The following is a 138,177-nucleotide window of genomic DNA, read 5'->3' on the forward strand; positions in this document are numbered from 1 at the left end:
CAAGTAGCTAGTAATCCTTTAATCATGTCTAATTTTCATTGCTGGAAGCAGGGTTGTCCTTGCATACTACAAACTACTGCAGAACTACACACAATCCATAGGCAGAAGGGGAAATTTTCACTTAGCTCTTCTAGTACTTTACACCTTTGAGTATTTTAGAAGACATCTGAAGAGTACCAGTGTTTTTTTTAATATAAAACCATACAACTGCTGCACACAAAGATGTTTAGAATACCTGTCTAGGAATAATGTATTGAATTAATTTTTTAACTAACCCTATACAAATTAGACCAGTAGGAATACATTAAAAAAACTAGCCAAACCAGAACTGTGCTCTAAGGAAAATTAAAGAAATCAAGTACACAAGGTCAGTGTAAACATGTTTTTTAATATCACTGAAGATAAATTTAGAAATCCAAGTCTCAGGTGGGTTTCAAATAAATAAACATTTTGAGTAAGTGTTTACATATAAAGGGAGCTCTCAAAGCAGCAGTGCACAGTTTATAATTCCTCCCTGCTAACACACCTCCAACAAGAGAATGTACAGTAGGTAGTGCACACTGGAAAAAACAATCACAACATAGAGCACACTCGCCATCTTCGATGAAACCACTGAATATGATGTTGAAAAAAGGGGAGAGTAAATGAAGATATGCACTGCCCTTTAAAGCATCACTATTTTCCAATAGCCTTTTTTACCAGCATAATACAGATAAGAAGCTTGGGAATACCAGTCATCTTTCTGCTTCTAAAATCCATTCTCAGCTCAAAGATTACCACAGCAGTGCTCTCGTACAGAAAATGTATTTCTCAAACCAACATTGCAGCGTAACATATCATCCCCATCCCAATCGGTCTCTATTGAGGGACAGCTACTTTAATTTTTAAATTCCTCTCCAATAACTGCATAAGTAATCCAGAAAGCTTATAGACAGGTAAGAGTAGTTGTTTCTTGTAGATCTTGGCCCAGTGTACTGAAAAGAACCAAGACAGGATAGACCTCAAGAAACTGTATGGTTACCCAGCAAAATATCTGGTGTTCCACATCACTTAAATAAAACCTTCCGAATGTAAAAATTCTTCAAAGTGGAGATTTGCCTTTCTTAAATCACTCCAATTATTCTCCTGTAAAAATATGTCCAATGCGAAGCTTCAAATGAAAACAAGAAGATTTAACAACCCAGAAAGACCAACAAGAAAAAAGATCATTTCTAAATATGCCAGAAATATACTTGCAAAAGAGTTGCTGTAAATTGTTTTCTTATTTAAGTTACTGTTTCATCAAAATATTTTCTCTCTGAAGATACAGGTAGGATAGTCTTCCACTATTTGTACTTCAGTTCAACATGCAATTGATCTGTGATAAGCACTGCAGAACTCACCATAGAAGCACATAACCTACTAGCATAAATTCCTCAACAGTTAACCTGCTTCATTACTCTTCCTTTTTCCTTCTCCATTTCTAATATACCTGAAAAAAGTTCTGCCTCTCTCTGCTATGAGACAATAAAAAAAAACTTACTACATAATACTGCTGTGTACCTACTGAATAAATATTACAGAGTTAAAGGATTGTTTCAATTGCTAGCTTGGCTTTGGCAAAACACAAATTGGGATAGCATACACTGTATACTTTACACATTTGAGTAGGGGATGCTGCAACATTTAACAGATAAAAAGAAAATAAATCTTAGATTTCTAGAACTGTCAGTACACAGGATTCCCAAGTTGTTCTGGACACAGGAGCAGGGTAATCAGTTTTCAAGGAAAGCCACATAGTCAGTCAATCTGGCCAACTGCTGCTCATTTGGAATTGGTGGAACTGGAGCAGGTTCTACAAAGACAGAACAAATTACCGTTAATGAAACTGGGAAAGCAAATCCATCCACAATACCATCCATCACAAGAGTAAGGAAAAAAATTAAACGCAGACTGTTAAACAGCCTTATGGTGGTATATCTTGACTGTATCCCCTACACATGCAGCTTTAGCTGACATTACTTTTCTGTTATCCGCAACATTAAGTAGGCCAAGAGTTACTAACAGTAAAGATAACTGCAACACGTTCCAGTTGCCAACAGTCTCCAATTTTTTATTTTATTTTATTTTTTTTGCATATGCTGGAATCTGAATTATGAAGACTGACAGTACTTGCACTTAAAGCTCCTGGAGCTCTGTAGTTGCTCATTTCCTTACTAGCTGCCATACTGAAGATACCAAATCTATCGCATTATCTAACAAAACACAGTACCACATGAGATGCAGGAGAATACAGTGCACATACGGAGCTAACCCGACACTACAGTTTAACAGTAGGCTGGAAGTGCCTAAAGAAAAGCTAGGAATTAAAAATCAGAAGTTAAAAGTAGCAGGAAAATTTGCATTTACTCTCCCTGAAGAGTCAACTATATCCTGAATGCTGGTCTATTAAAGTAGTCATACTGCTTAGAGCTGCAAGTATGTGACAGAGGAGGCTGACAATCAAAATAATGTTTTCAAAAAGCAAGACCCCAGCTCTTGAAAGTGGCTTGGAATCAAACCTGTAAATATAAGACACTTTTGGCAACTGTGTTAGACACAGCAAGTCAGTAATTCAGATCTGCTGTCACTATCTCAAGATCAGAGACAACACTGTTTTGAGAATCAACATGAAGTAACGTGTTACACCTCAATCTACAGTTGAGCTCTGAGGAAAATCAGAAGATTTCTTGCTTCTACGGGGAAGACTTCACAAGTCGCACATGACACAAAAGCAACAAAACCTACACAGAGTTGCTTTGAGAAGAAACTGCCTGTAAGTCAGAAGTTTTCACCAAAATCCTTTGTTTTACAGGGGCTGCCCAACCCTGCTTTGGAATCTGCTCCCTGCTTCAGCTATGGAAGTGAGAATCTTAGACACTCCTTAAAATGTGAAGGTAAGAGAAGACAGAAGGAGAAACATGTTTACATAGCACTTGATTGGGGTTTGGCTTTTTTTTTTTTGAGGGGCAAATGATGACATTCACCTGTCCAGGATCCAATTCTTATTTTGTGGCACTGGTAAAATTGTGTTTATATTAATCACCTAAGTTTTAAAAACATGCAAGTAGATTATATATAAACAAGAAGTACCTGATGAATTAATAAATCTGTTAAAGGAAGCTTCCAGCACACCTGAAGAAAAACACAGTAGGTATTAGCCCACTGGGCCAATTTTAAACAGTTCTATACATCAAGCCCAAACTAGATTAAAAGGTAATAAAAATTAAGCCTGTTCATTTACCTTGTTTTTCTTCATAGCTAAAAAGCAGAATATCCAAGGCTTAGCCAGCTAGACACACAGCTTCAAAATAGATCACAACCTCCTGCCTCTTTCTTTTGCCTCTAACATAGTTCTTGTACTTGCTTTTGGAAAAGAACCGCATGTAACTAACTCTTAGTATTTTGCACTGCATATTTTGCAACCAGTTCATGAAAAAACTGATCACATGCAAAAGCGCAGGACTCTGGTTATGTGCCTTGCAGGACAAATTTCAACACCTTGCCTGCCATTTGTTTATTATAGTTCTGGGCTCTGAACACCTAAAAATTCTGCCCATACAAACAATATATTTTTGTTAGCCTAATAGATGTTGCCCTTTTAGATATGCTATGGTTTGGCTCCTTCCAGAGCTGCACCGTGAAGTTTAAGAGCAGTAATGTCATCTCTGCCTTTGTAGCTTAACATCTATTTTTGCCTCAGTCAGCCATGGGTACTGCTCTAGCAAAAAACCACCATTTTTGCAGGCTGAGCTTTACAGGAACAAATATTCTGTTAACATTGTGACAGTGGAGAAAAGAATCCACAGAATAAGTTTTAAAAAGCAAACAAAATTATACCAACAATTTGAGCTCTTGAGAACACAAAGATCTGCTACATCCCTGTCCAAAGAAGTTCTACTCTTGAAAAAAAATCTCTGGTGCAAAATGGTATATTTTTACTCATCTTTATTAGATTAAGATGTCATTTGAGGTCATCCAACTTATGTTGCACTGAGTCAGAGCCAGAAGGAAGAGGAGCAGGAGAAATCACAGCATATCCTGCCTGCTTTTGTTTAACAAAGTCAATTTGAGGATATAGTTTAATCCAAATTGCTTATAACCCCAAATCAAACCCACTACTTTGTACTTCCTACATTTTATAAACATCGCAGGTTTTACAGCAGCTTAAGCCCTCATAAAAATACCTAAAATAATATTGTGCAAAATTCTAATTAAAAGCTAACACTTAATTACAAGAAAATGCTAAACTCTAATGAAATAATAGCTCCACCTACCTGGCTTTTTAGGCATTACCATACGAGTAGAAAAGTCTGCTTGCCAGCCCTGTTCTAATACACCTGAAAAGGCATTTTTACATTTGTAAGAACAAATATTTTACATAATTGCTAAAAATGCAAAGTAAAGATGCACATTAAGACCAGTAAAAAAACATCTTATTACACTGCCTATATATCAAAACTCTAAGACATTTTTTGTAAGCATACAGACATTTAGTTCAACAAATAAACTCATGAAAGTAAAGACAGCACACAAAACTTCAATCTTCCACCATTGCTAATTGCTTTTACACTTCCACATATAGAAGGAGAGAATAACCAATAGTAACTAGTGGCAAATAATAAAATCAAACACTTATCCAGAACCATAACATTTATCTCTACTCACTGACCCACCACTTCTCTTTATAACATTTTCAGAATTGCATACATGTTTCTGTTGACCATCACTTACAGCTCTCCGATCTTAATCATCTGTAGAAAAACCACCCAATGAATAAATGCAAAGTACCTTTCACAGCTTCTTCTACAGGAAGCCCAACAAAGGCTGCAAAATCATCTGCAACTATTGAGGTATATGCCTGAGAAACCAATCCAAAGGCTCGTCTCCTAGTCGCATCTAAGAAGAGATAAAAACACTGTAAGCAGACAGTAGACTAATACTGATAACTAGGAAATCTGAGAACATTTTTCCAATTCTAACACATTTGGAAAACCACCACTGCACTTAAAGCTTGCACTTCAGAAGTTTCACCTCCCTTCCCACAATTCACTGAAGTGCCACAGTCAACAGCTTGCTCTATGCCAGGAGAAAACCCCTCAGAGACCACATTTTACTTCCAAATGCAGTTTCCAGCACCTTGGGTACTACTACCAGTCTGTAAACCAACTTAGGAAACTGCTCTCAATGGTATTCTCCATTTGCGAGCAGCTAGTGTGTCAAATAGTTCCAAATCAGAAAAAAAAAATCATGAAAAATGCAAGTAGTTAAACTATTTGTGTCCTTTTTTAACCACATCTGCTTTGATACCAAGGCATCTGCAAATCAGTTGTTTCTAAAGCTACACACACAGAATCTGTCATTGCAAAATACTTCAGAAGGTCTTTTAGCAGTCTGTAGTGCCCTCTAGTAGTAAAACTTTGCATGTTACTGTTGAGCAGTCTAGAACTAAAACATTTGTTTAAAGCCACATTTAAAAGAGAAACCTTTTCATAAGTGTCACAACATTCTGAAGTGCCAAGCCAAATTCCCTATGTTACTGATTAAAAGTCTTGATAAAACTAGATAATGGTATATTTTGCTATTAGAGAAAAAAAACACATGGTGTATAAAATTCCAATATGAAAGATCATACAATCCTAATTAATAAAAACACTTCCATTTGTTTGTACAAGTTTTTTTTAAACAAGCTTTTTATCTACCCTTGATACCTAAAATCCTTTAAGTAAAACCTACAAAAATTTGGCAACAATCTTCCTGACCACTTCTGATTTTTCATAACTTGTCATTTCTCTACTTGTCTATTTGTTTTTTTGAGCACACAGAAATAACTTAAAGCAACATATAATGCCATGCTAGCTACAGGAGCTCAGTTTGTACCTCTAAGAGCTTCCATGATTGGCTGAATAGTCTCAGACCACTGATGTGCACTGATTGTTGTGTAGATTCCTGGAAAGTCTCTCTGCCAGATTCTTTGTCCTACTGACCAAACCGCACCAAGTTCAGCATTTGCCTGGTGTGACCAAAAAAAAAAGCAAATCAAAACACATTTAATGCACAATGGTGTATTCTCCACAGTGACCATTCTGTATAAATCCACTTCCACTCCCTTTTCCCTTCACAGGAGTATATCACAATACCCATAATGAACATTAACGCTGCTGCAAACTCCCTGATCCATCCTTTGCCAAAACTTCATCACCCACATAAGCACAGTCTGCGCACATGTCAGTTATACCAACCCAGGCAGACGCACCAGCTAGAACAACCCTGGAGGACAGTCTGCATGCAAGCTACTGCCTAGAGTTGCAAATGGGCAGGCACAGCTTATTTTCTGCTTAGAGAGATGTTTGCCTCTTCAGTAGAGGCTTTATAAAGTTCAGAGGCTGTTGCTTGTACAGCAAAAGCAATTTTCAAGTTGAAAGTCTTACAATCTTGACAATAAGTCACACTTAATATGGTGCCATGCTCACTACAACTGCTTTCCCACTATTGGTTTCAGGGGCTACTTGTACCATGTTACACATGATCATTTGGTCAACTGGGCTCCAGAACAGCCCGTCAGAACAGGAACCAAATACCAAACTGGGTAAAACAGTAATACTTTCAATTGTAAGGAGAACTGATTTGTTTCTGAAGTTTAGACTCATTATTACTTGACTCAATTAGCAGAAAACTTATCAACGCATACACACAAGAAAATAATGATTGAGGTGTAACCTTCCCAACATAATTCACGCAATGAGTTTCCCACACCTGGAATGCTTCACATGAAATGGAAGTTACACAAAAAACACTTCATTATTCACAGAATATTGCTGTGCCACAAACACAGCAGGTTTCACAGAAAGGCCGAGTAAAATTTGGTTCAGATGACTATTGACTACACTGACTAACTTTTTTCTTGAAAGAGAAAATAATTTCAGAACAATCTGATAGGTCCCATCTTGACCATGAGGTTTCTTAGTACAAGACTACAGAACACTTGTTTCCTTGTAGAATGTATGATTTCAAACTGAAAACATAATGACAGTAAAATCTGGATGCATTTCTGGTATTACATTTACCTAAAACCTCAAAATGCATTTTTGATCCAAACACAGTGCAAACCAAAAACTGCCTACAGAAAATTAGCCAGTTTGAAGATGTGTCTTATCTGAAATCACTTCTCATTGCACAAAGTATTCTGCACCCTCATGTGGAACACACACCCATCCCAGAGTCAGATCCATTCCTTTCCTCCAGCTTACTACCCTTTATCATGAGGCCTTTGACTAAAAAGTCTACTGATTTCCTGAATTCTATGGCACCAGATTATTAGGGAAAGAAGAGGTAACAGATGAGCAGTGAGGAGATGTTGAAGAGCAACATGCCTCCTGCTGGGCAAGTGGTTCACAGCACAGAACAGAGCCCAAGGATACCTGCCAAGCAGAATCCTTGAGGGAGTAAAAGTCATTATTTCCAAGCTTATATAAAACTGTTTTAGTATCCAATGACATTTTACAACCTACTTACAGATTTGATAGCAGAAGGGATCCTTTTCCAAAGATATCTTGCATTATTCCTAAAAAAAGATAAGTTAAAAATATTTCTCAGTACTAAAATGTTTGCTACAGGGAGACACCAAAAAGTTTGTTTAGATGCTATAATTAACCATTTCAGTGCTTCAAAATATCCCTTCTATGTCTACTGAAGCAGAAAAACAAAGTTACCCTCAAGCAGACAACATGACTGCCATAATACAAACTGCCTCATTTAACACAGTTTAGAAAAGGTTTTTCGCTTCTCTACCCTAGGTAGCATTTCACAGAAGTTAGTTTTGTAGTTTTATTTTTAGAATAGCTGCATCTTTGATGAACACAAATAGTAACATTTAATCATGTCAGAAGTTACTTAGACCAGTGGTCTCCAAACATTTATCATGCATTTCTAGCAGAAAAACATTTTTGAGCATGTGCCCCCAGTATTTGTACATGTATTTACAACTTATAAACCTGTACTACTGTACTAATATATTATGTACATTATAAAGCACAGAAATATAGAAGTTAAAAATTATTAAATAAACACAATTTAAAGGTATTTCTATATTACTTATTAATAGTACAAAAGTACTTATATACCCACAATACACTTTACATACTAAGGATTTAGACTGTTTTGTGCATGCTTTCCCCAACCCAGCTTTGCCACATATTTTCTGGAGATTTGGACATATTGAAATATTAAGTCATTAAACTTTAGAGCACAGAAGTCTTAAAACTGAAATAGTTACAAATATTCTCTGAAATATTTAAAATGCAAAATAGAGAAAAAAGACACTCTGCTTTTCATTAAGTACAACTGTCAAACTTCAAATTAATTTGAACCAAGATTATCTGCATTAAACCCAATACTCAGTATCAGCATTCAAGGAACTTATCCTGAAAGAATATACACCAACAACACAAGAAAACACTCAAATCTTCAAATCCCCACACAAATGCTTACTTTGGTTTGATAATCAAACATGGCAGTGCCAATTATTCAGCCTGAATAACTGATCAACATTTCTGAATAAAACCCTAAACACAGTGAATCAAGTTCACATGGAGACACAGTAATAATCCACCAGACCAAATTCAAAGGATTACAGCTTCATGCAGATTTAGCTCATTCAGGCCAACAGTATCACTCATTCTTAACATGAACAGTTAAGAATTATCCTGCTGTGATTTACACACAAGAAACTGCAAGCAATCTTACTCAAAACAAACGCAGCCTTGAAAAATCAGAACACTGAAGTATTCAACACTTTCCAAAGGAGACAATTCCACCATTTAAGGATTTTTCTTCCTAGAGCCAACCTGTTTTCCTACATTTCAAAAGGGCTGGCAAGAGCAAACAAAGGAGAGTAATTTTTCTGAGAGAGCAAGGGGTGATCATGTAGTCCAATCCCCCTGTTGGAGCAGGAACACTTAGATGAGGCTACACAGGAATGTGTCCAGGCAGGTTTTGAATGTCTCCAGAGCAGGAGACTCCACAACCCCCCTGGGCAGCCTGTTCCAGTGTCTGTTACCCTCACTGAGAAGAAGTTTCTTCTCAAAATTAAGTGGAACCTCTTGCGCTTCAGTTTGAACCCATTAGCCCTTGTCCTACCCTTCCAATCCCTAACATTCTGTGATTCTGTGAAAGAGACTTAATTCAGTGGGGCTTTCTGTTTGTTTGGGTTTTTGTTGGAGTTTTTGTTTAGTTGGTTTTGTTATTGTTTTTAAAAAACATAGCACTGCCTACATGCATTTTGTTAGTCACACAATCAATTACCAATATTCTGGCAACTACAGCTCCAGCTAATAGTGACAAATTCAGTATCTGAAATTAAAGATTAATACAAACCACTCACATGTCATTATGCAACAGGTATAAAGCTAGAAGTTGGCCATAAACAAGGGGGGTTGCAATTCCTCCAGGGGCCTAAAAAATAAGTACAAAAATATGATTACATTTTTTAAGAGCAGGATAACTTACAAAATCCACCAGGTAGCCAAGTTTAATGAAATCTAAACATTCCAGGACAGCTGATGTTTTTCACACCACATAATACACCTGGACAAACTGTCAGAATTGCAGTGTTATAGTAATACAGTTGTATCTCATGATAAAAAGTTAACTTGCACATGCCAGTTTTACTTAGAAAACTTTGTTTTGCTGCATTAATAAAGTAAGGTGACATTTTTCATTACTCTAATGTTCCAGCTTATGCTCACAAAAGTGGTAACCATTTTGCTTTACAATTCCACACAAACAACTGTTTTTAGGCACTCACAATTTCACCTACCTTGAGCTGAATTATCAGTTCAATTCAGGGCACCCCACCAGAGCAAAATTTCTTTACTCACTTGTACTACCTTTTTGAAAAATCCACTTAACACATTTCAGCAGGCCTCATAAATCATACAAGTAGAAAGGAAGAAAAAAAGAATTATGATAAAGTTATAAAATTTTGAAAGTCTATCATCATTTAAAAGCTGAAAAGATTTCCAATAAGGTTTTAGAATTTTATCAGAGGGTAGTGCAGCAAGCACTCACAGGAAGCCAATTACACAGCTCTTTGATTTAATTATCTATGTGATTTATAGGCTCATCTAAGCCAAAAGCAAGTGATTAGCTGTAGCACTGAGCAGATATCACCATCCCCAGCTACTCTTATACTGTCTCCAGGGCTCATCACCCACCTACATACACAACTGTTTCCACAACTGTTCCTTGGATCAAGCCTATTAAAACAAAGCCAGGTCAACTAATATCTCCTGTTTAAACCATGTAAGTTCACCTTTGGTGTTTCTCTGTACTAAATAAAAGAAAAATCATTAGTTTATCTGACAGAAGACAAATGGAACAGAAGAGAAAGCTAATTAGTACCAAAACAACTAGATTTACAATCCACAGTCTTACTGAAGGAAGCTCTGTGGCTGCATCTAGCCTGCAAAAAAAAATAGCCCTCATATCAGCTCATGATCTGAAACACGAGGGCTGTCAGCAGATAGTAGTGTGCCCACAAGAATCTTGATGTGGATGTAGATGCACAGCAAATAATATACAGCAAATAACATACCAGCTTTCTCAAAGCATTTGGGAATGGTTTACCAGAGGTGCATTTGTTGCCATTAACCCTGGGAGACTCTGCTGACAGACAGAGCAGAAACCTTGAGCAGAGCGCAGTGTGAGTTCAGCAGCTTTACAACAACCCACAGGGGCCACACACTCTGCAGCAGGGAAGTGAGGAGGATACGTTAAACTTCCTGAGATGGCCAGAGAAGCAAAGCCCAAAGCCTGACAAGCTCCAACCCCACCACTGTGCGCTAATATATACCTTAGTGTGCTCCTTCAAGCCTGTGCTACTCTAAAGGATGGGAAAACATCTTCAAAGCAAGTACTAAACTGCTCCCAGCAGGAAAGGCAAGACACACTCAACACATGGTCCAAGGGTGCTCTTCTGCTCCTCTGTGCTCACACGCCCATCACTTGATGCAGCTGGTAACTCATATTTCAGCACAGCAACTTCCTTCCAGCTCCATCACCCTCTTCTACAGAACACAGGGCACAGCAAGAAGCAGCAGCACCATGCTGGGGACATGAGAGACACCTGGGCTCAGCGCAGAAACATCAGCTGAAGCTTGATGATATACACCCATAAATAGAGACCCCCTACTTAATTACATTTTCCACTGAACAGCTGTGTCCTTTGTCAAAGTTCTGCTGTGGCAAGTGATCACATATTGGATCAACTTTCTCCCTTCAATTGCTAAGGCAGCAAGAACTACAAATCAGAATCACTAAAAGAGTGCATGAAAGAGGAAAATTCAAAATTTTCACTTATTTCAAATGGCTACAGTGGGATGCACGAACATCACATTTAGAAAAACACTGAAAACTCTGTGCAAGACAAAAGAGGTTCCATAGATACCATCCAGAAAGAGTTTTCAGCATCAACATGGTGCCACTTAGATTTACCACAGGCTGTCACCACTAACAGCACAACAGCTGGACTCGAAAACTCACCAAGCAATAAAATTTAGAACAGCACAGAGGAATCTTCCAGCATGAGCTCCCATAACCAGTGCACCACTGATCTAAAAGCTATTCCCCAAGCCTGGTTCAGTGCTCCACTCTCCTCATCAATATCTTCTTTTTCTCAACCACATGAAACACATGGAAACATACAAACTCTTCCCTTGCACACACACACAACCTCCCCACTGAAAAGACCCTTATAACTACACTAAAATGCACTCACTTGTCTGCAGCTTGCAAGGTTCTGAATGTGCTGGTTTGACTGAAAATGGGTTAATTTTCTGTATGCAGTTAGAAACCTTTCTTTTCCGTAGCTAGCAGGCTCATTATTTGGACTTTGAGAACAAGAGATAACACAGACCTAATGTTTTTAATTGCTCTGGTCTGAGAGCCAAGGACATTCTGAGCACTCTGCCCACAAATGCGAGGCATCGAAGAAGCAGGGCACAAATGGGGCAGAGCTTGACTGACATCAAGCCTGATCAATGAGAGTATTCCATCCCATTAGCATCATGCTTCAGATATAAGAGTGGGGCCTTCTGGTCTGCTCTTCTGCTTTTTGTTGCTATCAAGCTGAAGAAGTCTGGTTGGGACATTTAGCTCAGCCTTTTGCCATCCTGCAGAGGCCTTTGGGCTTTTCTACCCTTTTCCTCTCCTTTTCTCTGTCTGGGATTGCTTTTTAGAACCAGGTGTGGCTTGCTGGGCCTGGCTGCTCAGTTGTGGACAGAGCTCGAGAAGAATTGCCAAGGAACACCTTTTATTTCTATTATATATATACACATTTACTAGTAGTGTATTAGTATTGTGTTATTTTATTAAATTGTGTTTATCTCAATCCAAGTTTCTCCCTTGATTCTTTCCCCTGTTGGGGGGTGGGGGAGGCTGTGAGTGAACGGCTGTCGTGGTTGTATCCCCAGGTCGGGTTAAACAACAACACTGACATGATTTTTTGTCGCGATTTTGTACAACGGGCAAGTTTAAGCACTGAGCCCTAACCAACCTCACAAACACGCACAGGCAGAGCCGTCAATAACCTTCCGTGCAGGACCAGGTTAGACTCCGAAACCAGAACTTTCAGGCAACAGTCTCTGACCCACCCGCCGCGGCTGGAGACGCCCGTACTGAACCCACGGGCGCTGCGAGCGGCCCCGGCCCCGCCGCAACACGCGAGGGCCCCCGCCACCCCCGGGCCCGTCCCCGCCGCACCTCGAGCTCCTGGGTCTCGCACTGCTCCAGAAGCTTCCTGAAGCTGAAGGAGTTCTCTGCCATCACCGCCACCGGCATCTTCACCTCCGCCCGCCTGAACCGCCTCCCCAAAGGAGGCGGCCGCGCCTTAACGTCACTTCCGTCCCGGGCAGTGCGCACTTCCACCCATGGCCTAAGGTAAGCAGGCCGCTCTAGCCGCACCTTTATGCTGTGGAGGACTGCGGGGGCGTAGTCAATGCCGGGGGCGTGGCCAAGGGGCCCGTGGGCGGGGTTCTGGCCAGCACGTGTGTGAGACCCAAGGTTGCTTAAGGGACAGCTACATTATGCGTCTTTTCCCCCATTATTTCTGTGTGTTTGTGTGTAACAAACAGATTTATGTTTAGTTATTTATTTGTATACATCGCATACTGTTTGATGGGTAAGATATACACCCTACGGCCTTTATTATGCATTGCATACACAATATAATATAGCACACATCATGTGTAAATACATTACGTAAAGTAGCACATGTGCCAGAATAGCGCATAATATGTTAAAAATGGCACATAACAGCAAATACGCTATTTTATAGGCAGGACCACCCCTTCACTGCAGCCTTTTGCGGCTCCAGTTCCAGAACTGGGACCCCCTTAGTCCTGCCTGCCTTTCCCGAGAATCAGGCTCAGGGGACCAATTTATGACTTCATATTTTTTTTTTTTTTTAATTATTATTTATCCCTGAAGGATGGACTTTGAACATGTTTGCAGCACGGAGCACAGCACTGGTCAGAGGCACACTTGTGCATGAATCAGTGGAAAATGGCAGAATTGGCACCAGATCTTTGCAATTATTTGGGCTACAGCTGGAAACTCTTATTTTTTAGAGTAATATTAACCCCGGTGCCTTGTTTTCTGCAAACCCTTGCTTTCCAATAGAACAAATTTGCTTTCCCCCATCATCTATAGCTGCATTTCCCTTCAATGAAGTGCTTCCTGCCACCTTCCACCCCCAGCGCCACCCCGAACGCCATCCCCAAACCCTTTATTCTTCATATTCAGCCAGCGACTCTTCCAGCCTTTTACAGGAGAGTTTCCCCAAGCCGTGCTCAAAAGCTGCACCACCTTGATGCAAAACTAGGGTGACCCGTGCAAGCCCGATGCAGCAGCGGCTGGGCTGTCCAGTAGCGCTGCCCACGCTTTCATGTTGAAAAAAGGAAAGAATAGGGATGCTCAGCCCCTTTGTCTGGGAGTCTCCACGCTCTGGGACAAGTCTCAGCTAAGGAAAAATAAAAATAACATGTGTCTAGGCTCGCTTTGGGATTTTCCCAGAGGAGAGCATCCTGGCGCAGGGCTCCAGGCGATGGCACTGCTGCTCCAGGCTTGGGCTCTGCTTTTCCCAACAACTGTCCCCGCGTCCTGCTCCCGTCCCCTCCAGCCACATCCATCCCACTGGCTTTTTGTTGCCCCAGCTCTGTGCCAACATCACTTTGACACTCGAGCATCTGAGAGGAGCATCATTCTCACCTTTTGCTCCCACTCCCAATTATCTCATACTTTTCGGGAGGCGGGGAGGGGATCAAAGCGGGGGGCAGCTTATGATGCTGCCAGTGGGAGACCTTCCCTTAGCATCGGCAGGCTCAGAGCATCCTTCCTGGCCCTCAGCTGGATGTCACCATGGAGAACATCGTCTTGGGAAGGCTTCGTCTTGTGGTGGGACGTTACGATGTCGCAATCCTCCATCCCGACACGATCCTCCTTCCTGTCGCTGGTGGGAAGGCAGGAGCTGGTCCACGGCACTGCTGGCCATACTGGGCTTGGGTTGGGCAGAACCGCAGCCTCCGGGCGTGCTCCTTCTCCCTGCGGGGCAAATATCCCATTTTGGGGAAAACAAAAAACAAAACAAAACAAAACAAGTAAAAATGGAGCATATGAGAGGTTTCCGCGAGAGGGCACCAGCTGCAAAAGAAACTACCTAAAAGGTCCAAGGAAACTGGAGCAAGGGCTGTGGCTGCTGCCAAACATCCCACTTTCCATTTTGAGGCAGTCAGGTGGGTTTTTTTGTTTGTTTGTTTGTTTGTTTGTTTCAGGATTTCATCAAGCTTTTGGGGACTACAGAGGAAGTGTTGCTTTCCAGTTTGGTTAGCTGAGCCTCCCAGAGCCACCAAAACCTCTCCGCAAGCAATGCCAGAAAAACTGTTTCCTCTCTTCTTTTTTTTTTTTCTTTCTTCTTCTCTCTCCCCCTCTTCACTCACATTTCTTTAACACCATGGGGACATCTCCATGCAAGTCCCAGGGTGCTCTGTTCACTGTGCTCCGTGCAAGCTCCAGCTCGATCAGCACGATGTACTAAGCCAAGCCACACACTTCAGCCACCAAGAGGGATGCATTTCCCCATGAGGCCACCTACCAAGCCAAAAAATCCCATTACTGATGAAAACTTGCTCTGTGACACCAACTTCAGTGCCCCGCAGTGGCTTATCATGGTGTTTAATCTCCTCCATGTGCATGAACTGCAAACTCTGTGATTGTGAGAGCTGGGGATGCTGCCAGAGCAGCTCCTTGGGGTCTTCAGGCTCCTTCCTTGCCTCACAAGCAAAGAGAAACCCAGCAACATGGCTGAGCAGTCAACCCTTTGAGCAAGAGGCCCCAATGGCCTCTCTGGCCTTCCTGTCTTGGGCTAGAGCAATTTCCACACCATCGCCAATGCAGTTTCACTCAGCCCTGAGGCAGAGGCTGGTGGCAAAGGGCTTTAAGAGGTGTCTCAGCGGTGGGCCAGGAGATGCTGTCTGCCCGGAGATGTCCAGAGACCAATATTTGCTTCAGAAGGGGCTGGGACTGGTTAATAGGGGAGCATGGCAGGTTGGGCTCAGTATTAAGAGCTAAATTCATTAAGAAAATTAGAATGTGGAGGTTTGTGTTCTGGTCGCAGGCCAAGAAGACCAAGTGTATTTTAATTCAGCACGAATATTTAATTTACAACAAAACCAGCACTTTGCAAACAAGGAAACTCCTTTGGGCAAACTGCAGCTGCTTGCTCCCACAGAGAACGGTCTCCATCCCATCCCATCCCATCCCATCCCATCCCATCCCACCCCATCCCATCCCACAAATAGATCTCCCTTTGCATGGATTTGCAACACCCAGAGCACAGCAGGCATCAGGACCAGGGCGCATACATAAAAACACCACCCCAGCATCCCAACACCGTTGCATCACTCCTTTCTGAGTAATTTTCCTGCAGATAAGAGCAAGCAGAAATCACCAAGCCACATGGCTCAGGCTGGTGTCCCCTGGCCCTGCCAGGACCATTTTTATCCTGTGGAGAACAGCTTCTGCTAAAGTGAAATGTTTCTACGAAAAATGATAAATTCAGCCCAAACCTGCCCTTTTGCATGCGCCTGCTGCATCCTCCCTCTTTCTTTTTCCCCTTTTCCAAAGCTGTTTAAGGCTATGATAACATTTTCAGGGAGGAGATATGCTGGAATATGCTGGAAGGGAATATGCTTTGGGTGTTTGTGGGTTTTTTTTGCACCTTTTAGGCTTTTCAGGTCACCAAAATAAAATAAAACTGATCTGGTGTATTTCCAGGATTAGTGTAAATCCGTGACGTTTGAATGCTGCTCCTGGAGTTGTCCACTCTATGGTGGTATCATCCAGCACCTCTGGATAGTGACCAAAACTGGCCAAGCCAACATCCTAGGAAATCATGGGGTCATTTATTTTATTCAGGAACTTCCCTTCACTTTAGGCATCAAAAGAAGAGCCCAGACTCAGAAAACAGCTGAGCACACTGGAAAATCTGTCCCGCTGGCAAAGCAAACCATGTTAAATTAATGGAAAAACTTGACTAGAAAGGATCCTGATTTTCCTTTGGCCCGTGGGTTGAAAAGCACTTTAAGACACGGCCGACAGCTGTTGCAGAAGTGTAAAGTAAATTTAATATGATTTTTGTTCAGCTCCTGGTGAATGGCATGAAAATCTCAGCAACTTATTTCTGCTTTGTATGAACTGTAATGTGGTGATGGAAACAGATTCCGGTCCTGCCATCCTGGACAGTCCCAATGAGCCATCAGCTGTTTTCAAAGTAATACCAAAGCATTTCCAAGAAAGATTAGCAGAAGTAGCATGGCAGGGCTTTATTTTCCCAGTTATTTCCATGTGCTGCCTGTGATCTGGGGGTATCCTCTGGAAAGATGATTACAAGAGGTTTCCCTTTCTCGTTTGCTTCAAAAGCTTTGCAGGGGAACAAAATAATCATGATGGGGAAAATAAGATGAAATGCAGTGATATGGAACAATAGGAAAGTTAATTTAATGAGAAAGTTAAAGAAAATGGTGATAAAGGGTCAAGCTGAACCTCTCCACGCCCTTCCCGATCCCCTCAGTCCCCTGATTTATATTAGCTCTGCCTGATCTGACCAAAGGCTGTATCTAAATACATTGTTTCCTTCCATTACATCAAAGCTGGTTTTACACCAGCCATCAAAGGGGGCAAACGCCTTGTTTTTAGGAGCTGCGCCCAGCAGAAAGGAAGCGGTGAGCAGTGGATGGGAAATTATAATTTCTTTTTCCCAAACAATTTTTTTATTGTTTCGTTTTGATAGGGGTGTTGGTTTCAACTCCAATAAACAAGAAGCTCCCTGGGGGGTTACTTTTTTCTTTTTGCTTCCCTCCTCCCTTTTTTATCAACTCCAACATGAAGTCTTGGTGACATGAGTGCTTACTACATCATAGTAGTATAATTAAAATAAAATCCCTATATTGGGGAGGCTGGGGAGATGGGAGGATGCGTAATGCCTGGTTTGGTGTGATGTGCTGAGGGTTGTCCACCCAGCTGTCCATGCCTACCAGGGTGTGTGTCCTTCTGCTGCTGCTCTGGGGCAAATCTCCCCCCTGGAGCTGAAATTTGGGAGTCGGCTGAACTCCTTTCTGCCCACCCTGACCATCTCCATCCACCTCCTCGTGTTTTCCCCAGGAATAAGCAAGAGTGATAGCTTCTACCAGCAGCTCTGGAGGCAGAGATTGCAGTTTCTTAACCTGCCAAGGGGAAAGGAGACCCTGTGTGTATTTAACCTAAACTTTGTTTTTATGACTTTCTAGGCATGTCTGTGCATTTTCCTGTTTTCGCTTTGTTCTACAGGATCCTCAGCCAAGTTTCTGTCCCCTCCCTGGCTCCTGGGCCAGCAGTTTTTGTTCTCCACATATTTTAATCCTCTGTGGTGAAGACCTTTGATACCTTTGAGCAACGTAACAGCTCTTCTCCTTGCTGCACCTCCCACTATGCTGCTCCCTCACTTTGAAATCCCTGATATTCTCCAAATTCAGAGGGATGAAGGGGAAGATTCGCTGTCCAGTGTAAGTCGTTTGTAGGGATTAACCATCCAGTATGGAACATTTGAGGGGATGGAGTGGGAGGATCTCAGGTCAAACAAGGGGTGTTTGAGGTATGGAGTGGAGGGTGCCGGGTCTAATATGAGGCATTTGGGTGATGGAGCAGGGGGGTCCCTGGTCCAACACAGAGGTTTTTGGGGATATGAATTGGGAGGGCTCACTGATGCAGTAGGGAGCATTTGGTGGATGGAGAAAGGTTCCCATGGTCTAGCTACGGCATTTGAGTGACAGAGCATCCCTGTGCAGAAGCCCCTACCCAGGCTGCAGCCTCTTTCCCCTCCACACCCTTATCAGCAGGATGGGATGCATGATGCACACCTCTGCCCCAAGCTGCCCCATGGCATTGGCCACCTGTGAGGTGGGATGAGCCTCCAGTGCCAGGGAGGGAGATGCTCCTGCAGAAGCCTCCCTGCCCGGCGCAGCATCCCCCATCTTAACAGGAGCATGATGCATTGCCGAGTGTCCCAGAGCATGCTTTTAAATCTGTTAATCTTCTGTAATTGCACGCGTGTTAGAAAACACCTGTTCCCCCAGCAAAGCCACCGGAGTACCGGGTGAGTGTTTGGGTGAGTGTAATAAAAGATGCAATTAGAAAGGCGGGCTTTGATCTGCAGGAGGTAAGGAGTTCAGGCAGCTGTGCCGAAATCTCTCCCGCAGTCACTCTTCTACTTCGGTAACATCCTAACAAAGATGATGTTGTGTCCGTGACGCCTCGTTACGGCCCTTCTTCTCAGTCTGTGGCCACCTGTCCTTCCCCGCCACCAAAGTGCACTGCCTTTGGGCTCCCTTCCCCATCAATGTGAGTGGAGGGGCACGAATCAGATTTCACGGCCCTGACGCTTGCTGAGAGCTGCCGGGCTTTGCTCTCGATTACTCAAAGTCTGTGCTGCAATGGGCTCTTTGTTCCTACAGCCCTGCCTGCCAACAGCTGGCTTCTCCATCCAGCTGTGCCTCCCATGTGAGGATGCAGGCGAGGGAGCGGGAAGGCAGCTGGGATGTGGGTTGCTGTGCGCATCCCTGCCTGCCTGGGGACCCTGAGGGAGGGACATGTTCCATTCTGCGTGGGGAGAAGAGCCCCTGGTCCAATCCATCTGCCTCCTGTGCAAGGACACTGTCAGATAAGGAGCCGGCCCAGAAGAAATAAAGGATTAAAGGTTCTTCTGATGAGGTGCTTTTGTGAGACTGGAAGAGGAAATGTGTTGCTTGTTTGCTGTTTGATTTTCAAGGATCAGCTCAAATCTGCTGAGCAGGATCAAAAAAACCACAAAATGGTACCAGGACTGCCAGGGGCCATAGAAATCATAGAACCATAGAATTGGTTTGGTTGGAAAAGACCTTCAAGATCACCAAGTCCAACCATTAACCTAGTATTGCCAAGTCCTAAGAACAGACATGGGTATCTCTGGGTGTGGAAGAAGCAAGAGTGTGATGCAATGCCGACACCTTGCTGCACCCAGCACTTTGCTGTCCATGTTCAATGTTATCTTTTCCTTCTAAGCCTTTCCAAGGCTCTACAGTTATAACGCAGCCCCCTGGGCCCTCAGCCCCCCGCAAACACCCCAGGCTGTTATCACAGGGTCCTGATGCAGACCCTGCCTTGCAGCTGGGCCACCATGGGGACCATGCATCATGCCAAAGACTTCTTACTCCCCTACTAACTACACCATCTCTGCATCCAAGGATGCACTGTCCTCCGCTGCAAGCAGTTGCTCTATCAAAGCCTGTGGCGAGAAAGCAGAGCAGAAATTAAAGTTATATTTAGCATGCTTAGCAGCAGAGTTGGGGCACCAGTGGCCCAATTTCTGTTCTGCAAGCTGAGAGCTGGAGCAGGATGCAAGATTTGATTTTTCATCCCAAGAGACCTTGTCTGTTTTTACATCAGCATTGGTAAAGCAGAATTTAGCTTTGGGGGAAGGTTGGGCCTTCCTTTGGTAACTTTCACCCTGATCCAACCACTTTGGTGGCTGTTATATTCCCCAAGGAAGCAGGGGACGGCAGCCCAAAGCCAAGCCCAGGTCACCAGGCTGTCTTTAGGGCAGAAGACGACATACTTGTCTCTCCCCATGCCTGTCCTGGAAAGCCTGAGCATTCATCTCTGCATCAGCAATACACCTGGGTCTGTCAAGCTTCGAATAACCAAAGTTCTAAAAATTGCATCTCTCCGGAAAGTCCCGCCTTGGCAGGAGCACAAAAACCAACCTTGCAGGTCCTTTCTATCCCTAATTTTCACGAGTCTTTATCAGCAAGGCAGCGAGGGGATGTATTTCTTAAAACAAGGACGGGGAAAAAAAATACAACCCTTCTGGTGTTTTGCCACTTATTTCCCATAAACACTGGAATAAGGCAGGTCTGAAAAGGAGGAGAGATGGATATAAAACAAGAGGGGAAGAAAAAAACTTGGAAAAGAAACCAAACATGCCACTCCCCAGGCTTTCGGTCTGAGCCCCTGCAATGGGGAGGTGACTTCCTAGCACTGAGTGGCTCCCCGCACCAGGAGGAGAGGATGGTCCTTGAAGTTGCTTCAGGCAGCATTTCCCAGATAAAAAACCAAAACCCAACAGAAAAGGAATCCAAGAAAGAAAGACAAAAACACCTTCCACTCATGGGAAAAAAAAAAACATGCTTCTTACCATGATCCAATATGATTTTCACTGGGCACCTGGTGCAGAAGAAGGATGGGATCTCCTCCCCATGTGTCCCAGCCATCTGCCCTTATGCAGCGTTATGCTCCTTAACAGCTGCAGGACGAAAACAAAAGTTTTTCATTAGAGAAGTTGGGGATTTATAAAAAACTTCATACACTTTTTATAAATATTTTGTATCTTGAGGAGGGCAAACATGCTCCAGGAGAGGTTTTGTTTAGCTGAAATCTTCCATTAACCACAGGGGATCTTTGCCTGTAACAAGGGATACAGGTGTGAGCTGAAAATCTCCCCAAACCAGCCCACTCTTCAGGGTCATGTTTTGTGTGCTGAGCTGGGAATTCTCCCTTGCTGTCTGCAATATCCTGGGCAAGTGCAAATCTCCCCCTTGAAGCTGAAAAGGCTGTGGACATACATTTACCTGTGACATAATCAGGTTTTATCCTTTATTAATTTCTCCTAGAAAGGACAGGCCCGTCAGTTGGTCCTGGGCGAGATCATGTTTTTGTGTAAAACGTTGTTTTCTCAGGAAAGAAAAGATGAAGGAGAGCAAAAGGAAAAGGTGCAGATGTAGAGATCACGAGCTGGGCAGACCCTGCACCAGAGGATGTGCGCCAGGACCAAAGCCACCTTGGCAGGGCTGGAGATGCTGCTCTACAAGTCACTGCTGAGGCTGCAGGAGCATCCCTTGATGTGGGAGCATCGTTGACGCTGATGATGTGGAACCATCCCTCCACTTCCTCTTGATGTTTTCTCAGGATCTTAGGCTTTTTCAGGAAAACAAGTCACCTGAGGAGCATAAAACCTAAGGTGTGAAGACGAGGTTGAGCTAGAATAAGTACAATTTACACATGGACTAAGCACAGTCAGATGCATCTACGGACTAAGCATCATTAGATGTGGATGAGGTGCAAAGGGATTAAAAAGGAGGTTAAATATAGGTCTTTAAGGGTGAGTTTCCCATCACTAGACAGATGTGAGCCCGCTAGTGCTGCAGTACACCCCACAGGAGCCATTTGCAGAGAGTTGGCAAGGGGGACAGTGAGTGGCAGGCGGTGTAATCCCCCTTGTTAATCTGCCTCCAAGTTGGAAAGGATAGGCTCAACAGCCAGCTGGAAAAAAATCCCCAGAGCGTTGAGTAAAGGCTCACCAGGCAATGAGCATCACTTGTACACATCGTCTGCACTGACACAGCCTGGTCCGGGTGCACATCACTGCCTCAAGGCAAAATAGGCTGCTGCTATCACCACCCTTTGAAAGAGGGGAAACTGAGGCACAACCACTGGCTCAGCTTGGTCTGAAGTTGGGACTTTGCTTTTCTTATTAATTTCCTAATCGTCTTGATAGGAGGACAAGTGTACAGGATTTTGTGAATACTGACCCCAGTGCTTCCTCTCTGCTTCTTGCTGGAAACAGCTCCTTTTACATCAGTAATGCAACAGCAGTGCAGGAAGACAGGCCATCAGATTTGAAAGGGATATAATAATCAATGAAGGAAAGTCAACTATTTAAAAGAGTGAAGCACTATCAGTCAGCATTGAAACAATTTTCTAAAAAACTGACACATACACATTCTATAAATGAGGAACTGGAAGAGTTTATGACAATAACAGCATCAAGAATGTAATTGTTTGATTGATTTTCCCTCAAATGGTTTCCAGACGAACGGCTAGAGCAGAAGACCAGTAAACAAGATCCCTAAATTTGGTTTTCATTTCTACCTCTGGACTGGCACATAACACTGCACAAGCCCTGCAGAAAGGCACAGCCTTCAGAAAAACTCAATGCAAAAGTCCACCTGCCCTTGGAAAAAACAGTTAATGCCATCCCAGCCTCTGCTTTGTACAGGAGATGTCTCCCAGTTGTCATCAGGGACATCTGAGAAATGAAACTTCTCCTTTTCCTGCCAAACTTTGCAAGCAGAATTACCTTTCAATGGAAGCATTTCTGATGAGGGTTTAGTTTTGTTGTGGGTTGTTAGTTTTTTCTTTTTGTTTTCTTGCATCTAAGAGCTCCCAGAGAACAACGCCAGTGGAAAAATAGCCACTCAAAATGAAACAGAAAGTTGTTCTGCTGCCCCTCCTTTGTATAAGCTTAGCAAATTATTGCTAAATCTTCATGTCCCCAGGTTCTATGAATGTCACTACTGCTGGACAAGGCTTTCCCTTCGTTAGTCTGTGTATTGCAACTCTGACGTGGTTTAGCCTAGCAATGTCATACCCATCATGCCTTAATTCCCATCTGACAAAGCCTGTTTGGAGATGGCAATAAAGCCACCAGCTCTATGGATGTGAGTGCTCCCCCAACAGGGATTGCTTTTTGCACCTCCGGTCCCGCTCTCCTCCCTCTTCACACCCTTCCCTTCACAGTTACTGGCACTTAAATGCACTGAACAGGGAATTTCTTCATCAAAATGTGTCCAAAACTAAGCTGATACTGCCCTATGAGCACATCCACTCTTTCCAGAGAGCTGGAAGGACCAGTCCCACCATCACTTAGGATGGGACCCTCTGGGAGCTCTCCTCAGGGGCAATATTTTGGGGTGCACCCAGCATCTCCATGTTTCACTTAACTATTTAATTTAAGCTGTGGAGCTATTTATTTTGTAAGAGCACTGTGCTTTTATTAGCCATTTATTTACAGTACATGGCATTCCCCACGTGCATGACCTGCTGGTGAGTGGAGAAGGCAGCTATTTATTTTGGAGCCTTGTCCAACTTACACAAACCACAGAGCAGGGACCTATAAAAAGGCAGGTGAGGGAGCAGAGCCAGCCCATGGGCTCTGACAACATGGCCATTATAAGGTCCTACAAATCCCTCCCCCACGAACATGCGCACCAGATGGCCCAGATAGATGTGGTCTGGGAGCAAATCTGATTTAGGTGGGTCTTTTTTTAAATGTATATCCCACAGGGGCGTACTGAGCCAGTGACCCCACATCACCAGTCCCTATTGCATCCCTTCCCACAGGGTGTGCAAAGCTGGGGGAGAAGAGATGCAGGTAAACCTCATTGATGGCCATCCCTCAGGAGGGATCTGGCTGTAGGGACATGGAAAGCACTGGCTTAGGGATGGAAAAGAAGGGTTGATCCCATGTTCAGGTTTGTTTGGCACTGTGGGATGTTGTGCCTCAGTTTCCCCCCCCTGCAATGTCAGATGGTCCCACTTTGCACAGAGCCCTGCAAACAAAAAGAAACGATGCACTCACCAAATGCTCAGCAGCATCATGAGCTCCAGCAGAAACTTGCTGCTGTTTCATCCCACTCTTAAATACTCATCATTTTGCTTTATGAGGACAAAACTAAGATTTAGGAATGGTTTTACAGTATTAATTTCCCTCTGTGGCACCCCAAAGTGCTCTTAGGGAACCCTGAAACACCGAACATCTGGCCACAGTAACAAATAATAAGAAACAACAGTACATTCACTGTTTAGCAGCCTTTTATAATCCATCCAATGATTTTTAAATAAACTGGATGAAAAATAATGGAAATTTCAGGCTCTGTAACCCATTATTCCTGTGTGCCAAGCCCAATGCCACTAAGTGCAACAAGGACCCTGCAGTTAATGAAATTCCTGCCTGAACAAACTTTTATCATGCTGTTTAGTAAAATGATTTGTGCATCATAAAAGCAACATCACTCAAGCTGTTAAAACGTCTTCTGTGGAAAGTAAGGCAAAGGAGCAGGAGGAATATATTTGTTAATTTACATATAACCAGTAATATATATTTAAAATACATATTATTAGGTTACTGGAGGATGTTGAGTTAAAAGCACAAGGGTGAATTGATCAACTGCTGTGCCAGCAAATGAAGTCTCCCATTTGAATGAGAGCCTGAACAATTTTAATACAAAATATTGATCCATCACCCCATCATGCCTGGAAAGGCTTTGTTTCCAGATCAGTTTTCTGTTTAAAAATGTTTCCTTGACAGTCAAGTGAGTAAATAACCAAATCACTTCTAATCCCCCAAAGGAGCATTTTGTTTTAAGAATGTATTTTAGATGTCATCTTCCTTCCCGTTCCCAGAATTCCTAATAATCTTCCCATTATGACCAAAGATCTGTCTTGCACGAGAGGAGCCTTGCAGAGAAACAAAACTTCCAGCCAACCCTAATTAAGTTCTGCTTTGTCCTGATGAAGCACATTTCTAGAGATGGATTTTCAAAGCCCTTGTATCTGCTCCAACTTCCCTCCAAGTGGAAGAGAGATTGAGCCGGCAAGCGCTGATCCCTTTTGGAAACCTCACAGGTGATATATAGTGATTATTGACCTCCTGTTCTGCTCTTTTGCAGGGGACATATGGGACTGATGTATCCTTTTTCTGCTGGAGTTGGAAGATCTGAAAGTGTTAATTTTAATATCTGTTCGTTCCACATCCCCTCCCTCCCTTAAAGTTTTTTAAAGAATTTAGGTGGAATGTATTTTCAAGGTCACTTATGCACAGTGCCTGTGAGTAATCTACCCTGTCTGGATGGAAAACTTTGGGTACCATTCGTCATTTTCTCCTCTTCTTCTAATTATAGAGCTGATTATAGAAGTGCATCCAGAGTCACGGGCTCCCTTGAAGTCCACAAGGTTGTGCCATGTTACACCTATAGAGGAGACAAGGGAGATGATACAACCCCAACATGTTTCCAGAAGGACTCGTTGATATGAGAAGCCTTCTCCTGCAGGGAAAGGGCATGACAACATCCAGCATCCCTTGGCTTTAAGCATGTGCCTAACCACTAACAAAGTGCAGGGGATTTAGACTCGTGCCCATGTGCTTTTTGAACACAGTTGCACCTGTGCAAGCCTGGATCCAGGCTCAGAAGAGATGCAAAGGCACTTGCTGCATGGGTAAGATCAAGGTAAAGATGTTCAGGAGCCTGGAGAGGGTGTGAGAAACAGCCATCTCCCTGACATGGCTTGCATCAGGGTGCTGGCAAGCTTGAGGGCACCTGGGATAGATGATGGGAGGGTATTTTGTGTGAGATGGTGTAAAGAGATGTCTAGATTTCAGGTTGGGATAGAGACCCCCACCTCTCAGCAAACACTCCCCAAACCTGGCTGTTGCCTGTGCCTCTCCATTCCCTGTGAAACTGCAGCATTTCTTGGGAAGAAAACCATTTCCCCTGGAGAAGGCTGGTCTGCTGTTGAGCAAGAGGCATGGGAAGTATTTTGGTCTAAGGGAGGTTTCCTGGAAAAAGTAGTATTTTCTGTTCCACTGACATAAACATGGAGGGGGCTTGCTGCATTTTTTTCCCCCAATTAACATAATTGGAGTTGTCACTCCTAATCCCATGCCTTGGAAGATATCAGTGCTGTGCATTCCTGGACCCAGCTCCATCCCACCTACAGGTTATTCAGGTCTCTGAGTGTTCCAGTAATGCCCTGTTACCCTTCTCATCTGTCCTACAGCTCGGAATATATGAGCTGTGGAATACAGGCAGATGGAAAAACACCAGCAGGAGGGTGGTCAGTTGATGTCTTTAACACCTGTGGAGGCCTCAGCTTGGAAGACGGGTGGAGGGATGAACACTTTGTGCTGTCCCCGGGCAGAGGCGAGGATAGAGTGTGCCTGAGATCACAACATGGCCATCTCCATGGGCGTCTCTCCAACACGTCGTAACTTTTGCCACAGGCTTAACGTACCGGCATGTCCTTTTAGTCTTCACCGTCATCTCTGAAATTACCTGAGGCTGATATCAAGCAGCCCTCTTTAGAGAATACTCTTAAAATTCCAAGGAAGTTCTCCCAGATCACGGGCAATCATAACTTCCCAGATGACATCTGTTGAAAATAAAAATAAAAATAAAAAAATAAAGAAAGAAAAGCAACAGGCTGGGCACATGCCACCTCCAGCAACTCTGGAGCAGACTGCTCTCACGGGTAGTGGCAATCACATGAAACATCTGCAGCCCAGGGGCTGTTCTGATGGGACCGGTGACAGCCCCAACACAAAGCAGAGGGGCAGTTCACCCAGCCTGTGTTCACCACACACTGAAACCTCTTGTTCAAACAAGCCCTCCAAGATGTTTGCTTTTGCAGCAGTGCCTCGGGTGGCTCCCCTGTGGGGGTGGTACAATTGCCTGTTCTTCCAGATTTGCCAGCAATGGTTTAAGTCCTTCTGGGCTCAGCCTCAGATGATTGCTGGGTTGCATTAGAGTTAGCCCGAGCCTGAGGCTCAGATAGAAATCCCCAGGAGGGAAGGCAAGAAGATGGGTATGTGTTTACATATCAACAAAAAAGCATTGTTGATGCTGCCTCTCCACATTGCTGTGAGCCCCAGTCCGCTCCCGACTGTATAAGGCCCAAAACATTGCAGGAATGCCTTGGCTTGCCAGCAAGATGTTCTGGACCTGATGTCAGCTCTGCTTTGCTGCCGGGTCTCCAGTGTAAAGGCAGAGCATGGCCAGGGGGAGCTGAGCTCACTTGCATCCCATCAAGTGGAGGCAGGGCGTCCAAGTGAAGGAAATAATTGTCTTGTTTTCCAGCTCTGCGGGTGAGGGGACTGCGTGCAAAGGACCGTAAAAGCTGACACCAATGCTTCTGAGCAGCTGCTCCCAGGAAAGCTGCCAAGAGCTCGGCTGAAGAAAATGCGTGTTTCACCTAAGTTTGAGAAAACAAGGGATTTAGACTCCATGTTCAATAGGAGTGAGGATCCCTCACCTCACACCAAAATCCAGCACTTTCTTCTTGGGGAAGATAGAGAAAATGCAGTCCTGTGTTGAGTCCTTAACAGGGCTGACACACAGGTCCTTTTGGGGATGGATGGATGGAGGATGGATGGACCCTAATCACCTGCTGTGCAGCCTCCTGCAAGCCTTGGCTCTCCATGCAAATGTGGGCACTTCTGGGTGTACCCACATATCGCTCAGGTCCCATTGAGGAGTGTCCTTTGAGATGCAACGTCCTGGACATCCCCTCTTTGCACTGGGAAGCAGTTCTGCTGCCCCAAGGCCTGTCCTGCTGGTTACTGGTGCCAAGAGACAACATCTCTCCTCTAGCTTCTTGGTACTATCTGAGTTCACCTTAAACACTGACCACACATAGGTACAACACCTCAGAAAGCAGATGGCTGAGAACAAAACTGGAATACAGTTGCAAAAAACCCTCCACAACCATATACAAAAAAAACCATAAAACAAGCCCAAACAAGAATAAATCACCCACCACATCAGTGTATACCCAAAACCTTTCTCCATTCCTAGCTGCCTCCTAAGGTTTCTCTGAGTCTTGTCTCCCTGTTCCAAACTGCTGCATACCTGAACCGACCCCATCCCTGGATTTCTGTTCCCTGATTCTCCTCAGCACTTATTGAACACAGATAAAGCCTGGAGCCCAGTCCTGCCATTTCCCTGGCCTGTGCCTGTTCTGAAAAGGCAAAAGGAGCCCCTTTTTGTGTGCCCAGCTCTCTCCGACTATGCAGAGCTGACATTCAGGCTCAGTCATCAGACACACTGCAGTGAAGAAGCTGACTCTGTAGAACTTTGCAAGCCATTATCTCACAAGGGGGTTGTTTTGCCCTGTTCTTTTTTTAAAAACAGAGAGCACACGTGGCATTTAATGAAACAGATGGCTGGCTTGGTGCTCGGACCACTCTGTCCCTGCACGTGGGCTTGCAGTGGTGTTGGAGGTTCATGACCTCACAGATGGTCTGGGTAAACACGGTCCAGGGAAGCAGGAGGGATGAAGGGATGGATGGATGGATGGATAGGGGAAATGATCCAGGTCCTCCCTGCCTTGTACATGGTGTCCAAGCATTTGATATTCCATGAATTTGGGGGGAAAAAAGGGCTTCATGTCTCAAGGACTTATAAGTGAAGCAACCAGCCACCATGCTGCAGCTTTATATTACGTGAAGGCAAGAGTTCCAGCTGGGATGTTTCACACTTGCACTGAGAGTCATCAGTGTCCAAACATTAGAAGAGTTTCCAGAAAGGGCAGAGGAGGAGGTAAATGTACTTAAGGTGATCCTGGAGAGCATCAGGTACACAAATGGGGACCTCCTCTGGGTTTCTCCTCCATTCTCCCTTTGCTGTTGAGCTTCTTCTCCCATAGCAAGTATGTCTGACAGCAGCCAGGCAAAGATCCATCCTCAGGCCAGGTGTCCGGGGCTTCCCAGCCTGACCCTCAGCTGTGCTGAGCAGCTCTCTGTGCTGGCTCCAGAGCAGGTGTGCTGAGACAAAACCACTGACCCTCTGCTCTCCCACAGTCCCCAAGGCAGGATCCAGTGTTTCCTGAACAGCATGTTCCCTGCGTCAGGGTCATCCCTGGCTTGTCCCAACGTGGCCCAGATTCACAAGGCAGGTCCGGAGAGGGGCCAGCATGCGAAGCGGCTGTGCAGGCTTGTTTCCAGATCGGTGCAGCTGGGGAATGTTTGTTTTTCTAAGCTGCTACTGTCCCAAGGTTATTAAAGGCACACTTGGTGCATTAGCCCCTATTTAAGCCATGCTGGTGAAACACAAGATGGGCCAAGAACCATGGCAAAGCCGGGAAGAAATACCTTTTCTTTTTTTTTTTTTTTTTTTTTTTTTTGCTAAGAAAGCCTTGGAAAGATGCGCTGCCCCATTGCTCCAAGGCTGATCCATCTTAGACCCATCACTCATGTTCTTGCCACTGGCACCAATTCCAGTACCCTGAGCAGCCACTTGCAGGGGCTTGGCCCCATGTCCCTGGAAATAAACAGCCCCACAAGTGCCATGCTGGGAAATTCATGGAAGCAGCCTCCCCTACATGGGATTCTAGCCCCTGGCACCAACGTGCACTGGCCTGCAGATTAAAATCATGCATTGGACTTTAATTAATGTAACTTGATCCCAGCAGGCTCCAGCACATGGGGAAACTGAATCCCCTCCCTTCCTGCAGAGTGATTTACACCATCCAGCCTGGGAAACCCCTTTACTGGTTGCTGCATCCCTGGGGCTTGTAGTGGATTCCAGGGTTGGCTGAGACCTTGCAGAGGCATTGCACTTGTGGCATTGGCACAGAGATGCATTCATTTGCTTGGGGCTTCCTTATCCGCCACCAGCAGCAGGAAGCTCCCAGTGCCGGGGCCACCCTGGTGCACCCTGGTCTTGTGGTTGCTGTCACAAGCCTCCTAGGTAATTTTTTCTGTGCTTTTAATGTCTGTGTTAGGACATGCTGGAGTGGCTTACCCTTAGCCCAAACTTTTGCAAAATCTACCTTTTTGAACCACAATTTTATAGTGGCTCGTACTTATAAACCCTGCGCATATGGCTGATGCCACCTTCATCCAGAGGAACCTCTGGTTCTCTCCTCAAATATGCTTGTACAAACCCTCGTCTACCTTATTAACTATGAAAAAGATTAATAACAAAGAGCAGATATCATCCCAACAGGCCAGCCAGATGCCTTCTCTGACAACCCCTGTATTATTTGTGTTTCAATCAGTCTATTTACCAAATCAAACATCTCCAACAGCCTGCCCCAGGGTAACACCAGAAGTGAGTACAACCCCTTATCTCCATGTAGCACATGCTTTTAATCCTTCATTCTTGAGCACCTTCAAGTGCATGTGTTCTCCTGCTCTCCACAGTCCTGCAGCTTTTGCATGAATATTAGCTATGGGCTGTACAAAGCGCATCCACCACAGCTCAGATTCAGAAGCAAAGAACCACACAAGGTCAGACACTGCAGGAGCAGATCTTCAGATGATGGACACCTTTGAACCCAGATGGCAATGTAAGCAGACAAGCAGATAGATGACAATACTTACAAAGCCACAAGCTTTGGAGAGGAAGAAAATGAATGCTGAGTGACATACTACATCTTAGGCTGCCCATATCATGCAAGGAGCACAAATCCCACTGCAAAAAAAAAAAGCAGCTGTAGCCATGCGACAGCAGCTATTCACCCTCATTTCAAAGAGGAAGCCTCAGAAAAGCCCCTCAGGTAAATACATCCACTGCTAGAAATGGATAGTTGGATACGTGTAAATACATGCCAGGATTAAAGGCAAGTGTCTCTGTCTATATATAATAGTTTAATAAATCACTTTGTTTTCTTGTTCTTGCTGCCCTCTCTGTGTTTGATTCATTGCCTTGTTTTCCTCTCACTTTCTGCCTGCACTGGGGATCCAGAGCTGCCTTTACCAACAGAACTATTTTGAAGCTTTTTCTTCAGAAAGAATTTAGAAATGCTAAGTATTTTACCATTGCTGTTTCAGTACATAATATTCCCTTTCTGACTACATTCCTTAAAAAAAGAAAAAAAAAGTAAAAAATCAAGCATTGCGAGTGGGTGGGAGACAGCATCTGTCCCCAGCCTTCGATCTGGCTGTGGCAGCTGGTATAACATCCCAGTCCCATCCTCACTGTGGGGAAAAAGGGGCTGCAGGAGCTGGCAGGGACCCAGCTCCAAATATAACTTTGGAAACTACCTAGAAACTCCTGTAAACGAAATTTAGGGAAGAAAGCTGCCTCTGAGTCAGTCCTGGCAAAGAGGAATCTATCTCCAAATGGGGCTTCTCCCCCCGTGTTTTCCTTCTGGCATCAGTCTAATATGACAGCAATTAAAAGCCCTGAAAAATGGATGGAAACAATTTGGAAGAGGTCTCTATTAGATTTGCTCTCATTAGCACTGCAGGCTATTTTTTCAGCTGCTAATTGACAGCTGCCTTCCATATGCAGTGTCAAAAAAACAAAAGCCCCGAGGCATTATACCAGGGTAATTTTAACTGGGGCTGTCTCATCAGCCATGGGAATGAGCACAAGAAGGGAAACAGCCACATGAGCCCACTGTGGCCACGCTGATGCCTAGCACACCCAATTTCAGGGATGCTGCAGCCTGGCAAAGCAATGAGATGGGGTGTGCATGGGGACTCAGGACATGCCAGGTCATCCCACCACTTGCGGGACCATGCTTGGGGGCACCGTGTGTGTTCACGGCAAAGAGGGGATGCCCACAGCACCCAGAGGATTTTGGAGCCTGAATATTCAACAGCTGCCATGAAAGCACCAAGCATGGCTCCAGGGATTTGCCTGGCTGCCCTCGGGCTGTCAGGTCAAGTTTTACCATGGTGGCAAGGACCATGACCACATTCTAGATTTGCCCTACCTTGTGAAAGCCATGTAAGACCTCCAAAGCCAAAGGTTTCCACCTACAAAGTGGACCCAGGATCAATTGCTGCATCCAGGCAAGTCCTTTGAGCTCCTTTGACCTTACAGTGGTGGTGCTCTGCCTGTCCCCACTGCCCCGTGGCCCTGACACCTTCCCCAATTCTGCAGCAAGGGCACAGCACTTGGCCAAAAGAGTGCCCACCCAGCAGCACAGTACGGTAAGGCAGATAGCATCTCTGAAGCAGAACCAGCTTTCTTTTGTCACCTGGAAAAAGCAATGAAACTCTTGTGCTGAAAGTCAACAGAGTCAAAACCATAATTTTATTAAGAGGGCGGTGGAAGGAAGCCCATGTTACTAAGCACTGCCACCATTTCTCAGCGAGATGAAGAAAGAGAGAAAAAGGATTAGCCCTTTCTGGCATGACTTTGCTGGCTGTTGTGCTCTCTGTGGGTGTTGTGGATGCTCTTTCCCATTCCAAGAAAAACATGGAGCTACACTGAATGCAGCCAAGAGATGCATTGCCTTAAGTTTTTGTGAGGGATGCTTACTTTGCACTGTAAATCCACATAGAGGGATTAGCCAGCAGAGCTGGACCTGAAAGGGAGATGGAGGCATCTGGATGGATGTCCAGACTCTGGGATGCCACACAGTGAGCAAGTGGGCAGTCACCAGAGACATTTGCTCAGTGGATTTACACAGCAACAGACTTGGATGCGACTGGAAAGCCAGAAAATGGAAAAATGACTGTATGCCAATGTGGGCATTTCACTTACTTGTTGTTTAAACCAATCATTCATGAACTGTTCGTTTTACTCTAACAGCATCTCCCTGGCACTCAACCCAGACTTAATGCTTACCAAGAGCACTGATTGCAAAAGATTTTTACTGAAAGGGCTGACAATGTTCCCAAATTTCAGCATGGGAGCCCACACCGAGTGTCTCTTAGACACAAAAAGCTACTGGGCAGCTGAACTTAGATCTTCTTCCTTGGGGCAAAGGTATTGGACATGCCCCACAAGGATGTCCCTGCATTTGGCTGACATTCCACGACCTGGAAACTTTGCTTTGGTTTTTCTTCTAGCTGAACTGCAAAGGTCAACAGTGGTAGGAACAGGGAGGGAAAAGCCACCAGTTTGGGACAGTGATAATCCAGCCCAGCTCTGGTGATGCCCTAGGAGATATGTCAGGTCAGTCTACCTGTTCTTTGGAAAGAAATGAGACTGGTACGGGAAACGCATGCTGAAATACTCCAGCTCAGTGTTAAACAGCTGCTGTCAACTGTGCCTTTGATCTTCGGAAAATTACAGGTCTGATCACAGCCGCTGACTCCGTTAAGCAAACCCCAGCATTACCACATGTCTCTCATTTCCCCTTTGAGCTTTCTAGGTCACCCCCAAAAAGGGAGGGCTCTGTCCTCGAGCTACGGAGTGACCCCCAGGTGTCCGAGCTGTGGCACCATCACTTGTCGTGTTCCTCTCCAGACAAGAGATGACTAAAGACAGATGAAAACCTGGAGGAGCAGAGGAACATGGACAGTGAGATGAAGACCACCATGCACCTCAGTCAGGGGTGCCAAACTCATTTTCACCGGGGGTGACATCAGTCTTGCAGTTGCCTTCAAAGGGCCGAGTGTAATTTTAGGACTGTATAAATGTAGGAGTAGTCACATGAGTTGGACACCCCTGACCTAAGTCAATGCTCCATCCCCAGGCAATGCATCCTGGAAAAATTCCCTCCTGGATAAGTAATGTTTTCAGATGCTAGTAGAAGATCTTTTTTTTCCACCAGAAACTACAGCACCACCATAGAAAATCAGGTCACTCAGCACTTGAGCATCTACAAACAGGCTTTTTTCATCCACTTGGAGTGATGCAAGTTAGTTTTCAGGCTCTGAGCACTCACTTTTGGCCCATCAGCACCAATAACCACAACCTTTGCTGGTGGGTGGGAAGAGCCCATCAGCCCGGTGCATGGGGCTGGCTGTGATTTACGGACAGCCCAATGAGTGCAGATCTCACATTACTTCAAGTAGGAATATTTTTTACTGTTGTTCCACACTGTAAATTTGTCTTCACGTGACATAATTAACAGCATCGCCTCATGCAGGCAAGGTGATTTACAGGCATGGAAATAGCTGCAGTAAGGTCATCGCTGGGGAATTCAAGGAGAGGCGGTGCAGGGGCAGACGAGCAGCCTGAACCGCATGGGTGGGTGAGTGTCCACATGCTGCCCCACGCTGTGCCCAAACAGCCACGATTTAGGTCCATGTACCACAGCACATCAAGAAGAGGGCTCATAAGACCTGGATACAGCCTGTGCCACCTCAACATATTATTTTATGGTAGTTACTAGATGAAGAGACCATTGTATTAAAGAAATCATTCCTTGGGCGTAAGGGAGCAATGAAGGTTTTCCCCAAACCGAGGTCAGGGATTTATCTGGAACATAAATAACCACCATGTCTGTCGAGGGCTCTGTTTCTATTAAAGAGAAATATGTAAGAGATCAAATTCTGCAGCTAACTTAGCTAATAGTTGGCTGCATCGCTGACATCTCTACATAGACTCACCCCTAAATAACTGAGTTTCAGAGCTGCCTGGGAGTTCTCCTCTGAAATAGCTCTTTGGGACACGCAAATGTAATTTCTGAAAACCTTTAATTTTCTGCAGGAAACCATTTTGGAGAATCCATTTTCTCTTGGGAGCAAACAACAAAAAAACCCACATGCCAAGCAATATTTCATTTCAATTCAGTTTTCCTGGGCTGAAAGCCCTGCAGCTTGTGAAGTTGAACTGAGATGCTAAGTTTCATCCATTCAGCATTAACCAGAATTGGCAAAAATTTTGCTGTGGTGCAATTACTGAACTGTTATTTGGGTTAGCTTCATTTTCCATGATAATTTGTGTAGTTCTGTTTACTTGGGGTCCTTGTGACTTAGGACAGACATAGTATATCCCAGGAATCTGATGTATAGGGGATATTTAGCAAGGTTTGCAAGTCCTTCACTGCTGCAGCCTGGGGATACAAAGGAGCCCATTAAACTTGAGCCTCCCAATTTCCTAATTGCTAAATGATACAGAATGTCAAGATGTGATGCAAAAAGCCAGACACTATGGGAGTGCTGGGATAGAGACTGTTTTATTATGTTTAAACAGACCCACAGTCTTGAGAAAACTATCTAAATCAGCTGATAGCAACACTATAGGAATCACACACTGGTCCAACAGGGCCACAGCCTGCCAAGTAGGAAATTACTGTTATTTAAAAATGAGTAACAAGAAGAGGAGCCATAAGACACTATTTCAAACACAAGTAGCCTCATTCAATGTACACAGAGTGGATGGGATGTCATCTCTGTGTACTTGTCTCTATGGATTAGCTAAATATTTTTATAGATCACAGAACTGATCTAGGACGTGAGTTCTTGGTCCTCTGGATGTACTGCTGTAACTTCCCACACGGCACTTCCACTCTGGTATACAAATACCTATTTTCATGCAGATGATCTCAGTTTGGTGGAGTTTAAAATAAAACTCTATTCCTACCCTGGAATGAGCATTCCCCTGTGGGACTCTATTTATATGATTGGCCTGGATTAGCTACCATCATAACAAAGAGGTGTCTACTTTTGGTGAGGAAAATACGTTACACTGATTTGTAGCCCAGGGAGCACGCTTAGGTGCCCGGAACCAATATAAGGTAACATGCCTACTCTAATTGCCACTTGTCTCCCTATCACCCTCTGTGAAACCAAGCTCAAGTCAGAATATAACCCATCAGTCACTCATGTTTAACTCTCTAAAACACAGAAAAAGTGCTGTCCCTTCTAGTTAATATCCCTAATGCAACAGACAGAAATCCTTCACACCCTCTGGAAATGACTGCTCCATTAACAGCATTTGCTCAGAGAGCAGTTTGCATTAAGAGCAGGTTTTTCCATTCATGGCAAAGGAAACCTCACTAACTCCTAGCCCACCGCACAGGCTGCCTGCTCCATACTAACAAGCATTATGCACTCTATATATTAAATAACCACCAGCCACTCCCAGGAGTCCCATCACCCTAAGCATGTATTGTAAAGTCCTCAAAAGCTCTGTCAGTGGAAAAATAACCTCATCTGGGCAAGCCCCAGCTCAGGGCTGTCTAGTATTTTTTGGTAAAGCAAGTGGGAGAAAATCCAGTAGAAAATTAGTGCTTCAAGCTCACTCTACCTACCTAGTTGCATCTGTCTGTCCATCCATCGTTGCTTGTTGGCTCCTGCAAGCAGCCAGCCTGCCTGCCCAGCCAGGCTTTCATGGGCAGCTGCAGCTGCCAGATCAGCTCTGCCCAGCCCTGCCTTCATGCAGAGCACCTGGGTGAGGTGCTGCCACCTCTCCCCTTGCTGCTGCGATGGGGTTTGCTGGGTCAGACACCTAAGAGCCCTGCTCATGCTGGGGTTTCTACAGGACAGCTATCACCAGTCTCCCAGGGGCTTGCTTGGCAGTTTTGTGCTCAAGCATACTCACAATTGTCTTTTTGGTGCTTTTTAACACTGCATTCTGCTTCAGAAAGCAAAGTCCTTTCATGGCCACCAAGAAGCCAGTCAGCTGGAGAGATGAAGCATGTTCATGGAGTCCCATCATGCTCAGAAGCCATGGTCACACCAGCGTTGCTGACCCACTGGATTTGTTGCATCTACTGTCATTGTGAAATGCACACACTGGAATAATTATATATCTTCCTTTAATAAATAACAATCGAACAGCCATGAGGCTGTCCTAGTGCTCTGAAAAGCCAGACTTCCCCTTCGGCTCTCTATCCAGCTTCCACCTTTTCCCTCAACACCTGTCCTCCCCTACAGCTCTCTTGACTCATGGTCTTTGCATTGGCCAGTTCTGCAGAGAGGCTGTGAGTCGGCACCACCCCTGTGTTAGGTTAGTGTGATCAAACATGCAGCCACAACAGGCTTTGATCGTTAACAGGTTGATCCTATTTTGCTGCTCTTTCCAACACTGCACACCCCAAGCAGCTGCTCAAAAGGCAAAACCAGAAATCCCCAAGTCATCTCCTTCCCATCTTCCCTACGAGTCAAGTAGCGCTCACCACCACGTTGCAGACTTGCATCTTCCAACAGCTGGCAGAGAAAAATCAGACCTGAATCTTCTGATAGTGACGGATCAGAAAGGGCTTTGGGCTCTCTGTTCCTCAAGCATTATAATGATTTCTTCATCATCCCTCTGAGACTTTGCTGGCTGGGTCTGCAAAGGCTAATCCACCAGACTTCTCAGGCAGGGGGTTTTGAAAGAATCACTTTGTTGGGCTTTTTGTAATTCCCAAACCATGAAGTTTTGCAGGACATGCCATGGCAATTGCAACAACACATGAAAACTGGGTGTAGCCTGAAGATTTTACTAGCACTCCCTTGGCACAGCTAGCAAGAGTCAGTGCTGCCAGCCTGTGAGTCTTGTAGCCGTGGCTCATATTTTTGTAGAAACCATCTATTGTCCAATCACTTTGGTTGCATGGTTACCTCTCCTTGTAGAGATTTCTTCTCCAACCAGGGAAATGTGGGGGAGAAGAACTGGAAGGTAAACCTCACTTCCCTGCATTTTCAAACTTCCTTACAGAAACAGCAGGATGTCCCAAGACAGACATTTCTGACCAGGAAAGTGAGGGTTTCCCGTGGAAATTTCCATGAGAAAATCCCCAGTTTTCTGCTAAATGTTAATAGCAAGTTGTGTAAGAGGATGATGCATTTTCTCTGCTTCAAGTAGGTCAATGGGCAGCGGAAGAAGGAATGGGCTCTGGCCGTGACTCTGCTGCTGGGTGACCTTGGAGAACTGGCTACCACGCTGCGTTCCCATCTGTGAGATGGGGATAAGACAGTGTCATACAATAGCTCGTCAGGTTATTAATAGAGGCCTCTGGCTGGGATTTTGAGACAGCCCAAGGGGTTGAGAAGCCCATTTATTCTTTACACTTCAAAGCAGGCAAGTGACTCAGATTTCCTTGACACTTTTGAGCATCAAAGTTAGGAAAAGGCACTCTCAAAAGTATTTGTCTTGTGGGAAGCAAGCATACGAATACGTGACTCTTTTTTCCAAATACAAATGAGAGCAAATTACAAAAGAAGCTGAAATGTTTGGCTTGGTTTGACTTTTACACTAAAAAATGTCGGATAGAAATCTAAGCATCAACTGCTCTGCATATTATAGCCCTGATAGAAAAACAGCCAATGCAGTGGTCAAAATTAAATGTTTTGACTCAACGGGATGGAAACATTTCCATAATGTCCTGTTGAAACTGCAGGTGAAATTGATACATTCTCTCAAAACGTTTGGATTTCATTAGATTGCTATTTTTAGGTCAGATCCAATAGTAGTTGCAGTGTGGGTTTGGTTTAAAAATCTAATAGATATAAGAGTTTCTCCAGCATTGCTATGAATTACTTCCTAGGTCGACTGGCAAAACCCTGGTTAGAAAGTGGGTGATGAAGATGCCATGGGAAGGTTGTGGCAAGATCTTGTGTGGGATCAGGACCGGAGCAGAGCTGGAGCCTGGAACAGGGACCAGGGCAAAACCACCAGAGAACACTTCATGCTGGGGCTGTCGTGTGGGATGAGACACTCCAAGGCAGATTTATAATTGTGCATTTCTAATTCAGGTCAGCTAAAATCCAGAGGACCTGAGGGCATGTAACTTGCAGTAGCAAAGTGATGTGAAAAGGGAAATTGCAGTTTGGGAGAGCAGATGAAAGCAAAGCAAAAGGAATGTCAACATTTCTTGATGTTTTATCCATAGCCTGAGAATATTTGATCCCATGAAGGAGCAAGGGAATGGGCTGTATAATCTTCTTTTCCCACTCTGTTTTTAATGGCAAAAGGGATACATCTTGTTTCCATTCTGTTTTATTTTTAAAAAAATCTCATATGGTTCTACAACTTCATTAAAAAGACATTTGGAAACAAACAAATGAAAGAATCAACCAAAATCTTTGTGAGCTGATTTTACATTTTTCTCCTGGAAAGTTTTCATTTTGACAAAGGATAGCTTACCACAGGGGTGAAAAAAAAATCATTCCCTTGGAAAGCATTCAACCACTTCTTGCTTTCCTCGGCTGTGTGTTTACTGCAATCCCAGGCACAGCAGCAGCACAGCGTGGAGATGCCAGGATTACACCTCCAAGCCACTGCTGCGTTGACCCCTTATCTCACCCGTAGACCCTCGTCTCTGCTGCCCAAGCTGTGAAGATAGTCTGTAGCCCAGGCTGGGTGCAATAACACTTCACCTACCTTGTCATGCGTGTGTTCAGCAGATGTGCTGCTGCTTCCTAATCGAAACCCCACGACTAAGTGGAATTCAAGGTAAACATTTCCCCCCAGCCAGAACGGGCAGCCGTGATAATTGGTTCTCGCATGAGATCATTTTTCTTCTGCAGGCCATTGGGCTGATGTACTGGAAACCCTAAAAAAAAGACGAAAGAGAGGAGACCAGGAACTCTATTTGCTAGCGTCAGAGAAGCCAAACTGGGATGGATTACTTTCTCTTGGATGCAATATAATTAAAAGGAATTTGTGAAAGAGAGACACACGGGGAAATTCCTAACAACATAAAAGGGAGGAAGGGATGGCTCATAAAAGAGTGATTCCCTCTGTTTTTTTTGGCAGCCCAGCCAAACTCCCTAAACGCAAGGTTGTAAAAGGACTCCACGCTGAGCAGAAGACAATAACAGGCAGGTGTTATGGAAAATGACCCTTCCCTGAGCAAACAGATTTGATATTCCTGCCATTGCACTGCATCCTTCATCTGTTTCTTAAATCTGTTTTCAATGAGCAGATGCAGCCTTCACCTCAGGTCCAGCAAACGCTGCACTCAGCTGTTTTTGCAGCACAGCTTGTGTCTCATCACCTGCACCACACCACCAGGCACCACACCATAGACTTCTACCCACCACGACTTGGCCAAGGTGCCCATCACCTGGGACATCCATCCAGCAGCCCATGCTCCTTGCATTAGAAGCTTTGCCTCTGAGTCTGCACCAAAATCAGTAACTTATATCCCCAAAAATAGATGGGTTGAGAATGAATTCCCCAACTCGCATAAACACCTCAAAGTATACAAGGATTTCTATTGTTATATCCAATAGGGGCAGTATGAGCACAAAACAACCAGAAAAATATTTTCCTGCCCCATGTCAATGTAAGATGACTTTAAAAATGCTGGGTGTTCTCTTACAAGGAAGCAGCTGACCTTGGGTAGAGGCTGGTTTTGAACATGCAAAACATGAAACTAGACTTAGGCTTAATCTGACTAAACTCAAATTTTGAGTTGCCCGATATTGCCCTCTTCAATCTAGTATCACTATGAAACATAATTCAGTCTCAGAGAAAAAGCAAGGCAGAGGGGGACATCCTGGTCTTGCAGAGCTATGCAAAACTCAATTATACTCAGTCCTAGTAGTGAATGGAAACCTTCATAATCTAATTTAGCTTTTTCTTATTACCAAGTTTCCCTGTTTTTAAAATATAAATACCAAACATGTAACAGCAATTGGAATCCAGAAAAAGGAAGACCAGCCAAAATTAGCAATTTTGGCTTGGATTCATGCTGCTGCTCTTTTTTCCAACACTTTCTCCTGAAAACCACAAATTAGCACGACACAACTGGAACACACGCTCCTCAGACGGGATCCCCATGGCAGTGATGTTCGTGCAGCCTGGGGGATGAGCTTCGCAGCAGAAGCTGGAGCGGAACAGCCCAGCATGCTGACTCCAAGTGTCTCCAGTCCCAGAAATGGGGGAGATTTGCTTCCCAATCTTCCCCTCCCTTGTGCTGGCTCTGCCCAAGCCAATAAACTAAACCAGAGGGATGGAGAAATCTTCCCTCCTTCTTTGCTTGGTCCGACACTATTTTTTGTTCCATCACAGCATAGACAAGAAAAAATAAAATCAATATTTTTGTTATTTTTATTGCATCTGAGGAATTTTAAAATATCTTCAGGCCATGCCTTTAAGGTGTTCTTGTCTGCCACTGAGCTCCTGGGAAAGGAGGACAAAACCTTTGGATTAAATGGGAAGACCTTAGTTGGAGGCACAGGCACAGCTATTTAAAATGGGGGTTGTGTGACATACAGGTGGAATTTGCCTGGAAAAAAAATGAGGTTTAATGGAAAAAAAAAAAAAGTGTGGTGGGGGAAAGGGCTTGAATAAGCCCTGCATTGCTCTAGGACTGGGTTTCTCAGAAGCATCCAGGACTGGCCTAAGCCTGCTGCAATCAGTGACAGCCCAGCTATCAGCCTCACTGGGCACAGAGTCAAGCCAAGGCTGAACACTTCTCATTTTTCTGGGTTGGGTTTCCATCCACTTCCTACTCAGCCCCGGCTGCTTATTGTTTTCCTGCAGTCCACACAAGTTTTCTCATTCATGTGCAATATCCCTCTTTCTACTGCGGAAATAATAATCATAATTAAAAAACAAAACATGAACAACAACAATGAAAAAACAACTGCTGAACCCAACAGCAAAGCACTTCTTGGAGGAATCTGCTGATCTTCTGAAATGAAAACATTCCCGCAAGGTAGGATGATGAACCTTTGACAGAACCAGGCAGGTTTCTGCCCAAATGGCCTGGTGACACCTGCCCAGCAGCCAAGAAGGGGAAATGCCATCTCCCCTCATGGTGACCTCACATGTCATGAACCCTGCATCTCCCCATCCAAGCAGATCTGGGGACTGTACCAGATCTCGGCACTGCAAAGCAATTTAAACTTTTAACTACTGCACTTCAAAGGTTGGTTCTGGTTTGGGTTCAGCTGCAAACTTGGTTGTTTCGCTGTGGTTGTATTGGAGTTCAGTTTCCCTTTATGGGGGAAAAAAACCCCGTGGTTCTGTCTGCATTTGCTTTGACTCATTGCATCAATTTTAGTTTCTGTGTGGCAGGAAATAATGGCAAAGCAGAGCTGAACACAAGACACTTGGGCATTCCCCACCACAACTGCACCACACTCATAACCTCTCCTGCCCAAGGTGCTTTTTCAGGAAACAGCCCTAATCCTGCCTGTGCTTATTTGACACAGAAGCTTAGATCACACTAAAGTCAGATTTAAGCATGTGCTTAAGTGTGCTCAAGTTAAAACAACAACAAAATAAGATACTGTGCAAGGACTAACGCACTCCAGGTCCTGTCAGTTGTGGGAGTTTATGCGCTGACGAAGGTTAAATAGATGGAAAATAAATCATCAGGCTATTGAATCTAGAACAAAACAATGAAAGTACCTAAAAATCAGAGCAAGGAAGAATTTGGATGGAAACAGCAATGTTAATTGCAGTCAGCTTGGCTAAAGTACCTAGAAGCAAAGTTTTTTTGTTTTTCATTATAAAAAGCGACAAGTGTTCTGAATTGCTTTTACCTGAAATGAGTAAGAATCATGCACAGGTTTTAAGCAATGAGATGGTTTCACTATGAATAATCTGAAAAAAAAAAAAAAAACACACAGAAAATATTGTTTAAATAAACTAAAAGGCTACAGAGAACCTTCAGACAAAGTTGAAATGAATCTGTCAGAAATGTTCTCTTTGGCTCCAAGAACTCACAGAAATGAGGAAATTTGGGGTTTGGAACAAAAGTTGAATTATTAGCCCAAGGTAAGTGGTTAATGAGTGCTAAATATACATGTCGGTGAAAGATATACAAACTGAAAGTGGCACTTCTCAGAGATTATGTAGGGCAGGAAAAGTTGTAAATGAAATCTATTAAGCTGCCCTTTGGGATAGATTAGCGACACAAAATCCAGCAAACTGGGGTTGTGGTTCCAACACTTTTCCTATCCCTGCACCCACAGCCATCACACGAGCCCTGCCCTACACCCACCCAGGGCTGAGACCACTTCTGAGGGCTTCTCTGCTCCCCTTCTGTATTTTAAGAAGTGCGAGGGATGGGTTGGAAACACACACCGTCCTCCAGTCCAATATTCCAGCTGCTGCAACGCCAGCTCCTTTGAACTGTGATTTATTTGCGGAGAAGGATAGGAGACCCCTCAGCCACAGTGTTTAAACCAGAGCTGCCAACCAGCCTTTCGTTTCGGCTCACTCTGCCCATTAGACTAAACAGGTTAGGGCTCGGCTGAAAGACATTGCCCACGCCAGGTGATTTATCATCATCTGTGGAGCCCAGGGAGTCCAGGTCCCCCCCGGCACAACCACAGCTCCCAGCTGAAGCCATGTGCGGGGTAAGGGGTAGAAGGACCTCAGGCGTTGTTTATTTTGGATGTCATGCAATAGTAATAAATAAGGCCAAGAAGCAGCACGTGTTAGCACTGAGTCAGCTTTGGACGCCAGCGAAACAGATGATCTCAGAGCTGGAGGGGACCTCATGGGGGTGGCTCTGCTGGTTTCTCCAGGGCAGGACATCACAGTAGCCTCCCAGGACCCTGCCCATCAAAACTGTGGCCACAACTCCCAGGGACATCAAACCCATAGTCACAAGAGCCTCACAGCTAATGAGATCAAACACGGGTTGGATTTGGGGACACTGATTTCTGCCTGTTGCTGTCTTACGTCTTTTCTGCACTAGATTTTCAATGTTGTCTGAAGGATATGGCAAAAATAGCTTTACCTGCTAACTAGATAGGATGTTCTCACTGTTGAGAGAAGGGCTTTTCAGCCTTTCAGCCCCTGTGACGTTCAGTTTGAGGATGAGAGGCCATTTGTACTACCAACCTCTTTGAAACAGAAAGGGAAAAACAACATTTACAGGCAGAAAATTATGATTGGAATTTTTCCAGCAGCAATCATTTTAATGGGAAGTGCCTGACTACTTCCATTTCAGGCTCACGACAAAACAGGGTATCTCAAATTACCTGAGATTTTAAGATGATCAGAGCCAGCAAAGTGCAGATTATTAACTGTAGTAAGGAAGCCGGGAAACAGATCTGCTCCAAAGGGGGTTTTCCAGATCAGTTTTGAAACTGATTTTTGAGGTCCTTCAAAACTGGTGCAAGCTTTCAAATAAAATAATCAAAAATAATTACCCCAAAACAGAATATTTTCAAATAAAAAACTGATATCACACCATCAAATGAGAGGGGCTAGGAGAGGGCTCCATCAAGCATCACTTGCCTGCCTGCACAAGTACGCAGCATGTCGAGCTTTACCATCCCATCAGGAAAACATTATCTTGTGGAAGGTAAAGTCTCCAAAGAAATGCTTCCTTCCCAAAGCACAAAGCTGTCACTCCTGGGAAATGGTACAGAAAAATCTCCCCTGTGCATTGGAGGTTCAGGAAAAAGAAGCAGCAAGCAGGGATACTTTACTGCCCAGACTGGGAGAGACCTTTGGCCCTAAAAGCCACAGCTTCAGTAATGGATAGGAGCAAGGAGTCAAAGCACAGCAATTTTACTTGCTCCTTCTGTATTTTAAGGGTAGATACCTCTGTGAGCAGCCTAAGGTGGTTTATTTTATTTTTCTTTGTATCTTTTTTTTTTTTTTCCCCGAAAGATGTAAGGGCAGAGTAGTATTACTCACCCTAGGTAACTTAACACAGAAGGGACACACTGGAAAGAGAACAGCACATCTGGTTGTGGTGGGAGAACTGCAAAACACTCACCCCTATATCCTGGCCACCTTTGCTGCACAGGAAACCTCCCTCTCTTTTTCAGAAAAACCCCTATTTACAAACCTGGTGTGGGATGTCACACATAATTTATTATGTTTACATGAAGGAAGGGGAGCTGAAAGGGACCTGCCAGCACATTGTCATTGCACTGGGTATTGACCCCTCACCACCTATGTGACATGTCATCTTGCCCATGACCACAGGGCTGGGATACCCCAGGTTGTGCATCTTCTGCACATCGTGCATGGGGCAGAGCTGGGGACACACAGAGCCTGGGCAGTGACAGGTGATTCCGCAGCAGTGATGGGGACCCTGGCAGCATTGCCCTCCTACAGCATGGTTCAACATCACACAGTGCCAGGTATGGGGTAAGAAATATGATCAAAACCCACCTCAGGCTCCCTCCATGCACTCTCTTTTTTTCTATATTAGATAGGATTCTGACGTTATTGTAGTTTTCCTACTAAAGCATGACTCTTTAGTGATGAAACCAGATGTGGTTAGAGTTTAAAAACATGAGCTAAGAGCCTGAACTTTTAATTTATGGAAGGGGTTTAACCAATTAAATTGGTTAAATCTGTATTTTCCTGCTCTGCCCTCCAGGCTGAGGACCCCCAGTGTCAGGCTCTGCATAAACCACAGCTGAGCAGCTGTAAACTCTTCAGAGCTGGGGAGGGGGGCAGGCAGCCATCCTAATAGTGAAGGGAAATGTTATCCTGGTTTGGAGCTTCGGGGATTAGCAGCTAGGTAGGATTCAAGAGGAGCTATGGTGCACAAGTAGCTACTTGCCTCTCCTGTAAGCACCTGGGGTGTGTGTGGTCCCACGTCCTCCCAAGGGGATAATGCCAGAGTGCCTTTCATAGGCTGCAGGGTAGGCAGACAGGTAATTCAGGTAACACACAGGGCCATTGATATTATACAGGGCTATGGAGACTACAAGTTCTCGAATAGTGTGTCTGAAGCTGGCTGCTGAGAAATAACATCCCTGAATGCTTTCCTCCTCTTCCCCAGAGCTTAAGCATTTTAGGGACTGCACTGCTCATCCTGTCTTATGCCGGCTAGCAGATGGAACAAGAGTTTGCATCACGTACATCACAGGCTTTTAGGTCACTAAAGCAGGTGTTCCTCATGTTAGCTGAATTAAAGCATCACAGCTGTGCTGCTGTCACTTTGCCATGTTGAATAAGGCTCAAGGTCTGCAAAGATGCCTGGGCTGCAATGCCAATCTGAGCCCAGCTCTCCTGAGGTCCACTGTGGTTGTTCTATGTCCCTCTGCACCCTGCCATCCAGCCTGGGAAACCAATCCTCAGAGCAGCCCTTTGGTCACCAGCACCTCCAACCAGATTTCTCACATCTCACTCAGCCTTGTCACACCCAGTGTTGGGTCCTCTCCTCAGAAGCACTTACCCAAACATGCACCCAGCCTAAATGTCCACCAAAGGACATTTTGTCATCAGCTATGAACACCTCAGTGCCAAACCATTGTTGGTAACCATACTTGGAGCCTCTCCTTGCCTTGCAGATGATGTGGCTGCAGCAAGCAGAGCAAGGCATGTGTGGGAACTGGCAGGGGCAAGGGAAGAAAGCATACAGACCTTTCATCTTCAGAGAGACTGAATTTCCTTAACTTGTCCCATGAGCCGTTTTGGTGGAGACTGCCATCACAAACAATGTGCTCTGTTTTCCTGACTAGGGTCCAAGTCAGAGTTGAAACCCCCTTTGTTAGCAGGCTGGGTTTTCTCCTCCTGTTTTCAGGAAATAAAAAAGAAAAGTAGCCCAAGGGCACACTGTGACAAACTGAGTCTCTTCCATCTCTCTTCCAAATCCTCCAGAGATATTATTTCACCCTCATCATGATATAGAAATAATATTTATCTCAGCTGCAGCCAATATACAGCATCCATAATGCGGTGTGTGTGCACGTGACACATCTGGATGCTTGGGATGATGGAGGTGAGTTCAATCACAGCCCTGTAACATGAGTCTAGCAGGAACTGCTGGCCATCACCCAAGGTAAATGGCCAGGACCATCCATACATGGAGCGAAGGTGGTGGTCAGCTGCTCATCTAACTATGCTCATGCCACACTTGCCAAAGCAAACGGGCTGCTTTGATCCTGACTGAGATTCCCAGCACAACCCCCTTCCTGAAAGACACAGTGAATCTTGAATTATTCCAAAACACAAAGTCCATGAGATGGGAAAGCCCCAAGAAAACATGCTTCATGCTGAACATTGGACAGTTGTAGCCTGGTTTGTACCCCCTCCTTCCTGAAGATATTCATATTTTCTGTAGCAGATTTGAAAACAACAAAATCCTTGAGATGAGAAATGCTGCACAGCTTTGCAAACCTGTTCGGTTTTGTATTTCTTTTTCCAGGAAATAAGAGGTACTCATTGGGTTGGGGGAAGAAATTACATATCGTAGGCTATCAATGCTAGTCAATACTGTTCTCATCAGAAAGTTTTCTACTGGGAAATGATGTTCTGTGGAGCTACCTTGCTTTTTGAGAGCATTGTGTCAGTACAGCTTGATTTTATCAGAGTTTACAGGCTTGATTTTATCTGAGTATTTTGGCTTTTTCATGTAAGTTTTGCATAAGCTTGGATAATTCAAATTAACATTAAAAATGTAATTCAGACAACTTTTATCAGTGAATTATTTTTTCCTCATTGAAAATAAATCACTGTGTGCAAATCTGATAGTCCATTTTGACAAAGAAGTGAAACATTTCTCCCTTCAAATTCCTTTTCAGATTATGAAAATTTTCATAGAAGATAACATCTGCTTCCCACATGTATCTGATTTTTACCGTGGCGAAGCCTTCAATATGGTGTCTTTTCACATCACACAAGATTAATTCAAAGTGGCTTGGATGGGAATGGTCCTTGAAGGCTAAGAACTAGGTGGGAGAAAAAGCAAAAAAGGCAACCAATAGAGTATACTGTTGGCAGAGGTGGTGGATTCCACTGGGAGGTCAGTGTTAGGTCTGATTTTTTTTTTTTACATCTTTATTAATGATATGAAAATGCAACACAATATGCCAGTAAAACAAGGAAAACAGAGGGGAAAATAAAAAGTTAGTGAAGCCAATAGCAAAAAAAATAGTGTTGCCATGAGTTTACTAGTTAGACAACACCTGAAATAGCATGGTCTTTTCTGGGCACCCAACACTATAATTTGGAGAGAGTTCATACAAGAGCAACAGACATGGAGGAGATGTGGGTGTTGAATTTGGCTCAAGGAAAGGCTGGACAGAGTAACAGGCTATGAGTGCTTTAAGAAAATAAACACTCAGGGAGAAATCCTGACCTTGTTGAAGCTGATGTCAAGACTTTAATTGACTTCAGCTGAGCCAGGATTTCACACCAAGGAGGAAGAGGAATTATTCAGTGGTGGAGAAGGCAACATGCAGGAACCATGGGATGAAGAGAGGAGGCAAAATGCAAGTTCAGTATCAAGGGAAGACAAGGCAAGAGATTTCAGTTTGGTTTAAAGGCAGCAAAATCCAGAGTGCCAGCTAACCGATGCAGAAAGAGCTAACTGCAGTTTTATAACCCCCTAATTAAAACAAGGTTAAATAAAACTAGTGTTACGTATTCAGCTCTGATGAGAGAGGAAAATTTGATGCTACCAAAAGTGATGCTACACCCCCTGCAGCCAAACTCCCAACTGCAGCAAGAGACAGCATCTCCCCAGTTCAAACGCAGATGGTTTTATATGGGAAATGTAAATAAGACATTACCATCTGGTTAATAAAACACACATCTACGCTACATTTGACTACATGTCCCCAGATGTGAACATTTAAAAATAAATATGCAATGTATTTTTTTAAGGTTTTCATCCAGAATGCCCACTGAGGAAGAAGAATTCCCATTGACATCAAAAGTGTCAAACAGAACCATAAAAATGTCCTATAAATTATGAATTTATATTAAATCTCACTGCTATCTGTGCAGAAACATAACCAGGCTTTACTTCCAGAATGCATAGCACACTGCTCAAGATCTGAAGAAACCTAGAGACTATTGGAGAAGCTGGCTTCCGAAATGTGTAGCATATGTAAAAAATAAGGCATAAGTCAAACTATTTTCAGAAAATTGTAACTTTGCTGGAAAAATATGATTTGGAGATGAAATGTATTCATGCATTTGAGTTGAAATTGTCAGTCAGTTGCGTGTTATAAAGGGAAACACATTCTTGGGGAACTGGAAACACTGATGGTTATATTTTCAAAAGTTTTTTATTCTCAAAATGACATACTATTAAAGGAAAACTCAAAAGGTTTACTCCAGGTTGCACAGAAAGTTTTGAGTAACTTACTTAAATGAAAGGTTTTTGTTTTTCTCATTTTCTTGCAAAGAAACCAAGGAATTTCCAGTTTGGCTTGGCCACCTACTCAGGTAGTCCACTACATCCATCTCTACAGTGAATGATAACTCCAGCTCTGCCAACATCTCCTACAGTTCTCCCCACTACTCCTGATTAACATTGGAATAAATGAACAAGATGAACAATAGGAAACCATTTAGATGAAGGAAAATGGGCATCACCCAACATCTTCTCAAGTCAGAGGAGAGTCAAAATGATTGCAGGGGATTAGACTAAGTTGGAGGCAACCAAACAGAAATGAGAAAAAACAGCCCTGGACACCCACTCCTACCACACCAGCAAACTAGCTGTTGGAGTCTGCTGCCAATTTTTATCTTTACAAAGGGGCTGATTTAGCAGGAGGACTGCCAGAACGCAAAAGAAGGTAAGATAGCATCGCTCTAAGTCTCCGTGTGCATGCAAAGAGGAAACACACTTCAGCAACAATATTAAGAACCTGCCAATTTCACATGAGCTAAACAACTTGTGTTTCCCTCTGGTATGTGTGCTCTGGAAGTAGCTTTAGCACTACATATATCAGCATTGCCTGTTATAAAACTCTTCCCATCCTCCTTAAGGTCTGTATTGTATGACTGAGTTTTTATTGTCTTTCCAACCACCGTGAGTGGCAAAGCTGTAGAATAACAGCTTGTCTTCTCTGTGTGTCTCAGGGACCTTCACTGAAAATGAAGCAACAATAATTTGGCTGTCCGGGTGAAGAAATCAAAAGGAAGATAAGAGGTTACTTTTGAGGATGGTACAGGAGGTTTCTAGCAAGGTGTGATTCAAATCCAGACCTTCTGATTCACCAACAAGGCCGCCACGATCTTTTTATCTTCTTGGAGATGTAAGCTTTATTACTGTGACACTATGTTACCACGACAGGACAAAAATCAGATGCTACTGAAGACTCTAGCAGAAAGACATAAGTAATCAATGCTGCCTATTTATCATATTTGTAAAAATATCCTCCAGTGTTATTTCCTTTTTATACACACAATTTTAAAGCTCAAAATAGCAAACTGAAATCATTCTACTGCTTTTAGATATAAGCCCTCATGTCTACAAGAGGAACTAGTGAGGACCTCAGGCCTAATGGTCAAGAGTTGGTCAAAGGTTGGACCTGGTGGCTCCAAGCAAACCTTGGAGAGCTCCCAAGAAATCATGGCACTCCAGTGCTTGTGCTGGTGGTTTAGTTCTCTCTTTTCAACAAAAATCTCCATTTAGACACCAGAACTTCAAATGGAGACCTCTAAATAATCCAACAATACCATCCTCTCAGCTGAGTGCACAGTTTGTTGAGAACAGTGGGAAAGAATCCAACAATACAACCGTTGCCTGGAAGCATGGGTAGCGTCCAGCAGAAGTCCATCAAACGTCAGGACCTGCATTTCTGGCTGGACCTCAATAACCACTGCAATGTCACCAGCTCTCCTTGGACCAGGTGAAACACTACTGATGGCTTGCTGCTTTTGATTACTCAGGATATTTAAAGATAACTCATGATGCAAAAAAAAACCCCAAACCTTACTCTTGCTTTGCTGCTAAAGTGGATAAAAACATTTTTCAAGACCAAACTGCTCTTTGAGTCATTCTACATTTACAGAAAGTTTTTATCTTTTGCTTTAATTTTTACAGTTGTTATCCTTTTTTAAAAAAGGAAGTTGAAAATGTTTACTGACACGAACCATACTTGCTTTGTGCCTTTTCAAGTACCAGAAATGTTCCATTGCAGGCACTCTTTGAAATGTTTTCCTTTTTCCTGCACACTCTTGAAGGTTATGTCAAGTTTCCTCATTAAAAGTAAGAGGTGATTTCTTATCAGCTGCCTGGCGTGGTGCAATGTTTGCATTACATAGCAAGATGGATATTACATTTATTTAAGTGCTCAAAACTGAGAGTGGATAGGAAGACTGGGGCCAAGGGACTGGCATTATCGTGGGGTCGTCTTCCTGCCTTAGTCCCAGCCAAGGACAAGCTTCTCTAGTCTTCCCCAAAATAAAAACTATTTTTTAGTAATTCAGTCACACAAGAACCATGGCTAGACTGAGTAACCGTTTAGGGTACCCATTTACTTTCCTGAGCAACACAAAGAAATCAGCCATTCTAATGAGGGGAATTTCATCCATCTCTCTCTAACAGTTCCCAAGCTCATTTTCCTTTTCACTCCCATGTGTCTCCCCAGAACATTTCAGCACCCAGTGTCCCTTTTTCTCCCCAAAGCCAGGTCACTTGAGACGGAGGAGCCTGGCTGGGTGTACTGCCAGTGGACAAGTTTGGCCTTCTCAGGAGATGCTCTCCCTCACCAAGCACCACCAGGACCACAGATCTTCACAGTCCTCCACAAGCTCATTCTCTAGATCTGTTTTTTGGAGGGAGATGGTGAGGGAGGAGGTGACCTGAACTGTTTTCTGATTCCTTCCCCTTCTTCCAGCAAATGAACCCCAGACTACATATGGCAGGGTATGAGCAGAAAGTCCTTGTGAAGCAACTCAGACAATGCTGGAGCACATATGGAAAGAAAGCCTGGAGCTGTGTGCAGAAGAGGCATGGAAAATGTAAGTGAAAAGAGCAAAACAGGGAGGGGAAGAGGAAGGAGCCCTCCCATCTTGACTGTTGAAGCTCTGTGTGTTGGCAAAGACTACAGACACCTGTGCCCAGAGAGAGAGGACATGGACAACCACCTCCAGCTGTGGAGGGGAGGAAGGGTTCAAGGAGCATTTCTGCTCTTTTAGTCCCATGGCCAGTCACAGCACACCTGCTCCCCTGGTGTGCTCATGGGGGGGTGATGACAGTTTTCAGTGGTACCAGCTGGGTTTTAAATAGCCTCTCGTGGGGCTGCGAGTCAAGACTATGGGGCCTTCTGCTAAATTTATGGGACTAACATCTCAGGTGTAGACAAGCTGGAGCGGAAACAGTGAATCTGAAAAAACAATTAGGAGGGGAAATGGGCTGCTCTTTCCTTAATTAGGGGGAGCATGAGGACAGTTAGCTCCCCTCTCCCATGAAGGCGATGGTTACTAACACACATGCTTGCCAGCTCCTCTCTGGGGCTGATGTGCACGGAAAAGAGGGAGTTTTGCTGCATTTTGAAGTTGTCCCAGCACACCGAGCTGTACTTAAAGGTCCATGCTGGGAAGCACTGGTGGGTTAAGTGGGTCAGGGCAAGTAGGCCACCAGCTGACCAGAGCACGTTGGACTGAGCTGGGGATGGCTGGTTACTCAGGTGCCCACCACCACCCAGCATCAGGCAAGCATGGTGGTGCAATGGCAAAAGCTATAGTTGATAGAGACAATGGCTGAACCCTGTTCCTACAAATGTAGCAGCACACAAGGTCCACATGGTGACTGTGCACTACCTCAGTTTCCTGGAGGAGTTCAAACCAGCCCCCAAGTGTTATTTTAGCACAGTTTCTTGTGTATAAATATTTATAAAGTGTTTGCTTCAAATACCCCTTAAAAAAATTAAATAACCCTCCAAACCCCACTATTGCTTTTTGCATCTTCAGCAAAATATTTTCTTAACCTTTCCTATCTTCAGCCTGGGGCTTTTGCTAGCTGAGTAAACCTTTCTCCTCCCCACACCCCAGCCTGCCTGTTCTGCTCCCGCAGGGATGCAGACGGCTTGCTTCATGGTTAATGAAGTTACACAGGATGGTAGGAATGTCAGGATTTGAGGGTAAAATGAGATGGAGGGAAGAAAAGTAAACTTTTCAAATTTATAGTCCTACCGTAAGTACTTGGTTTGCACCAACAGGGGTCAATGGGAGCAGGAAAGTTCATAGATGGTTTACTAAGATGCAGCATATTTGACTTGCAAGGCTTGAGACTTTGTGCAGGGCTGAAGGCCTGCTCTGGGTGTCCTGGCATGGGAGACCTCCATTTTATCAAACTCTGCCAGCTATCAGCCAGTTCTGCACTGGGAGTGGGCTGGACATCATAACAGAAGGGCCATGGGGTGATTCCTTTTTTCCTTGGGTCTGGGCTACCTATGCAGTTGTCCCCACACAGGAGCAGTACCACACAACCCCAGAAGCACCAAAGGTTCAGCCCTGAGGGCAGCAGAGAAAGCATCTGAAAGGGTCAAGCTCAATGATGAAGGTCCCATGTCTTGCTGTACGGCTGGAGAGTGCAACAGTGAGGAGAGACCTTTTGGGAAGCTTTCAGGATGTGGAAACAGCATTACTTATGTGATGCCCAGAGGTGCACAAATCTCTCAATCCTCTTTTTCCTCCTGGCTGGTTACCATCCCTGGCCGAGGACTCTGGTTCTTCCCAAAGTGACCACACTCCTAGCTCATCCAGGGCAGCAGGGCTACAGCCTGTGGCTGGTGAGACTCAATACAAACTGAATCAGCCCATTTTTAAATTCATCTTATTACTTGGGATAACATAACTCATTTTATGTCCGTAGCATTTGCCTTCTTTTGTTCCTAAAATTGTCTGGTTAGCAAATCCCAAGATAGAGCTGTCAGTCTGCCACTGGCCATCTCTGCTGCTGCACATGAATGGGGACAGACTCATTTTGAAGTGTTCCTGGGGTAAGGGCGACCTACTTTCATGGCTGTGGTACAGTTCATTACAAATTCCTAATGATCTCATTGTTCCATTAAATGAAGGTTGCCACCTGTCCTGAAGACTTTAGATCAAGCTGGGATTAACATATCTGCTGACCCATTTCCCTCTTTTGTAGGACACAGCTTCATGATCAATAGGGTTTTTTTTTTCAGACCATCCAGGGTTGAACTTTAGCAGCGATGTGGTGCTGTGTCCCATTAGCAGGGGATGTTGAGCAGCAGGGCTTCTGCTGGTGCTGGGCACTGCTGAAAATACTGCCCAGCTGATTTGGGCATCAGTTTCCACCTCCCTAGATCCCACCAGAAAAAAAAAGTCAAACCTTCTGAAAAATTTGCTATGGGGAAAAAAAAAAAGTTGGGAATTGCCAAGGTTGCATTTAGGGCAAATGAAATGCTTCCAATTTAAGAGAGAGTCTATAAGAGACTCTACCAAGGACCGGGAGGTTGCCTGCAGTTTTGCTCTGGGCAATCATCCCTACTGCAACACAGGGTGTTTTGAAAATATAGACCCAATTTGAAATCACCATGCTTTGAAATCAGGTCCATCTTTTCAAAACACCCTGTATTAATGTAACAAAAAATCTGGGGTTTGCACCCAGCAGCCATTCTGGCTTGCAGACCCTTGCAGGGATGCTTGTTCAGACAGTGCATCCTGGTGCAGGCAGCAGCCGGTTCCCTCCTCGCCCCTGCCAAGGACAGAGACCAAAAGCACTAGAGGCGGCAGGTTGGAAGCACAAGCCATGCAGCATGAAGAATAAAACAAATAAAGAAAGAAAGTGAGGAATAAATTCCCATGGACAGGCTCAGTGAGCGCATTGCAGCCAAATGACCTCAAGTGCACTGCTTTCTTCTCTCGCTCGAGGAAGGCAGAAATACAGCTGCGTTTTTCATAAATAGGAACACCCTAGCTTGATGTTTTTTAAAGCTGTCTAGACAGTAGAGCAAGACCTTATTTCAAGTCACATAATCACTTTCCCATTTTTCTTTGCAGCAGAGGACGTTTTCCAAGATTAGATAGAAGCTGGTGGAGCAACACGTTATTAACCTTGGGTGTGCCTCCCTGCTTTAGGCTCTCCTTGTCCAAGCTGGAGGTGCCGTTCTGTCTGATCACGTCTCCCCTTTGTTCATGCCTTGCCCCTTGACAGAAAAGCTGCTTCTTTCACTGGCTCGCAAAAGTGAGATAAAATTACACACGGGTTGCAGACAACTGGGAACACAGAGGGTGCTGCTGTAAACTGCTGGCTCCCTTTGGCAGGAAGCAAATATTTTGTACTTCCCAACATGGCATTGATGCCTCCACCTGAAAACAGTATTAGAGTTAAAAAAAATTAAAAACTTTGTGCTGACCTGCACCAGGCCAGTATGCCCCAGGCTGTTGGAAGGAGGTGGCCAAAGCTGCTAAATGTGAGAGATTTGCTGGGAAAAGATGCTCTCAGCAGAGACACATCCCTCAGCACACCTTGCTTCCCACAGCAAGACCTTGCAGACCTGACCATCCCTGGACATTTTTCTGTACATTTCTAAAGCCTTTTTGCTTTTCTGTGTTAAGACTGCAGCCCATTCCCATGCAGAAAATAAGGCAAATAAAATACTCATGTGCCATTTGACTGCAGCATGTGGCCTGTCCCAGCAGCAACAGCTCATCCCCACTGCCTGGGGATAAGGGGATGACGTGGAGATGTTGCATCAGGCACCTTTGCTGCAGAAGAAGCTCCTCCAGGACCAAGGACGAGGCTTTCTCAGTGTGGATGGCATGATATGGGTGTGCAATTAGCATCCTGTACCCGACATGGACCATTTTTTACTGCAGTGATGTGCAGTGTTCTGTGCTCGGGTTATCCGGGGGAAGCGGATTCCAGCTTGGCTTGTTATGTTGAATTAAGTCAGCAAAAGCTGAAGACAAATAGACCATTGCAAATGAGATTATTTCAGTTTAAAGAGCCAGGCTAAGAGGTTTGCTGCCTCACCAGAGAAGCGCCAGGTCAGCAGGATAGAAAGTTAAGAGGTTTTGGAGGAAGCAAGGAGGTGTTTATAGCTGGAGTGAAAGACTCGTTGCTTGCTTGGTGTTACAAGAGCGATGTTGACCCTTTTCCTGAGCACTGTATACGTAGGGTCACCCATCAGGAGTAAAACATACGGACTGGGAGAAGAGGAATGGCCTCCCTTAAATTAAATCCCGCCTCTCTACAGGATTGCCACGTCTCCCTGTGGCTGTTAAAGTGATTATCCATGCACAGTAGCAAGCCTGGGCAGGGATCTCTCTTCTTTTTGCTTGCTTAGCATTTTGCTTTAGAGGACGCAGAACCTCACTTTGGGAATAATTTCAGCTCGAGAGTATCCGGTATTTCTCTGCTCCCTAAGGTAAGCAGTTAAAATCATCCAAGGGAGCTGCCTTTCCTTAAACAAATTCTCTACTACTATGCAAAAAGTGAATACATGAGCTGCCTGTTATTAATGCTTCACTTCACAATTTACATATCAAGTGCTCTAATGAATTGTTTTCAGTATCATTGTCCCTACCATGAATAAACTTAAAAGTAATGGATTTGTAATTAATTAAATTTTAATTACAATAGTTTGTCATTTTATTATTTGCAATTATTACCATAAAGGTAATAAAAATTGCAGGATGTCACAACTGAATACAAATCCCTAATCAGAAGCAATCAACTCACACTGTAACCTTGAACAAGGGTGATATTTTATTAATGCACCAACTCTGGGGCCTGAGCCGCTGCCTTGCCCTGGTGTCCTCAGTGGGCTGCATGGTGCTTTGGGTGATCCTGGTGGGATCCTCTTGCCTCAAACCTTGGGCAGCCCTGGTCATTTGTCCCCTTTGAATCTTTCTCCACAAGCTGGACAGCCAACTAAAGATGCCTTTGCCCACCTTCTGTGTGTTCCCCTCAAAGACACTGATTTACTAAAGCAGTTATCTATCATAATTCTTGTTTAATTATTAGCTATTGTTTCTTCCAGGTCCCCTGGATGAATTTTTCATTTGTATCAAGTTTATAACTTTGCATTAAATCCTAATTTGTGCATCGTATTCTTCTAATATTAGATTTTCAAACAAAATTTTTTAGTATTGTGAAAGGTCATTCCTAAACAACTCCAGTACTCTGCCTCTGACTTGGTGACCCCTGCAGCAGAAGTTCCTTTGCTCTGAAGTATGAAGGATAAAAGGAGAAGGGTTAAATTATATCTGTGCTTGCTGCTGCTGCTGTCCCCATGACTATTTTCAGGAGTTACAATGCTCATGTTCACATGCAGTTAACTCTTCCCACTTGAGGGAACAAGATATGCGTTTCCTCATCCCTGCATCTTGATAGGCTCCAATCATACCCATGACTCCCTGGCATATTTCCTTTGGCTTATCCCACTATCTTAAAAAAACATGTTTTAGGGCAGTTTTCCACTGGCCAGTCTCAAGATGCCTTCAAAAGGCATGAGAACTGAACCCAGAGCAGCAATTAGGTTGTAATTAAGCAGAGACTTTCCCAGTGAATGACCCCAAGGGGCTATATCTGTGATGTGGGAGGGGGTCTTCAGGTTGGCTTGTCCCATCCTGCTAAATTTATCTCTTCTCTCCATCCTTTGCCAATCTTTTCCACAGCCCAAGCCCTGGTTTGTTCTTTGAAGTCCATTAACTTGTTGGGAAGGAGTAATTCCACTTTTAGCTTTGTTTCCTAGGCAAAGCCTATGTACATCTGCTTGTCTTCCCTTAATCATTACTGAATGTATTGGCTAACTTCACGCAAAACTCAACAGAAGGAGACAGGTCTTATTGCCATCCTGTGCCTACAGCTCACACAAAAAACAGGCAGCTGGGAAGAGGCAAGAGAAACCCATTCAATGTCCCAAAATCAGCGGGTGACTTTCACTATGCTTGAGAAACCCAGCACACGTACAGGCTCCAGGCAGACCGCACGCCTCCCAGCCATCATATTTCAAACGCAAAACATCTCTGCTGCTTCTGGTTGGGAACTCAGCCACCACTTCATAAATCAACAGCCCTGCTATCGCCTTTGCTCTGCCCGCAGATGGTTTGACATGAAACAATGCTGTCCTGGAGGCGTCAGCTTCCTTGTGTTATCTAAGTGGAAGGCCAGTATCAGCGACACACTTTATCTACTGGGACGGTGATATTTTCAAGCTCCTCACCTCAAACTTAAATCCCTTGCATGACACCTTGAAAGATCTAAACAGCCTCTATTTTTAAGCTGTGGTACAACAGCATTTTCAAAAAGCTTAAGATCTCTTATATCTCCGCACCTCCACCCTAGAGAGGTTTGGAGATATGTTCAGCTTCAGGCATGCAATCTTTCAATTGCCTTAGCATGAGTTGAGCCTTGAACATGTACATAAAACCTGCAGGATTAGGGGCTAAACTTACGTGAGGAGTAGAAAATGAACCACCATAGTCCTGGAGTATTTGCAGTTCTTGTAAACTTGCTTGCAAAAACACTTAGCAAATGAATGTTAATTGTTCTGCAGAAATCTCACCCTGTTCAAAGAAGAAGTGGAAAAAAAAGCCCTGGGTAGATGTTGTCAGTTTTTCTTTTGATCCCCTCCAAATAAAATTCAGGTGATCTCATCTCACATTGATCAGCAGAGACTGAGTAACAAAATAAAAAGGAAATTACTTCATCTTAAGTTCCTATTAACTGATGTTAAGCAATAAAACCAAAAAAGCTGTGTTCGACAGTAAAAATTCATGTGATGAGCCCATGAATGCCAGAACAAGCTGGGCATGGCTGGAACTGTCAAAGGCATGTAACTGCAAACCTTTAAACCAATTTAAGTTAGGTTGGTGAGACAATTACATCCTGAACAAACATTTACATGAAAAAGGCTGCAGGCCTCCGCTTTTGTTGCATTTCCAGCCCAAGGCTGGCTGAGCTGTGAGTATTTTACACACACTGCAGCTGCTGGGGTAGCAGAAATAGATAAAACTTGACAATTTAACACAGCATATACCAAACAAAGAGACAGACCTTTGAACTTCAGCCTTGCGGCCACAAGGATACTGATCCCAAGCTTAACTCAGAGCTGTGCTCTGGCTTTTAGACTTGCCCCCACCATTGCATCTGGTCTCAGTGAGGTGAAATACAGCAGAGATGCTGGTTGAGAGGCCAGGAGCAGGGACAGATTTGAGAACTATCCTTACCTGAGGCACAAAGCAGAACGAGCCCCAAAAAGTAAGTGCATCTCTTGGGATTCAGGGGTTGTCATGATGATTCAGAAACCCTCGCTCCAGAAACTTGTTAACTCCAGCCCTTTTGCAGTGGTTTCAGGCATTGTTTCCGCAGAGCAAAGTAATTATGCTGTACAAAACCAAACTGAAATGATTATCATAAGCCGAGGCATAAGCAAGAACAAGGAGTCACTTTGGGGAGAGTTCAGGCATTAACAGCTGAAGTTGGTCTGACCTACTGACTGCATGGACCAGTGACTCTCAAAGCAGCTGAGGACGAGCATCCCTCTGGGTCTTTTTTTCTCAAACCTTCCTACAAGCTGTCCTCAATTTTTCAAAGCCTTCCTTGGTGAAGGTGAATTCTGCCTGCCTTTTGCCTTGCCCAGCAGCCCCACATCAGGAGTTCTTAAGACACGAGGGAAACCTCTTCTTCCCTCATTTTTGCAGGGCTTTCCGTGCTTGTAATACATTAGCTAATCCATTGTTCAAGCCATAACCTTGGCTCTTGTTGTGGAACAAACAGGAACTGGGGTGGCTTGACAGCTCTGCTGCTTTCTTCTCTCCAGATTTAGACTTTCATAAATGGCCCTGTCAAAGCTACGCCTCGCAATAACACAATGCTAATTGTTTGAGGTATGGATTAATGATACCGTTGTCAAAGCCACTTGGCAGGGATAAGGTTTGACTTTTTGTGTTCAGATGAGCAGCAGCGTGGTTGCTCCAGCAGAAAGAGCATCACCTGGCCTGTCTCCATATCTGGCCATCAGCGCTTCCATAAGCCAATATCTCTGTGGTTGAGTGCATAGAATCATCTCAGAGCACCCTGGAAAATTTTCTCCTTCCTGAGATAAACCTTCTGTTTCAGACCTTCTTCTTTATATGGAAATACTCATCAAGTTCCCTAAAATATAAACAAACAGGAAATTCTTTATATGCCACTAAAATAGAGTAAAAATCCTCACTAGATTGACACAAAGGTAAACAAAACATAGGCTATGCTAGAAAACATACTGCAGATCTCACCAAATAACTCACTTTTTAAAGTAAAATACTCACTGTTCCAATGAAAAGTATTGCCAAACTTTGTGGCAGTTCTCATTTTCAAGAAAGGGACCCATATGACCATCTGTTCTTACTTTTTTAAACCAAGTTTTGTGCTCATTCCTGTTCTGTAACATCTTTGGTTTACCACCTATGTCATTCAGCTTTCAGACAGAAAAAGGCAAAAAGAGAAACCATAAGCACGTCACCCTCTCCTGCCGAGGGAAGGTATGACCGGGAGGGGTTGCACAACAGCAGATGGAGGAGATGGACCAGCCGCAGAGCCGGGAGGGGTCTGGGGATCCTCCCACTCCTCATGTCCCATTATGTCTCTCAGCACTAAACACTTTGAACGCATGGTGGTCATGCTGTGAGGTCTGGACAGATTCATGCAATGAAGACTCCACTGAGGGTTAGTAAATACAGAGCAACTATGAGACCCAGAGCAGATGTTTTTTGTGGGATAATGCCTTAAAATCAACATCACCCCTTCAAGGTCTTCCCCACAGGTCCTACCAACCGTGGACTGAGGCTGAGTGTTTCTGAGAGTCACCGTAATCCCACAAAGACTCTCTTCTTTCTTTCTTTTAAGTCTCCTCTGCCAAAACTACGTGAGGCTTTCACTTGTTTTCGGCAGGGAAATTCGAAGATCTCTGCAGGTTCCCTCGTGCCGTGCTGAGAGAGGGGAGCGATGACTGATTGATCTAGGTTTCTCCCATCAAGAACACCAAAGGAGGTACTGAAAGTATCTGTCTTCTGGAAGAAGGTTAATTACAGAAGCTCAGCTTGCACACAGGGGTCCTACCAGTCAACACAAGATAAGCAGCCTTGGGAGTATAAATTATTGCAGATGATAAAGGCAGAATTTCCCCTTAAACAGCTTTGTACATACGTTCCTAAGATTGACTCCAGAGATGCCTGTCATCAGATGTCAAACAAGAAGCTACAAAAATTACAGCAAATCAATTTATTGTATTTTTTTTTTTTAAGCATATGACACTTTTTCCCTTGTTTAGATTAACTGAACAATTTCAGATCCTAACAAAATGTGACCAGATGATGGGACCTGGGAAATGGAACTGATGGGCATCACCCATCACAGCAGGTGGTGAGAGCTCCACCACTCCATCATGTTTGCAGAAATGGGGGCTGATTTTACCCCTAAAAATAAGATAAATCACTGGCACCAATTGCTACAATTTTTGTTGTGACTATCTCTTCTGCAAGCGGTGTATAAACAGGAAACCATGGCCAAATGGCAGGGAACTGACTCGATACTGGTGAATACTGATAGAAATCAGGTCATATTGACATCCTTTGTTTATTCACTGCTTTGTTAACACTGTTTATCCTTAGTGTCTTGGCCACATATTTGGAAGAACTACCATTTTGCCACCCACCTGCCACTCTTTCGTCCCCCTCAAACTGTGCCACTGCAAACCCCCTGCCTCTCACCATCACCAGTAGCAGCTCCTTCAGACCCAGACCTAAGGGGACATGTGCTTTTGGGGTACAAACCAAATTACTCCGCTCTTCCAGGAAGTTTTCTTTCTGATGCCTAGGAGCTTGCTATTAGCTTTTGCCTGCAAGCAGGAATTTCTCTCCTACCAAGGAACCAAATCTATTCTAAGCGACCAATCTGCTGAAATGCAGCCCAGCACAGGGCAAATCTGCAGCCTAACTGTGCATCAAAGAGCAGCCTACATTTGGCTGTTGATCTCTACCTGGTAGTTTATTCTAAGCCTGAATTCATCCAACTGCAATGAGGAGTTTAAGTGGATTATAAACTTCTTCCAACATTATCAACATGCCAACATCTGCACTATTACAAACACTCATTCACAGTGTTCTGTATTTTACAGCAGCAATTCATCTGTTCTTAAATGCTCTCTTCCTCCCCACTCCAGATATACCGGAAATATCAAGGTAGCATTCCCACCATCAGCTCAAGGACATCAGAAATAGATGACACAAGGAGACCCCTGAATTCCTGCATTCATGTTTGAGGGATTTCTTTACCCAGCTGAGTCCATAGCAGGTCACAGGCTTCTGCTGGTGGCTCCTTCTTTGACATACCCTTGGCCTTGGAGGAGGAAGGCTATTGCAAGAGCCAAAACTTCTGAGCTGAGAGGAGAAAAAGATTTTGAGTCTAAACTCTTATTATTCCACCCTCATTTTTACCAGCTAAGGAGCTCCTCCTCCACCCCCGCATTTCTGCTGTATCACATTAGCTCTTAGTCTTTGCAAGCATTTTTAAGTACTGCTTCTATCAAGGAAGGTTTTATTATCCACATAACACGAGGAGTTTAAGGTTTACTGTGGGTTAGTTGCAGGCTGAATTCCTCCCTGCAAAGCAGCCTCTGTCCTCTGTATTTACCATGAGTAAACCAGGCTCAGCCCTGGGGATCTGCCCTCTGCAGATGATCAATGTGTTGCATGTTGGCACCCAAAGGCATGGATTGCACGAGGAGGACATACATCTGATTATTGACTGGGGTGACAAGAGCCCAGCCCCAAAGCACAGAATTTGGTACTAAACAGCTCAATGCCTCAGGGGTCATAGGATGAGGAAGGGGATGAAGAATGACGTTTCCCAGATATATGACACTGGGAGATTAACTGGCCACAGAATGGTACTATGAATACCTTGCAGGAGTTCATGGTGGGTTTTTAAAACATAAAGAAATATGAAGAATCAGCGAAGTTTGGAAAATAAACACTAAGACCTCTACACTTTAGCATTCAAAAATAAAGATGCCACCTCAGGCTTGAGGACTTAACATGTGAAATACCTTAGTGGTCCTCGCCAGCACAAGGCCCACCTGGTCCAGTGCTCAGTCTCCCACAGCAATAGAAGCTGGTTTGGGTGGTCTGTGAGCTCTGTTTCTCTCTGCTGCCCTTCCCCTCGGATGCCTCTGGCAGCCCCAGCTCCCACCTGCATCTGTCGAGGAAGCAATGTTGCCCTGTTCGCTTTTCCCACTGCCATCACAATTTTGCAAACCCCCATCATCCCATCCAGCCTGAGCAGCCCCAGCATTTCAGCCCCTCCTGGAAGGGCTCTGTCCCCTCTGTGGTTTCAGCTGCCCTTCCTGGTCCCTGCTGTACTTCCACTGCCCTCCTCGAAAAACTCCACCATTATTGTAACCCTGAGTTGACATATTTTGGGGTAGGGTCTTTCAGTTCTCATGGACAACCACACACAGTTAAAAATCTTACAGCTGTCCAGAGCAGCCAGATGTTACTGCTGCAAGTTTCCTCAGCCTCGTGTTCCTTCGGGGTAAGGGGAAAACTCTGACTTGAGCTGCAGCCATAGAAGGGTCTGCTAAAGATATAGGGTGGGTTTGGTTCTGTGCTCCTTCAAGGCTGTGCTGGCAAGAGCAGCTCTGCAGATGCTGGGGTATTCCCAGCTGCATCCCAGCTGAACCAGTGTTAACTGGGAAGCCAGGCTCAATGGAGCTGTGTCCAGTCTCCATTCTGGAAGGTTAAGAAGGTCCATGCCACCATGTGGCGCAGGGTTTCACCCTGTCCTCAATTTGCCTGTGGGATCCAAAAGGAATTTTTTCCTATTTCTCTGCCAGGCAGGAAAAAAGAAAACAAAATACTTTGTTGTTGTTTATACTGGACAGGATTAAAGTTTTCAATATTTGTTATATTTAGATGTCTTTCAGACCCAGATTCAGGGAAACATTACACATGATTCTTGCTCTGTTTACCCTTCACTCCATTCCCTTTCTTTCATCATTCTTCCAGTTTATTCCTCTTCCAATTTAGGTTGCATTTCCCAAGGACCAGGGCATAACCCCAGTTTTCCCAGGGAAAACACCACTTCTCAGCGGCAGCAACCAGTTTTGTAGCTCCAACCAGACCATCTCGGTCCTGTCTAAAGTGCAGTGCATCCTCATGGCAGAAGTTTTATTGCCAGCAATCAGCCAGGCAGAGGTGGGGCAAATTACTCTTTCCAGAATCACAGCCTAAATGACCATTAAAGTGGATAATTCACCCCAAGACAAAGGCATCTATCCACTTGAGGATGGTGCTCTGTCTAGGATCCACCAGCCTGCCCTCGCTCCCCCCTCAAAAAGGGGCTCCCAATACCTGCAATGCCGCAGGGTTGGAACCAACCCTGGCTTCTCCAGGGACTGAGGAATTGTTGTTGCTCTTTGCCCTGAATTTCTTGAGGAGAATGTGATGCTGATCAGCTCTCCAGTGAAGGACTTGCGAGCAGAGCCCAGGCTGTAATATATTGTAAAAATCTAGCCAAACAGGACCAAGTGAACGGTTGCTATATAGACAGGTTGGATAGGAGAGAAGTTTACATCCAGTGCCCATTTACCAGTAAATCACTCCCTTCAATCTAGCTGAAAAAGCAAGTTTTTTCTGAACTCTGTGTCCATTACAGTTTTCCAGAGCAGACGCATGTTTTAGTGAGCTCTGTTTTCACCCTCCTTCATAGGCGAGGCCGGACCGAGCGCCTGATACCTGATCTCTCTGCTGTGCCCTTGTTAATAGGAAAAAGCTGCTTCGCTTGGAGCTGCTCTGATTTATTCTGTAATAATCTCTCAAGCGAGGAGTCTTTGACCTCCCCACAGAGTCTCCATTAAAACTGAGCCTGGTAGCTGGTTAAGGACAGGTAGTTATTTTCTCCTGATAGCAATGGTAGTGCACAGTAATGTGCCATTTCTGCACATCGTCTTCACCTGAAATATAAATGCAGCCATTGCGGCAGAAACGTATTTATTAATTTTTTAAGATCTGATCCAGAACCTGTCATTTGCTTTAGCTCAAACCCTGTACGTGGATCCCGGCAGAGCTCCTGCATGTGTATAATTTGAAAAGCACAGACTATCCACCTTCTCAAAGCTGAGCTTGTGCAGAGCTGCACAGAGAAGCAGGATGCAAAAGGCACTTTGACTCCAGCTAAGCCTGACCTATCCCTTCTGGCCACGGGAAACTCAGGAACAGATGTTTGGTGCTGGGATTTTTCTCCCAAAATATCTCTGATGTTTAATTCACATTTTACAGATTTGCCATTGCCATGTATGGCCTGAAGAAGAACATGCTATCGGTTTGCAGGGCAGTGAAGAAGGTTCATCCCCTTTTTAAAGATGACTCAAGAGAAGTTTGTGTTTGCAAGCAATGGGCCATTTTTCAAACATATTCACTATTATACCCTTGGAAGTCTTTACTATCTTCCACATTTAAAACAACGTTATTACAGTCTGAATAGCTGAGCGTTGAGCTTTTACAGAGAGAGACCAAATGATGTCACTGGGTAAAATAACCAGATGAGCTTTCAAGTGCAAAATTCCTTCTGTGGGTCTTATGTCCGATTGTTAGTCGAAAGATCACTGGATTATTTGGTTGGTTTGTTTGGGTTTTTTTCCCCTTCAATCTTTACACTGATTAGGTTATTTCAGACTAGATTTTTGCCAGCAGCTGGTTGTTGCATTTGAAGGAGTCTCTGCAACCAGCAAATGTGGCAATTTTTAAGACCTCTCCACTCGCTGCATCCCATGATTTATTTCATTTGTGCAGAAGCCCACCTCTAAGCTGGCACAGAAATATTAAGGTGCCTGGCTGGTTTTCTTCTTTTTTGACCCAGGAAGGAAAACTGGCTGAGTGCACTAACAGTGACGGAACGAAGCCAGAGTATTCAATCAGAAGACAAATGATGTGCAGGAAATCTCTTAGGTGACCAACTATTTACCACACTAACGAAACTCCACTCCAAAAAAAAGTTCCCACTCAAAAGTACTTGAAATTATCAGACTTTTTCCCAATTTTTCTCTGCATGAGTAGTCAAAAAGTTTCCTCTGGGAAGTTCTCACAGAGCCGCAGCTGTGTTCCCCTCCTGCCGAACAGCCGGGAGCATCCTCTGGACATGGACCAGGAGGCACAAAGAGGTGCAGAACTTCACGCTTCTGCTCCAAACCCATCCTCCAAGGACAAGGGAGTCTCACAGCCCTAGCTGAGTTTCTAATTTTCTTTTTTTTCCTTTTTTTTTTCTTCTTTCTTTTTTAAGGTAAATAAATCAATGCTAAAAGTCGCTGAGGGTCAGATGCACCTTGCTGCACCTTCCCATCAGGGTTGGAGGGGGTGTAAAGCAGCAATGCAGAGGAGCGCTGGCTGGGTGGTGGGGCGCTTGGACATCCTGCTCCCCTCGTGCAAGCGGTTTCTTTCCAGCGTGTGAATCTATGAGTGTTGTTTTCCCAAGCACTGCAAAAAGCCAGTTGTTTTCACGCCCCTCAGCTCTCCGATCAGGAGAATACCACTGTCAGAGTGACCACCATCCGCCTCCACGCAGCTCTTGGCTCTATTTAAAGCCCCCCTTGGGCTACAGCTGTGCTTCAACCTCCATGGCAAAGGCACCCAAGCACCCATCCTGCTGCCATCTTGGCTACCCGGCTGCTCAGACAGGCAGTTCCCGTTCCCGGCATCGCTCAGGCTGCTCACAGCCACGCCAGCACACAGCCCAGCACCAATGCTGCTGCTGGGCCTGTGCACCCTTTGCACACCTTTGCTCTTATTTGCAGGTATCTTTCAGACCATGAATTCCTCACGGGCTGGGCAGACTGTCTGCAATTACAACATTTTTGCAGGGCGTGAAAACCGTTTTCTGGCAAACCCTGGGGAGCACAGACGCCAGCGCTGCTGGGGTGGTTGGAGTTGCAATGTTTCCTGTCATTCCCTGGCCAGGGGGCTGCTTGTTTCGATGGCTGGGCTCCAGAGAGAGCTGACTTGACAGCTTTTACATACTGCATTATCCACACAAAGCTGAGCCACTAGGGATCGAGCCAGGGGAACCCCAAAGCTACACCCAGGTGCCCACAGGAGCGACAGAGCAGCCAGAGGAGTTGCTGCCTGCCTACATGCCCTTTGCTGCTCCCCACAAAAGCTTTTGTCAGACTAATGTGCGGGGGGGATGAATACAAGTGCAGGCAGCTGCCGGCACCCGTCACAGCTCCACTAAGGCTTGGAAACTTGCTAAGGGTGTTTGAGCCTTGACAGCCAAAGGTGAGAAAAGCAGGGGCTGCTCTTCTTCCCCGGCTGCTCCCATCAGACAGCTGGTCATTGCTATTTCCTTCATCTGGCTCCATCCCTATGGATGGTCTCACACTGGCTGCTGCTACATCCTGCCCCTGCCTTCTTTGGGGTGCCCGGGCTGCATTTCCTTCAGGACAGGGTACTGACTCTTCACCCACCTTCAGGATCCTAAAGCCTCCCACAAACGTGCCCAGACACCTGCGACCTGGCTTCACACTCCCCTTGGGCCCTGCAAGCAGAGGAGCCCGGCACAGCCAGCCAAAAACGTCTGGACCCAAAAAGCAACTAAATACACCCAGGACCAGAGCAGCTATGCCAGGAATGCTCTGGTGGGCTGCCAGCCAAAAACGTGAACTCCTCTGGCAATGTGGTACTTGATAGTTTGAACTGGGTATTTTGCTGCTTCAATCACTTTTTTTTGCCTCAGTTCTGTTCCTCAGTAGCCCAAGTGTGCTCATCGCCTTTTTGCAGTTCCTGTATGCAGGTGATGGACTCATATTTCCATTGACCAGAGTGAGAACAAATCAGAGTTAAAAAGCTTGTATTGTGCAGGTGAGCAAACGCAAAGCAGAGAGCAAGGGAAAGCCTCAGACTTCCTTTGCTCCACGGCATGACTATAGGTATGGGACCTTACAGAAAAAGTCTTTGAAGCTTGGGAACACACAGGATTTGGGGACCTAACTGAAACAGAAGACAACAGCAAAAGCTGGACCTCTAGTTGTGAGGATCTGAGCTCAAAGCTGGGACACCAAGTGCCATCGGGAGCCATTTCCCAAGAAAATTAATATCAGCCCCATCACAGCCCTGCATACAACTGAGCCCTTGCTGTACATCTCACTCTGCAACAAGGAAAAAGATACCACTTAAGGTGTTGTACAGATGTGGAGATTAACACCCTGATGCCCCTCCATCCCAACAGAACATCTGTCCTGCCAGAGACCTGCACAGTCCTGCTGCCATAACTCCCACCCCAGATCCTCCACTAAAAGTTTCACCCCCTAAAAATGCTACATTTCAAAGCAATTCCTCCTGCCAGCATGTATTTATCTAGTATCAAGCACTGATGCCATTTAACAACCCCCTCCCTTTTCTTGACATTAGCTTAAACTGTATTGCCAAACTAAGCAAACCCACTGCCCAGCACATGTTATTTCTCATCTTTTTCTCCTTTCCCAACTAACTGCTACCACTGCCATTCCTCAAAGGGACTGAGTACAAATAATTCAGCCTCTGCCACTCAGACTGGTTTTAATCAAAGCATTTGCTAGGTTTCTACCATGTGGGACACCTCATTAACAACTTCACACCTTTAAGACGGAAAAAAAGTGGCATTACCCATTTCAACATTGCTGCACTTAATGCTGGTACCCGGCGTTTTGTACCAGGGTCCCCTCCCGGGACAAGTTTTATTTTGGTGGGTAACAAAACAACAACAAGGTTTTTAAAAAGAAGCTTTGCTGGGCTGAAAGGGCTTAGAGATCGGCAGGAGCATATTTGTTAGAGAGGAGATTAAAGCCTAATGAAGTTTGTCTTTGTGCGTGTGTCTGTTTCTCTCTTTTTTTTGGGGGGGTGGCGGGGAGGGCTTTGTAAAAAGTGAGGCTTATTAAAATTCAGGGAGAACCCCACACAAAAGACGTTTCTTAGGGACCAAAGGCACGCTTATTAATGCAGAGGTTTTCGATTCAAATTGTACAGAGCATGTCAGTTTCAGGAGATTTTGGGTATTGTTTGGGGAGAAGAAAGCAAGCCTCACTAATAATTTTCTTTTCCAGTTTTAATCACAGCAGCTGAAACAAGCAGGTGCTGCAATTCAGAGCCCACAGAAAGGGGCAGGAGATGGGTGGGGGGTGGGAAGGGAAACGTCAGGGGTAAAAACTCGTCTGCATGATGGATTTTTACTATTTTGGCTCATCAAACTGCAGCACAGTGATACTGTGTTCACATTCCTCACTTCCTCTGTGAGGATGGCAAGAAACTGCTGGTGAAGTATTGCAGGGGCACAGCACCAGGAGTCAAAGCCTTCTTTAACAGCAACAGGCTGGCATCCATCACCAGTGATTTTACCAAAAGCATTTGTTTTCCCATGTACATCTGTGACGATACTAAACTGTTGGCATAGAAGAAAATGAGGGGTTGTGGCCGAGATACTGCACAACTCTGATTTTTTTCATTCATTTCAAAACACACTCCACTGCGGCAAGCACATGTGAACGCTGGTGAGGAGCATCTGCAGCAGCGTACCTGTAGAGGGATGGTTTATTTTAACAGGTTTACCTTAACAGGGTCTTAACGATGGGAAAATATGACAGTGGCACTTTGCACATAGAGCTTTTGTACAGCCATCCATGACAGAGCGACTACGACAGCAATGGCAGCCCAAGAACATTGGCATAGGTTTGGGAAAAAGGAGGAGAGGTATGGATTTAACCCTCTCCTAAGGAGGATTCTGGCACAGGTCCAAGAAAAAGTTTGCACAGTCACTCGGCTCTTGGAAAAGCAAACCCAGGGGTGGATTGTGCAAGGGGTTGGGACTCCCCCAAGTCCTCACTTGCAAGAGGGGAAAGACTTGAAAGTTTCCACAAGGCACGTCTAGTGCTTCCCATGACTCTCAACCCAAAGGGAAAAGCCCACGTCAACCTTCAGGTTGGGAAACCTGCCAGAGGCTGCCACTAACAAGTGCTTCTGGAGCGTGACTTGTTTGCTATCAGCAGCAGAGCCCTTGGGAGTGTTTACTCAAGAAGAGCAACAGTAGGAGTTTCTATTAACCAGCTTTTGACACTTTGACAACAGAGTTTGGTCCACCCAGCTGGCTTTTTTTCCACCCTGCTTGCACATTTCCACCTGCTATGCTATGAAAGCTATGAGAAAAATGTCATGTGTTTTCTTATGAGATTTTTCTTCTGAGAAAACGTGGGAACCGGTCCCATTCTGTTTCAGCTAAGAGTGTACGGAGGGTAAGCACCAAAGAGGACACAAACGGAGGACAGAGCAGCGAGCCCTGGGAACCAACCAGCACAGAAAACCGACAGAAAAGCATCCTGGAGAGGCACAGCTGCAAACTCATACTAACTTCATAATAATTTTTCTCTTTATGCTTGATCTAAGCTCATTGCAACAAAAAACAGCACCAACGCTCAGGACAAAATACCATAAGGTACCGCTGTTATTGAATAATTCACATGAATTCTGATTCTATGAAGTGTCTGATAGCTGTGTAGAAACACAGCAAGTAATGACAATAAAATTCACTGTATGTGTGTTGAGAAACGTCATCCAACTTGTTCTGCAGATCCTCAGAGACAGTCACAATGCATGCTCAGGAATGCCACTCCATTAAGATATAACCAATTTGTGAGTTATATTCACTTATGTCTCCAGTCGAACTTCTGCCAACTTCTCCTTCACCTCTTGCGGGTGCAGGAGCAGATAAGACCATGGCAAACATCTTTGTTTATTTTCTAAAAGGAAAGAACACCCTGCCATCACTCACCCATTGCTGCCAGCCGAACAAGGCACCCCATGAGCAAGGGAAGCAGAAAGATGAGGCTGGGCTAAAATTGCTTAATAAGTCTGATTGTTTTCACCTTTGCTCAGAGGATATTTTAATGGAAATCAGATGGACTGAGGCTGGGGACAGGAGTTCAGCTCAGAGAAGCAAGAGCTTCTCCCCCTGAGGCTGGAGACGGCTTGAGACCTCACAAAATCTTTATTGTTGTTGTACTCCTCACATTGCAGCCCAGCTCAAGTTCCTCCCCTCAAGCCGATGCCTCCAATTTGCACCAAATTGCACAAGTAAAAAGAAAGACGAGTTCCCTGACAGCTCACACATAGGAAACTCTTTGATGGATCAGAATTTATATGGTAATATTAATAGACTGAGGTCTTAAAAATGGTGCATTGTCTGCATGAGGTTTCTCTGCTTTTTGAAGGTCACCCTTTCTAGGTTCTGTACAGGACAGAAAATGTAGGGTCTTTGTAAGAGTTAATAGGATATCACAGGGCTCTGGACAAAACCATGAGGACCAGCAATATCGTGGCTGGTGTAAGTAACCCAGGCCCTGCTAAGTTCCTCTCTCACAGGGAAAGGCTACAGATGGTAGCATTGAACATCAGCCAACTTAAAATGGATATATATTTATATATACATGGAAGAGAAATATATATAGTCACACACATATATATACACAAAATCACAGACCATGGAACTTATTGCCAAATATAATTGATTTTAAAATTTTATCCATATTCAAAGAAAGGATGGATATTTATGGTAGGAGCTCAGTCATCCCAGCTGGGGATTTCTCCACACCTCAAGAAGCACATCAAGGTCTGCCCACTCAAAGGCAGGACGAAGCATTGTTTGTTGATCCCTGCCGTAGGAATTATTTTGTGTTTCTTGCGGCTGCCAGCTTGTGGCTGTGGGAAGCCAGACCAGGTGGAACACAACCACTTGACGGTCTTGACCAGATGCACTATATGTGTTGCTTTCAGGCCCCAAGCCCATCCCTGTCTCCAACCACCTGCATTATCCAGCCCCGTAGCCCACCAGATGGTGCTCTCGGTATTAGTTAATACCGAGTTAATCAGCACCTTTTCCTTCTGATGAGAAACTCCAGCACAGGTGGGGTGTGGAGAAACACCACCAAGAGCAACAGATTTCTGCACTTTCCTAGAGCACCACGTGGCTTCATCCCAGAAGTAACATGGTCCAAAAACCAGTAATGTGTTTTTGAAGCATCTGGAGGCAATGGGGGGTTATGGTCACCTTCAAGCCCAAATGTAGTGCCTGGGCCTTTGGATATACCACGGTGTTGAGTCAAAGCACTGGGAGAGCTGGGAGAAGCAAAGGTAGTGGGGAATATGAGCACTCTCCAAAACTCTGGACATCGTTTCACAAACTAATGGACGTCTGAGCCCACTGAAAACCCTCTGATGCATTGTTTCTGTAGGCCTCCTCTACGGGACCATTTTCATGAGCTCTTCAGGAGTGATAGCTCACAGCTGAGAGAGCTGGCTGTGAAGTCAGTGGACTTTGGTTGCTAGAGATATGAAACATGTGAGTTTTGACAAACTCTGAGGGCCCTTTCAGCCTTTGTTTCTCCCCAGTTTACTACAAGAGGAAAACCTGAAGTTCCCATGCCCTTTGCAGACTGAAATGCCCATATCAGATGCAGAGAACTGGGCTAATGTCACACAGCTGATCCTGAGGCCACTTCTTTGGCCCAGCAGGACAGACTGTTTTTCTTCCTTGTTTCCAGTTTAACGAGTCTTTCTTTAATTTCTCCTTAATAAAACTTGTGGCAAAGGGGACCATTTAGTGTGCAGTTAAATAAAAAACAGTAAGTCTACCATACGGCCTGACTTCCTAAAAAATAAGTGCATTTTCTACAGTCATCCATGGGACGTCAACAATGAAATAAAACCTCAAGCACAGAAGCCTGACCCTAAAGCAAACTGGCAGCTAAATCTGCGGCTTTTGTTTTTTACCAGTAATGCATTTTTATCGCTGAGAAGCCGGAAAAGGGAGAGCATTAAAAGTTGCCTGCATGGGTACACAGGAGCGCTCTGGCCATTTACGCCCATAATGAGTTTTGCTGCCTCTGAGCAGAGCACAGGTAATAACAGATCATAAAGTGGGTTTACCACCCGAATTGCCAGTCTCTGAAGGTTACTAAAAGCCCATTCAAATGAGCACAGTCAGATCCGCCTGGCTGTTTTGAAATCACCACTTTCTCAATGGTTTAGTGGAAAACTGTTTCTGCCTTCGTTGAAACGGGTGAAAATCAAGAGTAGAGCAAATGAAGCCAATCTAGTTCTACCAAGTCTGGCCAAAATCACTTAAATTTGTCTGATGATGTTATTTGTTTGCTTTGTCTCGAGCTAACTCATCAGCTCACTGCCTAGTTATAAGGCTTCTCTGTTTTAAGAAAACTTGTTATGAAGTAGTTCCACATTGGACAGGGTTAATCCAAGCCTGGAATGTATTTTTCAAGCATCATGTCTAGAAGACCTTGTGGGGCTCAGAACCTCCTTGCGGCAACAGAGGTGGCCCCCTGTCAGCAGGGCTGATGGAGGCTCTTTGGATAAACAGCCCCCCACTCTTCTTGCTCCCCCTTGCAGAAAACTGCCCCAAAGGGCAGTCTATCATTGGTCTTGCATTAAAAGAGAGGTAGGAAGGCTACAAGGTTCCAAGACACAGCCAGAAGGGTGTTTGGCCTGAGGGAAGATGTGTAGCTAGTTCAGAATAAGACGTTATTAGTATCAAGTGGTCAGTGAGATTAAGGGCTCAAGCCTGGTCTTGACCCAAAGGATGGTGCCCAGAGCCCTGGACCGCCTTTGCAGCACCCCGTAGTGCTCTGGAGGCAGAGCAGGCTATGTGCTTCCGTGCATTTTATTTAAAAACCATTTCACCTTTTGGAGAACACAACTCCATCTTGTGCACATGCTTTTTCATTTACAGCCAAAAGAGGGAAAAAAAGCTGCATTTCAATTGTTCATTTAGTGCTTTGATTTCTCTCCATTTTCCCTGCCTTTGTCTGTGTGGGAATGTGCATTTGTGGGAACGCATAACATAATTTAATGTTTTCATCAGTTGTTTAGTGGGTCCCCTTCTGAAGCCTTATGGACCACCATGGGCTGAGAAAATGGGATGGAAGATCCAGAGAGACAGCCTCGTGCAAACCCAGTGTCTTCCCTTTGAAGTCCTTGGGGCTTCCACAGCAGCCAGAAGTAATTAGTGAGAGAAGGGGATTTTAAGAGCCGCTCTGGCTGGCCGTCAGGGCTTCCCGCTGACTTTGAATAAAGCGGAGCTGAGCCAATACCGAGCGCTGTCGGAATTACGATACCAAACATCCAACCTATTTATCAAGCACATTGTGGGGCTTGGAGATGGCTTTGCATGGCAGGACTCGTGCTGTCAACCTTGCACCACTTTAGTATCATGCCAAAACTACTGAGACAAAACACATCAGGTGTTCAGGTGCTGTGACTGAATGAGTCACATCATCTCTGCTACACCACTGTCCCTTCAAGTCAGGGGTGGCTGTAGGCTCCAATTTCCTGAACAGACCAAGTCCAAGGGAGACCAGCACAGCTACCAGCACCAGCAAGAATTACCAGGTGACCTTACATACCTCCTAGACCTGCAGAGAATGTCACTACTGGGTAATCAAAATGCTCTTTCTTACCTTACTAAACCTCTCGATCTGCCAAGTGTTCCTTCTGCCATGGGGTGCTGAGCCTCAGCAACTAGGACAAATCCTCCGTATTGCTTCATGCAATGGCTCCTACCATGTGATTTGGTATTTCTGCTTGTTGTTTTCTCTCCTCTGTTTAAAGCAAAGTGGGTAAAATTGAAGACACTTGCCTATTGTTTAACTAGTCAACTTTCCTGTGCCTTTCCCATTACAGGATGCTCCCTGCAGTCAGGGAACCTGGAAAGGTACATGTACTCTTCTTGCTTTTTCCACTCTAGGCATGGCTTTGAGAAGCACATTCCTCCCCCCATTATCTCTTAGCAAAGTTACTATTTTCAATGGCAAAGACTGTGAGCATCACTGAGGTAAGAAGGGACCTCAGGAGGTCTCTAGTACAAAATCTTGCTCAAAACTGGATCCCAGGTTTTGTGTGTGGTTATCAACTCTGTGCTACAAAGATGAGCACAGACGCAACAACAAGCTGTGTTTGGGACAAACTGCTAAAATTCCCAGAGCAGTTTTTCAACAGTAAATTCTGATTCACCCAAAACAATTTGACTCGTAGGAAAATCCTGACTTTGAAAGAGTTGGACAACAAAACCTCAGAAACATTTAAGTTTGAAACCAAAAGCTTCATCTCAGCTTTTTAATGTTGGTTATTCTACTCTTCCCTTTCATTCTGACACATGTGTTTGATATCACTTTACCTGGTGTTTAGACTGAAACTAAATGGCCTGCTTCAATCAGGTCGCTCCCACGTTTCCGACTCCACACTTTCCAAGAAATTCCACTCAGTGAAAAAACTTTGACTTTTCTTCCTGAATGGGAACAAAAGCAAAGAGAAAAATGTCAGAAAATTTAATTCCACGCGATGGGAATTTGACTTTCTGGATAGCTTTCGTTGCTGTCAAGAAGAAGGGTTGCTGGCTGAGACAGCTCATGAAAGCTTTGAAAGTTCATACAAAGGCTCTAAGCTGGCAACGTGTCCCCCAGTCCTTGCATCAACTGCCAATATTGTGTGGATGGGATTTTTCAGGGTCCTCTCAAATAATTGACTATACGGCTCCCAAGACGCCTGAGGTCTCTAGTTCTGCTAGGCTCCTTTTGAAGAGTCCTAGCCCCTTTTTTATTTATTCCTTTTCATTCTGCTTTAGATAACCAGAGTGGGCCTCTCACTCATGGGAAGCATTGTTCAATGTGTCACCTCCCACCAAGAGAAGCGAAGAAAGGGGGAAAAAAAGCCACATGAAGATATTAAAATAAGAAACTGGAATGTCTACAAACTGCTCGGAGAGTTTGTTCTTAATTCACGTATCCCTATTTACTATTGAAAATGGCTATTTAGCTATTTATGGCATTGTAAGCTATCACTCTTGGTTTCCACTTAGCCTCAGATGGATGGTTGGCCCATATGTCTCATGCTGTACTTTAGCAGAATGGAGAAAAAAAAGAAGAGAGGGTATAGAAACAAACAGATCTTTTTGGATGGCTACATCTGGTCCCCATGTGTTAGTCCAGCCTCGTGGAAAGCCTGCTGACAGAGAAAAACTGCATGCTGTTGTTCTAGACAAGCTTCTTTTATAGATATATTCCATACACACACACATCCATTTTATATGTATGTGTACATATTTATACAGATAGATATTGAGCAAGAAAGAGCTTTCAATATTTTCTTTTCTTGGCCAGATGTGGACCACTGCTAAGCACTGATTTATTGTGAAGTAAGGATACTATTCCCATCACGCTGGCAAGAGGCTGAGGAGCAGAGAGGATCCATGAACACCCTTGAGTTTGGCAGGGAAGAACCCAGGACAGAGAGCAGAAGGACTGATGTGAAGTGTTGAATAAGTTAATGCAAACTTCCTAACGCACATTCCTCTGCAAAGCACAGGTCCTGGGGATGAGTGAGATGAACTCTTGGCCATCCAGCCAGATGCACCAGCCCGTGCCCTGACACCCAAAAAGCAGAGATGGTGCCACATTTTGGCCAGGAAAGTCCACGCTGCTTCGCTCCTGTGGAAAGGGGATGCCTGGAGCTGCTTCCACTTAGTTTCAGAAACAGCATCAACATATATGCACCTCCTTCTTTAACTCAAGACCTCCAATTCACTTAGAATTTTCTGGATGTTTGCTTTTCAGCCATCTTGCTCTCATCAGCTGGGGAAATCCACACCACCAGCTGCAAGTCCATTTTTTAAGGCTACTTCAACGCTGACACCCCTTTTCTTAAGACCAGAAGCCTCTCCCTTCTCCATCTCCATGGCAGAGTCGGTATCTTCTTTCCTGAGCACCTCAGGACCCTGAACTCGACTGTGACAGAACAAATAACACTGCTGGGATGTTTTGGCTAATCAGCAGGACAACTTTAACCTATTATTAATTTGGACGGCAAACAAAATAAACAGCAACAAAACCAACTTGTCTCCTTGCTCCAAACATTCATGTCCCAAGGAACCCATGCTCAATCGATATTAAGAAGAGAGCAAGCCATGAATGTGCAAGCACTGCTGATGACCTGGTGCTTTACTGAATTGTGGCAAACAGCCTTCTAAAATTAAAACCTTGTCAGAGGAGAAATTGCTGCTGAGACTGAAATACACTTGGACAAATTGAAGCACGAAAAGGGCACTTAAAGGAGTATTTTTCCTTAGCAAGACTGTAGATTTGTCCATTGAAAGGCCAAAAGGGATCCACATATCTCTGTAAATTGGAATTTTTGTGGCAGTCCAGGGGAGAGTGGGATAAAGCACTTCTTTCCCTTTTTGCCTTCATGTTGGAGATGGATGTCTGATGTCCCCCCGTCTTTCTGAACCCCTGTCCTCAGCAGACCTTCTGCATGGCCCCATCCAGTGACCCCTGCAGCAGAGAGAATTAATCCTCCGTGCCATACAAACACACACAGCAAAGCCCAATAAACCAGCCCTGAGCTAGCAATTACACTTGGAAGGGCACATCAAGCAACGAGCCCAGCAATCCCAAGTGACGGAGCAGCCTCCAGCCCCCAGGGAAGCTGACTCAGGAGCTATTTACGTTCGCACTATCAAAAACATTTCATCTTATCCTCCAGTTCTCCAGGTGCCATGGCATGGAAGAGGATCTCGGCCATCTCCATGGAGGGAACAGCTCCTGTGGATACCATGAATCCTCACCCCAGCCTTTGGGGACAGCTAAAAGCATCAGCATGAGCTCCTGTTTCCCCACTGGAGTGCAACAGAATATTGCGGGTTCTTGCTACTCTGGGAAATATTTTTTGGTCAGATGGGGATGGCACAGCCCAGCTACTACCCTTTGCAAGGGCAGGGATCTCACCAAGCTCGTGTCTTCCAAACCCATGGGATAGGTGGAAGGCTTTGCAAGCCCAGGGGACAAACAGAGACTCTCACATGGGAAAGAGAATAGGCAGAGTAGAAGGGGTCCGGCAGTTGGAAAAGAGTGGAAAATATAAACAAAAATAGCAGAATTGGTGGAAAATATTACAAAACACCACCCACTTCCTTCCATAGCCAGTGATGACAAGACTTTCTTCTCCATCTATCACATTAGCTGGGATTTTTATTCAGCAACCCATCCTTGAACTGTGTGGCAACATCTTAGGGCAAGATCCCAGGAGGACCGGGTTTGAGTGGGCTGGTTTGCGCTATGCCCAGCGACTTGCTCCAACATGGCAATGCTTGCCTTACCTTCACATGCACCGAAGGGCCAGCCTGCCCGCAAGGCATTTTCTCCATCTCCAGCAGCTCTTTCGCACTCCTGAGCAGGTCTGCTATGGAAACTGGGTCAGGAATTCACATCAGCAAGGATGCAGGCTTATCCATCACCTGCTTCTTTGGGAGAACCCTGCTCACAGAACCTCTTTGTGGTGTATTGGAACAAAAGGGCTGATAACCAACCCGGTTTTCTCTGCACAAAAAAAATAAAATTAAATTAAATTAAATTAAAAAAAAATAATTCATATCTTCCTGTGAAAAGCTGCTACTTTGAGGCCCCAATTTAAACCAGAAACCTTTTTTTTCCCCCCCCTGTTTTTTAAAAGGACCTGAAAATAATCTTCCAATAGGGCAGAGATAAATACCAATGAGTCTCAAATATTTGCATTAGAAACTATTTGTTGTATATACAAATTAAAAAATCCCAACACATGCTCAAAGCTTACATTTTCCCCCTAGCAAACCCCAGAAGGGTTTTCAACATTTTTTTTGAAGTTTTACAAGTCAAATCAGTCTCATCTGAAATACCATATTGCTGCAGCATCTACTGATACTGAACATGCTGATTAAATAAGCCACTTGTAAGCAAGCAATGTGTATTAAATGCTGCTGGCTTTTTCCAGGGACAGGAACATGGTTCCACAAGGGCATTAAAGCAAACATTTCCTGAGTGTTTGCTCTTTTTTATACTACAGGACACCAAGTAAATAACAAAAAAAACCCCATGTCGTTAAGAAGTTAAATAATTATTACATTTTCGTTTCTTTAGATCAGGCCATAGCACTTGCAACAGGGGGAAATTTCTGTGGCTAAACATGATAATGAGAACCAGGGTTTCAATAAATGGTCCTTACACCCTAGGATGGGTGTGTTTGCAGAGGGTTTGTGGACCCTCTGACTGAGAATGGAGGGCTTCTTTGGGAGTTCTTATCAGATGGGCTTTGTTCATGTGCAATTTTTTTGGTATTTTCAAAGAACACATGCAACCTTTTCCACTTTTCTCTAGGAGTCAATTTGACTCAGCTGAAGGCAGAACGTAAATAGGAGTTGAAGAGATCTCAGATTCTTCCCCCCCGCACTACGCTATGCACAAATCTGGAAATCAGCAGTTTGCAAGATAGAGAAATTCCTGGGGATCATCCAAAATAAAAGTCATTTTCCCATTATAAATGGACTGAAACTAGAACTGCAAATCCAACCCTCTTAAAAACTGAGCTGCGGTTTGGATGAGACAGCCCAAATCTGGATCAGTTGACTCTCATTTTGATGTGGGAACCCAAATCAGATCAGTTTCATAATACTGTTTCAGATGTGGCTGAAAAACTCCTGCAAGTGACATATCTTCCAATATTTTCCTGCTTGCAAAATGGCTCTAAGTCCTGGTTTGAGCCAAGAAGCATGAGTACTGCTAGCAAAATCTGTCAGTGTCAAGTCTAGGACCATTTTTCAATGAAGTTACGAACCTTTCTGAAACGTAATTCCCAACCAAACTACACCACAGCAGCTTTCCATGGCTTTCTTGGAGGCTAGATCAAGCACAGAGCTCTGCATCCTATTGGAAAGATGGTTTTGGAGACAAGCGTTTCCTTTGTTTGCTTGGCTTTCCTTCCAGTAACTGCTGTTAATATTCTCGTTTGTTCTGCAAAACGTTTCCCATTTGCAAACCGAGCAAGTTTTAATTACTCCCATAATTTTGCCTGGAAGGGAAGATTCAACCATATTAATCAGATAATGAGAGAAATTTCTCTGAATACCATACTCCCAAATACACAAGTCAGGCTATGATCTCAAAAAATAAACCTAAAGCACTATTTTGATTATATGAATGTGCATTAAAACAAAGGAAAACTTACTTCAGAGCCTTCTCTCCAACTTTGTGTCTTACATTCCCTTAAGGGATGCCTTTGTATAACTCTATTACCCCCATCCTCATCCTCTATCTCTGCAACAAAGACCTTTGCCAAATAATACTTCTAGCTTTATCTGAAGGATAAGGCATACAAAGCTATAGTGCACTCAAATAAAGACTGGAAATAATTTCCTTACAGGAAGGAGCTATCCCAGTTTGTCTTCCTTTCCTTTTGATTATACAGCTCAGATTAGGGACAGTCAGGAAATTACATCGTCTTCGGGGAAAAAAAAAAAAAATGAGAATATCAAGAAAAAGGAATTTTTTTCATTTCCTGCCAAAAACAATCCCACAATTTTTTGAGGTTTCAAGGCTCAGTTACATTTCTTTACAACAACAACAAAGAAGAAAGTTTTACCATAGCAAATGCCACTTTGCACATGCTCCTCTCTTTTAAACAAAACACAAATCACTAGAAGAACATGCGTACATTTTCAACTCAATATTTTAATGTCAAAGATGGGTGGATACTGATGATGGAGCCACCAAAAGCCCCCTTCTGCCCCATGAGAGTAGGTCCCAGGCACTGTTGAAAGAACTAAACCTGGCTCTGTGTGTTTATGACCAGTGGGGAGATTTTTTTCTTTGGTTTTTATAGAAACTTATACCCAGTGCTTTTTGGTGAACAACTGACCTAAAGAAAAGCACATTTGTCACTGCGGAGTGTGACCTTTGGTTTTTCTAACCTGAAAAGCAAGCAAGCCAAGCATCCTCTGAGCAAAGGTGAGCCTTTTTAGGTAATAAAGTAAGAAAAAGATAAATCACAGTGAAACATGATGTGCCTGAACACAGAATCTGTCATTCTATGACCAATAAATCATTGGTCAGTCAGCACAGACAAACCTGTTGTTTTACCTCTGCTCCTGAAAAAACTCTGTGGGGGAGAGGGAAAGAACAGACCTTTCAGACAGATGGAGATGAAACACACAGCTGAATTATTTACTTCTAGTATTAGATTAACTGCAGTATGGGAACGACGGGACCAGGTGGTTAAAATATTTGCATGAAAACGATTTATGTTTGGCTTTTATAAGAAGATATTACATGACAGGCTACACCATGCTCAGTTTAACTCGACCTGGATGGTCTTAACGCTGCTGATTCCCTGCAGTCTACACACACACGATTTTTCTTTTGTACCAACGTGGCAAAAAAGTGAGGCAGTTGTGTGTTTCTGCAAACAGGATCTCTCAGTATTCCATCACCCACCCATAATTATTTGCAGCCATCACCTTCATAGGCCCACAGCAGACATGGTCACCCAAATCCTTCCTCCTGAGTACAGAAGAGGCAAACCTGGCCCAGTTTTCGAGGCTGAAACTGCAGCGAGGCAGGACAAGCCCTGTGCAGAAAGTAAAGTGAAGGCGAGTTGTCAGCACTGAGCTGGAGAAAGAATAAATCTTCCTTATGGAGATAATCAGATCAGTCTTGTCCGACAATACAAAGCCAAGGGCAGCACGTGCGAGGCTGGATGCACGTGGGAGAACCAGGAGCAGCGGGGACTGGAAACACAACAAAGCTCACACACAGCACCTAGTCAGATTTTAGCAGGGGATCAGAACTCAGAATAATGACCCTACGAGACCATGCATGGTGTTTACCTTCAGACCTTTCCCTCCAGGCAGTAATAATTTGTATATCATAGCCCTGTTTACATCCAGCCTCAAATACACACACCGTCACCATGCAGGAATTAATTCCTGACGCGCAGCTGGCAAAGGGGATGCCTTTACCCTCAAGGACCAAAACTTCTCTTATGGAGGATAGGCACAATACCGGTGAAAAATCATTACAGCACATCCAAAATTTCTGGCAACACGATGACTTTTCCATGCATAGGGTAATGAATTTCTCTGACACAAACCACTACTCCCTTTAAGAGCAAAGTATCACTTCCATTGCAAGCTGTTGGGAAGGCAGATGTAGCTCAGCAAGCTCCCAGCTGGGCAGCAGAACAGGAGAGAGCAGCTCCCCAACTTTCTGATCAACTTTCCCAGCTTAAGCTTTTGCAGCTGTCCTACACTTGAAAAATACACACCCAAAACCTTTGATGTTGCTGCTGCTTTGCCCTTTGTAAAAAGAGGCATGCAGCCTGAGCTCCCCAGTCGTGTGGAAGAGGGATGCCCCATCTCATGGCTTATCTAAAACTCATGGGCAATCCCATTTACTATGGCTTTGGAAACAGTTCTTTAGCACTTCCCTGCAAAAAGAACAATCTCAGTTGTGTTTATCATTGTATTAAGGCATCTCCAGCGGGCTCCACTCTGCAAAGGGTCCCTACATCTTTCAAGGCTCCAGTGGGATGCTCTGTTGTCACTTGTATTTGGGGGAATGACAACAGCGCAGTGACCACAAAGAGATCCTTTCTTGCCATGCCAGCAGGTGTCCGCCATGCTGGGAAAGGAAAGGACATGAAGGGGAGATTTCATATCTGGAGCCGCAGAGAAGCCACTAAATCTCCTTCCCTCCCCCCACCTTTTTTTTTTTAAATATTTGCCCTGCCATGAAAATGACTGTATTGAGAGGGGTTCTTGAAACAGCAAGATAGAAGGGAACAATTGCTCTTGAAGTCCCACCTGACAGGGTAAATTTTCTCCCTACAGCTCATTTTCTTGCCCAAGGGCTGCACCAGTAAGACCCTCCCCTGTGGTCTTTGGGCTCTAAGCGTGACCACTTGCACCCTTCTGGAGAGCAGCCCCAGCTCTCTAATTCCACGCTGGTTTTACACAGCTTTGCACTAAGCCTCAGTAATCTATAAACCACCTGATTTGGCAGAGATGGGGATTTCCCAGAGGGGAAAACGCACTGACGCCAGCATGGTGCTGTGACAGGCAGCGATGGCACAGCAGTTTGTCCTCCCTGAGCGGCTCCCACTCCCTCCATCCCATCCCTCCTCCCTCTGCTCTTCTCCCAGTCCTGCTGCTGCAACCCACTACCCAAACAACCCTTTCCAGAAGCTCCTCGTTATTAATTTTAAATACTCCTTCAAAGGGACCACTCAGTAGATACAAATCTTAGAGCACCACCAGTAAAGTCTTCTGTGAGCTTTGGCACGTGGGCGTTTCAGACAGGCTGGAGAAAACCCATCTCTCATCCCCAATCTAAGGAGCATCTTCAGACCAGGGTAAACACAAAGCATCAGTTTGTTTTCTTTTGTCATTACTGAAGATCAAAACAAAGCCAGGAGCATGGCAGAGGGTCTCCAGTGTCAGCAGGGAAACGGGAAGGGGTCAAAGCAGCATCATTAGCAGAGCAAGGCACCACACGCCAGGTCCTGCATTGGAAGCTGGGTGACCCAGGCTGGGAAGCCCCTCTCCCTTACAACCCTCCGAGAGTAACCCACGCGTGTCCCAGCTCCATCCTAGAGCTGCATGCAAAACATTCTTAGCCATCTTCTAAAAGTTCAGCCTTAGGATAGGTATAAATCCTAAAAGTCTTGCCAAGTAGAGGCTGAATTTCCATATCTATCAGAAACTACTTTGGCTGCCTCCTGGAGAAGGCAGAAGCCTATCTTGAAAACCCTTGAGGACCATGGAAAAGTGCTGCTACCAAGGTCTGGGCACCATCCATCCTAACATCATCACTCAAGAACAGCTGTAGTACTGACATAGACTTCCAAATCATCTTTCCTCCCCCCTTAAATGTAGTATTACACATTATTATATATGAATATAAATATTATTTAGTATTCCACCCCTCCCTTTGAGCAGCATCAAGCGCCCTGTTAAAATATATGAGCTGGTAAATACCTTCTCTGCATCACTCACTATTTCATAAACCCCAGCAAGGTACCCTTTACTCTGCTCCTCACTAAATTAAACAGCCCTAATCTGTTTAACCCTCTCTTCCTCTGCCTGTGGAAGAGTCTCCATGCAGTTCTGGCAGCTCCTGACACATGGGGACGTTCAGGGAGGGGATGTGGCAGGAAGTTCAGTTTCACTAAAAGGATGGGTTTGGCAACCCTTCAGTCTCTGGCAGCTGCTCTGTCAGAAGTGTTTTGCCATGCAGCATCTCTATAGCTGAGAGAATAATATTTTCCTCTTCCACATTATTTTTCCACTAAGAAAACAAACTGGTTTTTAAAGAATAAAATGATACCAAAAGCAGAATGATTTTGCTTTCCTCACAAATCCCCCTTCCCCTTTCTTTGGTGAGAAGACAGAACATTATATGAGAGGTGGAAGAAAAATACGGAAAGAGTATTCTTTAGAATAATACTTTTTTCTGCATGAGAAACTGAAAAATAAATCCAACTGAATAAAAATGAGCTGAATTGCCATGTCTTTGCTGGGGTCACCTCATCCCTCTCAGCCTCTTGGCTTGCAGTGATCCAAATATTTGCATGCCTGCTCACACTGCAGTGTTCAGTCTTTCCTGCAGTACAGTGGTTTCAACCAAAAAGGCAGAGGTTGCAGACAGAGAAAGTGGAAAATAGAGTAAATTGGATCCCTCCAAAGATAAATACTGCCTTGAATGACTCTAATCCTCTTGCAGCTTATTGCTCCAGAGCAAATGAGCTGGTGGTCTCCATTCAACAATGGGCAAACATCCAACCTGCAGAGCCCTGTCCCAAAACGATGGCAGCTGTTGAACATTCTTAGCAGTGTCTAATAGACAGGGAGAACACCCAGAGATGGGACACATCCATGAGCCCTCACCATCCCCAAAGGCCAGCACTATTTTGGCAGTTGCACAGTAGCATGCAGCATGATGGAGGTCATCCCCTGGATGTGTGCCAGCCAACCGCTTGACAAACTGCTGGTTTTCTTTAAAAGGTAACAGAGCTTCCCAAGAGAAGAGCGTGTGAAAGAAATTAAGGGCCAAGTCCAAGATCAAGCAGGGTCTAATGAGCCCAGCTTAAATGCTGATGTCACATCCAATTGGGCTTCATTCCAAGATGGAACATGTTAGTCAAGTTGATCTCCTGCACATCAGCAGTGTGGACTGTCCCACCTCAGACAAGGCAACACCCCAAGATCACACCACCGGCGGACAGGCCACTGCTACCTACAGCTCTGGGGCCAAGCTGGTGAGACCTGCTGCATCCACCCATGAGATACCACCGAATGCCTGGAGTGATTTTTCTGACCTGTCACCAATCTATTTCCCAGTGTATGGGGATTTCCGTAACTTTTCATGCATACGGAGATTTTATTTTTCCCTTCTTTTTCAATTACATGTTTCATTAACCCTCTGAACCTCCTGATTTACCAATGACTAGCTGAGGTATCCAGACTGAAGAAATGAAGAGGGAAATAATACAATGATCTATTACCATTTACAGCTGCCACGGGATGATACAAATCTTAATCAGTTGTTTGTAAAATGCTTTCACGAGCAGGAAAAAAAAAGCTGGAAAAATAGCAGTCCCTTCCTGAAGATAATTTCCACCCCATCTCCCTCTCAATTCTCTTCTAAAGAAATACCTGGGGAAATGGAAGTCCTTGAAATGTGTCCCACTGATGACAGCTCTAGATTTACTGCTACAGAAGGCTCCCAAACTCCCTCTGGCAATGCCATGGCTGCTGGCCCATCCCACACATCATCAGCCCATGGGCATCACTTTTCTCCTGGCTACACACAACCACACTGCAAGCAAAAGAGTCACCCTTGAGGGCCAGAAGATCTCACCCCTAGCTTTGTCCAGAAAGGAAGCACTAGCTGTGGCAAACTCTCAGAAAGATGTGGTGTTACTTGCACCAGAGACCATGCTCTGAAGTCAGTCCCTTCAGCTCCCCCCTCGGTTTGCCTCAAGTTCAGAAGTCCTCTCTGGTCAGCTCTGCCCAAGACAGAGAGGCTTAGTCAGCACTCTTCCAATGGGCTTTTTGAGGACAAAGACATCTGACCCATTTCTAACAAGATCAGTCCAACAAGATCTGTTGACCTGATGCAATCCTGCCAGTTTCACATAGCTCTTCCTCAAGGAGAGGGACAGCAGACAGATATGGAACTCTGAACAAGCCAGCCCCTCTATTGAACCATGTGAGGAGTGGCTTCAGCTCAGCATCAGCCATCACCACTGTCCCAGCAGTATCAGAGGAATTCAGCTGGTCCCACACCCGTGTGTTCCTCCCTGATAATACCTCTCTGCTCCCAGACTCAGCCCACGTTAATTGTGTACGATGTCTTAAAGACCACCCAGCTTGAGCTGCAGAGCATTCAGAGATGGATAAAAATAACAATTGAATTGAGTGAGGCTACACTCCTTGCCAAAAAGATTAGCAGTGGGAAAATTCCTCCTTTAGGGAGCTTTGCAGCCAAGGACCAACCCATAGGGTTCATGACCGACAGCATGCCCCACATACGTTTAAACAGCTATGGGTAAAATGTGGGAAGAATTATGAGTCTGGTGGAAGCGCTAAATCTTGCTTTTGTCCTCATTCCTAAAAGGAAGAGTGTGGTCAGGTCAGTGGTCCTGCCTGGACGATATGCAACTGGCACCAACGTTCATTTATCAAAGATGTAACAGGGGGAGCTGCTGACAGTACAGAAGGCTCTACAAAACTGGAGCATCACCTTTCCCTTCAGTCCATTTGTTCTTAGAAATGAAACAAACCAAGCAAAGGCTATTGAAGAAGCAAGAAGGATCCCCTCATTTGCTTGTCAAACAGATTTCCACTGACCATCTCTAAGGACAGGTCCATATTGGGGTAGCCACCCCAATATGCCCATGAAAGGTAATTTGTGTAATAAAGAGCCATGGAAAGGCAAGAGCCAAACTATGGATTACAGAGAAAACTGTTCCCTGGAGGTGAAAAATGAATACTGTCCCTACCTTAAAGTATTTTTATCTTTGCAGAAATGCAAAGAAAGGAAAAATGGCACCGAGACTTCTGTTAGATAAAATTGAATTAACCTGTCACTATGCTGATAGAGATACTGCTATAGTATGCGGAAAGGCTATCATGATCTTTCCCACTGCTTAAAAAGGTGAATTAGAGACCTAAGACCTTTGGTAGCTATGAATATTTTGAAGTCTGTTGAAAATGCTTCTCTTCCTTGGGTATCTCAAAGCAAAGGACTGTTGAGTCCAGCCTATTTAGAGAAGGTATTTGAAAGAATTAGTTGTCCTGGTGTCTGCAACTTCAATGATCCTGCTAGAGGAAGGATTTGGGGTGGGCACAGAGAACCTTGTCCTCTACACAACCAACTGTTGACTGTTAAAAATTGCCTGTGGGGCTTAAATGATATGTCCATTTTCCAACCCTTGCCCTTAAAATAATTCAGGAAAATCTATTATATGGTCTTATATCTGTTTTTGCTGGAAAGAACACTTCAATGCTTGACTACAAAGGACTTTATGCACAGAATCGGATTTGTTTGGTTATCTTTCATCCTTTAAGTTAATCAGAAGTTACTTGGCTAATCTGGATATTTTACAGTGCACTGTGGACATCAGTTTCATGTTGCATAAAGACAGATGTGTCACATCAGAAACACAGCGGGGTCTTGCAGAACCATTAGGTTAGGATGCAGAAGCCCACGCCTGCATGAACTACTCACATTTTTGATTTGATTTCTCCTTTTCATAGATTAGAATAGAGTTCTTCTTTCCCATTTCCAGCCAGTTTCTAATCACTGCTAAGAAGCAGCCCACCTTGTGAAGGAACAGTAAAACACTGGGACAGGAGAGCAGGCAACAGTAATATTTTATCATTAAAACCATTTCTCTAAACCTCAGACCATCATGAATTTGCCAAAAAAATCTTGCAAATGAGTTTAAAATTGCATAAGATGACAACAGCATAGAGAAAACCATGACAATAAAAGTCCTCAAAACACTTTCCTAATTAATAAGTCCCCCCACCCAAGCCTCCTTCTGAGAGCCCCAGGGCCCAGTTTTCCTGCTTCTGATTGATTTTATTTAATCACAGAGCTTGTTAGTCTGTAGCAAGCACCCTGAACTAATGGGGCTACTGCATCTTGCTTGACCTCCTTTGGATTCCACACATGGGATTCAGCAATGGTGCCACACAGCCAGATGTTTCCACCATGTTTTGAAAAGAAATGCATCTTTTCTTTTATTGGACACCTTGGCAAGAGAGCCCACGTGGAATGTAAACTCTGTGTGCAGAGATATATATATTTCTCTCACTGTCTATAAACACATAAGAGATCGGTCCTTCCCCCACTGGGGTTATATGAGCCCAGAATTTACCAGCATTGGAGAACATACTCCTGATTTATATTAAAGTGAGAGAGCAAATTTTTGCAGGAGAAAAAAACAGATTAGGCAAGCAATCACAGCTTTGCGTATAGATTTGAATACACATACAACACAATATTTAGATTACTTGCAATAAACAAACTTGCCTCAATACCCACAAGAGCAAACCTCAGATCCAGAGAGGAAGTCAGGGAAAAACACCCTCATCTTCCCCAGCAGGAAGGGAGCCTGGTCAGATGTCAAAAACGTCCTTGGCAACACCCTGATTTGGCATCTGCTTTGACTTTTGTGAGCCAGCCCTCAAATTTTTTTTGCTGAAAGGGCAGGGCCAGGGTGTCACAAACCATACACTCACAGGTCTACAGAAGTGCTTCTTACCAACTTGTTCTTGCTCATCTGTAGCTCCACGCTCCCTCTCCTTGCTGCTTCTCCTGCCTTGCTCCTTGGTCTTGTTCTGCTCCATCCCATGTTTGCTGACTCACAGGAGTGTAGGCTGGTCCTAAGAAGAGATGAAGGCAGATTGGTAGGCTGGGTCTATCTTCTCCTACCCAAATGCTGACCCAGCCTCCAGTACCTGCAAAACCAACCTGATATTCTAATGGAAGCAGGCATGTGATTTCTCTTTGTGAGCTAAAAACCACAAAATCAAAGTACATTAATTTGACAGCTGGCGTGCATATGGATGAGGTAATAAGAATGGTTAGCATCAAGTATCCTTACAAGACACTGGAGAAGCCACTAATGTTTTGACATCAAAAAATTTGTTATACTTGTAAGACTGAGCTCTGATAATGATGCATTTTCTGGCCCCAGCACTGCTGTTATTGTTGAAATAACATGAACACACTGGTAACAGAATAAAGCACTCTATATATACACAGATGTTTACACACACTCATATTTATAGATGTACACACACATATATAGGAGGAGATAGATAAATATCTGTAGTTCACAAATGAGCAGTTTTAGGAAACAGCAGGACATGAGGGAGGATTTTGTTTGGAAGACAGTTTCCCCTTTCCTCCCTCCAAGACAAGATCTCTAACATCTGCCACCCATCACCTTCCAGCTGAGTCAAAGGGGTCACAAGTGCAAAACAGACACCATACAGAAAGGTCACGTTTTAGTAGGGTGTTCACTCAATTTCAGATGGATGATGAGCACTAACTGTGCTCAACCCCTGCAGCTTCTGCCTGTCAGGGCTGCAAAGGTCTGTCAGGGTGCTGGTCCTCTGCCACATCTATTTAAAGGGTTGGGGATACCTCTCACAGCCAAAATGAGTCAGAAGTAGGTTTAATCACTGATACTAGACCTCTCTCCCTCCATCCTCAGGCACCATTTCATGGCTGCATCTGAATATGGCTGGAGACGCCTCACTCCTTTTATCTATTTTTTTGTTAAAAACTGTTACGGAGGGAATCTGGGATCATCAAGCTTAATAAAGCTCAACATGTTTAGAAAAGCACAGGAGGGCAGAAAAAGGGCAGATAAACATGCATACATTCACACACACAAGAAATCCCAGGAGGAGGACAAATAAAAAGCTATGTTACAGCGAAGGAGCCCTGTTAGCACAAGATGAGTGCACACATTTCCAGGAGCAGAGAGATACTGAAACACAGAGCTCCTAAGCATTAGTGCAACCATGTGTCAGGACAGCATCCCTCCAGGAGCAGGCAGAAAAAAAACAACTGTTTTAATGGTGGAACTGGCCCAAACTGGTTTCTCAAAGGGCTTTTAGGGGGAGAACATGGAGAGAATCTCCACGCCCAGAGACCCATCTCAAGGAGAAGCCCCAACATCAAGTGCCATGTTGGAGCACCCATCACCACTGCGCACAAGGGAACCACTTCTGAAGTAGCATGGATGCAAGGCTCCCCTACATCACTTGTGCCAGGGGTCCCTGGCCCACTCATTTATTATTTGCCCAACAGCATTTGAAAAGCACCCAGCGGGCAGCACCCAGCAGAGCCTTTTGTTGCTTGCAGGACCTTAACGCTGGAAGAGTTTGAGTGGCTCCTTGGGAACTGACTGCTCATAGCTGCGGGATGCAGGGCTGAAACAGCTCAGCACAGGAGCCTGTAAGCAGTAGCACCACAAACCCCGGTTAAGCCTTTCTCCCCACAAATGGTTCTGCCAAGGCATCCCACACTGCACACGTGCATAGGTACAGGCAATTCACCCAAGAGCAGGAACAGTCCAAATATCTCAACCTCTGGTGGCTCACAGTGCTGCATGACAGGATGAGTGGATGGCCATCAGCCAGAAGGCAAGGGCCACCCCTAGAAGCAGAGGTTACGTTAGCAAAGGTGGGTATACATTGCAACCCAAGAAGGGAAGAGCTATCAAAGCTTGACTTGAAGCCCAACTGCTCCTTCTGGAAAACAAATCCTCACAGCATCAAGAAAAGATTGATATCAAACATTTTCCCCTACTCTGAGATATTCCTTTAGGAAGGTGGTGCCAAGCCACATGGAAGCACACCCTTCCTTCACATCAAACCACAGGGGACAGCCTCCAGTGTGGCTGTTCCAAAATCCCTCCTGGGGCTGAGCAGCAATCCAAACCATGAATCATACATGCTTAGAAAATTCCTGTCATAATTGCCTGGCAGCTTAACTTATACTGGGCTTCTGCAGAATGAGAAATCCATCCCATTTTTCCTAGAAATAAAAACGAAAAGAGGCCTCTTCTTCCTTCCATTATCCTTTTGAGAGGGTATGGGGAGTCTGAGCTTTCTTTTTCTGTTCCAGGCTGTCTGGGGGGCATTATGACGAGAAGAAAATGTGAGAATAATTAAAACAAACAAACGAATAAACAAACAAAAGCATATCAACAACAACAAAAAACATTGTCTGTACTTATGATAGTACTTGACAGTTGGCTCTTGATCCTTGCCCAAGACCCATCTTTGTTATAGCCCAAGAGAACTGTTGCAATGAAGTCACGTTGGTTGGTCTATGAAGAGAACAGACCAGAAGATGAGCTGAACAAACATAGTAAATGCTTTCACAAACATTTTGTCTACAAGGCTTGTTTGTTTCCCAGTGTCTTTCAGTAGTTATTCCTTGGAGCCCAAAAAGGACAGATGCATTATTCCACAGTACTTTGGGATGTGCTGTGAATCCTTGGCATAAAACGTACGCACCAGAGACAGGGTGGGCACTGCAGTCTGAGGGTTATTTTGCAGAATGTTTTCTCTCAGAATCTTGCCAGACTGACATGGAGGGTCAGGGGTGTAGCTCGCTGCAGCAAACTGTGCTTGGGGACACTGCCAAGCATGCCCAGAAAGGTGGTGAGAGCAAACTTGATGTGAAAGCCAGCTAGAAAACTTATGCAGGAGAAGTTTTCCAACTTAAAAAGCATAAAATCAAAATCCTTCCCTGGACAATATCCCTTTTGTTTAAAGGGGAAAGTAGTCCTGAAGAAGGAAAGTTTTTCTGTTGGAAAACTTGAATAGTCAAGCCCTGGGAGACTGCTGAACTCACTTTACACAAGCATCATGAGGAAGGTGAAGCTAAGATACTCGGTCCAGAAAAGGCCCTTGGGAAAACAAAACCTATTTGTTTGTTGCTGCTTTTCCTCCTCTTTCTTTATGGGGAGCGAGGTCCTTTTTCCACTTGGCTCCACCTGCCACCAGTTTACACACCCACACACAATATCCTTACCCTGCTGACACACGAGCTGTACCTGTTCAGCCCCATTTCTGTGTCATGTGAAATCCCCTTCACTCCAGGTCCAGCCATCTGATGGAGGCTGCAAGCCCAGCCAGGCAACCTTTCCCAGTTTAATTAATATAACCTTCCTCATTCAGACCCTTCGACCACACTGCAGCGACAGTAGATGGGGGAAAAGAACCAGAACAACATCATTAGCTCCCTTGTGCTCCAGAAAAGCCCTTGGCGGGTCAGAAGCTGTGGAATACTGAGGTACCCAGCCACTGGAGACGTGCTCACATTTTGAGAACTAGATATAAGATTCTGGGATATTTTTCCATGGTGAAATGAACAGCTCCACCCAAATGCACGTTAGTTAAATAATAAAATAAAATATCTTTCCAGACCAGCTTGAGGTGGAGCTGGAGATGCTCCTCTCCCTTTTAAAGCAGGGGATGTGGGGGAAGAACCCGGCTTTTATATGAAGCCAAGCTGTAAGTTTGGGGTCCTGGGTCCACTCCCTTTTGAAGCCATCAGGACTTTTGCCAGCAAGTAGCAGCAGGCTCCAGAGATGGGCTCCTCATCTAAACTGAGCTGTTTTAAACTCACACACCCAGCAGGGAAGAAAAAGAAGTGTTTTTGTTGGAACCCATTTTTGCCAGGTTAGTGAGTTAAATCAGGGTCTGACAAGCACTGAAGCCAGCACTAGATAAACAGAGGGAATGCAGGACTTGAGCGAGGATGATAAAAAAGGGAAACCTTTACATTTTTTTAAAAGGCAATGATTGTTAGATTGCCTCCAGCTGCCTCCCAAACCCAAACCCTAGGCGCCAGGAAAGAACAGGGGAGAGGAAAAGGGAAGCCACACACGAATTGATATGAAACCTGGAGACATTCACTGTATTCCTGTGCGTTGTAGGGTGCAATGCACCACCATGAAGACAGGAAACCAACCAGCAAGGATGAGGAGAATTGTCAGAACTACTGGCAAGCACAAAAATGGACAATTTTTTCACTGTTTTGCCCTGAAAGTGGTGGGAGAACAGCCCACCCCAGGACGGCATGAAACAGCCAGCTGCTACCAAAACCACCATGCAGTAAATACAAGGATTGAGAGAGAAAGAATAGTGAAAAAAATATAACCAGCCCAAGAATCAAGTTCTGGGCTGGGCAGCCTAAGAGCTTGATAAAGCCAGCTGAAGAAATAGCCCAAGCAGACACATTCACGAGAGAGGGTGATGTCTCAAACCATTGCATTTGGCCTCAAGATCCAAATTCCAGCCCAAAACTCTGCCTGTGGGAGGAAGAAAGCAGCCAGCCAAAAGCAGAAGGTAGAAGTCTCTTCGCATTTTTCAGATTGACCCTCAGAAACAGAACATATGAAACCCTAAAATGCCTCTCTCAAAACATCTCCAGGCACCTACTCACGTGTTCCAGAGAGCTGATATCTGATGATCGTGATGGAGACAGTCTTGCAAACGGTCCCGGACCAGGAGGGAATGTGGAATCCAACAGCCATTCCTCTTCCAGGTTCTGGCACGCACATGCATGACAGCTAAGCATAAAATAAGTCTTCTCAAAGGGGTTGTAGACAAGACACTCTCTTGTAGTGCTTCACATGAAAAGAAATTGCTAAGCTGTATTCAAAGCATCAGCCATGACTTCTGAGAGAGGCAAAATGAGTGAGAAATGGTGAAATAACTTCAAAAATAAAGAAGAAAAAGAGTAAGAAAAATGTTCTCAGAGCAGTTGGAGCGGTTGTGTCTCCTCCCTGGCTTCCTCTGGTTTCACCAGGTGCACCCATACACAGGGGCTGGTGAAGGACAAGCCCACATCTGCCTTTCCTGCTGACTTTGTGATTTTGCAAATTCTCCTCTTTACTTCTCCGGACTGAGCAAATCCAACATTTCCAGCCACTAACTACCTTCTACCATTTTACCTGTACCTACTTCTACCACACTGCTCCTCAGAAGCAGAGGCAAAAAGTGCCCTCAAGTGCTCAAGATCCGGGAGCACCAAAGCTTTTCTGGCAAATAGCACCACTGTCCTGCTGTGATCACTCCCTTCTATGAGGCTAAAGATCTTAAAGCACCTGGCCCAAACACCTGGAGCCCCACTGCATTTGCTACTACTGAGCAACAGACAAACACCTCCTGAAATAGGTCCTGGATAGCACCAGAGCCCAATCCAGAAAGGCATCTTTTCTTCTGAGTTTTAGGACTGTAAACATTCCTCTCATTTCTAAAAGATCCATGGCTCCTAACACAGTGATATCCCTGCTTTCTATGCTGAGCTCCAGCTTACCTTGTGTGTGTACACAGAGCCTTCCTATGGGCAGATGATCAGACACGTCATGGTCTGGGCAACAAACAGGATGACCCCCACTGTGTCGGGGCTTTCTGCATGCCTCCTGAGCCATGGATATTTGCTTTTTTAGATAATTAGCATAGCTTCGCCTCTAATGAAGGTAACTGCTGTCTTTCCCTTCTTTGTCCTTATTAACCTAAGCAGGAAAAATCAAGGTGCAGCCTAGCTGAGACAAGCATAGCCAAGATGGGAAGAACAAGAAGCAAGCTCAGCTGATGTTCTCAGTAGCCCCATACTAATACAAACAGCTATAAAACTCTCCTTCTCCTTCCTTGCTATTCCCATTCCCAGACTTTCAGCTGTCCCAACTCCTGCCCTATATCCCCTCCTGAGCCAGCTCCACCCCACCATTAGGATGAAGTCTCACCTTGCTCAGCCCCATCACTCTCCTTGAAGTGGCAGCCCCATAGTGAGCACCCAGAGTTGCCCCTGCAGCTGGTGGCCTGCAGGCAAAACTGCAGGCAAACTCCCTTCCCTTGGGGCAGCCCTACTAGCCACATGTATTCCGGATTAAGGTCGGGGTATATTTCCAGCGAGCAATGCCCATGTCTCCAGAGTAGTACCATAATCTGAGACTAACTGCAACAAGAAGTCACACATTTTGTACTGCTGTTGGCTTAACTGAATTGCAAGGGCCCTTGAAAGCTCAGAGGCAGAGGATGACTGCACCTCCCAGCCTTTCCTCAGGAGTCTTGAAGTACCACATAAGAAAGAACATCATTGCTGCCATTTTCGCAACTGGGGAAACTGAGGCACGGAAGGTCATGTGACTGTTCCTGCTCATCAAGCTGGCCCATAACAGAGAATTCATCTCTCCAGAGTTATGGTCCAACCTGAGACCCACAAGACCATTTTCTGCAGCTACCTGTAGCGAACAACCCATGAGGGCAAGCCGCTCTGAGGGGACTGCCCCTGATCAAGCTGTGAGGATTCCTCTTCACCAGATGTTCCTGTGGGGAGGGTTTGTTGGATTTTGCAATCTCTACAAAGGTCAGAGAAGCTCAAAACTTCTACTCCAGGTTTAAGGGAAAAGAGATAAACTTCAGTTAAGATTAAGAGGAAACAAAACAAGTACTTAGCGAGCTCTTTAGCAACACTTGACATAGGGGACAGATCAGAATGATTTTGGCTCCCAACAGCAAAGTGCCTGTTGACAGCTGGGGGAACCATGTGTTTGGCCAGCACCAGGGGTTAGTTTCAGAGGGCAAACCCCTTTGCTTTAGAACCTCGCTAGTCCCCTGTTCTCTCAAGCTTTGTAGTGATGAGCTGTCATCTGGAGCAGGTTTGAAAATACCAACCACCTCATGCTTCCTCACCCTGAAAATAATCTCTCTGCTGCATCCTTGGGGATTTAAGTTTTAATTCCCCAGAAGAAACATCACACCTGGCTATGGTTTGCACCATAGGACGCTCACTTTTCTCCAGAGGGTCCCAAGTTCCATCCGCACACATCAGCCCTGGGATCTCAGTCCCCTGGGTGCGAGTCCAGCACAGAGAGTTCATAGAGGGGATTTCCCAGGGGGTCCCAAGGACACTGGAGTGTTCCCATGCGAGGAGCCAGACAGTGCAGGGATGGCTGCTCTCTGGTCCCCCAGCATCACTCTGAACAGAGAGGTTTAACATAGGTGACTGGCATTTCATCCAGGAGAAAGGTGAACAACTAAACATCTCTCCCCTTGGTAGAGAGATACATAGCCCCGGAATTCCTGTGTATAAAACTGCAATCAGGGCAAGCACAAATTAGATAGAATCAGTCAAGAGTAGGAAATTGCCATCAGAATTTCTCAGTTAAAAAAAAAAAAAGCACACCCACACAAAAAAAAAGCAAAAGCAATTTAAAACCGCTCTGGCTGCTGAGCTTTCATAAAAGCTTTCCAAGACTGAATTTCTATGTTTCATGTCACCATGGAAGACACCCGAGATGTAGTAAATTCCTTCAAGTTAATTTAAATTATGCCACAAACCAGATGTGTTCTTCGGTGCACAGAGAACCTTTTTTTTCTTCAATTTCAAAATGACGGCTGCCACATCCCATCAACTCTTATTATCCCACCGCATCATCTGACGTGACATAACAAGTCATGACACCCTCGTATATCATCAGGAGAAATGGTAGCAACTCCACTTGAGTTGGGAAGAACAGTTATAGCACTGCTGCGTTGTAGGAGGTTTGATGGGAAATTGGAGCTACTGTCTCAAAGGTATTTGGGAAAGGAGAGATTCCCTCTTTCTGCACCAATTAAGACCTCATAATCAGGCGTTCTGCAGGAATTAAGGTGGAATTAATCAGTGAATCGTATGGAATTCCACCCTCAGCTCCTAACTTGTGGAAAAAGATACAGACTTGATAAGAAGCTTTGAAAGCGGGAAGAAATCATTAAAAACACCCAGCCTGGCCTCCTGCATTAGAGCGGGTTGTGCTTTTCACCCAGAAATTCCTCCATCGAGTCAAATAACTCAGGGTTGAGGAGGAATCTGCCACCGCATGACGGATATTAAGCTTGAAACAAAGCTGAGAAAAAATGTGCAAGATCCATTTGCCATCTATTCCAGTGTTAAACCCCTCTTGTCTTATAAAGCCATTAATCTAATACCCATTTTATGACTTCATCTTACAGTCACTGAACCTGGCTGGGTCTCCTCTTGCTTGGCTGAGGACACGTCTACAGCCAAAGCTCAGTGACGTGCAAGTGACTGATCCAGGCAGCAGATTTGCGAGGCCACCAGTGCAGGGCCATCTAGGGACATCTTCCAAGTGCCCCACGGAGCTAGAAGCAACCCTCTCCCCCCTACAAACATCTTCCTCTGAGATCTTTCCACCTTCAAGTGGTAATTCAAGGACCGACACCAACCACGCTTTTCTGCTATCTTTCCCTGGATGTCCTTAGAGCCCAGGTTACTAACACTTTGTGTTTGGTGCTTTTGCCTTATCTGATCAACACGTTTCCAGCCTTCTCCATGCCTCCAGATAACTTAATCAACTGTATTATCAAAATTCTCCTTCGTACTCTTGCCATGCCAAGCATAGATAATTATGACCATGGGGAAACATGCCCTTCAGCATGATCTAATGTTGATTTAACCAGTTCTCCCTCAGTAGAGTCTATAGAGCCTCCACATTAGCCCATATATTTCTATTTCTGTTATTGCCATGACTCAAACTAACCCAATGTATACAAAGGCACGTTTGCACACCCAGGTTTGCAGGGCAGCAATGCACAGGGCCACGTCTGATTTTCCCTATAGGTAAGTTGCTGTAAGAAGTGCTCAGTGCTGAGCTGTAAGGTAAATTTTCCAGATGTGAGTCATTCCCTGCATCACATTCAGGGGGGTTCAGGAGGGGAACAGTCCAATTTTACAGCACTTCTGGTAAAGGAATGCAGAGAATGTGTCGTAAACACTTCCCCCATCAAATAGGTGGTAAATTGAGCCATGAATGTTTGAAACACTGTACTTTGGAGAACTGCTGGGAATGATTTGGAGTTTTGAGGCTCTTACAGTCAAATTGTTTTTTTCTTTCAATTCCTCTATTTCTTTTTATTGTATTTGAGATAATGAGGAAGTTTTTTTCTCCGCCTTACTCTCCTGGTATGCCATGCTAGTTACTTATAAGGTGGCTACCAGAATCAGTAAGTGAGAAAAAAAATGTGGCTATATAAATTTTGTCCTTGGCTCCACGATGGCTCCCCTAGGAAATCACAGCCCAAACCATGCCCAGGGGCTGCACCTTCCTGCCTGTCAGATGCAAGACCGGTGTTTTCCCACCTTCAGAAGATCTTTATCCAGAAACAGTCAAACAAACAAACCACCCAGCAACCTTTCTTCCCCCTAGTGAAAATATTTTAACTATCCCAGATAAAAGAGCCAAGCTTGACAAGGCATTACATGTGCTTTTCATGAATTTTTGCAGGAGGCGGTTTCTGGACTGACTTAAGGAATGCACTTAGCATGCTGTTTCCCCTATATAAAAACACCGAATTAGCATTTCTCCCTGTGATTCTCAGCACGATATAGCTACGTGCAGAACAATACAGGATAAGTAAAAACCCATTAAAAAGTCTCTCATAAAACTGCACAGTGCTGGGTTTTCTTTCATTAATCCCTTGACTTCATCAGTTGTTCCGCCTGCTGATAGGAACAAGGGTCTCCTCCACAGCGTTCTTAAGCTTATCAAAAATCCCTGCTCTCCAAGATAGAAGCGGAGTAGGTGGCCATCAGCCAGCCGAAAACAACCATCCCAAAGACTATATGGAGATACCACCCCTGCTCAGCTGGAGCTGTTACCAGGCATAGGGCTGGCAATGGGAAGACGGGACCCCCTTTTGACCCAATGGGCAAGCAGACCAAATGAGAGCCAAGCAGCATTAACAAAGGGACCATAAACATTTTGTGCTTTTATGAGAGGCAGAAGAATGTCAGCTGGGAGCGGATCTTCAGGGTCCATCCAATTATTCCTTAGAAACACTTTAATTCACAGCTGGTTCTGTTCCCAGCATCTAATTTATGGGGCAATGTTTCTTTAAGACTGGCATTAAAGTGGAGAAGTAACAGTCTAGGGTTAAGAAGGTTAGGCATTATGTCCAGATTAGTATTATCAGATGACCTGAAGCAGGGGTTATATTAAAAAAATGCCTTAATTAAAAAATACAGGTCAGAACCAGTTTAAGCTCCAAACCTCTTGGTCATATTCACTAATTAGAAGGCTTGGACACATGCCTCAGAGTGATGGATGAGCCATATCTGCCTCATGGCATCACATGAAGAGATGGGACTCAGCCACCCAAGCACAAGGCTTGGGCAAAATTGCACATTTCCTTCATTTTAATTCACGTCTCTCTTTTTTTTTTACCCCCCAGAAATTGATAGACCACAGGAACCGAGGAACCAGAAATCAGCAGGGCACTAACTGCTCTTGGTTGCTTTACTCTGAACTTCAACTTCTGCACTGAAGCCCTGCCAGCCATTTTCTCAAGGAAAGCAGAAAAAGCCTATAGTTTAACTCATTATTAACTTACTACCAAGTTTCCAACACGCCTATGAAGGAGACAGGAGATGTGTTTTCCTTCCTTTGCCCAAGAAGAGTTCTATACCATGAAGGATGCCCTGTGCCTCCACAGGTTTGTTCTCAAGGTCTCCAGCCTTGCTCTGGAGTCTTGTCTACATCTTGTCCACAGGAAAGGTTTGCCAGGAGATAGACCACAAGCAGCCACATCTAAAACACATGAGTTGAGCAATCTTGAGCAAGAGGCAGGTGTAAATGCTCAGTCTCAATGAACATCTCCTGATTTTCACCAGATGGCAGGAGAAGACACAATTCTGACTGTCTCCACCCCACTCACAGACACGCATACAGATGCACTATCTAGTTCAGATGCAGGTAGGGAGTTTGTGGCCAGGACTCAGGTTTTATTCTAGTCTCCTTGGGACCACCACACGCATCCAAGACCCACACCAGAATTGCCAAGGACAGTCTTTGGCCCTGTGTAACCCCCACACTCCAAATCCAGAAGATTTCACTGGGTGGTTTCAGGTGAAACCAAACCTCTTCATGCCAAACCTTTCTACTACAGCATATTACAACCCCCTAAAAAAATCAAATAACTTGCAGATTTCATTTGTTTACCTGCTGCCCTAAGTAGAGATCCTGCTATATAGCTCATCATTCCTTTGCAAAGCAAATTGGCAATCTGATAGAGAAAGCCACAAAGAGAAGGTGGCTTTCCAATCTAAAAAAAAAAGGATTTATTTGCAAAAAAGGTCTGTTATTCGGTTATTTCAGCATGCAAGCAAGTTTAGCATGTGTTTGGTAGGTACTTTAGTAAAATGGGAAAGGGAATTGTCACAGTGACAAGTGATTTGTTTGGTATTGTTTCTGCTGCGCCCTGTTAGTGTTCTTCTCCATTGAAGAACATTACTGCGGTCCTCCTGTTTCATTTACATAATGAAAATAGCTGAGTTGTCAAGGCCTGCCTGTTGAGGCACATCATCCCCTTTCATGTTCTAGGAGGAGAAGGTGAGGTGGTCTCCAGCTCACCACCTTGTCAATCTACCCAGAGTGCACCTCAAGTAACAACAGAAGACCTTGATTAGGCACAGCATCAGGAGGCACCAAGCAAACAATCCTAAATTCCTCCTGCTCACCATTTCTACCACTCTCACTCATGCAACACAAGGAAAGAGTCAATAAACATCTCCTGCATTCAACAGCAGTGACAGAAGTGACCCGGAGCCCCCATAGTGAGATTAACAGCCAAGCATCACAAGATCTATAGGGCAAAGAACATCTCCATTGGTAGCAATTTGTATGACCCCTCACACCGTGTGGCTCTAGTCACTGATCAGAGCCGCGCGGTCTCTGGTTTGACAGATATTACATTTATTTGTAATCCTCATTTCTTTTGTAATCCCCATGGGCTCCAGCCCATGCCTGGGGAGCTCTACACGCAAGTGCTCATGCGTGACGGAGGGAGAATGGTGTTTGCTGAGAGCCGCTGACAGCTAAATGCTTTAAGAAATCATTGAGTCAATGCCATATTCCAGCCAACGCAGCTGTAAGGCTCCAGCACCCCAAAAAGCTGCAGAGAAAAGACAAAAAGAGGCAACATCACCTTTTGGAGAGCACTGTCTGTGTGTTCAGTCCTTTCCCAACGTACTGGAGCACGCACACAGGACCAGAGTGGGCTTTTCTCCATCCCAGATTTGTTACTGGAGAAGACATTTTCTAGGAAGCCTGAGGGGTTTCTGGTTCTCATCTCCTCCTCCCTGCAGCTGCCGCATCGCTCAGCACCGCAAATCGCATAAATCAGCAGTAACGGCTAGGAGATGAAAGCATAAATATGTTGTCAGAGAAGTTATTGACACTGAAGGGCAAATCCTGCCCTGACAGGCACCCTGCAAGCTCCCATTTGTTAGGAGGGAGAAGGATGGGTGTACATCAAGGCAAAAGTCAGACCTTGGGACTCAGGCTACAATGACGGCAGGTGTGGGTGCCTGAGGGTCAGAGGGAAAGATCCTTCAGGTTCATCTGCTTCCCACTGTCTGAAATTGGGTTTTAGCAGATACCCACTATTTAATCACCTCAAACCCCACTCCCACCTCATGGATCCCAGCGACTCATGCACCAGCAGAGCTCGAGCAGGATGGTGGTGCTTTGCAGCGAGGCTGGCAAGGATAAGCCACAGAGAGCCTCAGGCTTGAGAAGATGCTGAGAAATCCCAAGCGCCTTGTCTGAGACCTGCTGAGGATGGGGGAGAGGGAGAAAAACACCAAGCGCAGAGCACCGAGCCCTTTAAGTCAAAACTCTGTTTTGATACTTCTATCTTTAAATCTTCTGTTCTTGACTTGTGGGTGAGAAACACTGCTTTCTCTGCAAAAGGGGAAAAATTTATTTCTAAACTTCCTCTTGAAAAGCTGTGAACTGAACAGGAAGAACCCACACGCATTCATATTTAAAACTCTGGGATTTCGAACATTGCTCCTGAGCTAAGGGTGGGGAGACCCAGAGAGTCCCCAAGGCGAAGCTAACTCCCAGGGCTTCACAGCTTTAGCAAACCACAAATTAATGATTAAAAAAAAAAAACCAAAAACCTGAAAACTCATTTGAAATAAGCGTGAACACCAAAGGGAGTTTCCAAGAGCTCCACTAGAGCATTTGCACTCCTATTGCCACCCAAGGGAGTGGTAGGACCAACAACACCAGATATTTGTACCAGAGCACCAGCTTTTTCCTAAGCAGAAGACCCCCAACTTTTCCCCTCTCATATCTTGCTTCTTTTCACATCACACTCAGGCTTTCCTGGGACTGCTTCTACACCGTACCAGCAGACAGGAGGAATGTGGCACACCAGGTTTGTTTGGATAAAGCAAGAAGGGGGGATTACTGTCAGCTTTCTAATGGAAAGCTGGCACAACTTTAGCTCTTAGATTGGTACTAGGTTCTGTAAATAAAAATTGGACACAGGAGGGGGAAGCCTCCGAATTCCCCAGAGCAGATTACCAATACTCCGGGAGGAGTGATTAGGCAGCATGCCAAGCCATAGCTAATGTTTTCCAAAAATAACTAAGTCAAAAGTCCATAAACATCAGGAATTTCTAGCACAGAAACTACAGCCCTCGTATTCTCCGATAACAGGGTAGGAGCAAGCCTAGCAAAGCCTGAAGTGATGGTGGGATTCATGCCACTGACTTTGGTGGTCCTGGGAGTCAGCCCCAAGGAGCTGGTTTTATAGTCTCTGTCAGAGCTAAAGCAAGCCACCTTTTATCCCACGTCCTCTTGCAAATACTTACGTGCTGGCAAAAAGCAAAAATAGGAGAGGGAAGGGCAGAAACAAGCTAAAGGCCAAGTTCAGCTTGCTGCTGTATCCCCTGTAAGCCAGACCTGTAGCATCTCAATAGGAAAACCAAGCAGAGCATTAAAGCCCCACCCATCAAGCTCACCACAGAGGCACATTATACTGACAGCTGCTTTTCATGCACTTCAGCTACTCCTGAGCTAGTTGTTTAAGGGTTGCCGAGATGGCCCCTCCACTATCTTGCAGTAGGTGAATACTCTTTCTTTCCAGAGATCTTTCTCTCTCTCCAGCAGCACTGTGCATAGCAGGGGATTTCATAGGGAACAAAGATAAAGAAACGAGACTGTGAAACTACTTTTAAAACCTACCAGAAGCAGGCACGGAGCTGAAAAGCATTTCCTATCCCTCAACCCCTTTCAGAGTCCCAGTGCTGCTGTTGCATAGTGGAGAAGTCGCTGCCGGGAGGGTGGGAGATCCCAGGGCTGCAGAAGTGGAGAAACACGAGTGTACACTGCAATTCTTCTTATACACATGCATAGCAACAGTCAAGATGACCCCTGCGGAGGTTTTCCTCCTCTGCAGATAATCTCTTCCTGCTGGTGTGGCGCAATTAGGTGGCACCACCTGGGGAAAATCCTAAAGAACGCACATTTTCTGTCACACAGCAGGCACAGCCTATCCAGACAGGTCAATACAAGGAGATCTACGACATAACACATTTGAAACACTGGATTTGAAATTTGTACATCTGTTTCTCACCAAGCTATCTTTGCTTGGGCCACTGCTTGGCAGAGATGAAATTCAGGACATAAAGCAGCTCAAGGTTTATTGCTTGGAGATGCAGAGTCATCTAAGTGGAAACATTTGCAGGCTCAGTGCTTTCGCCTGAACAACCTCAGGAAGAGTCAAGTGATCATACTGATGGGTTAGCACAATCCTTACATAAATTGTATTCTTCCAGTGGTACAGTTTTATTTTCCCAAGTGATAAACCATAATCTCATTAGCTTGGCTCCTTTAGCAATGCAGAATACCCCCTATCTGATTGGCAAAATGAGGCAGGGATTCAGAAAGCAAGCTTGTATTCTCATTAAAGCATGGGCAGTATTTTTTTCAGCCTTCTCCTGTTTCAATGAGACATTAGTATGTACAATGTGTGCTCTGGAACTAGTTTGGTCTAATCCTCTTCTTTGTTTGCCTTTCAGCGTTGCAGCTTTTAAACTAGCATGGCATTAGCCCAACGAGGAAAACACAAGGTTGGCTCGCTCTGAGTAAGTTATAAGAGCCACAAGCTTCAGTTACGTGTGACAGCACTTCCAGAAGCAAGTCCTGTACTGAGCAAGACCCAGAAGAAGTGCACACAGCAGCCTGGGGTGGGTTTCCATTGCCAGTCACAACACAGGGCATTAGTGGAGAGAAGCGAAGTGAAGCAGGGATAAATAAGCCCGTTCCCAGGATCGTGATTATTTTTTAACTAAGCATCTAAAAACAGTTGACAGCATTTCCCAGATTTTTCACAGCTTTCAAGTATTGAAGTTTCAAGTGAAGTTGTCCAAAAGTCTCATTACCAATAATTTAAACTTTCTGTTAAAAAAAATAATTGCAGTTACAATTCAGTTTGACATGAGTACTTAAAAGAAACTCTCTTCAAATTATACCTGTTTCAAGCCCTCGGGGAAAAACAAAACAAAACAGAACAAAACTCTTAAGTTTTGAAGTCACGTTGGAATTCAAATTATTCTCCTTTTCATGTGGAGAAAATACTGGTGACAGACACAGGGTTTCAAACATTTTGCAATGAGTATTTTATGAGGCAAAATGCAAAGAAAATTAAACACCTGCTTTTAAAAATATATTTTTAACAGATAAAACTAACACCATAAAACAGATGTAATGACATGCAACCAGCACAGTGAGTTCCAAAGGATATAAGATATTGAGGCAGAGCTTGGTAGAAATAAAGAGAGAAATGGTTTTTATCTGGAAAATAAGGATATCCATTACCAAGCACCTGTTAATCTCTTCCTCTTTTGGGGAGAGTTACCCAGCTGCAGCATTTCTTCGATTTTCCTCACTACAGGGCACTACTACACTGTGGGTCTGCAGACCAGAGCCACCACTCAATAATTCGCTGAATAATCCCTTAAATTCAGCTGCAGAGAGCTAGAACATATGATTTAACTCTCTCTTTATTAAGGTAATAGCTCTGCTGCGATATTCAGCCTAGAGTGAAGTTGTATTAGTAAAATCTGGAGTTAAAAGAGAATATGGCATCTGGCAGGTGCTACAGAGTTTGTTAGACCATCCTTGCTTGTTCACACCTGGGAATGCTGGGAGCAGTTCCAGAGCACCACAGAATATGCACTGGTTTAGGGTTTTACTAAATGTTCTCCTCTTTAGCAAAGTTTGCAGATTTTCTGCCTCTTTGCAGCCTCCAAAATCTGGCATCCTGGAAAAAAGTCAAATGCAAGGCAGAACTGCTCATTAAGGTGGGCTGGTGTGACCAAAAGAAATGTAAATTAGCCCTAGAGACTGCCAGGAATTGCTCACCAGACCCTCTGGGCTGGTGTACATGCTGTGGGAGCCCCCCAGCCCCCCTGTGTGCCCAACAATGAGCCCTGGGTTTGGGGAGGGTAATGCGAAGCAGGCAGAGACCCAAGCGCTGCCCTGGCTTCCAGCTGCAGAGACCTGCTGGATGGCCCCACCGATGGAGCTAATGTGCCGGCTCCTGAGCTCCAACACCGCTTTTTCCTGCCAAAAGGTGATGGCAGGGAAAAAGAGAGCCTGCTGATATCCTCAAAGAGCTAGGACAGGCTCTCAGGGAATTTGCCAAGAAGCAAGATACTTTTCCCTCCAGAGTCCAACTTGCTTGATGATGACAAAGGAGAGGCAAATTGTTGAAAGGAGTTAAAAAATCTCAGAGACTATCACTCCCCTGAAGCCTTCTGTCTTCAGAAAGACATCCTGCTCCCACCTACACCATCCCACTGTCACTGTGAGCCATGTGTGATCCCATCTAGCCAGGGACCACACCGGCTGTCATGAGCAGGGCTTTTCAGTCCTCCCATACCAATGAAGAAGAGCAGAAGAGCGGTTGCCACCTTTCTTTTTTCTTTTCTTCCTTTCTTTCCCTCTTCATTTAAGCCCTTCCCTCAGAACCACAGCAGCTTTACTGAAGGGACAGCAATACCAGAGCAGTGGAAAGGCAAAGAAAGCCTCATGTGAAACTCGTGTCCCACCTTTGTGCCAAGTCAGCCCAATTTTATTTGGGATAGCTCCCAAAAAAGCACTCAAATCCATTTTTCAACTTCATTTGCAAAGCTAAGGAATTCCAACTGAAGGATGCAGATGAACACCGCCAGCTCACTGGACAGACAGAAGGTGGCTGCACATCTGCCATGCCCTTACCCACTGCAGCTTTCCCAGCAGTTACTGGAGCTGACAGACAAACCCAGGCAAGCAGATAAATTCACAATTCAGGTGCAACTCAGCACACAAATTGCACTGATTCAGCTAAACGCGGGAGCACAACATAAACCACAGCAAGCCCAGCAGTTGCACATCTTCAGCTACAGCAGCCCCAGTAGCACAATTGCTTGTGGTCCCTGTTTCAATACAGCGGATTTTCAGTAAAAACCATGATCTACCCAAGTAAATGGCTCTAGTGTAAACACAATTGAAGAATTATTCCAGATGTCGCCATCATGTCCATCCAAATCCCCTCTGCTGGGTAAACTGGTGCAAGTGCTATGGCTGGGCAGAGCTGCTGGCAGTCACCTGGGCAGGAGAAACCAGGGCTGATCTCACTGACTGAGACACTGGGCACCAGATGGTTTTATATTAATTTCATACCACCTTCTGGACAAGTATTTGCTGGGGGAAAAAAAAAAATAAATACTGAGAGCTTCAAGATGACTGGTCCTGTGAAAGCTGCAGATGTATAATCCGTGATCACTTTGGTGTTTCAATCTGTTTCTTCAGCTTTGGGTTTCATGACACATCCATCAACTGAGATAGTAGCTCCTCTGTTAGCCCCGCATGAAAATTATCTGCCTTTAACAAAACTACAAAAAAGTCAAAAGCAACAATTGATACCAGATGACATTTGGACTGGAGGGCCAGGCTACACAGAGCTGGTGGAGGGGAGCTGTACATGATATTAAACAGATCACTGGGTTTCAGACATCTGCTGTGTTTTGGAATACAAGCCTTCACCCAGCAGCACTTCTCAGAATCTCAGCATGGTTCCACAGGAGCTACATCCTCAACTGACACAAATCTGAGCTCTGCTGAAGTCAGGGGTATTGCACTCCATTTCTCCAGCCACAGGATCTGGCCCCCAAATTTTCCAGCTCAGTATCCTGTGATCCTGATGGCACTCTCCTTCTTCCAAGACAATACAAGTCTGCCCCTCCATTCAAGTGAAAACATTCCCAATGTTGTGATTTTCCATCTATAATTACTAGGAGATTAAATTCCTTTATTATGAACAAGCATGACTGCTCCCACGGATGTGTGTCCTTTCAGAGACAGGAGAGGGAAGACCAGGGGAAAGAACAGCAGAAAAGAGGCTGAAAAGGAGAATCTAAACAAAGCATTGATTATCCTTTTGGAACTGAGTTGCAGCAACATAGCAGATTGTCTGAGTTTGGTGTATCCCTTGGCTCAAGAAAACCAGCCCGGTGGAGGAAGGTGAAATCAAAGCCAAGTTCTCCAGCAAGCAAGTCAGCTATTCTCCATTCAGCTTCCCACAAGCCATGAGCTTCATGTGGAGGCTCTGGAGCCAGGTGCTCAGACAGCACAGAGCAGCACCCTTTCACTTGAGGATCCAGCCTGCCCCGGGGCTCAAATAGAACCTTTTAGTGGTGGACCGGATGCTTCTGTTTAAGCAGCCTGATGGGAAAGGTCACAACCAAGTTGTTCCTTATCTTCCTTCCCTCCACTGCCAAAATGTACATTAGAAGGCACAACAGGCTGAGCCTCCTGCCCTGGGTGGTTGCCTCCGAGGAGGAGTTTAAGCTTCCAGTCAGAACTCCAAGGCAAATCAATGCCATTTACCAATGTTTTCTTTCAATCTTTTTTTTGCTAATAGCACTGCGTATTGGAGCGTGAATTACAACCAGCAGTAATAATGAACTCACAAGATAACACCCCTGGGGAGAGAGAAAGGAAATTCGGGGCCAGGATACAGAAGCTCTCATCAGGCAGATGGAAGGCTTGCTAATGATGGGTTTAGCGGCAGGGGATGGTTTGGATTCATGCAGACTGACGCTTCAAGCCTTTTACGTATCGTACATTTTTTCCGTGCTTTCTACAGGCAACTCTTGCCAGAATTTTTCGGACTCCACTTGGCGGAGAAGTGTTTAATCAGTATTCAACCTCTTTATGGGGCTGTCTCTGAGGGAACAGATTCATGCAAGCGATAGCAAGTGGTAATTTTGGCTGCTTAATCTGAGTTGATTCACTTTAACAGTCTGCTTAACAATAGATACCATGTGGCCATGACCAAAGAAGTTTCATGGTCTTTACTGAGATTTAAAGTAGGTGGGAAATGCTTTAAAAATGCATCATTACTACAGGAGTGATAAAAGCTTCATTGCCCTAATGAGGAAAAGGGTTGGCCCAAGTTCCAGAGCGATTATTGCTTTTTTCTGTAAGGTCATTTAGTGCCCCTGATTCCTGGTTTTCCTTTATAAAGTTGCAAAGGGAAAGATTAGAGTCTAAAAGCTCCAGATCCTGGAGTCAAGTGATCACATGCGTTGTGCATACTCTTCTGAACTTCTGCACCACCATGAGAAGATTAGGTCCTTCTCTCAGCCTCAGAGCATGACCTCTGTAAGGTCGCTCAACTAAAGGAATTACTAGGCTCTATAAAACAGACATCTCATCCAAAGCACATCCTCCTCCCAACCCTTTAGCCAATATGCACCTGATTCTAGCTTTGACATATATATTATTCTTGCACTGCTCTGGATTTGTCTTTTCTCTTTTTGAGACAAATAACAGCCATATAACGTCTTACCTCACATTATAAAGTACGACAGATGTGTTTCTGTGATACATTTTGCAATTCAGAATTGCCGACAGTCAAGGAAAGGGTTTTGAGATGAGATAGTAATAAAATCATTTTACATTCCTAAATCAATGCATGTGCTGGTTTTAAATTACATTTTAAAAGTGATTTTTTTACCCCAATAGTAAAGTGGGCTCTTTAACGAGTAACTGAAAGTTCAAGACCAGAGCTGGCTCAGGTATTGAGTTTCCAAGCCACAGTAATGCCAACATTTTTGGAAAACAATGTCATCTTCAGTCCAACTAAAACGCAAAGCACATTAGAACTGAAATCATATTGTAGGAGTTCCGAGACAACACCGCCTGGCCATTACTGGCCTAAACTGGCCTGAGAAACAGTTACAAAACTGATGCCTCATGTTCTCATGAATGATGACTGCAGATTTTGGGTTGTTCACAGGAGTTCAGGGTAACGAATCCATTTGCAGTGAAATACCTGCATGCCAGAAGAGCACAAGGTTGCACACAAAGTCTCACTGGCTGCTGCCAGTCCATGTGTTGCACTTTGGGGATTACGGTTTAGGGTCCTACACACCAAGGCAGTCCTACCTTACAGTCAGTCCTAATGGAAAGAGGCTTCAAAGCTTTCAGACCAGCTGATTCCCTGGGCTGTCTGGTCCAAAAAGCAGCAGTTTCTCCAAGCTGCAGAGCTCAGGTTGGCTAGGAGACACTGGACTCGGGACACTACATCATAGGGCATTGCCTGCAAAGTTCAAACCTGGAAAGTCCATCAGTGCTTGGTCCCAGGGCAGCCATGAGAGCTGAGGACCCCAAGGACCTCCCCCTATTTCTCCTTCACAGAAGTTACAGTCTAAGAACTTCCATCATTACCTTTGTGATACTTAAGAGGACAAAGCCTGGAACATTTGCCAGAGCATTCCCAGCTTTTTATTACAGCCCCATTTAGGTCTGAACTTCGCAGCCTAATTTGAGGTTAGCAGCAAACACCAAACCTTAGTGACAGAGCTGAACTGGAAATCCCGAGTGCTTGCTCATCTACAGTCACTCACGTGTTTTATACATAAAATCAGCGTTGCTCCAAAGGCACAAATTGTAACCAGGTCAGTCCCTATCCACCCAAGTGTTTCCTTTAGTACAGCCTTGTCGTCGTACTTGCGTGCATGTATTTTCCATCATTTCTTAGAAAACATGGGCAGAGTGCTTGCACGTGTCAAGAGAGAAAAGGAGGACAAAGGACAGGAAGAAGGCCATCTCCAAGAAAACACCGATTAAAATTGCTCCCTAGTTTCCATTTCCTCCACAAACTAATCAGCTTGCGAAAGTCCAAGTTGGGGTGGATAAAATATCAGCCACGTGCCTGACTTACAGCACTGGGAATGAGGTTTGGGCACCACTTCAAGACTTTCCCCTAGGAGTCTATCCAAACCCGCTTTGCTTCTGATGTGGAATAATTTGGAAGTGTTTTTAGGCTGCCGGCTGGGATAACACAAGGGCTATTGTAAACACACATGCAGTCGATCAGCACCAAACCCACACGAATATGGTCTGTACACACACAAATAACTAGCACATATTCCTTTTTTTCTAAAAACAAAAGAATAATTGAACTGTTGAATGAAGAAAAAGACAAAAATCACTGAGCAGGTTTTAAGAAAAGCTTATCATTTACAGAAAGAGTTATGTTTCACCTAATTTTAATAAATGAAATGTACTTAAATGCAAGCCACTAGATTTAAAGAGCTATGGATAAGTTACAGCCATAACCAGCTGTCAACCAAATACATGCAGTGAAGCAAGACCATAATTTCCACAGATGCTGTTTTCAGAAATTCTGCTGCTAGCCAAGAAAGTTTGGAAATATAAGAGAGCATAACCAGGGCACAGAGACCTACGCAGGCTCAGAAATAACCTGTTGAAGACACATGACCCAGAGCTCTAACCCTGCTTAACTGCGGTTTGCCTGACATCTACTTTGTGTGGAAAGGGAGAGAATTGCTTTTTTGGAGTCATGGTTCTCCGGGATAGTTTTGGCTTTCTCCACTATAGTGGCCAGGAGAAATTTATTTCCCCTATGAGACATGTACCAACTGGCCTGAATGCAGAATGGGCTTTTGAACCTGCCACAGCTTTCAAGGCAGGCTGATGGGAGCCTAAAAATGGGTGTCTTCATAGGTGGCCTCAAGGAAAGCCATAGCCAAACATTGACAGCATTCAGGCATGGCCACACTATGAGATTGAAGAGCCCTTTCCTAGGATTCCCAAGTAGCTCCTGCTGGCTCTGGTCTGTGTCATGGCATTACATCCATATCCTTAATGATTTCTTCAAAATTCCTCAATTACCTCTGGTATTATCCTCTATCAGCTGGTCCAGGCAAGCAGATGAACCAACTCATGCCAGCAGGTGAGCAAAGAAGTCAGAGGCAGGGACCTGCAGCAACTCAACTTCCTTCTGAAATGTTGAGCATTTTGCCTTTTCCATCTCCTCCAAGAGGTGTGATGTGACAGAGGTTAACACACCTCATATCAAGGCTGCTATCTACCATGGCAACTCCTTTTCCTGCAAGCAATGAGGTCTTTCCTTATCTGGCCCCAAGAGGACTAAAGATGTCCAGACATTTCTGGAGCAGCTTTAGGGATTTTGGTCCACCACGCAAAGCCTAGACTGGGATTTAAAGAAAACAACAGCAAAATAGTCTGTCAAGTATACAGATGCTGAGTTTTTACATTTTGGAATTGGATGGATTTTGAGCAGAACTATTCCACATAGTGGTGAGGGTGAACCTTGGGGGAGGGAAGAGGGGAAACAATTAGCAGAAAGATTCCTCTGCAGTAACAAATCAATCTTGATACTAACAGAGTGGTGTACAACCACATTGTGCCTGCATAATCTGCAAACAATAATTCCCGAGTAGGAAGCAGCTGGAAATCTAAGTAACATTTCATGTGGAAGGGCATGAGTTCTTTGCTCTTCCACCACCAGCACTACTTTGATCAATCTTGTACTTGGAACAATGTTTAAAATAAATAAAAGGAGTCATTCAACCCTTACATTGGTCTTTGGTATCTGCTGTAATCATAGAGCTTATAGGTTGGATCCCAATTAACAGGCCAGAAAAAGGACTAATTAGAGCCCTCTGGATCAGAAATCTTGTGATTACTGCTCCAAGCTAGGCTGGTTTTGCAGGAAATAATAGTATGTTGACACTGGCTTCCTAGAACAGCTTTGTTGTAGACTAAATCCAAAGCCTGTTGAAGTCTGCTTCCTCTGCTGCATCAGCCTCTGGGCAAAGCAATGTCATCAGCTTTTTCTGGGTTGGTCTGATGCTTTTCCCAAAGCAGGAGACTGGTGTCAAAATCCCACCAGTCAAAACCCATCACCAACCATTGTACGAAGGAAGACAAAGTTCCTGATGGTAAGCGCATCTAAGACAGCATGCAGAAGAGGGTGTAAAACAATTCAAACATCAAAAAAAGCACCAAGGGAAGCTGAGAGCATGAATTTTACATGAGTTCATCATGCAGAATGCCTAATTTAATTTAATCAAGATAGTAACCAAAGTGTGATCCGCCACAGCAAAATCATTCCTCAAATCTTTGCCCCTGATCTTGCCTGAAAGGCTTTGCTTAAACCATCAAGACTGTAGGATGAGACAGAAAAAAGTCTGAATTACCCTTTGTTTGGTGACCAGTCAGGATCACACACAGAGAGGAGGACCGAGAAGAATTTAAGATTCAATCAAGCAGCAGAAAGTCCCAAAGCTTTTCTGGCAGCAGGCGAAACTGCCTGAGAAGAGCAAACCCAGTTTGCAAGGCCTGACTTCTTAAGATCAAGTCATTCAGCTTGGAGGTACTTCAGCTTCAGATGTCAGGAGGTTCACCCACCACAGGGTGACAAGGAGGCTTCTATCTCAATCAGTATGGGTTACTCAGTTGATAACATGCAGATGCCAGCGAGAAATTGCATGAAATGGGAGGAATTCATCCATCCAGCTCTGCCACAGAGAAGCCCTCCCTGTTTTGACTTGTCCTGCCAACCTCATCAGATGATTTCAAGCACTACTTTTATGCCAGATAAATTGACAGGTTATATATGAAGCAACCAGGATCTTTCTTTTAGCTCCCCAGATTTAGCATTACACAAAAAAGCCTCTATCCTGAACCAGGAACAAGTTCAAATTTAAGCCTCCTTTAAACTTAAGCTCCTGTCCTGAGCCAAAGTGCAGGGTGCAATCTGGGCACTGGCTCATCTCTGGACAGGTTCTCAGCCAACAGCAGGACTTCAGGACAGAACTGTTTAGCTTTTTTCATGCTGTGACCCATAGCACCACTGGGAAGACAACCGCTGCGAGAAAACTAGCTCCTATCTGAGAGCAGCAGAGATTTCAAGGTGGCCACATGGGTCTTGCTTTAAACAGAAATTTGCTAAGTTATCCACAGTGCACAAACACTTTCCAAGGAGAACCTTTGCCAGGCTGAACATAGGATCTGAGGATCTTCAGGGCAGCATGACAACTGCTATAGAAAATGGAAGGAAAGCCAAAGACTGGCAAGGAACGCAGAGGCTGCAGCTGAGAGAAGCAGCGAGAAGCAATGATCTCCACAGGGCCCATACTCATTTGGGCTTATAAATAGAAACATTAAGGAGGCTCTTTCCATACTTCAGTGACTTTTTTTTTTTTTTTTTTTTAATGAGAGAAACATTAGGAGTACGTGGTCTGCAAAGTCATTATCATAATCTTTAGAAAGACAAGGAACATTGATTCAACTCAAGGCTCAGGACATCTGAATATTAGACAAGCATCCTTCACCAAGCCAAGGTTTAGAGGCAGTGGGAGGAGATGGATGAGGGTTCATGCACATCCTTTGAAGGGTTGATTAGCAAAACAGTCTAAGAATATTCTCAAGGCTGGAATAAATTAAGACAAACGTTTTCTTGAGATGCCTGGGATGTTCTGTAATTTTATAACATCCAAAGTACTAAGAAAAGCAAGGTGCTGCCAAGATTGCATTGCTATTCTTGTGTTAAAGGTCTAAGAGTTGCAAAAAGGTCAGTTTTGTAGGTTATGAACATCTGTGGCAGTTATAATCAAAATGTATGCAATGTCTAAAGCTCTCCTTATGGTTAAGTATCAAGCAAGAACTATGGTGATGATGTAATACACAACTTATAGCACCCATCGGTACCAACTTAGCACATGAATCAGTGTCTGGTACTATAGACACGTTGCAGCAAACAAATAAGGCCTTGCTATTCGCAAAGCCGATTAAGTCTTGCTTAGCCCTGGATGAGGGGAGATGGTACAGTGTGTTTGGTAAAATGAGTCACCATCTCTGTAGGTGTTTAAACAGCATTTAGACAAGGTTCTTAAGGACATAGCTTAGTGCTAGAGTTAGGTTGTGATTGGACTCAATGATCCTGAGGGTCTCTTTCAACTGAAATGATTCTATGAGCTAGAAACTTAACCAGAAGCCTAAGAGGCCCTTCAGACTTTTCAGTGTTTTGTCTCTCTTATGATGAATGGAGGTGTCACCTAAAGAGGCATCACCTAAAGAGATTACTTCCCACCTCCTCTTCTTCCTACCCATACAAAGCTGTACGATAATGAAATGCCAGACAAGCAGCGAGGTGGCCACCACCTCACCAATAGCCAGGAGTCAGAGCACAGAGGAGGAACTTACATCAGCTCTTACAGCAACAAGATGAAAAAGAGATATTCCTAATTTCTTGCAGAGTTGCCTCATTTCGCCAGAGAATAGCAGAGATGACAGCCGGGTTCCTGCAATTCCCAGCAGCCACCCAGTTGCTCACGGACAGCTGAAAAGTCACAGACAGGCAACAGGAATGGATATGGTTTCAGTCTCTTCTTCCTGCAGTGATCATTTTACATGAGCTCAGCTCCATTTTCTCCTCATCCTCCATTTCTGCTGGTGGAAGCACTGATGGTGAGGACACAGCAACCCTGCTTCAGAAAAGCCAAGCTCTGGCTGAGGTTGCTCCCAGCTGGAACAAGCGGTCCTGTAACGCCAGATATGAGTCCGAGGAAGAGAAAAACAGCAATCCCGCTCCTTGCTCTGCCAAAGACTTCTTGCAGGACCTTGGGCATGTCACTTAGTTAGAACGTGGCGAAATCAGGTTAGGTGTGTGCTAGAAGGGGCTTTTTTGTTGTGTTGTGTTTTGTTTTGGTTGGTTTTGCTTGTTGTTGGTTTTGTTCTTAAAAAATAGATGATTTCACAAAACCTCTCCAGTCTTCCAATGCACTTTCAGCCAGAAATTTCAACCTGCAAAAATCACTGTTTATCTAAGTTGGGAAATTCCCAGTCAGGTCTAATTAACATAATAATTCCAATCCAAAGAGGCGTGGCTGCATGGATTTCAGTTTAGCCAAAAGCAGATGTGCTTCCATATCAGATGCTGCTACATCTGAAATACACAGAAATTCCCCCTGCCCATTTCCAGCTTGCTTGCTTACTTACTTACTCTGGATCACAAGACCTCAGGCCATCTGTGGGTTACAAGAACCAACCCTACTGCCAGGTCATTGCACAACACAAAAGGGAGGATACTCTACTAGTAGGAATTCAGTTAAAAACCTTAGCTTGGGGAGAAAAAAAAAAATAAAAAAAAGAAAAATCTGCCTAGAGGAAAAGCATCTGGCTTGGTGGCCTGGTGGATAGCACAATTCTTCAAACTGTCATTGCATATTTTTCACTGCAAGTCAGTGCGAAGTGAAACATGTATCCCAGGAAGCAAGAGGCCAGAACCCCAGTCAGAAACACTTTCCACAAGATATCAGAAATCCATAGTCTCAGCATACCACAGGCACATTCCTTCCCACTTCAGAGTACGGCATTGCCTGCCCTATAAAACAGATTAAGCTGAATAAAGCCAGCCTGACTTGCATATGGGCCAGGATTTCAAGAGCTGGAGCAGAAATTAGTAGGACCTACACAAGAGCCCTGCAGCTAAACCCCCCATCAACCCAGGCTCTTCCAAATCATCTACACAAAACTGACTGCTCTGCCATCCTTTTCTCCCATGTTGCAATGACAGCATGAGCTGTTCCCAGTACTGGCATACCGCCATGGTTATTAGCAGCTAATAACCCAAGCATTTCTGCGCTCATCATCACAGTATCTGAGGGTTTTTCAAGAGTTCAGAAGTATTTAAGAGTTCGGTTTGGTTTGCTTTGGCTGTGGAGAGTCCAAGATGGAAATGTCTGTGGCTTGATCTTGGACTCCCCTTGTAGCACCACATGGATGGTGCTGGGCTCTCCAAAAGGGAATCAGGACCCAGTAGGCAGCCTCCTTGTAATGCCCAGGGAGAGCCAAGTGCTCCAGGTGGTGGGAGGAGGAGGTGATGGTTGCTTTTTCCTTACCCATCAGTCTCTCAATGGTTACCCTGTCACCCAGCCCAGCTCCAAAGGGGTACAGACATCAACTGTAACTGGATGGAAAAAGAGGGTCCTTGATAACACATTGAAGCCTCATCCCCTTTCACCTTCTGCAAGAACTAGAGCTGATCACAAAAGCCACTCATAACACTTGTCTCCATTCCAGTTTTCATCCTAGAGCTCAAACACATCTGGACAAGCAAAAAAAACCCAAGAAACATATTGCACTGAATAAGATGCCTTCGACCTGAGTCACCGAGGGGGATGAAGAGGAAAAAACAGTCATTTGGAGACAAGGTGAAAGGCATTATGCCAGGGAATTGTGCAATGAACAAAACAAACCAAAAAAACACAAAAAAATCACACCCACTGGGGAAGCTGCCTGCCTTGAGGAACCCCACAAATCAGAACCACCCATGACAGCTCAGCCATTGCTTAACATCCCTGTAACCTGCAGAGCCGAGACTTACAAGCATGCTGGGATCTCCTGGAAGAAACTTCAAGGTTTGGTAGTGAAAATAAATCACGTCTTAAGGCACTTACACTTAAATGTCTCCAAAGTGTTTCACAGCATTAAAACATGGCTCTCTCCCATCAGCTTTCTAGTGGGATACATGAGTATCGGAGGCTTGGAAATGTAACCACAGTGCATCCTTTAATCACCAGGAAGGTCTTCAAAAGGGAGTCATCAGTCCAGACTGGAGGGTGAAAATTCAGCTTGCCATGGCTTGCAGAGATGGTATTTCCATGAGCTGCTGTTAACACTCCAGCCCTGGCTGCGCTTACCAATAGATTACAGTCACATCAGACACAGCTGTGGGCTACTAAGTATAAAAAAAAAACAAACCAAACAAACAAACACTAAACAAAAATCCAAACAACCACCACACACACACCACAAAACAACAACCTATTGCGGTTTTGTTTGGTTTTGTTGTTGTTTTTGTTCCTTCGGCACATGTTTTTTAGTGGTTTTGTTTGTTTGGTGTTGTGTTGGGGTTTGGTGGTGGTGGTGTTGTTTGTGGGTTTTTGTTTTGTTGGTTTTGTTTAGATTTTGTTTGTGTTTGGTTAGTTGGTTTTTACATGTGAGTTTTTAAAAGTGTAGTTCTTCACTTCAGGGCAAATTAGAGATATTGGATCAAAAGCATTTTTATATTTTTCTCCCAAGAGTTCCCCAAAAGCCTTCCACAGCATCAACTGAAATAGCTTTTGATTATTGTTTTTGTTTGACTGTTTTTAGCTAGTCCAGTCAACCAACAAACACCTCAACAATCTAGTTCAGCTTTTCTTTAATACATATTTCTTCTTTGGCAAACCTGCGTGGTCCTCAAGGAAGTATCTTTACCATCTACTACAGGCACACATTGCCACGCTCTCCAGCTCAGCAGACTTTGAATCCCCAATGTTAATAAGATTTGTCAGACACTATCTGCTTTTGTTAGATAGTGCTGTCATCTCTAGGGGACTCTTCCCTTTCCTTTGAATCTGGCAGAACAAGTTCTACTGCCTGTAAATTTATATGGAGGTACATCAAGTTCTCTTTCCATGGAGGGCTCCAGTACATAGGGCTGTATAATCAATTCCGCATGAAGGTTTGTGAAAAAAAAATCTGTTCCCTGACAGAGCCTTCCACAGAAGGATTTTTAAACTGCTTCCAAGTTGCTATTTAAAATAGAAAGAAAAGAAAAAGAATATGCAAATAACAAAGCGTTAACAGCTCTTGCAATATTTGGTGCTTTTCCCAAAGCCACAGCTCATGGGGGTTACCACAAGAACCCAAGTATTTGTGTGTGCTCCTGAGCCTTGTGTTTGCAAAAAAGAACATTTTCAACAGTCTCAGAAACAGGTTAAACGAACATCTATGAAGAATCACACAGGTATCACTGAACTTGCCTTGGAATGAGAGGAATCTGCTGGATGGGGTCTCTTGTGCCTATTCCAGGACTGTTTTCTCCAATCCTTTAAAAGTCTGTGTTTCCAAGAGTTAAAACCTCTGGTTTTAGCCAAGGTCTCATTTTATTTAAGGCATAAAGGAAATAACAGTTATCATTCAAACAAAGGGGCCAATTCCCTTTACTCCCTGCTCCCATTTTTGACTTCTGCCTCTAGACAAGAGCATCCCTTCCCTGTGCTAATTAATAGGTGATTAAAGGCTCACCTTGAGGTTGAGAGTTTTATAGAAAATTTAATTACAGATCCTGACTTTGTAATTACCAGTCGAGATGCTCACATTATCTGCCGCTAGACAGCCCCAGGCTTTACCTGGCTAGAAAGACGCTTGCAATGTGAGATGACTTTGAAGGCTGGAGTGAAAGCCAAGCTCTAGACAAAGCACAAGAGCATAGGAAGGACGAAAGACCTCCATAACCACGATCCATAGCTGGGGGATAACAGAGAGAAACAATACTAGGTCAGATACATCGTGATATACTTACCAGAATTTAAGGGAATGGAGAATGGAGACTAAGATCATAAGAAGATAACAAATCTACTGTACTGACAAAGTGACATCCAGTATCATGCTGGGTAGCTGTGAGTTTATTAAACAGGCTGAGACAGAGAGCGATTGGAAGAAGAGACAAGATCACAGCAGAGAGAAAGCTCTCCTTCGACGAGACATCTGAAAATGTCAATATGCACACTCTGCTGCATGTTCTTAGCTCAGCCTTTGGACACAGCAATACAGAGTGGCTTAAGACGATCAAAACCACTTGTGTACTCACATCTCCAACCTGCAGACGCTTACGTACATGGTTTGGTATTTGCTGAGTTGGTGCCTCACACTCCCCATTCCATAAATCCTCTTCCCTTTCAGGCTGAAGTGATGGAAAATGCTCTCTGAGCACACAAAATACTCACGGAAGTCAAAGGGGAACTTCAGCTAGAGAAGTACAGCAGAAAGTCACACGCTGGAGAATACAATAGACTCCTCATTTATAAAACCCAACTTTTAATAACCAGGTGACCTAGACAGAAACATCGTATTGGCACCACACAGCTGGGGTTGCCTGGACCCTGGGAGCTCGCACTGCCAGTGTCTGTGGCTGGGACATCCTTGCACTATGCGTTTGTACAGCCCATGACACATCTCCTGCAGGCAGATTTGGGCAGGTACATAACTTAGAAAGCAGTTTAAAGTCAACACCTTACCTACACGGGTTTATCTAGTAGGGAAAACACTGCAGTCCATAAGCTGGTACTAATTCTCCTTCAGGCCCAAGCTGCTCAGAGCATTTAGGAGCACATCTCTCAGCTTCAAGAGGAACTGTTCATTAAGGATGAGCTGCTCCATTGTAGAAAGAGCTGCATTTCTCAATGTATGCAAGGTCTTTACCAGCCAATTCTATAAATCAGCTTGTTGGAAAAATTACCGCCCCCCCTAAAAAAAAAGCTAATTAGTTGTCATGTCAGCAACATATCAATGCAAATGGGAATTTCTCACACCATATACTCCCAAGCCATTTTTACAGTCCTTATTAGAGGCACTGTTTTGCTGTGGATGAATCCTTTAAAATTGTCTTTCAAAAACACTATGAGATAAAAAAAAAGGAAAAAGTTCCTGAGTGACTGTCATGGGGAAACAAAGCATGAAAAGAGGAAACAGTGAGTTGTGGACCGCCGTTGGTGGGCACTTGAATAGGAGCCCTGTGCTTGACACCGCCATGACTTTGAACAAAACCGAAGTCAAACAGCTATTTATCAAGGGGTACAAATGCACACAAGCGGTGAGAACCTGGCCCTGCTGTAAAAATGTGTCAGGGGATTTTCTGTGGGGCTGTGCCGAGCCTGCTGATGGATCGCTGTCCTCAGAGGACAGCATTGTGAGCAGCAATAATAAGACATCTGGTCTGCTCTCTTTCTGAAAGAGTATTTTGGCTCAGCTGAAACCACGTGAGCAGGTCCTTGTACAATGCACAGCGTCTCATCGTCACCAACCCGCAGTGCTGGATCTGTCCTCGTCGGCACTCAGCAGCATCCCTCCGACCTCAGTCGCACCAGCCCGGCTCCATGACTTGCAGTTGGTATCCAGTGTGTACTTCACACCTCTCTATCTAGACAGCTATGAAAGCACCAACATCGACTCATCCACTGCAGCCTCCATCACCCCACTGCATCCCTCCTTACTCAGGTCTTGCCCATTCCCCTTGCACAGTCATGCAGTGGTGAGCTGGAAGAAGAGCTGGGCATCAGTACCAGCTATTTCTATACACAGGCTTTCCCCAGCAAAGGCTAAAACCTCTGAATAAGAAGACTCTAAATCAGACATGAAGCCCAGGACACCACATTCAAATTGAAAAACATAGAAACTTACATGGCACAGCCCCTCTGCATTAAATCCACATTGCAGGCATGGGACCACAGCCCACAGAATCATCTCCCTAAGCAGCGGGGTAAGGTTGTGCAGGAGGACGTGAGGACTTGGGCAAGCTGCCAGTGCATCCAGGCTCCCCAACCAGAGGTAAACCAGCAGCTCCTGGGAAGCCACCCGCTCTCCTTCTCATGCACCGGCAGGACCCAAGGCTGCCGGCTCACAGGCACAGCCCCAGGGAATGAAGTATTAATTATAAAGCCTGATTTATGTAACAAGTGCGAAGTTTCTATAGAGAGTTTCAGTTCTGAGCACATTTTACCGACTGAAAAAAAAAAAATAAACTAAAAAAAAAAATAGTGACTTAGTATGCTAGACAACCCTTCAGCAGAGCTCTCATAACACCCTACAAGTGACAAAGGGAGAAAGGGGAGCTGTGAGCTGCTGGGAATGGACTCAGGGTTTCAAGAAAATTAGGGAAATAGAAGCAAAGAAAGGAACAGCAAAGTGGAGGAAGTAAAAAGAAGGATGTCCCTGTGCTTCAAGTATATCAGAACAGAGGCCCCACTTTCTGAATAACGTTCCACTGAGGAAGGAAGGGGGGGAGGAAGGGGTAGGCTGGTTTTCATTTCATTTTCACTTTGAAAACACCATTTTTTCACACATCCACTGAAGTGCAAATTTCCACCACAACCATTTAAAAAGAGCGTGCCTCAAAGCTGAAGTTTTCAAAAACACATCTGTTCGAATTTATAAAGCTACATTTGAGAAAGACCCCAGCAGCCCCTCTCCAAAGGAGCTGTGAGCAGCATTTCCCAGCACAGCATCCGAAAACACCCCAGCACAGCAAGGGAGGCATGAGCCCCTGCAAGACAGAGTGTTACGAGATGGACAGAGCAGGACCCACCGGCTGAGAAGAGGACACAGACCCATCTCTTCTGCTCCACCCTTTGGCACAGACCATGCCAGCGCTGGGAAGAGAGATAAGGAGCGGCGGCTGCTGGGCGTGTGGGGGTGATAAATGGGGTGCTTGGTCACGCAGCTCCCAGCACTGACCGCCGACACCTCCGCAGCTGCTGGCGCATCCACAGAGCAAGAGCACGAGACTGCCCGTTTTTTTATCCTTTTGTATGGAGCTGAGCAGCGCAGGCAGCCGCGGGCAGGACGTGGGTTTAATATTAAGGGAAAAAGAGATGTCACCCATTGTTGTGTTTTCCCAGCTCCGCCGCAGCCGTGCCGGACCCCGGCTCGATACCGGTGGCAGGCAGATGGCTTTGTACAAACAGCTCACAGGATCTGGAAACCTCTCCAAATTCCCTGACGGCATGGCAGCAGCCTCCCCCTGCCCGGCTGGCAGTTGGCACCGATAGCACTACATGCCCAGAGATATTGCAGGCATGGAGACCCTTCGTCTGCAGCTGGCAAGGGGCCGGGAAGGGAGGGACACAGCCCCGGGCATGGGGACAGTCCCTGCGCTGGCAGCTGCAGCTGATGGCAGGGATGCCCGGGGGAAGCAGGTGCCCCCTTCCCAACGGCGGGGTGGGAAGGCTGGCACCCAGGCCCTTTGCAGAGATGCGACCCGCTGGCTGGGCGCCCACTGCCAAAATCTGATGTCCTGACAAAGGAGCCATGAATCGCCTGTGGCACCAGCTGAGGTGGCTCAGCTCTGGTGCACTCCACAAGGCTTCTACTAAGAAGAAAAGCCAACAGGACAGACATAAACCATCGACCACATGGCAATCAGCTTCACCATCCTGAAAAACCCTTTTTGCATGTTGCTCAACTTGGTGGCTCCCAGGGGATTTGTTCTTTGGGGGCTTCTCTCCCCAGCCACACACATCAGCCCCTTCGCAGCAGCACAGCCGGCACTCAGGATCTGTGTTTTTTGGCATCCCCAGCTCTGCCTCTTCCTAGAGTGCTCTGGCAATGTAGCCACCCGGCTCACAGGCACCCCAAATCTGTTCTCAGAGAAGAACACATGCCAGGCACAGAGCTGTCCCCTGCCACCCTGTGGCCTTCCCCTATGTCCTGCACCTCCCTTTTCTGAAGACTGTCCTGGTCTGTCTGCAACAGGACAAGGACACACAGAGCCTCCCAATTCCCACCAACCACCACCGTTTACCTTCTGGGTCTGCAGCATTCCCATCACCACCTCTGTCCCAGAGTCATCCCACCATGTAAGAGCCACCAGACCCCAAGGTGACACAGCAGCTGGTCAATGTGCTGCTCCTTTCCTGGAAATGTTAAGATCCATGGGGTTTGCAGCACAAAGGAGTCCTTTGACATTCAGTTAAATGTACACAACCCTGCCTATGAAGCAAACACAGCATGGTCTTTATATGCATCCAGAATGGCTCATAACTTTCTACTGGGAAGACCCAAAGAGTACAGTAACGAGTCCCAGTCCACTCTGTCGCAGGTTTCCAAAGCCCTGTAAGTGTGACACTGTGTTTATTTTTCAGAGTTGAATAAAGGCAAAGGGTCTGAGGCACTTCTGGTTAACAATTACCAAGAAGAGACACCTCAATGCCATCTTTTCTGCACCAGCCACTTCCAGCAAGCAGCTGGAGAAGAGGGACATTTCAGACCTCCTTCCCGAGGGGGTAGAGGCAGAAAGATAAGGAGGAGGCTAGAGCAGGATCCAAAATTCTGGTTAGAGGCACACCCCAAACTTCAGATGTTAGTTAATTAATTACTATTTCTCTTCCAGAAGAATGAATGGAGGCCAGAGAATGAGCTCACACACCGATTGCCTGCACCACTCAGTTCCTCATACTCCTCAGTTCCGACCACAAAATTATCTTCTGTACAAGTGTATGTATAGCCTATTAATTTGTTTTTCTGAATCACGCAAATCCCACAGCACACAAAGATTTCACTGTGCACAACCTGTGCACATTCCTGCTGTTTCAAGGAGATGACCATGTCCTTCCTTCTCACCACCACCCTGTAAAACCCCTGCTCCTCCCCCTTGCTCTTTGTCAGGTGCCAAGAGGGGCCCAAAAAGCCCTTTTTAAATATTTTTGTGCACAAAGCTCCCTGCAGCTGCTGTGCAGCAAGCTCAACGTGCTGGGCTGAGCAACCTGCGATTTCCCTAACCTGTGCCCTTGAAACCAGATGGCAAGCCAAAGTTTTCTCTGACAAGCAAAGGAATCAGAACTGACATGATTGGGAAAAACAAGCTCAATTCCTCTTGGCAGGATATTAATTTAGAAATCTCTGGTGTCATCGCCTCAATTCACAATGAATTTGGATCCAAGCTTTCCTAGTGCCAGACAACACAGAGATTTGACAGGGAAGGTAATTGGAGGAAATGGCTTTGTAATCTAGCTATTGTGCTGGCGAGATCCAGCTCTCCTCAGGAACATGGTTCACTTCCTGGCATGGCTGATTCATCATTCTTTATTCGTCCCCAGTGCCTCTTGACTTTCCCCTGCTTAGCAAGGGTAGTACAGTCCCTTCAAAGCAGCACCAGAGGTCTGCTGGGCATCTGGGCTTTCTCCCAGCCTGGTGAGAAGCAGCAATGGGGCGATAAGCCCTGCAGGGTCAATGACTCCAAGAGTCCAAGGGGCAGGGTGAAACCTTGTTCAAGGTTTGAGCAAGTCTCATGGTCTGCGCACCAAGAAGATGGAGCCAAGCTCCACCGGCAGCATGGACTTGTGCCATGCCAGTGACAGGGACAAGGCTGGGGGACATTCACGTGGGAGCAGTCCCACCCAGAGAGCACCAAGGCCTCTGTCCACTCCTCATAAATAACCAAAAAGGTAGGAAAACCTGAACTGGAGAAGAGTTCAGACCAAAGTTTGTAATCGCATCCTTAGCAACATCCCAAAGTGACACCTACCCCAGAAAACAGAGCATACCATCTGTGGGGTCACCTGCCTGACACAGGTCCTAATCATTGGATCACCCGTTATTATTATTCTTCTGAAAAAGACACCATAGACACAGGCTGCACTAGGGAGGGAAAATAAGCATCAAAGGACAAAAGAGTCTGCCCTGGTCCCACCAGGAAAGAGGAAAAAAGAAAAGGGGGAAACAGGGTGGAGAGGTTCCAAAGTGTGTTCTGCACTGAGCTGAGCAGCACTTGCCTAGAAATGTTCATGTATGCAGGTCCTGGATCGTCATATGCAGCATTTTTCCACTGCTTTAATAATAACGACAATTTTATTGACCTGTGTGTTCATGCCATTCCACTAATTCCTTTGCTTTTCTAACTGCTGTTATCTAGATGGGATGGTGAGCTGCTCTGGATGGATGTCAGATCCACTCCCAAGCTGCACCTCCCAGATCTGATCATTTGGCAGCTGGGTCAGCGTGAAACTCTATCCCTGCTAGCTCTGCAGACCCCATCGATGGCCCAAAGTCCCCTTCGGGAGACCTGTTAAAATGAGCTCTTGCCCTTCAGAAGGCTCCTCTCTATTTAAATAAACAACTTGGAGGATAGAGCATAGCAGCAGCCTAACGTACCCTGCTATCTGAATGCACCTTTTAGCTCCATGACCGGGTTCCCTGATGAAGCTTTCACCAGCACACTGAGTGCATACGAAGCAAGTGATTTTGCGGAGGAGGAAGGGAAAAGGTCAATTATTTTTCTTCATCTGTTAGAAAAAAATGCTAGGATAGTAAACAGCTAGCAATCACATAGGAATGCCTGGGAGAGCTCTTACCTACTGGCATGCAGCTCTCTCATCTGGAATTAATTTATTCATGTTCACTATTGATGCTGTTAAACCACAGAGGTGGTTGGGGAAGGACATATTCAAAAGAGACCTGAAGTTATTGAAGAGGCCACTCGCCACTGCCAATGTCACCTCTGGAGCTATTGTAACAGAACCAGTAGACTAGCATTTCAGAAGAAGAAATGTATTGAGCAGCACCAGAGCCACCTAAAAATCCAGCTTTATCAAACAGATATCACTCCCATCACCCTGACAGGCAGGATACTTCTGCCTTCTGTCCGCAAATTCATTAGTGTTATCAGAAATAGAAGGCACCTCTATTATACCACAAGTCACAAAGGTCCAAGTTCATCTTTGAGATCAACCATGATGAGCTAGTGACACAGTGTCTGGTTCTGCCCATCACACCTGCCATCACCACCAAACAGCTTATGCAGGATGAACCCTGGGAGTCTCCAAACCTGCTGGAGAAAAGACTGAAAAGAAGAACAGCATATTTACCCTGTGGGATTTATTCTGCATCCCATTTTGCTGCTAGTTCCCTCAGAAAGCTTTCCTAGTGCAGAGGATCAACTGCATCTTGTTTAATTACATTCAGTAACTTAAACTGCCAGAGAAAACCTGCTTTAGCTATAATCATTTTGAGCTCTGAGGAAATCCCATAGCCTGGTAGAGAACAGATCTAATTTGTATGTTCCTCTTAAGGGCCATATTATATGTCTTGCAATGATGCGTACATTGGTATGTATAGTCATTCACACAGCTTATCCCAAATGTGGGTCCTACCAGGTCAGAAAAGCAGAAGATAGATTGCTTACCTCTGGTTTTGGGGGTGGAAGATTCAGCAGGAAAGCAGATGTCACCTGGGACCCCACACCTCTTCCCACCATGAGTTTCTACAGACAGCTCCAGGGCTACACTTACACTCAGCGCTGTTCTAGGAAGAGACCACACATACTCAGGTTGAAGGGAAAAAAAAAAAACAACGCACACGAAGATAATGGAAGTCTCAGGGCAAGTAAATTACTGTTAATTGTGAGATATTTGATTGCAAGAAGCACCAGATGGCCAGCCATCTGTTTTTTATTATAAAATTAAACAAGATTAACCCAAACAGGATTTCCTCAGCATTCTTCTCTGGCTGGCTCACAAATACATCTTTAACACCTATGCTACAGATGCAGCACAATCAGAAGCTCCTTCTGCCTTTCCCTAATCTACTTGGGCTAAATACTCTGCTGAGTAATGCCCTTGCATGTAAAGATTTCCAGAGGGATGGATTAATTAAGAGATGAGAGAACTGGGAAAGGTCAGCTCAAACAGAAGTGATGCCTGCAGAACACCTTCCTTTTACTCTGCTACAACACCAAACTCGGCTTAGAAGGGCACAAGAAGATAGTTACAAGGGCACAAGAAGATGTTGCCAAGGGCAATGGGTTGCCAGAGGCAACCACAGCTGGGGTACCAACCTCTCCTGCCAGCATCAGCACCCAGTTGGTGCTGTGATGGAAAGGGATAGAACAGCACAAGCTGGGGAGAGTGCCCAGAGCTTGGGTCCTCTTGTCCATCTCCTCTCAAAGGTAGCAAGAGTCTCCAACCTCCCCTCATCTTCCTCCCCAGCTTGGCCCCCTCCATCATCATCCCTAAGGCAGGAAAGGCCAAACCTCTCTCCCCGAGACTACTCCAATCCGCCCACCCTGTGAGGCACAGATGCAACACACAGAGCATCACGTCACTGCTCAAAACACGTCCCTCACTACAGTGCCTCTGCAAGCTCAGGCATTCTCTTTGCCTTTCTACACATACACCTACGAAATACAGGAATTTCCTGCTTTCTCCCCCCACCCCATCCCATGCATCACCAAAACACCACCCCTGCCTTTGTCCCAGGCCGGGCAGAATTGCAGCACCTCATTTTTGCTTTGTACCATCAGCGATAATGATATCTTTTGCAGGCTTTGGCCATTCTTTGCGTCGAGATATATACATTCTGAGACCAAGACCTGCAAAAATCAGCTCAGAGAAATTTTCCCTAGCAAGTCATGCTTGCAGGACCCACTAATCCAGTAAGTTTCCAGCCCTCAGCTACCAAACCTGCTCTGGGAGCCAGCTGCCTCTCATGCTCTCCCTGGAAGCCGGGCTGCCACCAACAAGGGCTTTCCCAGCCCACTCAGTTACCCTCCATCCACGTACGGCATCGGATGGGGTCTCAAAGCTGAAGCTGGATGAGTCCCTCTCCCTCTGCAAGCGTTTCTCATGCAGATTACACACTTTGTTGTTTGTTTAAGACAAATCAGTTGTGAACTGAATATAAAGGGTGTTCCAGGGGAGGTGTCCCCTTGCATCATTCCACAGTGTAAATCCCCAGAAGATGGTGCATCCAGAAACTATCAATATCCCACTTACACCCTCCTATCTTATCATGTACAGACAGACAACCTGTTGGGAGAGTTTAATTGCCTGTCAGCCAACAGACAATGGGCCAGGGCTCTAGCTCATGTAAACACAAATTTTTTTTTTGTTTGTTTAGCTTTGAATATCTTCACTTTCAGGGCTACTCTAGAGAGAAAAATACCATAGTCTTCTTTTTGAGATAGCAGCCAGCCAGCTCAATGCAACCCAGCCTGTTTGCAACCCCCTTTCACTGCTGTCAGAGGCTGGGAAACATGGTGCACGATTCCAGCTTGCACCCATTAACACAGCTCCTCAAAGGACCGTTCCTATAGCCATTGTCCCTTTAGCATCTTCTCCAAATGCAAAAGGAGAAAGTGGCACACTGGGTTTGCTCACCTGCAATCTGGAGACAAGTTTATTGATGGGCAAGTCCATGGTTTGCATCTGGACTCAGCTGCGGCCAAACACAGCAGAACATGGTCCTAGAAATACAGTCTGACTCGCGCCTCATTTATCTCTGACCTTGCAGTTGACTGATTCATGGTTATTTCACACACAAAGACACACGTGCACTGCAGGATCACTGCAGTTTAGTGGGGAGTCACTAATAAACACCAGTTTGACACCCCATCCACAATTAATCCAAAAGGCAGATGCTGACAGAGCTGGTCTTCCCACCTGGCTCAGTGGCAAATGATGCACAGATAGAGGAACCATCTTCTCCTTCCCAAGCTGCAAGTCCCAGGCTGGAGGTGGCCCAGCAGTCCAAGCTGCCCATCATCTACTACACTTGGATGCTCCTTGCCCAACAGCCACACCAGTTCTTCACTGGTTCTGCTCCTTGCCAGAAATACAGGCTGGCTCCTGGAGCACTGCAGGTCCTGCTGCCTGAACACAGCCAGCTCTGAACTGCTAGTGATGCCACATCCCCAGTGGTTTTAGGAAGATGGACTGTCCCAGACACACCCCAGCATGATTAGCTCATCCAGGCTTTTACATGTTACAGAAGCCATATAACTTCTTCTATTTTGTGATATGGTCTGCTCAAAAAAAAAAAAAAAAAAAAAAAAAAATATATATATATATATAAAAGGTAAACATGGTAAAAGCATGAACTGCAAACTGGCCATGTTTCTGGCCAGCTCACTGCTTCTTTTCATCCTACTGGAAGCCACAAATGGAGATGAAGTTCCCCCCAAAAGAGGCAATCCATCTCTTTCAGGCCAAAGCCCTTGGGCTCGCACGCACAAACATAAGGACAGTCCTGCCCTGTACAACTGGGTGCAGAGGAAGACACTGGTAAGATAAAACATAGCCCATGTACAGGCATATTCAGGGAATTAACTGAAAAATTCTAATACATCTTCTTTTCCTCTTGCCTTTTCCACAAGAGAGAGACAGGCTTGCCTCAGCGTGGACTACATTATTTGGTTTTCCAGTCTTATTCTCAGAAATAACTGTTTCACTTTGAGCTGGTATTTCCCCAAAAGAACTCAGTCTGAGGCAGACACCTCAGGTGGAATACTCCAATGCCAACAGGCAAAGTCTGGCAAAGGTATATGCAACTGACGAGAGCATCCTATCGTAAAATGTAGCAAGGAATTACTATATAAGCAGTGATATACTACATAGAAAGCATAGCTTCAAAGGCCAGTTTTTACATGAAGGGAACAGATGCTCTGAGAACAGCCCTGTGTGCAATGTTTTCTTTGCCAAAAGAGCAAAAGGAAACCCACTTTAGCTGAAGACCCAGCTTATAAAGGCAGTCCCAAGTAAATGAGGTATAAAACTGAATTCAGAGCATTTCCACCACTTTCTTGTCTTTCCAGTAGAGCATCTGCTGAGTTGTGTTTCCACTGACAATCACTCCCCCACAGCCAGCTGGGGAGATGCCCCAGGAGGTGGGAACACACACCAAAAAAAAAAAAAAAAAGGCAGTAAAAAAAAAAAGTCACAAGCTTTTAAAACATGATTTATCCATACTGGGTACCTTCCTATCTAACCAGATGCTTCCAAATGTCTAGCACTAGTGAAAAACCTATAATTTTACCCCATGATATATTACTAACCCCTATTAGACTTACACAGAAACAACTGGTTGCTGTTGCAGCTGGGGCAGGAAGGGGGGGGAAATAAGTGGATTACACCATAAAACAAAAGAGACTTCAAATAGCTATGGTATTATCTCTGAGGAGTTTCATAAAAAGCAAAGGTTTAGTCTGTCAAATGTCAACTGGAAGGGGGCTACGTGCAACCCTGGCTCTCACGATCTGCCTGGAGAATGTGTTTCCAGGGATGCTTTCTACCGAGAGAAGAGACCTTCACAAAGGTGAGCAACTGAGTAATGGAGTATGAACTGGAAGCCCCCATCCGAGCAGGGATCATCTACCAAGGGCCTTTCAGACAGAGGCACGTAAGAATTGGACTCTACCAGATTGCAGGTTGCTGCCAATAATAGTAATATAATTCCTCTCAGCATTTGAGAGCACAGGGACCACGGTGCATGTTTTTTATCAGCTGGCTACATGTGATGCACAGATACCATTGGAAAAAACAGCACTGATACAACTGGGGAAAAACAGATATGCTTTTAGCCTGAAGAATGGCTTGTCTGCTTTATCCCAAATCTATCGGCTAATCTAAGACGAGGCATGACTTCCTACAAACCTCGCCTCGGTTGTGGGAGCGCTGCAGGCAGCAAGGCCATCAGTGCATAAGGGAGGGAGCTGGCTGGAAATGCACGTCGCTCTTGTTCCTGTGGTGCTATGGCTACATAACAGCTTTTAAAAAGCATTGTCACTTGTGCCTGTTCACGAAGCTACTCAGAGAATTTACCCTTGACTAGGAGGGACCTGAAAGGGTAACGGAAAAGATGAGCAGGGAACTCAGTGCTCGCTACCAGCCCTGCTGTCAGGATTTCAGGTACCGGTTCATGCGGAGCTGTACCTGTGGCACCAGAGATAGGACAGGGTCCTGCTCCCCGCTGCTCGGTGCAAGGTGGAGATAAAGCCTCTGGGACTGATGGAAACACAGGGCACAAATCAGCCCCAGGTTTGCAGGAGGAGGTGGAGGCAACCACACGAGGCAGAGGAATTGGACAGTCAAGCCAGCTCAGCAGAAAACCTCAGATGAGCTTTATTTGTCCTGATAAATACAGCATCAGCTATCAAGTGGATGCAGCTACCACAAAATGGTGCAAAACAGCAACCACTTCAGTGTGGGCTCCCTGGCTCTCCCAAACACAAGCTCTCAACTTCACCCCCTGAAAATGAACATCTAGAGCAACCAAAGCCACGCACTATGAAAAAACTCAAACAACATCTCATCTGACTCAAAATCAGAACAAAACCTGTTTCTGGTGAGTTAATATGGCAGCTTCATATAGCAGCAAAGAGCAAAAAAGCCTCCTTACCTGTGAACCACTGCTCCTGGAAATAGTCAATGGCTTTGCTCTTCCCCCATCAGTTGTCTTAAGCCTTCTTCTGCTATGAGTCATGGGAGGATGGGTTACCTCAGAGTCTTCTTTTGAACCCATCTCCCTTGTTGCCTTCCTCTAATGCATAACTTCAGCAGTCGATGAAACTGGGGAAGGTAATTAAATTGGCTAACAACAACTCCCTGCAGGAAGGTACTATTTAAGTAACACAAATCTGGTGACTTGCAGTTCGTGGAAATTTCCCTTTTCCATCACCATGCAAGTTTAAACAGTTTTAGTTCCTAAGCGACATGGATGCAATCCAACGCCTTGTAAAGTAGAAATGGTTGGTTGCTCACCTGAGGAAAGGAAAAGGGATTTGCAAGATCCCAAGCAGTATTCCTGGTGCTGTATGCTGCCATGTTCTCCACCCCCAGGATTAGCTCAATATTAGTACAAATATATAGTATAGTGCGCAAATACATAGTATAAATAGCATAAAGAAGCCAAGTTCAGTAAGTGCTAGCAGTCTGTTTTATTGATGACCATATAGTTCTTCTTATTAATGATTGCTGCTGCTCTAGTACATCAGACTGAGACCTCATTATGCCAACCACACAAGCCTCAAGAGAGCTGGCTGAACCTTTGCCAGATGCCCCAACTTTCTGAACAGCTGAAGACTACAAGAGGTCACGGGGAACCCCTCAAAGGCCCCAGGGTCCGATCTTGTAAGTCAGGATTAGCTGAGCAGAGATCAGCTCCCATTTGTCAATGGCATCCCATGGGCTTTAGCCAGGTCAAGACTTCTCACCCCAGGTATCAGCCATGAGCACAGGAGCTCCACCCATAACTCAGGGGTGGACATCCCTTGATGGAGACAATGAGCTGCTGTTGTGCAGGATGTCCCATTATTTGCAGGAGTCACCTCTCTGCTGGAATAACACTCAACACATGGGATTGGATCAGAAGACGCACGGCCAAAGAAAAGGACCCTTCAAGCCAGTGCTGCTGTCCAGCCAACACTAAATCATCACCAAAACTTGACTCATAATCCCAAGCATTTGCTTCCTGTTATATTCTGCATGACAACAATTGATATTTCGGGTTATACTGTCTCCAAGGGTGTCTTTGCCTGCACAGACTTTCCTTATAACGCAGATGGCTCAAATGGGAAAGGGACTCCACTTCCCCCAGACACCTCCCAGGTCCAACACATGCCACAGGCAGAAAACTGTTGGTCTTACAGAGCAGAGGGAAATCCAGGAGTCTTGTGCAAAGAAATCCAGGCCAAGACGCATCTGGGCCTTTCTCACTGACGTAAGATAAAAAAGTTTGCCATCAAGCACAACAGCAAATTGCAGGGAAAAGGCACTTACCCACTCACGCAAGTAAATCCCATTCACTTCCACTGACCTAACTGGACCAGACATTCCAGCCACATAAAGGAGTGCAACCCACTGATGCTGAGGGACACCGGCAATTTGCGCCTAGGGATGCTCTTAACCCTTACAAAAACACTCCCTGGGGTTAAATCTAGCTTGAGGAACAGATTTGCACCTTCACAAGAGCAAATCTTCAAGTAAGTGTGAGACTTCTGCAAGCCTACAGCTTCAGAGGAACTGCAGAGCTGAACCTGTCGCAGAGTCTGGTTTTTGTTCTTTATTAATCATTTTCATGGGCCTTTGCACTTTTGGATTCCAGCCTGACTGGAAGCAGCAAACACTAGAAACCTTGCAAAGCTTTCCAAGCATGAAACCCCCCTCCAGGGAGAAGGTTTAACGCACTTTGGGTTTGCATCCAAACTTCCAGGGGCTGAGCCAAGCAGTCACCCTTCTCAGACACTCAGGATGTTCACCTGTCAGAGGGTTTGCAACCTGAAATACATCTTTTGGAGAAGCAGGACAAAGAGTGGGTGCAAAGCAATCATGGGGCTGACAGGCAATGCTGCCTAGAGAACAGCTTGTGATAGCAAGCCATCGGGGCTGCTGGTAGTTTTCTCTCTGGACACCCACTTTGCATCCTTTCCCAGGCATCTCCTAGGATCAATCACCCTCATCCTACATACAATCAGACTGAACAAATGCCTGGCATTCGCCTCCACAAAAGACTCTGAGGGGAGTTTTAGAAAGCCTCAAGCAATGCCAAAAATCAAACGTGGCCGAGACGTGCCGAGCAAAGCTGCCTCTCAGCCAAGAGAGTTGGAGCGTGCATGGGGAAGAGCCTCCCTCTTTCTCTCTCTTTGCTGTTTTATTCTCCAGACTCACAATACGGGCTATTTTCTCCTGGAAGGAAGAATCCAAAACGCTCCAGCTTTTTATCCATTCAGTGCAAAGGGAAGGTATAGATTCTTCTCTGCCAGCCAACTTCCCATTAAAGCAACCACGCCAAGCCCATGATGAACCGGTCGAGCTGAACCAAGAGGAAGCAGCAGCCGGTGGCTCTCAGGAGTTCGCAGAATCAGCGTTTCCAACTGACTGCCTCCCTCACTCCTTCAAACCCCTCAACCAAAAACACCACATTCACCCGGCTGGACAGGACAGGAAACGAGGAGAAAAAACTCTCTCTCCACCACTACTCTTTATAAAAGTGCCACCTCCGCCTCCCACCAAAGCCACAGGACAACCTTGACATTCAAGCCAGCCATTGGAACGAGTTGGCTGGGCTAGAGACAACAGCTCTGGACCATGTTTCCAAGGGCTCAGCATCCTCTGTGTAGTGCAGGATTCACGTACCTTTCATCCTGCAATGGTTTTAGAGTAGCCCCATGTGGAAAAAGAGAGCGAGGAGGGAGCACGGCCATGCCGCAGAGGGTTAATGGGATGGTTCATGAAGTTACATCCTGCAATCAGGTGATGTGGTCACAGATATTTTACCAGCCATTGATGAAAGGAGGCAACATTGATTAAAATACCCTGAAGCGGTTGTCATGGGTAATCCTGAGCTGAGCAAATCCACTTTGCCCCAGTCATCACCCAGGACTGTGATAGACTATAAGGATGGGATTGGATGCCTGGAGGAGGAGAGATGCCAGGTTACTGCAGGAGGCCACAAATCTGACTTTCCTTCCTTTTCACACCTTCTGGTCTCTGGAAACAGCATCCCCCAGACCTAAACCAAAGCAGCCTGCAGCAGAGCCTGTCTAGGGACAGCCCAGGGAATGCCCAAGTCCCAGTCTGGGACCCTCCACCAACCCACACACACCAGGCGAGCACTGGGACCGGTGGGGCTCCCTCATCTCGAAGTCCATCTTACCCGCCTGCAACAGGGCTGAGACATGAGATCTGTGGGTCAGGCGCTGCCTCCGGCTGCGCTTGCACAGCCTGGCTCCAGGATTTCACTCTCTTGGGACTCCTGCAACCCAAGCCCTAAACAATGGGGGTGTTCAAGTGTCGTGTATCCGTCAGACTAAGACCCACAGTGTCACCCCAATCGATATGGAGCCAATGGGAACAGATCACAGCAAGCTGGTGGCAATGGGAGCTGTAACCCTGCGATGCGGATAGACCCACAGCGACTGTGACTTTGGCTTATTGTGCGTCCCAATTCCCTGCTGCATAAACATAAATGTGACCATAGGTGGCCCAGAAACACTGACTTATTAAAAAGAAAAAGGGAGGGGAAGAAAGAAAAAAGAATGAATGCAGCGTCTGTCACCCTTCTGCAGAATTGTTATTTTTAGTGAGTAGTTGGTACTTGTTTTCCAAAGATTTACATTTTTGTGTGTGTCATTTGCTTTTCATGCATTTTGAGGCCTTGGTGCTTAGAAATTCAAAACACTTGTCAGTCACATCAATCCTTCTGGACAAAACAGAGCTGCCACTTGCATGGATTAAAAAAAAAAAAAATCAACAACAAACAAAACACACTTTTCTATCAAGCTGTGACTCGGTCACCCTGCTCAATGCAAGAGAGACAATGTTTAGAAAAAGCAAAAAGAATGATCTGAGTTTTCATACTCATCGGTGGAACTAAATTGATTAAGGTCATTTCCTAGGTAGGTTTGAAATCTTCCGCAACAATTTTTTGAAAAGAAAAAGAAAAGTGCTCCCACCAAAAAAAAGGGAAAAGTCACTACGGCAAAAACATTAAATCTGCTTGGCTAACTCAGAATATATGTTGGCAAGGCAACATATCTCAGCTTGAACAGTAAACCTGCTATGTCAGAGGCTCTGCAACATATGAAAGAGACTTGAGTTTCAATATATCATGCTAAATTTACTTCTTTTCAGCCTTTCACAGCGAAGTATTTGATGTCAGTCCTTTTTCTGTTGCAATTGACAGGGTTACCTTTCTTAAAAGTTTACTGACCTTTGCTGTTGTCAGTATTGTTCTGTTAAAATGTAATTTAACTCTTTTCCTTTAGTCTGGAAATAGCACTGTACAGACAGCAAACATGATAGGGGTTTGGTTTCCCCCACCCCTAACCTAGAGGTGAGAGGGAAAAACATCCATCACCAGAAGTGGCTTAAAACCAGATGATGTCAAGAAGCGTACATCGTACGGCAGCCCAGACCCTCTGCTGCACTGGACCTGTTGAATTGTACTGATTTCATACTTTGCCTCCCAGCTAAGCCCACCAGAGTCTGCAGAGAGTCTGTTTGATTTCCCAGCACTTTCTTGTGAAGATATATACCTGCTTGGTAAGCTAAGTAACCAGAAGGACCTTGTTCTGATGCTTTTACTTCAGTGGCGAAGAGCATCCTACTCAATATTTATCACAGATTGAGTGGTCTCCCTGGATTTACAGCATCGCTACGATGTATGTATCTCTTTGGTACTATGAAGTTATAACATTTCCAGGATAGAGACCTTTAGCTAAGGCTTTGCACATATTCCACATAATCCCAGAAAACCAAACAGATCAAAACCTACAAGGAAAAAAAAAAAAAAAAAAAAAAAAAATGAACTGTTTTCAAACAGCAACTACCAAAACGGAAGGAGACTCATTTTTCTCATGACAGTGGGTGTTATAAAAGTCTGCCACATGCTTTAGGCTTACAGCTGGATTATCCATCTCAGGATCTTTGTAAGCCTGGTTTGAATCATATGATAAACCTATAATGCAAGTACTTTTGCCAACTCACATCGTTATTATCTGTTGTTTTACTATTATTATGTCCCTGTGTTACAGTCATATTACATTGCATTAGAGATGCAGATGTGCACATCTGCACTTAACACACATGCATTTGCACAGGATTATTGCTAAAATTCTTGATTCTACTTATAAAAAGCCCTATAAATCCTGGGTAGTTCCCTTTAAGTCAGTAGCATTATCCTGCTGTAAATACAGGGTGTAAATCAGAGCAGTCTCTGGCTCATATCCTCTTAGCCTGTAATGGAGTGGGGTCGCTAAAAGCAAAGCCTGTGCTCCATACACATCAGTTCCCCCCAAAACCTATTCCCATTGCATCATGCCCTGCTCAGCCCCACATCCCATGTGAGGGGCTGAGCCCCACTTCTGAAAGTAGCAGCCCAGCTCTTCTCATTGAGCTGCTCTCTGAAGCAGATTAAGAGCTGTCTTTGGCAGCGCTGCCACCGCCACGTGCTTAAATATTGCTCACAGCTGAGTTATTTCTTGCTTCTTAGGAACTTTAAATGGCTTTTATGCTCAGTGAACTCATCAAAGGCTAGTATCTAGAGTCAGCAGCATTGAAACCACAAATTAGCCAAAGGAGAAACAGGCCAGTTAAGCATTTCTTGTGACACATTTTAGAGATGGTTGCCAGAGGATCCAATTTACAGTCACTGTCCTACACCTGAATATCGTTTATGGCTCATAAAAAGAAATCTGTGTTTAAGTAACAGTAAAGCAGAACTACACTTTCTATATATATAAATATTAAAAAAAAAAAAATCCAAAAAACTAACCTTTATCACAGAGCAGATGTATTTTTATTAGCTCAGTGCCTGCCTCCAAGGCACGTGGAGTCTGACAGCACTGGGTGCTTTCAGCCATAAAGCCCAAGTGTTAAGCAGGAGGACTTGCTCCAACACAGACAAGGTTCAATTTTTACTCAGTTTTCCACTGAGGCCTTTACGTAGTTAATCTGATCTCCTTGCAAAGGCAAGACCCGAACACATAAATCTGTAGCTGCCAGAGGAACAAGGGAGATCCCCGGGCACAGGCAGCCAGATCACCAGTCCTGCCCCAAAGCCACAGCCCTGCAGCAGGAAGGAAGCAGGGACCCTTCCCAACACCCCCAGCTCCAGGGTGGCGACATTTGGCCCAACAAGGTGACAGCAGCAATTGCATCAATCACTGTAAGTCACAGTCACATCTACCCGAGGACACGTATTTTCACTCACCTGCTATCTGCTGATAAAGTCCTTCATAGCAGACTCCAAGGGGTCCAAACTCACTGTTTTTGACTCAGCACAAACACCAGCTGGGGGATTGTGGCACACACAGCCATGAGAAAATTCTCTTAGAACATATACATATGTTTTTTCCTATGATAGCTCTGCCAAAGTTTGATTTTTGTGAATTTTCTGCAAGAAAACAAGTCCTAATGAAAAATACACAACAAAACCAACAAACTCTATCCTTCTGTCCCTCTGTACTGTTCTGCCCTCCACCAGTTTTTCGTCGCCTCCCCACTACCACCCTTCTCCCAGAGTCATAGCCACTTTGGGGCCACCCACCTCCACACAAACAGTGCTGATCCCCAGAAAGGGCCTCGTCCAACCCTCCCAAGCCCTGGGGCTGCTGGCAAGGGAGCTGCTGCCCCGCAGCTCCACCTGTCCTTTCAGGTGCCAAGGAGACAAGGTGGGGTGCTTAGCCTCAGGTCTTCCCATCCACGGAGCTGGAAAGGACCTGTGCATGTGATGCTACAGCTGTTGACAGTGAGGGTTGTGATCCCAACCTTTACCTGCTCTTAGTCTTCCCCTGCTTTTGGAAAAAGCATCATCCCACCACAATTTAACTCCCCAAGGAGAAGGTCTGGAGACTTTATCAGTCTGGTCTATGCAGCAGGTCTGCAAGACCTGCCTGACATGCAGCACCGTCCAGGATATCTCCAGGACCGATGCTGCACTGCAAGTACCAAACTGCACAGAGAGAAAAACAAGCAAACAAACAAAACCAAACCACTACTGTGAGCTTCAACCAACTCAAACCTCCAAACCAGCTAAGGCATCACATAAAAAAAAAAGAAAATCACACCGCCATCAGGACTGGACCTGAAATGAAACAGTGATGCTGCTATAAACTGAGCAACAAGCACAAGGGAGTGGGATGCAGAGCCCTGTACCTTTGGAGAGGGCACACAGATGTACATCTGGATACTGGGACATGAGAAGCAACACCCAGATAAATCAGGAACACTGATTTCTCAGTATTAACATACCACTGCCAATTTTATCTATCAGTATGAGGGAGCACTTTCCTTCCAGTCCAGGAGTACCTTAAGAAAGGCCTGCAGGAATCTCAAAATAACCATCTCTTGTAAGAAGTGTCCGCACAAAAGGTTGAACTAGTGTAGCAGCATCATTACAGTGATGCTGGCAGCCCTTCTCCACAACTGGCTCCCCCGTTTGGGCATGGACCAATGCTTTTCTGGAAACACCACGTACAAGGTGTGGTGTTGGCAAACATCTATTTTTATAGGATCATCTTTGAGAAGGCAGCAATATAATACACAGGACGAAACAAAATACAGTCATTACAAAATCATTTGGCTATTGGGATCTCAGGACAACAGCATGCTTTAATTTTATGGGAATTTTAAGCATAGCCCTCACAGCAAGGTAGTTATTGGAGTCGCAAAACATGCAAACCAGCATCAGCAATGACTACATTTGTGATTTAACATTCCTTACCTTGGTGTAGGATAAAGACCACGATTATCTACTTCTTACATCCTGCAGCAGCTGAATCTTGCCCCAGACTTCGACAGTATGGCACTGCAAATTCAACACAAGTCATAACAAAGAGAAGAGATAAAAAAGGATTTAATGCTGTCAGGACTGC

At 44.9% G+C, this 138,177-nt stretch overlaps 1 protein-coding gene and 2 long non-coding RNA genes across 4 annotated transcripts; 1 reads left to right on the forward strand and 2 right to left on the reverse strand.

Annotated features, from left to right (window-relative positions):
* Positions 1 to 368: 368 nt before the first annotated feature.
* Positions 369 to 13,000, reverse strand: COPS8 (COP9 signalosome subunit 8). Of its 2 annotated transcripts, XM_065069170.1 has the most exons (9): positions 12,778 to 12,799; positions 9,836 to 9,941; positions 9,401 to 9,471; positions 7,534 to 7,582; positions 5,899 to 6,031; positions 4,810 to 4,917; positions 4,296 to 4,358; positions 3,112 to 3,153; positions 369 to 1,834 (listed from the first exon to the last, which is right to left on the reverse strand). In XM_065069170.1, coding segments are annotated over exons 3-9 (477 nt in total). In that variant the 5' UTR covers positions 9,403 to 9,471; positions 9,836 to 9,941; positions 12,778 to 12,799; the 3' UTR covers positions 369 to 1,754. The 2 variants fall into 2 exon arrangements, with proteins under 2 accessions (XP_064925242.1, XP_064925241.1); XM_065069169.1 differs by lacking the exon at positions 9,836 to 9,941 and having other exon boundaries at positions 12,778 to 13,000.
* Positions 13,001 to 28,220: 15,220 nt separating this feature from the next.
* Positions 28,221 to 103,949, reverse strand: LOC135579879 (uncharacterized). Its single transcript, XR_010473747.1, has 10 exons — positions 102,351 to 103,949; positions 100,300 to 100,506; positions 92,753 to 98,903; positions 88,044 to 88,164; positions 79,053 to 79,286; positions 77,563 to 77,782; positions 74,587 to 74,697; positions 73,871 to 74,011; positions 46,050 to 46,199; positions 28,221 to 43,840 (listed from the first exon to the last, which is right to left on the reverse strand). It is a non-coding gene; the product is annotated as an uncharacterized LOC135579879 (long non-coding RNA).
* LOC110358217 (uncharacterized) lies at positions 50,179 to 55,092 on the forward strand. Its single transcript, XR_002412404.2, has 3 exons — positions 50,179 to 50,272; positions 51,263 to 51,386; positions 54,396 to 55,092. It is a non-coding gene; the product is annotated as an uncharacterized LOC110358217 (long non-coding RNA).
* Positions 103,950 to 138,177: the final 34,228 nt, after the last annotated feature.

The sequence above is a fragment of the Columba livia genome, chromosome 7 (genome assembly GCF_036013475.1).
Source record: "Columba livia isolate bColLiv1 breed racing homer chromosome 7, bColLiv1.pat.W.v2, whole genome shotgun sequence".
Classification (NCBI taxonomy): Eukaryota; Metazoa; Chordata; class Aves; order Columbiformes; family Columbidae; genus Columba; species Columba livia.

Bases quoted from the DNA above. Each gene is read 5' to 3' on its own strand.
- COPS8 (XM_065069169.1), bottom strand. From the start codon at position 12,855: ATGCCGGTGGCGGTGATGGCAGAGAACTCCTTCAGCTTCAGGAAGCTT. The intron at 4,359-4,809 runs GTACTTTGCATT...ATGCCTTTTCAG, and splicing joins TGTAGAAGAAGCTGTGAAAG to GTGTATTAGAACAGGGCTGG. The intron at 1,835-3,111 runs GTACTTCTTGTT...CTGTCTTTGTAG, and splicing joins CAGATTTATTAATTCATCAG to AACCTGCTCCAGTTCCACCA.